This window comes from Rhinoderma darwinii, chromosome 2 (assembly GCF_050947455.1).
Source record: "Rhinoderma darwinii isolate aRhiDar2 chromosome 2, aRhiDar2.hap1, whole genome shotgun sequence".
NCBI lineage: Eukaryota > Metazoa > Chordata > Amphibia > Anura > Rhinodermatidae > Rhinoderma > Rhinoderma darwinii.
This window is the reverse complement of record NC_134688.1, coordinates 369,616,978-369,753,321: the sequence shown is the minus strand read 5'-3', so window position 1 is coordinate 369,753,321 and position 136,344 is coordinate 369,616,978. Positions and strand designations below refer to the sequence as shown.

The following is a 136,344-nucleotide window of genomic DNA, read 5'->3' as shown; positions in this document are numbered from 1 at the left end:
AAATAATTGTGCCACTAGAGAAACACGTTTCCCACCACTATGAGATGGGGTAGTGCAAAATAAAATATCCCAACCTATTATCAAATGGGTATTTTAGTTTCAGCATATAAAGCTTATTCATTGTATAAGGGAAAGTTATACAATTTTCCGAATACTTTCTGTATCAATTCCTCATGGTTTTGCAAGATTTCTGCTTGCTGTCATTTATTGGAACCTTCATCATTTACTTAAAGCGGATAAAAATCTGTCTTGATCCTGTGATCACAAAGGTGAACGCATGTCCAGGTTCATGTGTGCCCTTGGGCAATATAGTCAGAGTGTGTCACTTATATGTCAGCTACCTTCACCTATCACTAATGCCGCAATTCAATGTTTACACGTGGCGTTCTCACTGAAATTTTTGCCAGGTTTTATTTTTTAAATGATGAATATATATTTTCCTGTAATTTTTACCAAAGAATGCTAAAAAAACACAGTGAAAATCAAACTTCGGCCCCATGCACGCTACCGTATTTTTTCCCTCCTGTAAATACTGGTGTAAATACGGGTCCGTAGTCACCCGTATTCCACCTGCATTTACGGACCCATTTTCTCTGTTTCTCTTTACACGTAGAGTGAGATATTGCACTGCACTAATCGGCAGCCCCTTCTCTCTATCGAGCACTGATAGAGAGAAGAGGCTGCTGATCAGTGCTGGATAGAGAGAAGGGGCAGCCCCTTCTCTTTATCCAGCACTGATCGGCTGCCTCTTCTCTCTATCCAGCTCTGATCGGCAGCCTCTTCTCTCTATCAGTGCTGGATAGAGAGAAGGGGTAGCCCTTTCGGGCAGAGTTTCCGCAGCGGAACGCAGCGATAGAAAGAAAAAGCAGTTCATACGTACCCCGGCCATTGTCTTGGTGAAGCGTTCCTCTCTTAACATCCAGTCCGACCTCCCTGGATGACGCGGCAGTCCATGTGACCGCTGCAGCCTGTGATTAGCTGCAGTGGCCACATGGGATGAAACGTTATCCCAAGAGGCCGGACTGGAGGAAGAAGCAGGGAGTTCTGGGTAAGTATGAACTTTTTTGTTATTGCGGGTTTCTGAAGGAAATATTAGTAATGTATATTGTGAGCGTCGCACATGGTACTCACTGTCCAGCGGTAGTCAGTGTCCAGGGTGCTGAAAGAGTTAAACGATCAGTGCTGGATAGAGCATAGGGGCTGCACTGATCGACAGTAACTCTTTCAGCACCCTGGACAGTGACTACCGCTGGACAGTGAGTACCATGCGTAGCAAAGCTCCCTTAATTACGGGTGCACACACGTAGCCACCTGTAATTACGGGAGCCCTATAGACTTCTATTGGCCTACCCGTGCTGTAATTACGACCTGAAATAGCACATGTTCTATATTTTTCAACTGCCCAGGCACCTTCCCGTAAGCAAACCTGGCCTGTAATTACGGGCCTTTTTACGTTCGTGTGCATAGGGCCTTAAACATACTCTAAGGCCGGGTTCCCATATAGTGTAAACTTAAATGTAGCGGAAATTCCGCAACATTTAGAGTAGCAGCAAAGTATATGAGATTTAGAAAATCTCAGCCACTCTGCGGAAAAAAAATGCAGAAAAGTTGTGTGGAAAGAGTTCTGTGGTGCGACTTTTTAATTCCCACCTGTAAATAGCATCACACACAGCCCCCCCTATAGGTGGCGCCACACAGACCCCCTGTAGATGGCGCCACACAGCCGCCTGTAGATAGTGCCACACACACCCTGTACATAGATTCACACACAGCTCCCTGTAGATTGCGCTACACATACCCTCTGGAGATAGTGCCATACAACCCCCTGTAAATAGTGCCACACACACCCCCTATAGATAGTGTCAAACAGCCCCCCTGTAGAGAGTGCCACAGAGCCCCCTGTAGATAGTGCCACACACACCCCCTGTAGATAGCGCCTCCCCCCAGTAGATAGCACCACCCCCCTTGTGGATAGCGCCACACAGCCCCCCTGTAGAATGCGCCACCCCCTGAAGTGAGTGCACACTTACCTGGCCCCATTCCAGCGCCGTCCTCTTCTCCAAGGATGCAGGCCTAGTCTCCTCTGACCAGGCCTCATCCAGCGTAACGACGCAAGCGATGCGATGACTTCGGCGTGATGACGTCATTGTGCCGTCTGCATAAAAAAAGGCTGAATGGCGGGGACTACAATTGAGTCCAGGGGCCTTCAGTTTTGTCACAGTTTTTGCCACGATTCACGGAAAAATGTGGAAATCCGCCACTGGCTGTAATGTAGCACGAACAAGATATTTTCACTTACATACTTTAATTGTGCTATCTCTTGGACTACACAATTTCAGAAAGAAGACAATATATTATATCTCTAATAAAAGAAACTCTGCAGGGGAGAAGCAGGATACAGGACCTGTGAACTCTGTAATAGACACTTCACTTGGAATGGCTGATACAATATAAGTGATAAGGGAACAGGAAGGAAGCTATGCAGGGAGGAAGTAAAGCATGTTATATACAGAGCTGGAACACAAGTGGGTGGAGCATGACCAGTAAAGTAGGAGTAGAGCTGTGGGAATAAGGGAATAATTGTGTCATGAATACGACTCATGGAGCTGTATACGCCACTGTAAATAGTATGACCCACCGATAAAAAGAAAATGGTACAACTGACAGCAATGAGTAGAAGAGGTTATGTAATTCTTTTGGACACAGTTGAACTGAAATTTTCTCTGTTTTGTAAGGAATATTCTTTTAAAGGTGGCATTAGCAAAGAAGACACATTTGTTTCAGATGTTAAAACTTTGTAATACACCTTCACTTGCAATTAAGCTGAAATTTCATAGCAACATATCCAAATGTAGTAAAAAAGAAAAGGACACTTAAAGAGGCTCTGTCACCAGATTATAAGTGCTCTATCTCCTACATAATCTGATCGGCGCTGTAATGTAGATAACAACAGTGGTTTTTATTTTGAAAAACGATAATTTTTGAGCAAGTTATAAACAATTTTAGATTTATGCTAATTCGTTTCTTAATGCTATACTGGGCGTTTTTAACTTTTGACCAAGTGGGCGTTGTAGTTTCTGTTGGACTTACTCACACAGCACAGCGTGATTTTGCGAGATCACGTTGTGAATGACAGCACAGCGTGATCTGGCAAGATCACGGTGTGCTGTGTGAGTAAGTCCCATAAAAACTTTGCCGAACTGTCGGGAGTTTGAATAGACATCGCATCCTGGCTGGAGGCAATGTCTATTCACTCGCAACACACTTCAGTAAAGGTAATGTGGGTGTATATGACAGCACAGCATGATCTCGCGAGATCACGCTGTGCTGAGTACAAATGGACATGAATGGAGAGAAGTGTATGACGCTGATTGGTCAGCGTCATACACTTCTCTTTACAACACCCACTTGGTCAAACGTTAAAAAACGCCCAGTTGGGCAATAAGAAACTAATTAGCATAAATCTAAAATTGTTCATAACTTGCTAAAAAATGATCATTTTTCAAAATTAAAACCACTGTTGTTATCTACATTACAGCACTGATTGGATTATTTAGGAGATAGGGCACTTATAATCTGGTGACAGAGCCTCTTTAAGCAATAAAATCTTACACTTTCAGCATATTTTTCCCATACATTTATTAAAAGTTAACATTTACATCTGTAGTACCTTATGCTTTTAATTTACTACATGGTGTACAGTACCTGGCACTTTCCTTCAGCCATTGTTCTTGTTCTTCTCTAAACACTTCTCTGATTTCAGTTGTGCAGTGTCAATTGTGCTAGTGTGTATAAATATCATCTATACTATCCATTTCATACTCAAGAGAAGAACTACAAGGTATTGTCTAGATCAGGGGTCAGCAACCTTCGGCACTCCAGCTGTAGTGAAGCTACAATTCCCAGCATGCCCTGGCAGTTTTTGGCTGGAGTAATGGAGTCTTTGGCTGTCTAGGCATGATGGGAGTTGTAGTTTCATAACAGCTGGAGTGCCAAAGGTTTCTGACGCCTGGTCTAGATGGTACAAAAGACCAGATTTGCTTCACAGAATTTACCCTTCTACTACTGATCTGTGCTGGGGATGTACTGGTGACAAGAGCCCACACTTTTCCACATGGTGGGACTGCCTGGAGATCTAAGTTCTGTGAAAGCAAATGTTTTCTCTATACACAGCCTTTCCCTGACCAACATCCCCTGTCGACCAGGCATTGCAAATGCAATACTTTTTAAATCCCAGGCTACATGGTCACAGCCACAGAGGGTCTGTTACGTCATAAGACGGCGAATCGTCAAACCATTGCCGAAAATTGGAAACTCCTCCATTAGTTGCATTCCATGAATGTCTCAACTATGAGTTGAGAATGGAGGAATTGACTGCTATAGATGGTAATATCATGCAGTCGTTCTCTACCTGGAAACCCTGCATACCTTTTAAAGACTGACGGTTTTCGAGCCTTTGTAATGTAACTCTATCATCTTCACTTATAGGTCCTCCTTTATTGATGTATTCCAAATCATTTTCCGAAACCTTCTTCCCCTATATGTTTCCCTCGCATGTATATATGTGAGTTGTCGATTGTGTTGACCTCTCATTTGTCTGTTACAAAGATTTTCTTGCTGATTCATGGACTATTGCTATTATTATACGTTCTGCATATAATTACTTTGATACTGATGGCATTTTTAGGCTATGTTCACAAGGCGGATTTTCCTTGGTGGGTTCCGCCGTAAAAAAATCAGAAAGATTCCTACTCCAATTCACTTCAATGGGAGGTTTTTGGCAGAATCCGCATGAAGATCGGGCAGGACAGTTCTTTAGTGCGCTAGCCGAAAAAAATCAGCTAGCAGTAATAAGAGGCCTCTTATTGTAATGAATGGAAGACATAATTTTGCAGTGGATTCCGTCACAAAATTTCCGCTGTGTGAGCAGGGCCTAATATTTCAGTTGTTCAGGGTATGATATGCAATACAGTATTTTACCTCTGTTCTTTTTAATCTCCTCTTTTATTCTTCTGATATCATGTACTTGTTGTACTATGGAAATGTATGTATGTGGCAATGTCACAAATATTTGTAATATGTCACAAACAATATCAAGGCTGCATTGTCCTTATATATGAATAGCTCTCTCTTTTATATTGTATCTAGTTTATGCTTTAATTGCATTTGTTGTGGATTTGATAAATGATGTCGCTACTGAAGATTAAGACACTATAAAAATATTAAAGTGACTGGTGTGACAGTCGCTTTGCATTTGATGCTAGGGCTGAACAGCTATTTTCAGACATGGCATCCTGTGTGTAATAAGATTGTGGTAACAGCTTTTCACCACTATTGTGATTTCAGTAGTAGTTATGGTTGCCGTTTTCCCACACTCGCAGTATGAAGGAAGTGGTTTTCTGAGATGCTTTCTTCACTATGCTGATGCCTCTAATTAGACATCCGCACAGAGTAACTAAATGGAGCGAGCGGGCGCAGCTGATGACATCACTCACCTGCACCTGCCTGCCCTCTCTATTTAGAAGTTGGGAGCTGGAAGGAGATGGGGAATGAAGGAGAGGTGAGTATTTGTTATTTTTTTTTAGTCATGCCTCTTCAAATAATATACCCTACAAGAGGCCCACAAAGACTGTTCAGTCCTCGGAACGGAAAGTAGCTTTAGCCCCTTCCCGCTGCATTCATTCTAGGCCCTAATGACCAAGCAAATTTTTAGTTTTTCCATCGTCACATTCAAAGAGCTATAACTTTTTTATTTTCACGTGGACATGGCTGTATGAGGACTTTTTTTTTGTTGCTGCGGGATGAGTTGTATTTTTCATTGGCACTGTTTGTGGGGAGGATATAAAAAAACAGCAATTTAGCCATTGTTCTATGCATTTTACATTTACATTGTTTACTGTACAGCATAAATAACATGATACCTTTATTCTATGGGTCGGTACGATTACGGCGATACCAAACATGTATAGTTTTTTCATGTTTTACTATTTTTGCAGAATAAACGTTTTGATTTTTCTGTCAATGTCGCCATATGAGGGCTTGTTTTTTGGAATGGGAAAAAATAGCAATTTTGCTGTTGTTTTTTGCGTTTTTTTTTTATCGCGTGCACCTTACAGTTTAAATAATATGATAACTTTATTTTTTTGGTCACTAAGATTGCGGAAATACCGTATATGTGTAGTTTTAATTTTATTTTTACACTAAATAAAACCATTTTTTTATGTGTATTATTTTTTCAGTCCCTCTAGGCGACTTTACTATGCAATCTTTAGATCGCAGATATAATGCTTCGGTATACTTTGTATACCAGAGCATTATTGCCTGTCAGTGTAAAACTGACAGGCATCTATTAGGACGTATTCTGGCACGGCCTTATAGGTGTATATAGCCAGGGCAGACCTGGGGGCCTTTATCAGCCCCTGGGCTGCTATGACACCCTATCAGATGCCCGCAATTGCGGGCCACCGATGGGTGACAGAGGGAGATCCCTCCCTCTGTAAACAACTCAAATTCAGCGGTCGCTAATGACTGCGGCATTTGAGGGGTTAAACGGCCGCAGTCTAAGTAAACTTTGATCGCTACCATTGGAGCAGGAGCCTGGCTGTCATCAGACAGCCAAGTCCCGGCTCCAACCTGCACAGGACACCCGTGCAGGATGTTGATTAGGCCGCCGTGAAACGGCGACGGCCTAGAATAAAGCCCCTTAATGACCGCTGTGAAAAGGCATATCGGCGGTCATTAGGGGTTAACTTAATAATAGGAAAAAGACAACCCTTGTTAAATAAGGCAAAATATTTGGCAATTACCCTACAATCATTTTTCTCCGAATTTATGGAAAATTGATCACTTTACTTGATTATAGGGTTAATAATAGACTTCTTTATGAACAATGTTTCAATACTGACAGACAACTAGCTACTCATTGCCTCTTTGTGCGCTAAAAAGTGACAGAAAGGTCGCAAGTATCAATCTCTGGAGGCTAAACTGAGCTGCATGAGGTTTGCGGTATGTGACTGCTACAGACAAAGTAACTTACAGTATTAAAAGGTTTCTTTGTGACTTTGTGTCTTACTATAAAGCTGAAATATGCTTCTGTAAATGAAGACACTTGTTCATCATTATCAATGGTGCCTTGTGTGAAGACATGCTCTCTTGTAATGGTTTGGAAAGAATTCACTTATTGATTAATTCAGCCTGATGAACAAGTCTATTTCAAGGGCTGTAAAATTTTGCAAACAACATTCATGCAATATTTAGCCATCAGAGTTCCACATTTTATATGATCAATTGTAAACACAGTATTCTTGTCATGAAGCGCCATGCATTGACCACAAAATATATGGGAATGCTGGGAATTAAGGTTGCACATTGCAGCCCTTTGTGTTCTGTTTTGACATGAATTCATCCAAACCAAGATCCAAGATGGTGGACCTCAAGTAGAATGTGAATGAAGGTCTGATTACAAAAGTCAATGCCTTTTTTCCTTTACACTATAAATGTATCAGTTTTCACAAAACAAAGTTTATTTTAACAACTTTAGGCCTAGTACGCATCACGGTTTAGCCCTACATTTGCCGTGTATGTCGGGAATGCTCCTGACTTACACGCTAAACATGTTTATAGGGCTCAATTAGCCCGAAGGAGGGAAAATAGTGTCATTTTTATCAGTGTTGGGCTGGTATATGTTGGTATATCTTTGTTTTCAATGATGGAATAGTGTAGTGGACTATGATATTCCATCCTGAGGAATCCTGCCAAAGTATGTATACTGCATGGCATACGTTTTTTTCAACATGGGAACCTATGTGTGACGGATTACTATGCCTACCTCGGGAAGCTTGCCTAGGGCCGAAGTTCTTGGAAAGAGCATCAGGTAGCACTGAGGCCGGAGATTATGGCCCTGGGGAAGCCCCTGATGTCATTATCCATATATGGACAGTGACGTCAGGTGCTTCTCCAGTCCCAGAGTCCCCGGGCCAAAGCTTTTCCGATGCTCTGGCCAGGGATTCTGGCATCTGAAAGCTCCTAACATCACTGTCTATATATGAAAAGTGATGTCAGGTACCTCTCCAGGGGCAGAATCCGCGGGCAAAACGTTGTCGATGCTCTGACTGGGAATTCCGGCATCTTAAAGCTAATAACATCACTGTCCACATATGGACAGTGACGTTGGGGTCTTCTCCAGAGTCCCTGGCCAGAGCACTTACAATGCTCTGGCTGGGGACTGTGCCATTGTATCTCCCAATATCACTGTCCATATATGCAGAGTGGCCTCAAGAGCTTCCCAGGGGTTCAGGTGACATATCACAGTGTATACCCAGAGGCGTATCTAGGTTCTCCTGCACCCGGGGCAAAGATTCAGATTGGCGCCGCCCCTGTAACATATTTCCCCACATCTCTTTCCCCCTCGCCATGATTGCTTTCTCTACCAATCAATTAGGTGTAATTTTTTTTCACAATTTTGTAACTCGAGCATAAAACCATTTTTACATTTTACAAGCGATATAATTATATAAGGTAGTTAACATAAAAATAAATTAAAAGAAAATAAATTAAAGAGGCCACACACAGCCCCCTGTAGATAGCTCCACACAAAGCCCCCCCCTTGTAGTTAACGCCACACAGCACCCCTGTTGTAGATAGCGCCACACAGCCCGTCCTTGTAGATAGCACCACACAGCCCCCCCTTGTAGATAGCGCCACACAGCCCCCTGTAGATAGTGCCACATACAGCCCCCTGTAGATAGCATCACAAACAGCCCGCTTCTTGTATATAACGCCACAAAGCCCCTGTAGATAGCTCCACACACAGCCCCTTGTAGTTAACACCACACAGCCCCCTGTTGTAGCTAGCGCCACACAGCCCCCCTTGTAGATAGCGCCTCATGGCCCCCCTTTTAAATAACGCCACACTGCCCCCCTTGTAAATAGCGCCACACTGCCCCCTTGTAAACAGCACCACACAGCCACTCTTGTAAACAGCGCCACAGCCCCCCTAACAGCGCCACACAGCCTCCCTTGTAAACAGCACCGCACAGACTGCCTTGTAGATAGCGCTACACACAGCCCTTCTTGTAAATAGCGCCGCACAGCCCCCCTTGTAGTGCCACACACAGCCTGCTGCCCCCCTTGTAGATAGCGGCAAACTCCCCCCTTGTATGTAGCGGCACACTCCCCCCCTTGTAGATAGTGCTACAGACAGCCCGCTGCCACCCTTGTAAATAGCTCCACACCCCCCCTGGCAGAGTTCCTTCTGACTAGGGTCGGTGACAATCTGGGTGAACAAATCCAGCCACCTGACCTGAGTCATCTGACCTCATGACACTGACGTGAGGTCAGGTGACAGGTCAGGTGACTGGACTGGTCCACTCCCAGGCCTTCACAAGCCACAGTCAGAACGCCGCCACATGAACTCCTGGTTCTTCCTAATGCTGATTGCTGCTGCCGGTGTCCGACATACAGGGCGCCTATCAGCAGCGATCAGCTGCTCTGCGGTGCCCCCCACCCCTACCACCTAGTTTCCCCCCCTAGCTATGCCCCTGGTATACCTATACAGTGGGAAACGTTTCAGCCTTCCATTGGATGTATACGTCAGTGATCATCCCGATGTATACCTACGACACAATGCTTTAAACGTGATGTCAACAGAGCCTTATTGTGGCATTTTACTAAGCTGCATAAGTTTTAGACAGTGTAAATTTAGTCTAGGCAGTCATAAGATATACCAAATTTATCACAGTGGTGCATGCTGTATGATACATTTGGTGCATCTATCTAGACTTGCTAAACACTTTTCTCCTCCTTAAACCACGTTTGTTTTGGCTTAATTTGCGACAGAATGCTTTGCCAGATCTTTGGTGCATTTTAAGCCATACTTAAGATTCGCTCATGTTTAGTACCAATTCATCAACTATTGCTCTACTTTCCTCCATTATTCTGGCAGACAGTACCTTCCTGGCATGCAACTTAAATCCTTGTATAATAAAACCTTCATCAACTTACAATCTTCAAGACTGAATGTACTTTAACTTCACCTCCAAACTACACTGCTTCTCTTCTCTACTCTGTGCTGTCAGAGAAGAGAGACCAACTATTAATCTTATTCACCAGGAGAGGTAACAGGTCCTCTATAAATCCAGTGACTCACAAGTGACATCTTCTCTGATTGTAGACACTCTCTTCCCTTGATTTTTCCATGTGTCCAACAATGCCATGACGACTTCCTCTGACAACCCCAGAGCTTACTGCTGAGATATCTTTGGCGTTGCACCTTGCTTTAAAGCAGACCCGAGACTCTTAAATTAAAGCAGTCCCCGGACTTGACCTATCAATTATTTCTGACTTTAGACCAGACCCCTAAATTAATGCAGACCCCAGAACAGATCTCTAAATTAGTGCAGACTCCAGAACAGACCCCCAAATTGGTACAGACCGAAGACCAGAAACCAAATTTTAGACCCAAGACAAAACCTAAAACCCCAACTTTACACCCCAGAGCAGACTGATAATTTTAGACCCCAGACCAGACTTGTATGCTTATCCTCCTTTCTCCTGGGTTCCTCTTCAGGCCTAGGAGCTTCTGCTGGGATCTGAAGAGGAGTCCAGGAGCGAGGAAGGTAATCTATTGGATTAATACAATAGATAATGACCAATAAAAAAAACAAAAAAAAAAAGGACACGCAGTGGGAGATAAAAAAAATGAGGGCCACTTTGGGCAGCAATGGGCACCCAACATTTTTCTAGAAACGCACATATTTTCGATAACGTGTAAGTCCCGAGATCTAAGGAATAGGAAACTAATTACAAGGTAGTATTGGGTACCATTCACACTACACCAGATGTTCCACACTGTGGCACATATATGCTTTAGGTGCACAGATTATGCCAAATTTATTGAAATGTAGCATGTGACATAATATATTTAGTGCAACTTGCTAAGTATGTTAGACGCCTTTCTCTTACTTATGCCACGTCATGGCTGGTGTACATATACATTTTTTGTCAAAATAAGGTGCATGTCTTTAATAAATTGTGTCCATTTTATGACTATTCCTAACAATGTCCCTTTTTCTATGCAGTTTTTAAAACTGTAGGGGTAGATGTCTAAAACACATAATAAATTTGGCACACACCATGTACTCCATTTTGTTGTAATGTTCAAATGTTCTTTTTTGCAAAAAATAAATAAATAAATCTGTCCCAATACCAACTCTGGCAATATCAGAATGTCTCCAATAGATTTAAAGAGGCTCTGTCACCACATTATAAGTGGCCTATATAGTGCATGATGTGATCGGCGCTGTAATGTAGATTACAGCCATGTTTTTTATTTAGAAAAACGATAATGACCTATATTAGCTTTATGCTAATGAGTTTCTCAATAGACAACTGGGCGTGTTTTACTATATGACCAAGTGGGCGTTGTACAGAGGAGTGTATGACGCTGACCAATCAGTGACCAATCAGCGTCATACACATCTCTCCATTCATTTACACTGCAGATAGCGATATAGCTATATCGCTATGTGCAGTCACATAAACACACTATAATGCTACTCATGTGTCATGACAATGAATATACATTACCTCCAGCCAGGACGTGATGTGTATTCATTCTCCTGACCACTTCTGTAGCGTCTGTGTGATTTACAGCACAGCACAGCGAGATCTCGCTGTGAATGACAGTTTACAGCGTAATCTCGCGGGACTAAGCCTGCTATGCTGTAACTCACAGAGACGCTACAGAAGTGACATGATTCTGAATAGACATCACGTCCTGGCTGGAGGTAATGTATATTCATTGTCATGACACATGAGTAACGTTAACCCCTTCCCTCTTTAGCCACTTTTGACCTTCCTGACCGAGCCTCATTTTTCAAATCTGACATGTGTCACTTTATGTGGTAATAACTCCGGAATGCTCTCACCTATCCAAGCGATTCTGAGATTGTTTTCTCGTGACACATTGGACTTTATGTTACTGGCAAAATTTGCTCGATATGTTCAGCATTTAATTGTGAAAAACACCAAAATTTAGCGAAAAATTGCAAAAATTAGCATTTTTCTCAATTTAAATGTATCTGCTTGTAAGACAGGCAGTTATACCACCCAAAATTGTTTCTAATTAACATCACCCATATGTCTACTTTAGATTGGCATCGTTTTTTGAACATCCTTTTATTTTTCTATGACCTCACAAGGCTTAGAACTTTAGCAGCAATTTCTCACATTTTCAAGAAAATTTCAAAAGGCCATTTTTACAGGGGCCAGTTCAGTTGTGAAGTGGCTTTGAGGGCCTTATATATTAGAAACCCCCAAAAAGTCACCCCATTTTAAAAACTTCACTCCTCAAAGTATTCAAAACAGCATTTAGAAAATGTCTTAACCCTTTACACATGTCACAGGAATTAAAGCAATGTAGAGGTGAATTTTACAAATTTCATATTTTTTTGCAGAAATAAATTTTTAGTACAATTTTTTTTATAACACAGAAGGTTTTACCAGAGAAATGCAACTCAATATTTGTTGCCCAGTTTCTGCAGTTTTAGGAAATATCCCACATGTGGCCGTAGCGTGCTACTGGACTGAAGCACCGGCCTCAGAAGCAAAGGAGCACCTGGTGGATTTTGGGGCCTTATTTTTGTTAGAATAAATTTTAGGCACCATGTCAGGTTTGAAGGGCTCTTGCGGTGCCAAAACAGTCAAAATCCCCCAAAAGTGACCCCATCTGGGAAACTACACACCTCAAGGAAATTATCTACGGGTACAGTGAGCATTTTGACCGCACAGCTTTTTTACAGAAATTATTAGAAGTAGGCCGTGAAAATTAAAATCAACATTTCTTCAAAGAAAATGTAGGTTTAGCGATTTTTTTTCTCATTTTCACAAAGACTAAAGGAGAAAAAGCACCGCAAAATTTGTAAAGCAATTTCTCCCGAGTAAAACAATACCCCACATGTGGTAATAACCGGTTGTTTGGAGACACGGCGAGGCTGAGAAGGGAAAGAGCGCTATTTGGCTTTTGGAGCTCAAGTTTAGCAGGAATGGTTTGTGGAGGCCATGTCACATTTACAAAGCCCCTGAGGTGACAAAACAGTGGAAACCCCCCACAAGTGACCCCATTTCGGAAACTACGCCCATTGAGGAAATTATCTAGGGGTATAGTGAGCGTTTTGACCCAACAGGTTTTTTGCATAAATTATTGGAAATAGGCCCTGAAAATTACAATCTAAATTTTTTCAAGGAAAATGTAGGTTTAGCTAATTTTTTCTCATTTCCACAAGGACTGAAGGAGAAAAAGCACCGTAAAATTTGTAAACCAATCTCTCCCGAGTAAAACAATGCCCCACATGTGGTAATAAACGGTTGTTTGGAGACACGGCAGGGCTGAGAAGGGAAAGAGCGCTATTTGGCTTTTGGAGCTCAAGTTTAGCAGGAATGGTTTGCGGAGGCCAGGTCACATTTACGAAGTCCCTGAGGAGACAAAACAGTGGAAACCCCCCACAAGTGACCCCATTTTGGAGACTACACCCATTGAGGAAATTATCTAGGGGTATAGTGAGCTCTTTGACCCCACAGGTTTTTTCCAGAAATTATTGGAAGTAGGCCCTGAAAATAAAAATCAACATTTTTTCAAAGAAAATGTAGGTTTAGCTTATTTTTACTCATTTCCACAAGGACTGAAGGAGAAAAAGCACCACAAAATTTGTAAAGCAATTTCTCCCGAGTAAAACAATGCCCCACATGTGGTAATAAACGGCTGTTTGGAGACACGGCTTGGCTTAGAAGGGAAAGAGCGCTATTTGGCTTTTGGAGATCACATTGAGCAGGAATGGTTTGCGGCGGCCATGTCACATTTGCAAAGCCCCTGAGGGGAAAAAACAATGAAAACGCCCAAAAAGTGACACCATTTAGGAAACTACACCTCTTGAGGAATTCATCTAGGGGCGTAGTGAGCATTTTGACCCCACAGATGTTTCATAGAATTTATTAGAATTGGGCAGTGAAAATAAAAACAATCCTTTTTCTTCAATAAGACGTAGCTTTAGTGCAAATTTTTTCATTTTCGCAACAAATAAAGGAAAAAAAGAACCCAACATTTGTAAAGCAATTTCTACCGAGTACGGCAATACCCCATATGTGGTCATAAACTGCTGTTTGGGCACACGGCAGGGCTCAGAAGGGAAGGACCGCCATTTGGAGTGCAGATGTTTCTGGATTGGTTTCTGGGCGCCTGTGGGCCCAAAACAGTGGAAACCCCCCAGAAGTGACCCGATTTTGGAAACTACACCCCTCAATGCTTTTACCTACGGGTGTAGTGAGCATGTTAACCCTGCAGGTGTTTTGTAGAAATTAGTGTGAACTCGATGTTGCAGAGTGAAAATGGGATTTTTTCCACAGATATGTGGACAATATGTGGTGCCCAGCTTGTGCCACCATAACGAGACAGCTCTCTATTATGCTGGGTTTCCTGGTTTTAGAAACACCCTACATGTGGCCCTAATCTCTTGCCTGGACAGTCGACCAGGCTCAGGAGTGAAAGGGTACCATGTAAAATTGAGGCCTAATTTGGCGATTTACAAAGTATTGGTTCACAACTGCAGAGGCTCAGATGTGAAATAATAAAAATAAACCCCTGGGAAGTGACCCCACTATGGAAACTGCACCCCTCAAGGCATTTATTAAGGGGTGTAGTGAGCATTTTCACCCCACAGATCTTTTCCATAAATGAATGCGCTGTGGATGGTGCAAATTAAAAATTTATATTTTTCCCTAGATATGCCATTCAGTGGCAAATATGTCGTGCCCAGCATATGCCACTGGAGACACACACCCCAAAAATTGCTAAAAGGGTTCTCCCGGGTATGACGATGCCATATATGTGGAAGGAAACTGCTGTTTGGGCACGCTGTAGGGTTCAGATGGGAGGAAATGCCATTTGGCTTTTGGAGCGTGGATTTTGCTTGGTAGTAGTTTTGTTTGGAGTCTTACTGGTGTTTCCGTTTATAATGTGGGGGCATATGTAAGCCGGGCGGAGTATATAAGGGGCATAGTCAGGTGGTATAATAACGGGGTAAAAAAAAACAATAAAATAATCCATAGACGTGTGTTACGCTGTGAAGCAATCCTTTCTGCACAGGCCGGTGTCGCACTGATAAATGGTGTCATTTCTTATCCCCCTTTTGGTCCACACTCCGCGCCTTTGTAGTTTGGGGAATTTTGCTGGGAAGTGTTGTCCTGGTATAATACGGGCACCGTCGCTTCCAGCGGATATGTTTGGGCCCTCCCTTTCCTGGTTCCCTAATTTTAGGTCCTTGATAAATCGCCTCTTCAAACAGAAGAAATGTTCCCCTCGGACCTGCACAACTGCATATTTTTTTATTTCCTGAATTATTGGAGCCATAACTAATTTTATTTTTCATAGACGTAGCGGTATGAGGGCTGGTTTGTTGCGGGACGAGCTGTAGTTATTATTGGTACCATTTTGGGGTACATGCGACTTTTTGATCACCTTTTATCCTATTTTTTGGGATGCCAGGTAAACAAAAAAACGCAATTCTGGCACAGCTTTTTTCGTTTTTTTTTTATACAGCGTTCACCATGCGTTATAAATTACATGTTAACTTTATTCTGCGGGTCAGTACGATTCCGGCGATACCTAATTTATAGCACTTTTTTATGTTTTACAACTTTTTTGCACAATAAAATTACTTTTGTAAAAAGAATGTATTTTTTCTGTCGCCAAGTTGTGAGAACCATAACTTTTTAATTTTTTTGTCGACGGAGGTGTATGAGGGCTTGTTTTTTGCGGGACGAGCTATAGTTTTTATAGGTACCATTTTTGGATACGTGCGACTTTTTGATCACTTTTTATTCTAATATTTGTAGGGCAAAGTGACCAAAAAACAAACTCTGGTAACGTTTTTTACGTTTTTTTTTACGCTGTTCACCGCGTGCAATAAATAATATAATATTTTGATACCTCCGGTCGTTACGGTCGTGGCGATACCAAATACATATGGTTTATTATTATTTTTCAATAATAAAGGACTTGATAAGAGTAAAAGGGGGATTGTGTTTTATTTCATTACTTGAAACTTTTACTGTTTTCAAACTTTTATTTTGTGCACTTTTTTTTACACTTTTTTATACTTTTTTTACACTTTTTCTCAAGTCCCACTAGGGGACTTGAAGTTCGAACGGTCAGATTTTTTTTTTTCTAATACATTGCACTACCTATGTAGTGCAATGTATTAGATCTGTCAGTCATTCACTGACAGCAAGCCGATTAGGCTTCGCCTCCCGGCGGGGCCTAAATCGGCTTCCGTAATGGCAGAGCAGGAGACCATTGTGTCTCCTGTTGCCATAACAGCAGTCGCCAGTCCCGATTGCCTGTCAGGGCTGGCGATCTGCTAGTAACCGCTACGATGCAGCGATCGCTTTCGATTGCTGCATCGAAGGGGTTAATGGCAGGGATCGGAGCTAGCTCCGGTTCCTGCCGTTACAGGTGGATGTCAGCTGTACAGTACAGCTGACTTCCACCGCTGATGACGCCGGATCAGCTCCTGACCCGGCGCCATCTTGCCGACAGCTACGGAAGCCGATCAGGCTCCGCCGCCGGGCGGATCTTGACCGGCTTCGGTGCTATGCAGACCGGGAGGCCAGTATTAGGCCTCCGGTTGCCATTGCAGCCACCGGAACCCCGGCAATTTCATTACTGGGGTTCCGATGAGCTGCAAACACCTTAAGTGCAGCGATCGCGTTTGAGCGCTGCACTTAAGGGGTTAATGGCGGGGATCGAAGCTAATTTCGGTCCCCGCCGTTACAGCCGGATGTCAGCTGTAAGATACAGCTGAGATCCGGTGATGATGGGACCGGCTCAGCTTCTGAGCCGGTCCCAAACATTTGGCGTACATGTACGGCAAGATGCGGGAAGTCAGTACTTTCCATGACGTACATGTACGGCAAATGTCGGGAAGGGGTTAATGTGTGTTTATGTGACTGCACATAGCGATATAGCTATATCGCTATGTGCTGTGTAAATGAATGGAGAGAAGTGTATGACGCTGATTGGTCATACACTCCTCTGTACAACGCCCACGTGGTCATATAGTAAAACACGCCCAGTTGTCCATTGAGAAACTCATTAGCATAAAGCTAATATAGGTCATAACTCTGTCAAGAATGATCGTTTTCCTAAATAAAAAACACTGCTGTAATCTACATTACAGCGCTAATCACATTATGTACAATATAGGCCACTTATAATGTGGTGACAGAGCCTCTTTAAAGACTATAAGAATTGAGGAACATGCTGCCATATTGACATCCACTTGGTGGCACTGGTAAGACTTTATGAATTCCTCCAAGTGCCTTACTATACATTAATGCAATCTCTTCACTATACAAGCTGTCATCAAGTCTGCCTGATTCCTCACTTATTCTAATTGCATTTATACCTTATCTGTACATATTATTAGGCGCTTGTTTTTCCTCAAAGCGTATTTAACTTTTTAGCTGACATTTCAGAATAAACTGTCATATTTTTGTACATGAGGAATAACACTATTTCTGGCCATTAAATGACTTCTACATGGCATTTTTTAGCAGTTTTCCCCTCTGCAGGATCCATCTCTAGTTCTCAGTTGTCTTTGATCGAGTGGGCGGAGCCTAACAGCTTTCATGTCTGCTATACATGGCACACAAAGGAGGAGAAACCTGTTGTCCTATCTATCACATGTACCTGTATCTGCAAAAGGAGATCTAAAACTCACAGGTTATGTGGACGCAGACAGGAGACTCAAAATAATTTTTAATAAAATGTACCAAAATGCACCAATCACACTGATGCACAATTTTATTTAAAAACAAACAAACAAAAAAAAAACAATGTCAGAGATGTACATAGATTTCAATGTGAGACTGACATAATGATAGCTGATGTTATGGCAATGCCATTAAAAGAGACAGAATTCGGGACCATGATGAGACTAACAGTAGTTGCTTAGTGGGTGTGCTGGAATAATGCTTATTAATGTGATAATTGCAACAACTACTTCACTGTGTATATATGAACTTGTCTAAGGCTTCGTTCACATCTGCGTCGTGACTCTGTTCATGGGTTCCGTCGGACCTTTCTGTCAGGGGAACCCATGAACGAAATCCAAACTGATACAAATGGAAACCATAGGTTTCTGTTTGCATCACCATTGATTTCAATGGTGATGGATCCAGTGCAAATGGTTTCCGTTTGTCACCGTTATGTAAGGGTTCCATTGTTTTGACGGAATCAATACCGTAGTCGACCGCACTATTTATTCGGTCAAAACTACTACCCCTGTCTCTTTCCCAGCTTTCCCAGGGTATAAAGGGAACCTCCTCTTGTCCACCATTGCCTGAGCAATTAGGTACCTCCTAGCTTGCTAGTTATACACTGCCTTATCGTTTGTTGGATTTCCTGTGGATTAGACCCTACCTGTAACTTTGACTATCCATGCCTGCAGCTTGCCATGATCCCTTGCTTGTTACCCGTAACTAATATCTGCCGACTGCCCTCACATTTGGCTCTACCAACCGTAAGGCTGGGTTCACACGACCTATTTTCAGGCGTAAACGAGGCGTATTATGCCTCGATTTACGCCTGAAAATAGGGCTACAATACGTCGGCAAACATCTGCCCATTCATTTGAATGGGTTTGCCGACGTACTGTGCAGACGACCTGTCATTTACGCGTCGTCGTTTGACAGCTGTCAAACGACGACGCGTAAAATGACTGCCTCGTCAAAAGAAGTGCAGGACACTTCTTTGGACGTTTTTGGAGCCGTTTTCTCATAGACTCCAATGAAAACAGCTCCAAAAACGGACGTAAAAAATGCAGCGAAAACGCCGCGAAAAACGCAGCGAAAAACGCGAGTTGCTCAAAAAACGTCTGAAAATCAGGGGCTGTTTTCCCTTGAAAACAGCTCCGTACTTTCAGACGTTTTTGGTCACTACGTGTGCACATACCCTAAGTGCACATCTGCCGCCTGCCCTGACCTGTGCTAAACCTGACTTGCATTACGTCTGCTGTTTCTGTACCACACCTGTTAGGCTGGGTTCACACGACCTATTTTCAGACGTAAACGAGGCGTATTATGCCTCGTTTTACGTCTGAAAATAGGGCTGCAATACATCGGCAAACATCTGCCCATTCATTTGAATGGGTTTGCCGACGTACTGTGCAGACGACCTGTCATTTACGCGTCGTCGTTTGACAGCTGTCAAACGACGACGCGTAAATGGACTGCCTCGGCAAAGAAGTGCAGGGCACTTCTTTGCCATGTAATTTGAGCTGTTCTTCATTGAACTCAATGAAGCACAGCTCAAGATTTACGAGCGTCTCAGACGCCTCGTAAATTACGAGGAGGAGCATTTACGTGTGAAACGAGGCAGCTGTAAACAGTCTGTCTTTTCACACGTAAATGCCTCTCATCGTGTGAACATACCCTAAGGGTATGTTCACACGCTGAGCCAAAAACGTCTGGAAATACGGAGCTGTTTTCAAGGGAAAACAGCACCTGATTTTCAGAAGTTTTTTGAGCAACTCACGTTTTTCGCAGTGTTTTTCGCGCCGTTTTCGCTGCGTTTTCGTGCCGTTTTTTTGGCCGTTTTTCGAGCTGTTTTCAATAGAGTCTATGAGAAAACGGCTCCAAAAACGTCCCAAGAAGTGTCCTGCACTTCTTTTGACGAGGCTGTAATTTTACGCGTCGTCTTTTGACAGCTGTCAAACGACGACACGTTAATTACAGGTCGTCTGCACAGTACGTCGGCAAACCCATTCAAATGAATGGGCAGATGTTTGCCGACGTATTGGAGCCGTATTTTCAGACGTAAAACAAGGCATAATACGCCTCGTTTACGTCTGAAAATAGGTCGTGTGTTCCCAGCCTTAACGTTGTCTGTTAAATAGAATACTCTGGGGGTAGCAGCCTGGAGCTTCCCAACTGCGTAAGTCCAGATCCCTGTATAGAGGTTAAAGGGTGAATACCTAAGGTTCCCTTAGACTTCGCAGTTTAGCCACACGTCAAATCCCCTGGTGACACCGTGGGTTCACACCAACCTCTGTAGTCCCCATAACAGTCTCTTTATCCCGTGACACTCTTTAACAGAAAAGACAATGTAAAATCTAGAAAAGGTACTACAGTACAGATGTAAATAAGAAATGGAATGGAATACACCAGTCTGGCCATCAGCTGATTGCCATGGATCCAGCTTCTCTAACCCCTGACAATCAGCTGATATCGCAGAAGCGGTGAACAATACTGTTTACATTCAAGAGGCTTTCTGATCTGACTCGTGATGTTATTATGCCCATATATGGCATATGGAAAAGAGCTATCCAACCTCTTTAACCCCTTAGTGACCACCAATACACCTTTTCACGGTGGTCACTAAGGGGCCTTAGGCTAGGCCGTCACCTTTTCATGCAGCCCAGTCTAAGTGCTGCACGGGTGTCCCGTGCAGGATGAAGCGAGTGCTCGGCTGTCTGATGACAGCCGGGCTCCTGCTCCAACGGCCACGATCGAAGTTTGCTTTGATCGCGGCAGTTTAACTCGTTAAATGCTGCGGTCAATAGCGACCGCGGCATTTAACATGTTTACAGAGGGAGGGAGCTCCTTCTGTCACCAATCGGCGGCCCGCAAATGCAATCATGGCAGCCAGGAGCCTGATAAAAGCCCCCACGTCTGCCCTGGGCATATGCCTATTAGGACGCGCCAGAAGCACGTCCTAATAGATTGCCTGTCAGTTTTACACAGACAGGCAATAATGCTTTGGTATACTAAGTATACCAAAGCATTATAGCAGCGATCTAAAGATCGCATAGTAAAGTCCCCTAATGTGAAATAAAAGTTAATAAAAATTACAGTAAAAAAAATTTTTTTTTTTCCATAAAAAGTGGTTTTATTTAGTAAAAGTGTAAAAAAATAAATAAAAGTACACATATATGGTATCATCGCAACTGTAATGACTCAAACAATAAAGTTAATATGTAATTTAAACCACAAGGTGAACACCGTAAGAAAAAACACAAAAAACAATGGCGAAATTGCTATTTTTTTCCATTGCCCCCCAAAAAGTCATAATAAAAGTTAATCAATAAGTCCCATGTACCCCAAAACAGTACGAATCAAAACTACGTCTCGTCCCGCAAAAACAAGCCCAAAACATCACTACATTGATGGAAAAATAAAAAATTACGTCTCTTGGAAAGCGACGATGTTAAAACAAATACTTTTAGTTCAAAAGAGTTTTTATTGTGCAAAAGTCGTAAAAATTAAAAAACCTATACACATGTGGTATCGTCATAATCATACTGACAAATAGAATAAAGATAACATGTTATTTATGCCGCACAGTGAACGGCGTGAATTTAAAACTCATAGAACAATGTCGGAATTTCAGGTTTTTTTTTCTATTCCCCGCAAAAAAGTTAATAAAAGTTAATAAAAAACACGATATGTACCCAAAAATGGTGCCATTAAAAAGTACAACTAATCCCGCAAAAAACAAGTCCTCATACAGCTATGTCGACGGAAAAATAAAAAAGTTATAGCTCTTTGATTGCGACTATAGAAAAACAAAAAAAAAATAGCTTGGCCCTTTGGGGCCTAAAATAGGCTGGTCACTAAGGGGTTAAGCAATGTGAACAATGGATGTATTCATTCTGGCTGTCATGACTGTATCCAAGGTCATGTATATATCTAGCACTCCTCACCCCTCTACTACATACACTATATAGACTATATACACATGCACTATATTACATTTGTGAACTTTAATAAGCATGCTGAATGAAATACAATTAACAATTGTTTGCCTGGATATAGCTAATGTAACCAGAATGAAAATATCCATTGTTTATACTAGTGACTGAATTAAAGGGAGTCTGTCACCAGAAATGTTAAACCGAAAAGAAAAATCTCGACATAATAATATTATATCAAAATATATTTATTTGTACTTTATTACACATCAATAAATACAAAACATACAAAATTAACCCCCCTCCCAAGTATATACTATAGACATATAAAATATAATTAAAAAAATGTATACCAGGTTCACAAAATACAATATCAAAAATTATATATAGAGAAATATTTCCTCCCAATAGAGAATCACATCCCAGGTAAGTGATAGCTTATACCATATGTATGAGTACCAGACTGACAGGTCCCTCCAATCAATAGAATATAGCAACCATACTTATGATAATGGAGACCTAATCAGAGACAAGCTATAGGCAGTTAGAAATGGAACACAATACCTGTTGAGGACATGATACTGGTAGGATAGGACACCTGGACACCAAGCACCTCGACGCGCGTTTCGCAACCTTCGCAACCTGTCACCAGAAATGTACCTGCAACAGGGTAATATAGAGTAGGCTAACCTGAATCTAACGTTTATTACCTTTTTCACAGGAGTGCCTCCTTTGCAAAGAAAAGGCGTCACCATTGCTCCAAAATGCTATGTCTTCTTTCCCCAGTCCAGCCCTCCCTCCCGAACGCGCGGCTCTGCTTCACAATCGGCGCATGCGCAGTACACCATTGATGTTTCATTGGTCTATTTGGCTGTACTGCGCACGCGCTGATTACATCAGACCAGGGGCGTAGCTAAAGGCTCATGGGCCCTTGTGCAAGAATTCAGCTTGGGCCCCCCTGCCGTGCCTATAGCCAGCCGCCTTGCCCAACATCCCCCCAGTATACTTCCCCTATAGCTGCCCCCACACAGTATAATGCCCCCCGTAGCTGCTCCATACAGTATAATGCTCCTTGTAGCTGCCCCCATACAGTATAATGCTTCCTGTAACTGTCCCCATACAGCATAATGCTCCCCATAACTGCCCCTATACAGTATAATGCTCCCTATAGCTGCCCACCACACAGTATAATGCTCCCATAGCTACCCCCCCCCACATCGTATAATGCCTCAATACAGCATAATGCCCCCCATAGCAGACCCCATACAGTATAATGCCCCTCATAAATTCCCCCATACTGTATAATGCCCCCATAGCAGCCCCCTACAGTATAATGCCCCCATAGGAGCCCCATACAGTATAATGCCCCATAGCAGCCCCATACAGTATAATGCCCCTCATAGCTGCCCCACACAGTATAATGCCCCCATAAAATATGATGCCCCCATAGCGGCCCCATACAGTATAATGCCTCCATAGCTGCCCCATACAGTATAATGCCCCCATAAATGCCATCATACAGTATAATGCCCCCATAGCAGCCCCATACAGTATAATGCCCCTCATAGCTACCCCCACACAGTATAATGCCCTCCTTAGCTGTCCCACACAGTATAATGCCCCCTTTAGCTGCCCCCACACAGTATAAAGCCCCCAAAGCTGTCTCCCTACAGTGTAATGCCCCCATAGCTGCCACCATATCAGCCCCCCCGACAGTATAATGTCCCATACGGTATAATGTCCCTCATAGCTGCCACCATATCAGCTCCCCATACAGTATAATGCCCCTCATAGCTGCCACCATATCAGCCCCTCCATACAGTAATGCCCCTCATAGCTGCCACCATATCAGCCCCCCTCCTTATACAGTATAATTCCTCCATATGTGCATAATAGAAAAATAATAAAGTTATTACCTATTCCCGTTCCCACGACGAGTGAAGGAGGAGATCCTTCTCCTCCTTTGCCCTGTGTTATGAGTGACTCAGCACAGACAGGCGCGATGACGTCACTAAATTGCGCCTGTCTGTGCCAAGCCGCTAATAGCTCACGGCAGTGAATGCTGGAGGAAGGAGTCTTCAGTTCTTTGCTCCAGGATTAAATTCAACTGGATCTGCATCCTGAGGACGCGAATGCAGTTGGAAGCAGGACCTCGGTGACTGGTTCGCGACCCCCCAGGGGGAGTGCGACCCACAGTTTGTAATGTATTGTGTCGTGCAGTTTGTGTTTGCGGTGGAGAGAGGAGAGGGGGGCCTGTAATTTAAAACACAGACAATACAATACAATACAACAGACAATACAATACAATACAACACACATACATTACGGGCCCCCTCTGCAGCTCACCTGCAGTCTTCCATGCTCTTCCGCATCGGCTCTTCCACAGTGGCTGGAACGCCCCCTCTCGTGAAGTCACGGTCACATGGTACACTGAGTGTACCATGTGACTGTGACGTCTTAACAAGCCATGCCCGTAACCAGGAAGTGCCGGCATCACGGCACATACAAACTTTGTATTAGCGCGCTGCGTGGCAACGGGGGCCCTGCGGGTCCCCCAGGCTTGTGGGCCCGGTCGCAACTGCGACCGCTGCGACCCCTATAGCTACGCCACTGCATCAGGCTACACCCGAAAGAGACGGATCTTGGCATCTGAAAGCAGAAGATTGTGTAGTCTGACGTCATCTGCGCATGCGCAGTACTGCCAATTAGACCGGTAAAATGTCAAGAATGTACAGCACAAGCGCCGATTATGAAGCAGAGCCCGGAGCGTGTTCATGAGACTACGGGGTCAGGTGTGAACTTGCCTATTATACTTCCTGGTCCCTGTCAATCAATGAAAAAAGAGAGGGATGGTTGAACTGGGGAAAGAAGACATAGCATTTTGGAGCAACGTGGATGTTAGGAAAGTTTTATTTTAAATTTATGTATCGGAAACTAAAAGTGTGTATTGAGCTATACAAGTTCCTCTGCAAAGGGTTTTTTGCTGACAAGGTGTTTAATATGTTATCAAGTAGAGGGGGTGGGCAGTTGAATTCCTTTATAGAGAGAAGTCAGGTATTTACATAAGTATAAAAGTCGTAAAGAGATGACAAAGCTGTTTAAGAACTTGTTTGAACTAGGTTTATCCCATGTATAAAAGCTATGATACTGAAGGTATTAGCAGACATTTTGCCATATTGTCTCCTTATCGATAAGAATAAAAGACGCACATTCTCTATTCAGGTGACTCCTTGAATCTCTTTGATAAGTATATAAATTCTTCTAACAGTTGATGCCCTCGCTACAAAATGCTCATTTGCATATACCGAATAAAATGATTTTCTCTGCCAAGGAGGCACTCATGTGAAAAAGGTAATAAATGTTAGACTCAGGTTAGCCTACTGTATATTACCCTGTTGCTAGTTTGATAGGTACATTTCTGGTGACAGACTCCCTTTAAGAGAACTGAAAAACAATACAGCATACTAACTTCTTTTATTTTATGACTTAAAGAGGCTCTGTCACCAGATTTTGCAGCCCCTATCTGCTATTGCAGCAGATCGGCGCTGCAATGTAGATTACAGTAACGTTTTTATTTTTAAAAAACGAGCATTTTTGGCCAAGTTATGACCATTTTGTAGTTATGCAAATGAGGCGTGCAAAAGTCCAAGTGGGTGTGTTTAAAAGTAAAAGTCCAAGTGGGCGTGTATTAGGTGCGTACATCGGGGCGTTTTTAATACTTTTACTAGCTGGGCGCTCTGATGAGAAGTATCATCCACTTCTCTTCAGAACGCCCAGCTTCTGGCAGTGCAGACACAGCGTGTTCTCGAGAGATCACGCTGTGACGTCACTCACAGGTCCTGCATCGTGTCAGACGAGCGAGGACACATCGGCACCAGAGGCTACAGATGATTCTGCAGCAGCATCAGCGTTTGCAGGTAAGTAGCTACATCGACTTACATCGACATAAGAAACTAGTTAGCATAAATCTAAAATTGCTCATCACTGCTAAAAAATTATCGTTTTTCAAAATAAAAACCACAGTTGTTCTCTACATTACAGCGCCGATCAGATTATGTAGGAGATAGGGCATTTATAATCTGGTTACAGAGCCTCTTTAACTTATTTGTGAAAAACACCAAAATTTTGAGAACATTTTTCTAAAGTTAAACGTATCTTCTTGTAAGACAGATAGTTATACCAGACAAAATAGTTACTAATTATCATTTTCCATATGTCTACTTTATGTTGGCATTGTTTTTTGAACGTCCTTTTATTTTTCTAGGATGTTACAAGGCTTATAAATTTAGCAGCAATTTCTCCCATTTTCAAGAAAATTTCAAAAGTCTATTTTTATAGGGTCCAATTCAGTTCTGAAGTGGCTTTAGAGTGCATATATTAGAAACCCCCATAATTCACCCTGTTTTGAAAACTGCACCTAGAAATTTTCTTAACCCTTTAGGTGTTTCGCAGGAATTAAAGCAAAGTGGAGGTGAAATTTACAAATGTTTTTGCAGAAATTACATTTTAATCCATTTTTCTCTGTAACACTGAAGGTTTTAACAGAGAAACCCTACTCAATATTTATTGCCCATATTCTGCAGTTTTTTATAAATATCCTTCATGTGGCCCTAGTGTGGTACTGGACTGAAATACAGGCCTCAGAAGCAAAGGAGCACCTAGTGGATTTTAGGGCCATCTTTTCATAAGATTACATTTTAGGCACCATGTCAGGTTAGAAGAGGTCTTGTGGTGCCAAAACAAAGGAAACACCCCAAAAATTACCTAATTTTGGAAACTACACCACACAAGGAATTCCTCTAGAGGTGTAGTGAGCATTTTAACCCCACAGGTGCTTTATAGAGCACAGATTTTGCTGGAATGGTTTTCGGGTGCCATGTCGCGTTTGAAGAGCTCCTGAGGTACTAGTACAATGGAAACCCTCAAGAAGTGACCCAATTTTGGAAATTACACCCCTCAAGGAATTTATCTAGGGGTGTAATGAGCATTTTGACTTCACAGGTGTTTCATGGAAGTTCTAAACATTGGGCAGTGAAAATTAAGAATTGCATTTTTTCCAATAAAATGTTGCTTTAGCCCCAAATTTTTCATTTATACGGGGGTTATAGGAGAAAAAGCACCCCACAATTGCTTACGCAATTTCTCCAGAAAACGGCAATACTCCATATGTGGTCATAAACTGCTGTATGGTCACACAACGGGTCTCAAAAGGGAAAGATCACCATTTGGCTTTTGGAGCACAGATTTTGCTGGAATCGTTTTTGGGTGCCATGTCGCGATTGAGGTACCAGTATAGTGGAAACCTCCAATAAGTGACTGCATTTTGGAAACTACACCCCTCAAAGAGTTTATCTACGGGTGTGATCACTTTTATGACCCCATATTTTGCTAAATATGGTGGAAATCCAGTGTAAAAAATAAAATGTTACATTTTTCACAAATACGTTATTTCTAGGGCAGATTTTTCAGACACAGAGCATGTAAGTGAAGGAAAGCACCTCAACATTTATTGGGCTATTTCTTTAGAGTTCAAAAATATCCCCAAAGTGGTGTAAATATGTTGTCTGGACAACTGTGCCTGGAGCAGTGCCTGGAAGTAAAGGAGCACCACAAGTATTTTGAGGCCTTGATTTTCATTGGATGATTTTTGGCCACCAGCATTGGCCTAAAAAAAATTGTGCAGATCATACACATTTGCTAAAATATTAGGTATTCATCTAGGGGTATAATGAGAATGTTTAGTTTTGTAATAGGGTTCTTTTCAGTGTCCAATTTTAAAAATGGGAAAAAAATGTATAAAGGGAGGGCAGTGGCGGTGAGGGATTTAAAAGTAACACATTTTTAATCCAGGAAGGTGTGGAAGATGTGGAAGCAGTCTTTCATGCGGAGTCAAGAGTTTGGATGGACAGGTGTCGCACTGATATATGGTATAGTTTCGGATACCACTTTTTGTGCAGGCACATTTTTTTTTTCTGCGTTTTTTTTCCTGTGGCAGGGACTTCACAAGGAAAGTGCTTCACCGGAAAAATTCAGGAAACATTACTTGGAGCAACAGAAGTTTCCCCACCTCTTCTCCAAGCAGAATAATTTTGACCCAGGGTGGCCGGTTTTCCAAGGTACACTGCCACTTTCTTGTACTAGATTTTGATTTTCCACATGGCATTCTATGGTTTTAAAAACTGATCATTAAGATCAACCCCCCCACACATGAATTTATTATATGCCTTTATGCACACAGGCTTCATCATGGATGATATGAAAACAGGGGTGCAGCTGGCATCCTGTATAGATGTGTACAGACAGACATCTTTTTTCTCTCCATATTTGAGACACAGGACCCCACCATGCTGAAATGCACTGCCTTCATGAATTTGCAGGGATTGGCTGATGACGGTCTTGTGTGTATCCGGTCTCAGATACACACAGCTTGTAGACCTTGATGCCGTACCTGGCGCGCTTATTGGGCAAATATTGTCAAAACTTCAGCCTGCCCTTGAAGTGCATCACGGATCCATCAATTTAAATTTATTTTTGAGGGGTGAAGATTGCTGAAAAATTTTGGCTTAAAATGTTAATGAGAGGCCTAACTTTAAAAAGTCTATCAAAATTGGGGTCATTCTGGGGGGGGGGGGGGGGGCATTGGAAGTTATCACTAAAATGTAGAAATTTATGAAGGGCCTAAAAGCGTTGTCTGGTCATTGTATTGTGGTACAGAGGACAGTCCTTGGACCAGTAGGATCTTACTTTGGCCTTTTTAGTGAGACCCATGTTGAGGACTCACCCCCAATATGTTTGAATTTTGGCACAATTTGTGGAATGCCACCTATTGGACTGGACATGAAAGGACTTGGGGTGTTCCAAAATAAATTGCTGGGCATAAAGGTTGTTTTGGTCCACCATAAGCTGGATCAAATCATCACAAAAAAAACCATTTTAAAAATCCCATTACAGGCAGCCCTTCCACCTGAACATGAATTCCTGCCGCACTAACCCTCCTGCGACTGCGAGAGTATGAATTCTGGTTCTTCATCACTCGCTGTGTCTGTATCAGACATGATCATGGTATATGCCTCGTGTAAAGTCTCACTGCCATTTTATAAATGTGTATATACAGTGAAGAAAATAAGTATTTGATCCCTTGCTGATTTTGTAAGTTTGCCCACTGTCAAAGACATGAACAGTCTAGAATTTTTAGGCTAGGTTAATTTTACCAGTGAGAGATAGATTATATAAAATAAAAAAAAGAAAATCACATAGTCAAAATTATATATATTTATTTGCATTGTGCACAGAGAAATAAGTATTTGATCCCCTACCAACCATTAAGAGTTCAGCCTCCTCCAGACACGCTCCAAATCAACTTGGTGCCTGCATTAAAGACAGCTGTCTTAAATGGTCACCTGTATAAAAGACTCCTGTCCACAGACTCAATCAGTCTGACTCTAACCTCTACAACATGGGCAAGACCAAAGAGCTTTCTAAGGATGTCAGGGACAAGATCATAGACCTGCACAAGGATGGAATGGGCTACAAAACCATAAGTAAGATGCTGGGTGAGAAGGAGACAACTGTTGGTGCAATAGTAAGAAAATGGTAGACATACAAAATGACTGTCAATCGACATCGATCTGGGGCTCCATGCAAAATCTCACCTCGTGGGGTATCCTTGATCCTGAGGAAGGTGAGAGCTCAGCCGAAAACTACACGGGGGGAACTTGTTAATGATCTCAAGGCAGCTGGGACCACAGTCACCAAGAAAACCATTGGTAACACATTACGCCGTAATGGATTAAAATCCTGCAGTGCCCGCAAGGTCCTCCTGCTCAAGAAGGCACATGTACAGGCCCGTCTGAAGTTTGCAAATGAACATCTGGATGATTCTGAGAGTGATTGGGAGAAGGTGCTGTGGTCAGATGAGACTAAAATTGAGCTCTTTGGCATTAACTCAACTCGCCGTGTTTGGAGGAAGAGAAATGCTGCCTATGACCCAAAGAACACCGTCCCCACTGTCAAGCATGGAGGTGGAAACATTATGTTTTGGGGGTGTTTATCTGCTAAGGGCACAGGACTACTTCACCGCATCAATGGGAGAATGGATGGAGCCATGTACCGTCAAATCCTGAGTGACAACCTCCTTCCCTCCACCAGGACATTAAAAATGGCTCGTGGCTGGGTCTTCCAGCATGACAATGACCCGAAACATACAGCCAAGGCAACAAAGGAGTGGCTCAAAAAGAAGCATATTAAGGTCATGGAGTGGCTTAGCCAGTCTCCAGAGCTTAATCCCATCGAAAACTTATGGAGGGAGCTGAAGATCCGAGTTGCCAAGCGACAGCCTCGAAATCTTAATGATTTACAGATGATCTGCAAAGAGGAGTGGGCCAAAATTCCATCGAACATGTGTGCAAACCTCATCATCAACTACAAAAAACATCTGACTGCTGTGCTTGCCAACAAGGGTTTTGCCACCAAGTATTAAGTTTTGTTTGCCAAAGGGATCAAATACTTACTTCTCTGTGCAAAATGCAAATAAATATATATAATTTTGACAATGTGATTTTCAGTTTTTTTTTAAATATAATCTATCTCTCACTGGTAAAATTAACCTAGCCTAAAAATTCTAGACTGTTCATGTCTTTGACAGTGGGCAAACTTACAAAATCAGCAAGAGATCAAATACTTATTTCCTTCACTGTGTATATATATATATATATATATATATATATATAGTATATACACACGTGGCTATGTGAACTGTGAGAAACAACTGTATAACAGATTTTTTTTGTCTTTTTTTGTCTTTTATTCTTACACTAAAAACGCTAACTAACACTGAGAAACACAACGTTTTTTTTTTTTATAACACTTAGTAGCACTTACTACACTTACTAATTAACACTAACTAACAAGCTGACGAACTGAGAAGTTAAAGGACTGATGCTGACAACTGACACGACTAATTGACGGTGATAGACTGACAACTGATGCGACAGATAGTATATATAGAGGAATGATCGAGGCACTCACCGAAGCTGGCAAAAAATTGGTTCTTTATTACAAAAAAGGATCTAGGTCAGGATGTGGAATTGCCTACGGCCGTTTCACGTGCTGGTACACGCTTTCTCAAGGCCCTAGCGTCACTTCCTTCACCTGCCTTTTTATTCACAAATTAGTACACATTGTTACATAACAAAAAAATTAAAAAAGACAGGGAAATGCACAGTATACTTTGATGGTTCATGCAGCTAGTACATTCTAATCTTAGAATATCAATATTACAATACCAAATTCTCTAAAAACAAATAAGGTTCATGTTAAAAACGAACTCAGATCATTACGATCATTGAGACCGAGCGGTCCTAGTGCACCTGTCAGAGAAATAATCTCTGCCTCTCTCTGCAGCAAAGATTTGTGTCTGTCTCCTCCTAACACCAATGGCTGAATGTGAACAATACCCACAAATCGCATGCATCGAGCGTTGTTTTCATGTTTCTCCTGCATATGTTGTATCAGCCTAGGGCATCCCTCACATGTATTTAGTGATCTTATATGTTCACGAAATCTTACATACATAGGTCGTATAGTTTTTCCTATATAAAATCTACCACAATCGCAAATTACTGCATATACAACATATTGGGTCCTACAGGTTATTAATCCATTAATTTCAAACGTAATGCCCCCTAAATTCAGGTTCCTTGTACGTATTATGGAATTGCAATAATTGCATTGACCACATCTGTGGTTACCCTTTGGACTATTAGCTGTCAACCAGTTCTCTTTGCACTTTTTGGGAAAAACGTCCCCTGACTAAAATGTCTTTTAAATTTTTACATCTACGAAAGGATACGATTGGTTTCCTAATTGCGACTTCCATAAGTAATGGATCATTCTCAATTAGGTGGCAATTGTTTCGAATACTTGTACGGATAACATCACTCATTGGGCTATAACCGAAGGATAGAACAAATCTCTGATCTTTTTTGATAGGAGTTTTTCGACTATATTTTTTATGATGGAATAACGATGTTTGTTTAGTTTCACTAGCTCTATTTAAAGCATCTTTTACCAATTGTACCGGATAACCTCTTGCTTCCAACTTTTGACTCATCTCATCTGCCTGTTCATAAAATGTCAAATCACTACTATTAATTCGTCTTAGACGTAAAAATTGAGCATAAGGTAAAGATTTAGTTATATGTCTGGGGTGATAACTATCATACCGCAACAATGTATTGGTGGCTGTAGGTTTTCGATAACCCTTAGTCTGAATTGCTCCCTCCTCTATTGTTACATATACATCCAAAAACTCAATTTCTTGATTACCAAATTTATGTGTAAAACTCATATTTGATGAATTTGCATTCAGGTATTTTACAAAATCTAGAAACTCCTGCTGGGTACCAGACCACACTACAAAAATGTCGTCTATATAACGTAGGTATAGCTGTAGGTATTTGGCATAGGGATTAGAAAGATTGTATATCATTTGTTCTTCAAAGTCCGCTAAAAATAAATTTGCAAAAGTCGGAGCTACGGGAGTACCCATCGCCGTTCCCGACTTTTGTCGATACCAGATGTCATCAAATTGAAAGGAATTGTGACTCAACACATACTGTAATGCCTCGCATATAAAGTCAATAAACGCATGATCACTTTTAGATAAATTGCCACGGAGTTGCTCTTCGAAAGAATAGCACAAACAGCTGAATATATATATAGAGGAATGATCGAGGCACTCACCGAAGCTGGCAATTTATCTGCAATCATCCAACAGTAAGCAAGCCATATTTCAACTCCTATTCCGACTGTGCGGTTTTGGTAGTGCCAGCCTCTTTCCTTCTTCCCATTGATTGTATACAGTGTATTTGGGCTAGAGCACGCCGATAGAACCAGCCATGGAAAATAATCCAGTGGATCATGTGGAGTCTCTGGCTACTTTGGATTCAGCAGCGCTGATCGCAGGTCGTATGGATGTGGATGCGTTTTTTGCACAATGCAATCTCCAAGATGAGTTGCAGGTGATGGGCACAAAAGCTCTTGAAAATAAGGTTATGTTTCTGTCCGAAAAAGAAGTCAAGTTGTTTTGGACTGTTAACTCCTTACAATCTTACAAGGACTGTAATAGATCGCCTAGAGGCTTGCGTATATATAAAGAAATTTCACAATATCATGATGATATGGAATTTGCTGCACAGTGGAAACAGCTGCATGTACAACATTCACTCAACTTAACTGAGTTAATACTGACCCGCACTGAAAAAGAATATACATCTATAAAGGAACAACTTGGTAAAGCCAAAATGGAATTAAAAACGAGATTAACCGAAACACAATTCCAAATGTTTATTAAGAGAGTCGATAAGAAGGTTATTCCTATCCAGTCGGAAATAAAAGAAAGAAAAAAAGATAAATTTATCCGAGATAAAGGTGATTTTGATACCGGTCATATCTTCAGTTGGGGTAATCGGAGGATACGAAAATTTAGACGTCAAAGGATCCAGCAAAAATCAACTGATTACTGGACTACCGATTCAGGATCAGATTCTAGCTATGGAGAAGAAGTGACCAGGCATGGTCCGTTGATGGACATTTCCACCAGTTCTGTAATTGAGGGGAATAATAACCCTTTAGGAGGAGCATCAGAAGGGGTCGTCAAAGGCAGAAGAGGCAATTATGCAGGAGTCAAGCGAAAGCAGGTTTCTTGGAGACAGTAAGAGACTGTTCTTCTAATAATGCAGTGTCTATATCTGATTTAGATGTACCTGTTTCTACCAATGTAACAACTGTGATTAATCTGTCCGATCTTATTTTGACTCCAGATTGTCTGTCTCTGCTTTCAAAGGGCTTTAACTACTGTATTAATTCCGAATTTGATTATACTAAATTCGAAATAGATCTTTATAAATCAATACGTAAGATGAATTTGCATCGGGTTTTTTCTGGTCATGTTTCTGAAAAGGTGCCTCCTATTGGAGAAAGGAAAGTTACTGTGGGTATTCTTGGCTTTAGTTTAAATGATAATTTTTCTGCTGAAGATAGAAAAATGTTACATATTTTAATGGATGTCCCTATAGAAGAAGTGGATTGTGAACCACAATCGTACAATATTGAGAAGTTTCAGGGTGGGAGACCATCCACCTTTAACCCTCCTTTACCTGCCGGTTCACAATTAGATTTATTTCAAAAAGAGGTTTTACGTGATGTAAAATGCCTCATTTATCCTTCAGCCATTCCCAATCTATCAGTAGAGGAAAGAAAGGCATTGAAATGGTTAAGTTCTAATGATAATATTATTTTAAAACCGGCAGATAAAGGAGGGAATATAGTGTTACTGTCCAAAGAATATTATATTCAGGAGGCCCATCGTCAGTTAGATGACAACTCGGTCTATGAAATCCTTAAACAGGAACCAACTTCATTATACCTAAGGTTATTGAGATCACTATTGAGAAAAGGGGTTGAGGGTGGTTTCTTTTCTGAAAAATTCGGAGAGAAATTAATTATACCATTTCCCAACAGACCATACTGGTATTTCATCCCAAAGGTACATAAATCAATGGAATTCCCCCCGGGCCGCCCCATTATAGCGGGAATTGGATCAGTTACTGAGCCACTTTCACGCTATTTGGACTGGGTCATGCGCCCATTGTTAAAGAATATTCCTTCCTATTTACAGGATACACAAGATTTCTTGTCAATAATTATGGACTTTGGTTGGCAAAAAGGATTCAAATTGGCTAGTATTGACGTCGAAAGCCTATACACCCGTATCCCTCAGGATGCCGGTGTACAGGCCGTTAGACGTCAATTGCAATATACTAAAAGTGATCATGCGTTTATTGACTTTATATGCGAGGCATTACAGTATGTGTTGAGTCACAATTCCTTTCAATTTGATGACATCTGGTATCGACAAAAGTCGGGAACGGCGATGGGTACTCCCGTAGCTCCGACTTTTGCGAATTTATTTTTAGCGGACTTTGAAGAACAAATGATATACAATCTTTCTAATCCCTATGCCAAATACCTACAGCTATACCTACGTTATATAGACGACATTTTTGTAGTGTGGTCTGGTACCCAGCAGGAGTTTCTAGATTTTGTAAAATACCTGAATGCAAATTCATCAAATATGAGTTTTACACATAAATTTGGTAATCAAGAAATTGAGTTTTTGGATGTATATGTAACAATAGAGGAGGGAGCAATTCAGACTAAGGGTTATCGAAAACCTACAGCCACCAATACATTGTTGCGGTATGATAGTTATCACCCCAGACATATAACTAAATCTTTACCTTATGCTCAATTTTTACGTCTAAGACGAATTAATAGTAGTGATTTGACATTTTATGAACAGGCAGATGAGATGAGTCAAAAGTTGGAAGCAAGAGGTTATCCGGTACAATTGGTAAAAGATGCTTTAAATAGAGCTAGTGAAACTAAACAAACATCGTTATTCCATCATAAAAAATATAGTCGAAAAACTCCTATCAAAAAAGATCAGAGATTTGTTCTATCCTTCGGTTATAGCCCAATGAGTGATGTTATCCGTACAAGTATTCGAAACAATTGGCACCTAATTGAGAATGATCCATTACTTATGGAAGTCGCAATTAGGAAACCAATCGTATCCTTTCGTAGATGTAAAAATTTAAAAGACATTTTAGTCAGGGGACGTTTTTCCCAAAAAGAGAAGTGCAAAGAGAACTGGTTGACAGCTAATAGTCCAAAGGGTAACCACAGATGTGGTCAATGCAATTATTGCAATTCCATAATACGTACAAGGAACCTGAATTTAGGGGGCATTACGTTTGAAATTAATGGATTAATAACCTGTAGGACCCAATATGTTGTATATGCAGTAATTTGCGATTGTGGTAGATTTTATATAGGAAAAACTATACGACCTATGTATGTAAGATTTCGTGAACATATAAGATCACTAAATACATGTGAGGGATGCCCTAGGCTGATACAACATATGCAGGAGAAACATGAAAACAACGCTCGATGCATGCGATTTGTGGGTATTGTTCACATTCAGCCATTGGTGTTAGGAGGAGACAGACACAAATCTTTGCTGCAGAGAGAGGCAGAGATTATTTCTCTGACAGGTGCACTAGGACCGCTCGGTCTCAATGATCGTAATGATCTGAGTTCGTTTTTAACATGAACCTTATTTGTTTTTAGAGAATTTGGTATTGTAATATTGATATTCTAAGATTAGAATGTACTAGCTGCATGAACCATCAAAGTATACTGTGCATTTCCCTGTCTTTTTTAATTTTTTTGTTATGTAACAATGTGTACTAATTTGTGAATAAAAAGGCAGGTGAAGGAAGTGACGCTAGGGCCTTGAGAAAGCGTGTACCAGCACGTGAAACGGCCGTAGGCAATTCCACATCCTGACCTAGATCCTTTTTTGTAATAAAGAACCAATTTTTTGCCAGCTTCGGTGAGTGCCTCGATCATTCCTCTATATATATATTCAGCTGTTTGTGCTATTCTTTCGAAGAGCAACTCCGTGGCAATTTATCTGCAATCATCCAACAGTAAGCAAGCCATATTTCAACTCCTATTCCGACTGTGCGGTTTTGGTAGTGCCAGCCTCTTTCCTTCTTCCCATTGATTGATGCGACAGATAGACTCTGATGGACTGACAACTGATGCAACTGACTGACGGTGACGGATTGATAAGACAAAGGGACACTGACAACTGACGTGACAAATTGATGGTGACGGGTTGACACTGGCGGACTGACAACTGACGCAACGGATTGACGCTGACTAGCTGACAACTGACGCGATGAATTGGCGTAGATGAGCTAGACAACTACCTAAGAACTAAATCTAATTTTTTTTTGTGAATGATGATGGAAAAAAATAATTCTCACTGGGAGGTGGTGTGGTGTGATAACAGAGAGGAGGTGATGAGAGGAGTGGAAGGGGTATTTTCCCCCGCCCTGGGGAAACACTCACTGTGATTGGTGGATCTGAACAGACCCAACAATCACAGCAAATGCCAGCAATGGACCACTGCTATTGGTCCATCGCCAGTCACATGGGGCAGGGGTGGGACAGAGAAGTTACTATCCCGGACTTTACTACAAGTATCGGGAATGGTTTTAGACCTAAATGCACTCTGATCGGTGGATCTGTACAGATCCACTAATCACAGCGATCCCCGGAGTTGGACCTCTATGATGGGCCCATTGCCGATGAGAGGGGAGTGTCAGCTGTCGGGAACAGCTGATCTCCCGGTTCCTAGTCCCTATCCGTTATGGCAGTGAGATCCGAGAATGGTTCAGTAACTGTACATCCTGGTGTGGCAAGTAACCTATCACCTAGGACGTACAGTTGCGTCCTCTTGCAGGTAGGGGTTAATAGTAGGACCAACAAGGCAGACCTTGGGGCCTACCTTCTGGCTGCCATAACAACCCATCGGCACACCATGGCTTAGATGCCGAGGTGGCTATTGATCGAAGCATCTAAGAGGTTAAACGCCCGGGATCTGACTCATCTCTAATTAGAGCAGGGTTTAAGCTGTAATATACAGCTGATACCCACTCAGTATGGAGCGGGCTCAGCTCGTGAGCACGCTCCACACTTCCCCTCTCCCGACTATGACCGTAAATGTACGTCAAATGTCGGGAAGAGGTTAAAGTTTTTTTTTGTTTTTTTTAAATGAAGCATATATGGTCAGTCTTAGATAGATCTGGCATGAAAATGCCCTATCCTATTGTCTTACAATGCATAACTTATCAGTCTCCTCTACATGCTGAGAGCTGACTGGCCTGCCTGGTGGCCTCACATTTACTGCTCAGCAACAGTGTATGTGATTGGTCAAGGCTCTCACTAAACAAGCCAACATAGACTTATTCTGACATAGGTAAACCCCTAAGCTCTCATGCAGCAGTGCCATGTGCACAGAGGCTATACGGAGGCACACATTGTCCTTGCAGCTTTGTACTATGAACTATAGACACACCATGTGGTGCCATATGGTGCTCTGTATGATGCTGTATTGCTTCATACAGGGGAGAATAGCTCTATACTACAGTATCTGGTTTATATTTTTTGACAATAAAGCCTCCATATTCTGATTTGTATGAAATTGGAGACATACAAAAGGAAAAGTAGGGCACTCCATGCACACGCTCGTGTATATGAAGCCTTCGATTTTTGTCCTGCCTTATAAAAATTTTCCTGGACATGGCAATAACAGAACACTAAACAAACAAGAGACAGCAGTTAACCGAATGCTTCAGAGTATTATAACCTAACATTGTTCCTATTCTTCATACCAGTTCGACTTGTGTATTGCATTTAATGCCTTTTTTTCTGTACTTAATAAATATCTTACAGGATTAATACATCACATTTTCTTTTTTGATATCTATTATTACTAACTGATTTATTATTTCTGCAACTACATGCAAGTTCTTACAATTGACTACTTTAATATCAATGTATAGACTATCAAAACATATAGAGTCCATGCCAATCATTGCCCTTTTAGACACATTTATGATGAATATTTTTAACAAATATCTTTATTTGACCTGACGTAGTGATGTTTAATTACAGTAATTGTGACAGGGCTGCTTCTCAGACAGCACCGCGCATTCTCATGGGATATTATCTTATCCGTGACCCAAATGCTCACTGTAATTGCTCTACAAAGTGAAAAGGATGCATATGCTGTGTATACCATCTGTTTAGCTATTCTGAGAGTTCACACATACAGGAGACTTTTGGTCACAACAGCTGCAATCTCGTCAGCATTATTATGATACACTGTACAATGATAACAGATACTGAATATTGTGGATGACAAACTGGCATTAAAAGTGGCATCTATCATAAATAATTATGACTACATCGCGACGACTCTGTGCCTTATCTCATAACATACACGCCTCAACATTGAAATTGCAACACCAAGAAGGGCAAGCCGTAAGGTTATGCAAATCGAGGAAGTAGAAGGTGTCGCTGAGATCTGCAAATTAGCAAATTTTCAAGCACCTCGCTGTGCCATGTGGGAGGGGCATAAAAGCCAGAGGAAAGCAAAGCTTTTAGTCACGTGAAACCTCAAAAATCGGATCAAGTGGTGTGGGATGATTGTGCGATGTTTCCTGCGCGTTCGTGGATGTGCCAGTTATCGCCACTTGTCGCAAACAAAAGGTGCGCAGAGGCAAATCTCTGCATGGATGGATCCTCTTATTGGAAGAGTGGCGCGTAGTGATCCATTCTGTACTGAAAGTAAAATAGGACGTCTCATCCCATGCCAAGGGTGACAAACAGTGTCGACACAAACCATCAGAAGGTGTTTGCACGACATTGGGCTATGAGCCAGACGTCCATTTACAGGTGTTCCATTTGCCACATGCCGCCGCTCTCAAAGGCTATCAGGGTGCACATCAAGATGACAATGGAGTCCCACTTTTGTCTCGAATGCAATGATAGCCAGAGATTGGTCTGGAGACTACGTGGGCAACGCCATTAAGAGGCCTTCACACCGGTCCTACTTTGTATAAATTTCAGTACCACTGATTCCATGACCAAATCGATATAACGCTGAGCTGTTAGTGTACCTGGATAAAGACTAGAGGGGTCCGGCTACCGTACATTATGCTACCCGGGATTATGGTGTGGGGTAGCATAATGTACGGTAGCCGGAGTGGTACTGAAATTTCTACAAAGTCTCCCAGAAGCCATTTTTCAACGGGACAACACCAGGCAGCATGTTGCTTGTGCTACTGTGAGCAGCCTGAATGGCCTAACTGTGCTACCATGGCCTGCAGCTTCTCCGGACTTGCCTCCCATTGAGCACAAAGGATTATACTCCCGCCCACGGTTCCCTGCCTGCCAAGGGTTTCACCATTTTTCCACTACTCTGTGTCACCCAATTAATCATGCCACACAGGTTCTTACCCATAAAGATTGTCAGACTCTGTCCCAGGTCCCCTCCTATACTCCCAGTTGACATGGGATCAAGGTAGCTTACTCTCTAGGGCCCTACTCTCAAGGGTTCCTGAGAATAATTTTTTGTATATTTTCCCCTTTTCTTTCCCCTATTACAGGCAGCGGGTCCATTGTGGAGATGCCTCACGTTCTATGTGGGCACCTTTGTTGGGTGTATGCCTCTCCACTTTGTACCTGTATGACGGGGTTAATTTGTGTAGAGGTATGTGTTTTTTAAGGGTATGTTCACACGGCCTATTTACGGACGTAATTCGGGCGTTTTTGCCCCGAATTACGTCTGAAAATAGCGCCTCAATAGCGCTGACAAACATCTGCCCATTGACGTTTGTCTGTTCACGCGAGGCGTAATTTACGCGCCGCTGTCAAATGACGGCGCGTAAATAGACGCCCGCGTCAAAGAAGTGACCTGTCACTTCTTTGGCCGTAATTGGAGCCGTTATTCATTGATTTCAATGAATAGCAGCGCCAATTACGTCCGTAATGGACGCGGCGTTCAAGCGCCTGCACATGCCGTTACGGCTGAAATTACGGGGATGTTTTCAGGCTGAAACATCCCCGTAATTTCAGCCGTTACGGACGCCCTCGTGTGAACATACCCTTACATATACACTCTTTATGCCTGTTTGACAGGACTATCCTTCTTTTGACAGGACCTCCTTCTTTTCTGCACATGGGCCAGTCTTCGGCACATGTGCAGTCTTGACATTTTTCACTTTTATATATATTGTTCTGTCTCATGTGTATTGTGGGCAAGCTATAACTATCTAACTGTCTATGAGATGCGTTCACATGTCTCTTAACCTACTGCGTATGCGCCGGTTGCCGGCACTTCTTTGATATTCATGTCCCATGTTTACCGCAAGCAAGCTATTACTATCTATCTGTCCATGTGATGGGTTCACGTGTCTCTTAACTTACTGCGAATGCGCCGGTGCAATCGCTGTTTTGACATCTTTTGGCTTATGCTTTGGACGTTTCAAATGTATTTCTGGGCATGCGCCAATTGTGGGTGCATGCGTGGTTTATTCTCTAACCTCTATTTTTTATCCATTGTTTGTTCTGCGCGTGCACCGTTTTTCCGTCGAAGGCGCATTCTTTAGTGTGACTTATTTCTTTGGGTATGAGCTAAGTGCGGACGCATGCTCTGACCCTTGTGAGTGGGATGCGGAGTAGCCTTGAATCTCTGCGCAGGCTCAATACTGGGATCTTTCCTGGTGCCTGCACAGTTGAGTTGACTGCTCCTCTGCGTCTCAAAAATGGCGTTGTGTGTGTTCACCGGCTGGCGCACACGCTATTATCCTGATTCCTGCACAATGTGCAGGTGTATATTATCCACCCATATCCTGGGGTTTTACATCTACTTTATAACACAGCAGAGATGCAGTAGCTTGTCTGGGACACCGCCACATGTGCTGCCTAATTCAAATGGTAATTATTGGATTCAATCCACCTGACTATATGTATATATAAATGACATATCAGTCCACTCCATACTCCTGAGAGAGCTACGTTTCTCCTGGCAATACCCGAGGGGCTGGTCTTTGTTTTTAAGTGTGTGCCCCTCTGCCTGGCTTGTATCTATTGTTTTATACTTAAGATGTTTTATGTATGTACCTTTTTGCATTGTATGTCACAATTATTCATGATCTTATCCTATTTTAGGAATTACCACATGTATTTAAGGGGATCCTTATTCCCTATTAGGGTATGATTGTAGGAACAGGGGGAGTGGGAAAAGTAGTGTGTTTCATCAATGTAAAAAATAAAAAATACTTTATTATTAAATTGTTATTAAAAACAATGTTGGATGTAAATTACGTTGCGCCAAAGTCCCCTAAATTGGCACAATATGACAAATTATGTCTAGATTGGATTGCTCCGATTCTATAGAAGTATATTAGATTATATAGACGACTGACCTCTCAGTCGTCTATATAATCTAGTATACTTCTATAGAATCGGAGCAATCCAATCTAGACATAATTTGTCATATTGTGCCAATTTAGGGGACTTTGGCGCATCGTAATTTACATCCAACATTGTTTTTAATAACAATTTAATAATAAAGTATTTTTTCATTTTTACATTGATGAAACACACTACTAACCCCACTCCCCCTGTTCCTTCAATCATATATTGACAATTGGTGGTGTACACCTAGTGTGAATTACTCCAACATATTATATATAAATTGTACGGGGGTAATACCCATCCAAATATATAAGATCCTTATTAGGGCCATTCATGTGTCCGGCAGGTCTGATTTAGTTTGGGGCTCTTGGGCACTTTACGGTGTATCTTATTATGGATCACTGTTTGAATTTTTATATACAACGTTTTTAGCTTGTTTGTCTTCTCCTTTTTTGTGTCAATAAAAATGTTGTTACTGTTTTGATACAATTTGAGGTGCATGTCAATTTTTTTGCCCTACTTTCTCTAGTAGCTCTAACTCTTAAAGTGGCAGGCATCCATAACAAAAAGTATAGGTTGCAAATAGGGTCACTTAGTTCACCTTCTTACAACTTACCCTCTCAATTCTGCTCTTTCCCATATTATTGCATGCTGACCTCTCCCCTATTTTTATCCCTGCCCTGACATCTCGTCTGTGACAACTGGTAGCTTTCCTTCCTCCTTCAAACATGCCATTGTTTCACTAATAATAAAACACTCTTGCTGTACCTAACAAACCTCTCCTACTATCTTTTAATTTCTTTCTTTCTGGACCAGCTAAAGTCTGAATTCTGACATAACCGTTCTACGGTAGGTCCCATTACTAAAGTAGTCAGTCACCTAAGTGCAACAGGAAATCTAAAGATCACTACTCTATACTAACCAATCTGAACCTATCCTCCATCTTTGCCAATGTCAACGGGCCTCTACAGCACTACTTCCGACTCTTTCTGACTGGACGTTTAGTGTTTTTAAAGCTGGCCATACACTATAGATTTTTGATGGCTGAAAAGATCCAATTCACCACTTTCTATAGACTTTCAGCGTATTTTTGTGACATGAATTAACGCGACCTAAGACCGATATCTGTGAAAAAGTTGATCTGTCGTGTTTCAGTCATTGTCAGATCCTGCATAGACTACTGTAACATTTGTCTCTATGGCCTATCCATGTAAAGATTGGCATATCTAAAATCCACCCTGAGCTCTGGTGTTTGACATTCTCACCTATCTTCTAGTTTTTTAAATGCCACCCATCTCCTACACATTGTATAGAGAATGGCATCCAAATCCTAACCTACATATCCCTCTCCAGATCGGCTCCTGTCTTTACAAATCTCCAGGTACCAATGTAGCCTAGGCCTCAACTGCTGTTCCAAAGCTGCCTCCCCCTGATAGGCTTTGAGCTGCTTACTCATTTCTTCAAGTGTTATATCTATTCCTTGTTCCGTTATAGATTATAAACTTGTGCAGACAGGGTTCTCTCTCCTAGTGTGTCAAATTTACATTGAATATTTGCCGTGCTGCATTATAATCGCATAATCTATTGTTTTGTATATATGTGCTTGCTCTAATGTAGCTGTTGCTATTATGTTAACAGACTCAATAAATACTAGTTATAATAGTAGTAATAATGTAGACTCAGCATATTTCTCGGACTGGTGATGAAAAATCCAGTGGCTGATTGTCTTCTAGCATGAGATGATTAAATTCTGCTTCATAGATGTATTCACAATGAGTATTCATGAAACTTTCTGGGAATGTAAAGAAAAATAACATACCATGCAAACATTTTATTGCGCTACATACCTGCATAATAATGCATTAAATGTTTTCATACAGTTGGATACAAGTAAAGAAAACTCAGGGATTATACTAATTTGTGTGGCTGCTTCTCAAGGTAAAAAAAATCTACATGACAATGATGAGGTTTGACATTCTCACTTGGAAATTAGTAGCTTGCTTTAAATCTGTCTTATTTTGGCATAATTACATATAGAATGTTTGAAATCTTGAAAACACGAATGACAGTCAAGAACTCAAAAGCAGCATACGGACTGAGGAACAATTTGGAAACCTCTATGAGTAGGAGGCGTTTGTGTAGCAGCAATCTGCTTTATCTTCTTTAGAAAAGCACCTCTAAAATATGAACCTATTTCTTTGAGTTGGTCTAATAAAACAAAGTAAGAAAGATGTACTGCTAAAAAGATTCCCTTCAACAGCAGGGTCCATTACCATAAGGATGCAGTCACACAGGGCAGATTTTCTTGTGGAAATTTTCTGCAACTCAAATTTAGTTCTTTTCATCTGAATGCGATTGTTTCTGCAGCAGGAGCATGGAATTCTGCAGATTCCCTTCAAATGAATGTAACGCCTCATGCACACGACCGTTGTGCCACTCGGGCAGTTTGTGACAGCATCCGAGTGGCACCCGATAGTCTTTACGGACCCATTTACTTTAGCGGGTGAATCGAGCCAGTGAAAAATTATCCAAGTTTCCGATCCGAGGAAAGATAGGACATGTTCTATCTTTCCTCGGATCACTGACGGGACTTGGCCGGCGCATACGGTCGTGTGCATGAGGCGTAACTGATTTTTAGTTTCAGAAAATACCTACAACAAAATCTGCCACGTGTGACTGCATCCTAAATCACCAGTAAAATATGCAAAGAACATGCTTTTTGTAAATATAGCCAATTTCCAATGAATGTGTCAAAACTGTAAAAATTATTCAGCTTCCTTTTGACATTCTGATTGTCATGGGGGGGGGGGGGAGGTGGCTGGTTAGTAGATGTTATTTGCATCCACCAGTTTTGCTTTATTATAGCTTTCATATCCTGTTATTAGACTCTAGTTTAGTACTCAATGTTTGGTCATGAGCACCACTGTCAATGGCATAACGACAGAGGTAGAGCACTATAAACTATTGAAGCTTGAGGCTCTTTTACATGGGCCAATGATCGGGCAAATTAGCGTTCTTATGAACCCTCGTTTCTGATTATTGCCCTATGTAAGCTGGGTAACGATCAGCTGATGAATGAGCAAACGCTCGTTCATCAGCTGATCTGCTCGTTTATGCAGCAGAAAATATTATCGTTGTCGGCATAATAGAAATGTATGTGGATGAACGATCAATCATCCCCATACATTACTGATCATAGCTCCTTGTGATCAACAAGCTGTATAATTGATCGCCGCTTGTTTTCACGACCAATATCGAGCCATGTAACAGGACCGCTAAGCACATGTTCCTATAATTTAATACTATCTTCTCCTTCCTTCCAGACCTATGGCAACTGGTGCCTCCCGTTAACATAATCTGTAATGATTACTCCCTATATTTTAGCACATGTCCCACTTCTATTTCCATGCCACTTTACATTGCTTTTGCAATTGATGCGACTAGATGATATCAGTTGGTTAAACTCAATTTGCTCCGGTAGTAATTTTGTAAACTTCAGTGTTCCTTTGCTGTCATTTTGTTTCTTACCTTTTTAGCTTAAGTCCAGATTTTATCTGATCTTTTTTATTACTGTGACTCCAGCTCTCACATGTGGACTACTCTAGTGTCTGACTGTTACAACTCTAAAAATCTGAAATGACATTTGCTACAAAGTCCATTATCCAGCTGTGTATCTGACCAGTCGGGGTCCGACTGACGACACCCCCCGCTAATCAGCTGTTTGGAAGGAGCCGCAGCACTCGTACGAGATAGGCCATTAATTTTTGGGGACTGGACAGCCCTGTTAACTGTAACAACCAGTGTCCAGCCGCTGCTGCCAAGTGAAATAAGATGCACATGACAATAACATAGTTCTACCACTTTATAAATCATTAGTTAGACCACATATAGAATAAAGGGGCATATTTACTAATGGTGTCTAACTTAGACAGTGTAAACATTGATCAGGCAGTCAGAAGATGTGCCAAAATTTATCACAATGGTGCATGCTGTATGATAAATTTGGTATGTCTTGCTAAACATGCTAGACACTTTTCTCTTCTTGCTGGCTTAGTTTCCGTTTGGTGCATCTTGGTGCATTTAAGCCACTGATCTGATCAGCCACACCCCACTTCTCTATACACTTTAAAAAGTGTCCGGTGAGGTGCAAACATCCAACTTAGGCCAAACTGTACCAATGTTACCAACATTTGGCACATTTTTCGACACATTCTAGACCCAGACACAGCAGTAAATCTGTCCCATTGTGTACAGTTTTGGTCTACAGTGTACCAGAAAGACATAGTAGAGCTCGAAGGAGTTCTAAGGCGGGCAACCAAATTAATAAATGTAATGGGTGGACTACGGTATCCAGAAGGATTGTCAAAATTGGGGTTGTTTACTCTGGGGAAAAAAATGGCTCAGATAACTTTGTACAAATATATCAAAGGTAAATACAGAGATCTCTTTCATTAACTATTTATACCCAGGAGAGTAACTATAACAAGGGGTCATTCTCTATGTCTAGAGGAAAGGAGGTTTCTACACCAACGTAGAAGTGGATTCTTTACTGTAAAAACAGCGAGACTATAGAATTCTCTGCCAAAGAACGAAGTCATGGTGAATTAACCAAAAGAGTTCCAAAGAGTGCCTTTATAAGTTATGGTTACCAGATTACTGCAGATGGGTCGTTGATTCAGGGATATATTCTGATTGCTATAGGAATTGTTACCCTAAGATAGGGGATATTAGCTTTTTCTGATGTTTTGTTTTTTTTCCTTCGTCTGTATCACCATTGCAGAATAGGCTGTACTGGATGGAGTAAGGGCTTGTACACATGTAACGGAATTGATGCAGAAAATTTCTGCGGAAATTTCTGTTACAACTACCGTGTTTCCCCGAAAGTAAGACAGTGTCTTACTTTCTTTTTATCCCCAAAAGCCCCACTATGTCTTACTTTCGGGGTATGTCTTATATTGGAAAAAAATTGTCGAATTATTATTATTTTTTTTTTCACAAACTTTATTTAACTGTTTTACATTTTTTTTTTTAGTCCCACCAGGGGACTTCACTATGCGATGTGCCGATCGCATATATAATGCTTTGGTATACTTAGTATACCGAAGCATTATTGCCTGTCAGTGTAAAACTGACAGGCAACCTATTAGGTCATGCCTCCGGCATCGCCTAACAGGCAGATGCTGAAGGCAGACCTGGGGGTCTTTGTTAGACCCCCGGCTGTCATGGAAACCCGACGGCGACCCGCGATTTGTTTGCGGGGGCGCCGATCGGGTGACAGAGGGAGCTCCCCCCTCTGTCAAACACATTAAATGCCGCTGTCACTATTGACAGCGGCATTTAATGGGTTAAACTGCCGGAATCGGCGCGCGCTTCGATTCCGGCAGTTGCAGCAGGAGCCAGACTGTGTATAACAGCCGTGCTCCTGCCGCTGATCGCGTGGGTACAGTCTCAGTACCCGCGCCATTACAGGACGGATATATCCGTCCTCCTGCGCGAACTAGCAGCTGCTGAGGACGGATATATCCGGCGCGGTGACGTATGGAGAGGGGGGCGGCGCGGAAGTGGGCAGGAGGCGGCAATACCCCCGTGTTTCCCCGAAAGTAAGACATATGTCTTACTTTCGGGGTACGGCTTATATTAGCAAACCCCCCTGAAACCCCCGATACGTCTTACAATCGGGGGTGTCTTACTATCGGGGAAACACGGTAGCAGACATTCCGCTGCGGAAAACCGCACCATTTCCTGCGGTTTTCGGCTGAGTTCACACGGGGCAGATACGCTGTGTAAAAGTACGTAGCGTATCCTCCCCCCCCTTGTGCCGCAGGTAAATGTATGTGATTGGACATGATTTGGAAAGACACACCCCTGTTTATATAAGGTCTCACAGCTGACAATGCATATCAAAGAAAGAACTAAGCCATGAGGAGGAAAAAACTGCCTTTAGAACTCAGAGACAGGATTGTGTGAAGGCACAGTTTTGGAGAAGGATACAAAAAATATTCTGCTGCAGAGTGGTCTCTAAAATTCTTAAAAGGAAGAAGTCTGGAACAACCAGGACTCTTCCTAGAGCTGGCTGCCCCACCAAACTAAGTAATCGGGGGAAGAGCCGCCTTGGTAAGAGAGATGACCAAGAACCCAATGGTCACTCTGGCTGAGCTCCAAAGATCTTATGTGCAGATGGGAGAAACTTCCAGAAGGTCAACCATCACTGCTTATCACCTGCCCAATACCATCCCTACAGAGAAGCATGGGGAGGTAGCATCATGCTGTGGGGGTGTTTTTCAGCGGCTGGGACAGTGACACTGGTCAGGGTTGAAGGAAAGATGAATGGAGCAAAGTACATAGATATTCTTAATGAAAACCTGATCCAGAGTGCTCTGGACTTCAGACTGGGCCGAAGTTCACAAAGACAATGCACACAGCCAAGACAACACAGGAGTGACTTAGGACTCTTTGAATGTCCTTGAGTGGCCCAGCCAGCACCCTGACTTGAACCAAATCGAACATCGCTGGAGAGACATAAAAATGGCTGTCCACCGACGGTCCCCATGCAACCTGACAGAGCTTGAGAGGATCTGCAGAGAAGAATGGCAGAAAATCCCCAAATCCAGGTGCACAAACCTTGTGCCATCATACCCAAGAAGCCTGGAGGCTGTTATCACTGCCAAAGGTGCTTTAACTACAATTAGGTCCAGAATTAATTGGACAGTGACACAAGTTTGGGCATTTTAGCTGTTTACCAAAACATATTAATTATACAGTTATATAATAAATATGGGCTTAAAGTCCAGACTCTCAGCTTTAATTTGAGGGTATTCACATCCTAATGTGCGGAAGGGTTTAGGAATTACAGCTCTTTAATATGTAGCTGCCTCTTTTTTACGGTATCAAAGGTAATTGGACAATTATCTCAAAAGCTATTTAATAGGCTGCATGGGCTATTCCCTTGTTAATCCATCATCAATTAAGCAGGTAAAAGGTCTGGAGTTGATTCCAGGTGTGGCATTTGCATTTGGAAGCTGTTGCTGTGAACCCACAAAATGAGGTTAAAGTAGCTCTCAATGCAAGTGAAACAGACCATCGTTAGGCTGGAAAAAAAGAAGAAATCCATCAGAGAGATAGCACAAATGTTACGAGTGGACAAATCAACAGTTTGGTTCATTCTTGAAAAAAAGAGTGCACTTGTGATCTCGTGGACTCCAAAGGCCTGGAAGTCCATGGAAGACATCAGTGGTGGATGATCACAGAATCCTTTCCATGGTGAAGAAAAGCCCCTTCACAACATCTACCCAAGTGAAGAACATTCTCCTGGAAGTAGGTGTATCAGTATCTAAGCCTACCATAAAGAGAAGACTTCATGAGAGCAAATACAGAGGGTTCACCACAATGGTGCAAACCATTAATCAGCCCCAAAAATAGAAAGGCCAGATTAGACTTTGCCAAACAACATGTAAAGAAGCCAGCCCAGTTCTGGAACAGCATTCTTTGGACAGATGAAACTAAGATTAACCTGTACCAGAATGATGGGAGGAAGAAAGTATGGAGAAGGCTTGTAAAGACTCATGATCCAAAGCACACCACATCCTCTGTAAAACAAGTGTTCAGGGATATACTTTCTGTTCAGATTCAACCAAATGCAGCACGGTTGATTGGATGTCGCTTCACAGTACAGATGGGCAATGACCCAAAACATACTGCCAAAGCAACCCAGGGGTTTTTTAAGGCAAAGAAGTGGAATATTCTGCAATGGCCAAGTAAATCACCATATCACAACATGATCGAGCATGCATTTCAGTTGCTTAAGACAAAACTTAAAAGGAAGGTGTCACAAAATTTTTTATTTTTTTATCATATTGCTTAAAATATATTCTTTTTTCCATAAATTTTATTTATTTGTGTTCTCATGTTCTTCCTTTTACTTTGTTCTTACTTTTAGTTCCGTATGGGGGCTGCCATTTTTTTCATCTCTGTATGTGTCGATTAACGACACATACAGAAATGGAATACGGCACATACAATCCCATAGAGAATGCGAATGGAAGCCGTTCCATTCTCTGAAGCATACGCCGTCTGTGTGGGAACGGCGCATGTGCCGCTCCCACACAGACCAAAATGAAGCTCGTTCGCAGAGCGAAATCCGCTGCCATTTTCATGTGGACCGGAAGCCGCGGCCGGACAGTAAGATGACGACTTCCGGCCGCGGCTTCTGGCCATATGTTCAAGGAAGCGAAGGCTCAAGGAATAGGAGCGGAGGCTGCGGCGGCGGCAGGAGAAGGTAATTTATGTTCGTGTATGTGATGTGAGTATTATGTTCATGTATGTTCGTGTTATACTGTCTGATTACCACTGTATCTAATCCTCCTACACTGTGCAGTCGCTCACAAAATGGCAGCACACAGTCTAGGAGGTTTGAAGATTCAAACCCCTCCTTCTCCTGGCACTAGCTAGAAGAAGGGAGGGGGGATTGTGTGAGGACACTAGGGAGAGTGTGTCTACTCCAAATTTGCAGCATAAAGCAATGAGGTTGCTTTACCACATTGACCATGCTGCAATTTTGGGAACTGCTCCCTCTAGCGGCCAGCACATGGAAATGTTATAAATTAGAATCTAATTTATAATATTTCCTGACTTGTGAAAAAATTAAAAAAATTAAAACAATGTGTAATCACTTAAGCATCACAAAGGAGGAAACCCAGTGTTTGGTGATGTCCACGGGTTCCAGACTTCAGGCAGTCATTGCCTGCAAAGGAATCTCTACGAAGTCTTAAAAAAAAACCATTTTATTTATGGTAATGTTAATTTGTCCAATTACTTTTGAGCCCCTGAAATGAAGAGGCTCTGTAGAAATATGGTTGCAATTCCTAAATGTTTCACAGGATATTTTTGTTCAACCCCTTGAATTAAACCTGAAAGTCTACACTTCAATTGCATCTCATTTGTTTCATTCCAAATCCAATGTGGAGGCATGCAGAGCCCAAACCATGAAGATTGTGTCACTGTCCAAATAATTCTGGACCTAACTGTAAGTAATGAGTAAAGAGTCTGAATACTTATGTCAATACAATATTTTAGTTTTTTCTTTTCAATAAATTAGCAAAGATTACTAACATTCTGTTTTTACAATGTCATTATGGGGTATTGAGTGCAGAATGATGGGGAAAAACGTGATTTTTTTATTTTATTTTAGAACAAGTCCTCAACATAGCAAAATGTGAAAAAAAAATAAAGGCTCTGAAGAATGCAATATATATATATATATACATATATATATATATATATATATATATATATATACATACCTTTTTATATATATATATATATATATATATATATATATATATATATATATATATATATGTATATATATATATATATATATATATATACACACACTGTATATAATTTATTTGGATGTATATGTCAATTCTGGAATAAAACTAGGGTTCAGTGTTATACATTTAAGTTTAATTTGAACTGACATTAAAGATTTCATCTGTCACATGGTAAATATAGGTCAGGGTCTAGCTGCCAACACTTGTAAAGAGGTGCCCTACCGGGTAAGGAAAAAAGTCTGTTGCTGTTATCATACCAAGTTCACCCAGGCTGCATTTTGCTTCTTAGACTTTAAAACAGTTGTACAAGATTAGAAAAACATGACAGCCTTCCTCCAAAAAACAGCATCACACTTCCATAGCTTATGTATTTGCAGCACCACTCCATTGAAATGAATGGTACTGAGCTGTAGTACCACACGCAACCTGTGGATATGTGTGATACTGTTTTTGGAAGAAGGAATAAAGCCTGTGCAGCCCTTTAAATACATATAACGCCTTTACCTATGTTTAACAATTAATATTCTGAATGTACCACCCAGACCCCCTGTGGTTCTAATGTGAGTGATCTATGGTGATCTAAGTACGATTCAGTAGAACTACAGAGAGTCTTTCAGAATACAGACTGTTAAACACAAATATACTATGTCCATCTGAATGAGGCCCTAGGAATAGCAGACTAGTTTACTGTTTTATATAATATGGACCATGTTGTAGTTAGTAAATACTATGAAATAATATCAATGTGGACCTCCTGCTTCCCTGAAGAGAGAAACGTGGCAAGACGTAATGTAGGTTGTGTGAGGAAAGGATAGCGTGAAGATTGTGAAATGTAACATACAAGTGTGAGTGTGGTCTTCACCCTATAAGTGTTCTTTCTGCATGTTGTGATGCTTGTGAGTTTTATGTGAATTTGCTGTGTGTTACTACTGGAAGTGTGGTGTTTGTGTTAAGAAAATGTGAATGTTTGGTGCTACAATTGTAGAGAGAAGCCAGGTTTACAGTCCAATGTGTGAATTGACTAGAGGTCACACCATGGTCATAGTATCAATTGTGAAGGTGGCATGTCCAGATTTCTTAATATAAAGACCAACATAAAAGAACATTCAAAATGTTCTCTTCATGTTGTTTCATTTTTATAAAAAAGTTACACACAACATAAAGTCAGACACATCGGCACAAAAACGAAAAAGTCTGGCCACTTCGACATTAACAGCGTGTTCCACTGATCCCCGTGAAATGCCATGATAGAGATCATAATATGAGGAGGAAGAAATTCCTTGGGGATGATATTTCAAACTTGTGGGAAAGGCAGCCAAGTCAACAGTTGTAAAAAAACTGGCAGATACTTTTTATTTTTTTTTGTATTTTAAAATAGGACTGCACTTTGGCTATGATAGCAGCATGTCTTCAACCCTGGAAATGATGCAACGTAGAAATGCCCATGACACGTTTAAAAGAGAAGCGAGAAATAAAATAAGTGTGTATTTGTGCTGACTGGTCTGAGAAATAGATAAAAAAGGCAAGCAAAGAATAGAGACAATATCTATGGTACAGTGTATTCACAGTGAACAAAGCAATACAACAAAGCAATAAACTGGCCATACACACTAGGTTAAAGTTGGCTGAATCTAGTGCAGCTAGGGGCAGCTGACAGTGCCATAAGGGAAAAGAAGATTCGAGCGTGTTGGATTTCAAAATGCCCAATACTTTGCTCTGCCAGGAGATAAGCTGCTTTCAGAGGGGTCTGGCAGCAGTCTATTAGCCTATCGCCATTACAATTAACATGCATGCTCGACTGTGCATGCATATATATGGAGAAGTCATTCGGCCGATATCTGTCCAATGTGTATGACTTCACATACTTTCAAAGTTCAGTTGACACAAGGCATTACATTCACCTGCTTAATCTCAATTCAATATTAAAGAGGTTGTCTGGTTTAGAAAACCTATTTCCAAATACCCTATTAGGGAATTATAGGGAGGGGTTGCCCCATTTAGGGTACTATTACACGGCTGTGTAAATGAGCGCCGATCAACAAGACATCGTTTGACCTATCACAATGATTGGGTATGTATACGGACCAGTGATCATTACTTACGATCGCTCGTCCCCATACATTTTCATCATGTCGGCAGAATGTCTCCCTGATTACACATGGAGATGTGCTGCTGACAACGATGATTTTTGATTCTGCATAAAAGTAAATGATTACACAGGGCAATGAATGGGAACGAGGGTTCATATGAACGCTCATTTTCCCGAACATTGGGCGATGTAATAGGGCCTTTAGGATCAACATCTATTAGCCAGAGTTCAGAGTGGCTAGAAACAGAGCCAATAGTTTTAGTTCTGCACATCCTGGCAAAACACAGACAGTTTATTGATTTTAATAGGAATTGTATCATATTTATTTCCCCATGAGTTGGCGCTACCAGGCTCTTCCACAGTTTACAAGTGATTGCTGGGGTCCCTGCAGCAGAACATCCTGAGATCAAATTACTGTCCGGGGACTTAAAGAGGCTCTGTCACCAGATTTTGCAACCCCTATCTGCTATTGCAGCAGATCGGCGCTGCAATGTAGATTACAGTAACGTTTTTATTTTTAAAAAACGAGCATTTTTGGCCAAGTTATGGCCATTTTTGTATTTATGCAAATGAGGCTTGCAAAAGTACAACTGGGCATGTTGAAAAGTAAAAGTACAACTGGGCGTGTATTAGGTGCGTACATCGGGGCGTGTTTACTACTTTTACTAGCTGGGCGTTGTGTATAGAAGTATCATCCACTTCTCTTCAGAACGCCCAGCTTCTGGCAGTGCAGATCTGTGACGTCACTCACAGGTCCTGCATCGTGTCGGCCACATCGGCACCAGAGGCTACAGTTGATTCTGCAGCAGCATTGGCGTTAGCAGGTAAGTCGATGTAGCTACTTACCTGCAAACGCCGATGCTGCTGCAGAATCATCTGGAGCCTCTGGTGCCGGCTCGTCTGACACGATGCAGGACCTGGGGAAGTGACGTCACAGCGTGATCTCTCGAGAACACGGCTGTGTCTGCACTGCCAGAAGCTGGGCGTTCTGAAGAGAAGTGGATGATACTTCTATACACAACGCCCAGCTAGTAAAAGTAGTAAACACGCCCCGATGTACGCACATAATACACGCCCAGTTGTACTTTTACTTTTCAACACGCCCAGTTGTACTTTTGCAAGCCTCATTTGCATAAATAAAAAAATGGCCATAACGTGGCCAAAAATGCTCGTTTTTTAAAAATAAAAACGTTACTGTAATCTACATTGCAGCGCCTATCTGCTGCAATAGCAGATAGGGGTTGCAAAATCTGGTGACAGAGCCTCTTTAAAGTGGACAATTTCTTTAGGTTATTAAACTTTACGAAAATCAGCACTACAATTGACCACTTTTAATGGAAAAAAAGGAATTGCGCTGATAGCAAGTTATATATGAACCTTGTTTGTATCACTATACATTATTGAAGAATTTAAAGAGCTTTTCGCATGTTCCCATTATCAGGAGTAACACTCGGAGCATACCTCCCTTGAACTGAATTACCTTTAGTGCTATATTTATAGGCTTGCAAACTCTCTATTTTTGCCACATTTACATAGAGAAATTGTCTTTTCCCAAGTCTGAAGTACAAGTCTTTATATGACAGTCATAGGCAGAGTTATTTGCAGCTCCATTCCTGTAGAAAAGCTGCTGCATGGGTCTGACTCAGTAATCCTCTGAGAGATAATCCTATTTAGTGTCAGATGGAAGACTTTCCTTTAAAGTGCATGATGTCCTTGTTTTACAGTCAAAAGGCCGTCACAGGGAATTGTCTCTTTTCCTCCTTCTCACTGGGGTGTTTATCGGATGGATATGCTCTGTTGGTGTGTCAAAATGCTATTCCCTGTGTCTGAGCCTGTAAAATAACAGCAAAATGTCAAGACATTCACTGTAAAATCTACTATTTTATTTTGTTACCAATTAGACAAATTATGGAAAATAGAGGGGTATTCCGGTTACATCAAGTAGGGTCAATGTTAGCAGTATGCAAATGTTAAACAACTTTGTTATATAATGTTATTAAGGACGTTGAATATATGTAAAATAAAATTTTTACCTTCCCAGGCCACGCTTGTTTTCTGTCTTTTTACATCGATTACGTACTGTAAGCGGTTTACCATTGGTGGTCGAGCATGCACATGTTTTCTCGTGAGACATTGTACTTTATGTTAGTGAATTTTTTTTTCGATATATTCAATATTTTTGTGTGAAAAACACCAATATTTAGAGAAAATTTGCAAAAAATTAGCATTTTCTAAATTCAAATGTATTTGCTTGTAAGACAGATAGTTATACCACACAAAATAGTTACTGGCTAACATTTCCTATATGTCTACTTCAGATTGGCATCGTTTTTTGAACATCCTTTTATTTTTCTAGGACGTTACAAGGCTTATAAGTTTAGCAGCAATTTCCCACATTTTCAAGAAAATTTCAAAAGCCCATTTTTTTAGGGAACAGTTCAGTTGTGAAGTGGCTTTGAGGGCCTTATATACTATAAACCCCTACAAATCACCCCACTTTAAAAACTGCACCCCTGCAGTTCTTAGAAATATCCCACATGTGGCACTAGTGTGCTAATGGACTGAAACCCCGGCCTCAGAAGCAAAGGAGCACCTAGTGGATTTTAGGGCCTTCCTTTTCTTAGATTATATTTCAGGCACCAGGTCAGGTTAGAAGAGGTCTTGTGGAGCCGAAACAGAAGAAACACCCCCAAAAATACCCCATTTTGGAAACTACACCCGTTGAGGAATTCATCTAGGGGTGTAGTGAGCATTTTGACCCCACAGGTGTTTCATAGATTTCATTAGAATTGGGCAGTGAAAATGAAAAATTACATTATTTTCCAATAAGATGTAGCTTTACCTCAAATTTTGGAATTTTTTCAACAAATAGATGAGGAAAAGCAGCCCAAAATTTGTAAAGCAACTTCTCCAGAGTACGGAAATACCAAACATGTGGTAATAAACTGCTGTTTAGGCAAGCGGCAGGACTAGGAAGGGAAGGCACGCCATTTAGCTTCTGGAGCGCTGATTTTGCTGGATTGATTTCTCTGCACCATGTCGCATTTCTAAACCTCCTAAGGTACCAGTACAGTGGAAACCCCCCAAAAGTTACTTCATTTTGGAAACTATACCCCTTGAGGAATTCATCTAGGGGCGTAGTGAGCATTTTGACCTCACAGGTGTTTCATAGATTTCATTAGAATTGGGCAGTGAAAATGAAAAATGAAATTATTTTCCATTAACCAGTTCAGGACCGGGCTATTTTGCGCCTTCAGGACCAGACACCGTTTAGCCATTTTTAGCACTTGTTAGTTAAATGGCTATAACGTTTTTATTTGTTGGGCTAACGACGTGATTTTTGCGACGTTTTTTCCGTAGGCAATGCAGGTTTCATTTTTTATCGTTTTTATACACACCTTTTTTGCGATTTTAGAATTTTTATTCATAAAGTTTGAAAATAATAGTAAAAAAATAAGCTTTTTTACGTTTCAGCTATTTTTTTGGGGTAATAACATAGTTTTAACCTAAAATAGACCTCTTATTTGTGATCGTCATTGTCTACCGTAAATTTTAATATATTACATGTCTATATTAGGGTAATTGGGTCAGCGCTAGCGTTACAACAATGATTGGCGGGGGGAACATGTTTTTTTTGGGGTGGGTATTTTATGTGTATTTATTATTTAATTTTTTTTTGCACTTTACTTTATTATTTTTTTATTACTATGGTCTGTCCCCCAAAGGTCAAAAAAGACCTTTGGGGAACTTTATATATATTTTTTCTTTCTTTTACACCATCTTTTCCACTGTAACTGGAGCTGCACAGCAGCCCCAGTTACAGGGGAAATCAGCCCTCTCATAGTGACGATTGTCACTAATAGGGCTGTGCTGGGTCTTGTAAGACCCAGCAGCTGTCTGTCACTAACGGGACCCGGCGATCATGTGACCTGTCACATGATCACCGGGAGGAATAGAGACAGCGCCGCTGCTGCTGTCTCTATTCCTATACACAGCGTTCATTGAACGCTGTGTAAAAACACATCGGAGAAGACAGAAGCAGTGAAAGCTGCTTCTATCCTCTCCTCAGGGTCCCCGGCAGTCACTGACAGCCGGAGACCCGATATTCAGCTGCCCGATCGCGCGGGCAGCAAGTTAAAACCCGAGCCGTAAAAAGTCTATGGCTCGGGTTTTAAGGACCCTGACCGCAGGCCGTAAATATACAGCCAGCGGTCGGGAACCAGTTAAGATGTAGCTTTACCTCAAAATTTTTAATTTTTTCAACAAATAAATGAGGAAAAGCACCCCAACATTTGTAAAGCAACTTCTCCAGAGTACGGAAATACCAAACATGTGCTCATAAACTGCTGTTTGGGCAAGCGGCAGGACTCGGAAAGGAAGGCACGCCATTTAGCTTTTGGAGTGCTGGATTGATTTCTCTGCACCATGTTGCATTTGTAAAGGTGCCAGTGCAGTGGAAACCCCCCCCAAAAGTGACTCCATTTGGGAAACTACACCCCTCAAGGAATTTTTCAAGTGGTATAATGAGCATTTTGACCCCACAGGTGTTTCATACACTGGGCAGCAAAAAATTTAATTTAGATTTTTTTCAAATAAAATGTTGCTTTAGCCCCAAATTCATCATTTTCACAAGGGGTTAAAGGAAAAAAAAGCACCCACAGTTTGTTACACAATTTCTCCTGAATACGGCAATACCCCATTTGTGGAGATAAACTGCCGTTTGAGCACATGGCAGGGCTCAGAATCTAAAGAGCACCATGCAACATCTGAGGCCTACTACGATGGCATTTACTGCCCTGTGTCATGAAAACAGGGGTGTCAAAACATTAGAAACCCAGAAAAGTGACTCCATTTAGGAAACTAAACCCCTCAAAGAATTCATCTAGCAGTATAGTGGGAAGATTTAGATTGTAATGTAACACCTTTTCAGGTATTCATCTAGGGGTATAGTGAGAATTTGTAATTTGTGAAGTAACAACCCTCTAGGTATTCATTTAGGTTGTAGCGTCCATGGACACGGGCCGTTGGGTTTACTCACCTCCCGACGCCCACAGCCATGGATCCGTGAGTGCTGGTCCCCATCTCCTTCCTAGGAGACGCCAGCGCTCACTTCCGCTCCGGTCTGCTGTGTCCCTTAGCGTGCACGCGCTCGTGCCCGGCCTTAAAGGGCCAGCACGCGCACAGAGGAAATCGTCATCATCATCATCATCGACTGCCATGACTTCCTGGTCTACAAGAAGGCCCCAAGCCTTCTGATCCATGCCTGAGCGTTGTTAGTTTTCCCAGTCTGTCTTGCAAATGGTCCCTTAGTGTTTCCCATTCCAGTTGTTACCCTTGCCCTGTTAACTGTTCCTGTATCCCGTGCTGTTCTTGTCCCTGTGCCTATTAGTATCGGAGTCGTGTCACGTCCTGTGTCAACTGCCACGTCCTGAGGAATTCGCCACGTCTGGCGCAACCTGCAGCATCTGTGTCATCCGCCACATCGTGTGTCTTCTGCCACGTCCAGAGGAATTCACCACGTCTGGCGCAACCTACGGCACCTGTGACATCCGCCACGTTTGGCAATACCTGCATACATTTCCATCAGTGCCAGAGCTGCGGCCACTGTCTGGACTATCCAGGTACACTTGTGCTGGACTTTGTATTCTGGGGTTCCTGTTGTTTGGCGAGCTGCCTCCCTGCTATGGTGGTGTGGCCTAGTGGGTCCACTAACCCGCTACGTGACATAGGGGTATAGTGAGAATTTTTAAATTGTGAAGTGACAACCCTCTAGGTATTCATCTAGGGGTATAATAAGAAATACTTTAATTTTAGTAACTAAGGATGGCAATCTGGAAAACCCGCGATGGAGGGAGAGGGAATGGCAGGTCCCACTACCAACCTACCCACCATTCCATAAAATCCATCCCAAAAAATAAATCAAAGACCTCAGCAAATAAAGATTTGCTGAAACAACCAATCTCATCTGGATTTAGTCCTCTCACCCAGATTTGAAACCTAGGTGAGAAAGACACATTTTACAAATTTTAAATGATCAAATTATAAATGGGGCTGGTCAGTAAAAAAATTAATAATTGGTCATGGCCAATATGGGAGACAGAAAAGGTGAATGAAGAATAAATAAATAAAAAATCCAAGGAGGTATGATATATTTTGAAACATTGTTTCATGCACAGGCCGGGATATGTAGGACACGTCTCACAATGTTATGTGGTGTCCTTACGAATGCCTCGCTTGGCGCACACACAGCATTTTTTTGGGGGCTTCTGTTTTTTTTCAGTGGGGTGGGATTTCTTTGGGGAAATGCTGGTCGGGAATTATCCTGCTGATGGAAGAACCAGATGAACTGCCCTCTCCTACCTGGTCATAAAATATCAGGGACTTGATGACCTTTTCCTGAAATTGCAGGAACATATCACCACTGCTGGCATGTCTGCAGAGGACAAAGGCGTTGTATAAAGCCATCTGTGTAAGATGCACAGACAGCTTTTTATACCATACCTTGGTCTTGCGCATGGCGCTGTATGGTTTTATGACCTGGTCAGACAGGTCAACGCCACCCATATATTTGTTGTACTCCTGTACACAAAATAGTTTGGGAACTTGGGTGGTGGATCCGCGTACAGGGACAAGGCTGCCTCTGCTGTCATGAATGCTGGTCAGTATAAGGACATCCCTTTTATCCTTATACTTTAGGAGGAGCAGATCGTCGCTGCAGACAGCTCTGCTCTCTCTTAATTTTAGGATCTGACCCAGCAAAGTTTTGGTGAGGCCCTTCTGATTTCTGTGGATTGTTCCGCACACCAATGTGGATCTGGATGACAGAACTTTTAGCAATGGGACACTGTTGTAAAAGTTGTCCAGATATAAATTATATCCTTTGCCAAGTAAAGGATGGATAAGATCCCATACGATCTTTCCACTAATTCCTAGGAAGGGGGGCATTCTGGGGGATCTATATGGGAGTCTTTCCCCTCATAAACCCTAAAAGAGCAGGTGTAACCAGTGGCACTTTCACAGAGTTTGTACAGTTTTATGCCGTACCGGGCTCTTTTATTGGGTAGATACTGCCTGAAGAGCAGTCTACCCCTGAAGCTTAGCAATGACTCATCCACCGAAATATTTTGTTGGGGGGTATAAACTTGGGAAAAACTTTGGGATTAGTGGGCAAACAATGGTCTTATTTTATACAGCCTATCAAAATTTGGGTGCTGTGAGGGTGGGCAGTGACTATTGTCATTGTAATGCATGAACTTTACGATGGCTTCGAATCGCATCCTTGTCATTACTGTGCGGTAAAGGGGGGTATTATATAAAATATCAGGGGACCAATAGTCTCTAATACTGGGCTTTTTTATGAGAAAGAAACTTAAAAATAAGCCCCAAAACTTCCGCAATTCCACTGAGTTTGTGGGGGTCCAATTTTGGCCTCTCCCATAAGAAGAGTCGGGGTTCTGGGAGATAAATTGTTCCGTCTATATGTTGGTCTGCTGGACCATTAAATCTAAAAGGGCGTCTGAAAAAAAACTTTTAAAATAATCAATGGGGCTGAAATCCATAGTGTCGATTTGAATGCCTGAGGGGGCTGTAAATTCAGGCACCTGGGGGGTATAATTGTCCGCAGCTTTCCATGTCAGCTCATGCAGAGCAGGACCTACGGCTCTTCTGCGCCGACAGGGGGGGGGGTGCAGACTCAGAGTCACTGGATAAAGATGAAGATGAAAGCACGAACTGTGCTTCACCTTCACTTGCGCTGTCCATATCGGAACACAGAATTTCATATGCTTCCTTGGCTGTGAAGACTCTTTTGGCCATAATTTAGTTCAGCTACTAACTAGCTAACAAAATTTTTTTGTAACTTTTTTTAACAAAAAATAAACATGCGCTACTCTCAACTGTGGAATGAGAACAGACCAGCGACCCTGCTGTATTCAGAGAGTAAGCGTACCCTACCTACCAGGGGGGAAAACTAAATGAGACGTAGCATTGCTACCTAACAGGGAACTCGAGCAGTGGGCAATCTAGGGACACAGCAGAGTGATGGCGACCAGGTACTGCGACAGGTGATAGCATACTGTGCAATGACATCCGGTGCCTGCAGGCAGTCCAAGCAGCTGATCGGTGCGGGGTCCGGGTGTCGGACCCGCACTGATGATATACTGATGACCTATCCAGTGGATAGGTCATCAGTTGTCTGGTAGTGGACAACCCCTTTAAGAATATAAACCTTCAAGGAACACTACAAGAAAACTGATACGTTGTGTTAGGCCTAGTGAAAGACCTGAGGGAGTGGTGCACGATACAGGAATTCTCTCTCTCTCTGGTGGTCTTCAAATCCGCACGTATTGGACAACTCATAGCAGTCCTTTAAATGGAAAGTGTGGTTCAAAGTATTAAAGGAACAGTGTCATCACAAATTATTTTTTTATATGTTAAAGATGTTAGTGCTTTATTAAAAACGTTTATATTCATTTGTGTGTTTGTGTTTTACTTTTTCTTATTTTTACACTTTTTCTTCCCTATGGGGGCTGCCATTTTTTGTTCCATTTCTGTGTGTGTCGATTAACGACACATACAGACATGGAATACGGCAGCCACAGTCCCATAGGGACTGCGAACGGCTCCCGTCCCATTGACTGCAGTGTACGGCGTCTGTGTGGGAACTGCGCATGCGCCGCTCCCACACAGTCCTATTCGAAATTGGCGCCGTCCGGCGCCATTTTCCTGTGGACCGGAAGTCGCGGCCGGACAGTAATATTACTACTTCCGGTCGCGGCTTCCGGATTTGTGCACTTGCACCAGCGGCAGCAAACGGAGCGGACGGGCCGGAGGGAGCCGCGGCGGCAGGAGCAGGTAAGAGATTTCAATGTATGTTCGTGTTTGTGTGTGTTTACTACTGTATGTAAACCTACTACACTGTGGGTTAGCTCAAAAAATGGCGACACACAGTGTAGGAGGTTACACCGTTCAAACCCCTCGTTTATCCCGGCACTAGCCAGGATAAAGGAGGGGGGGATGCTGAGAGCTCACTAGAGCGAGGGCTTTTAACCCAATGTTGCAATGCTGCAATTTTGGGAACAGCTCCATCTAGTGACCAAAAATGGGTAGTATTATAAATTAGAAATAATTTATAATATTTCCTGGACTCGTGCAAAAAAATAAAAAAAATTGGAACAATGTTTAATCACCCACACACTAAATGTTTAATTTTTTAAAAAAAAACATGTTTTTCTGGCAACACATTCCCTTTAAGAACTGATGTATTATAGAGTGGAATTGCAGCTGATCTGCAATATAGTAGGAGTTTTATTCATTAAACCCATCAAGACCAAGGCTGTTTTGACCTTACTGCATTCTGAAAGCCATAACTATTTTATCTTTTTGCTGACATTGATGTGTGTGGTCTTGTTTTTTGAGTTTCGTTTAATTTCTGGTACATCAATTATTTTTTTTTTTTTTGCGGAATGCTCAAAAAGTTCACTATTGTTTTTTTTATTTGTGTTTATTATATCATGTTCTGATCACCCTAAATTGTATTTTACATTTATTTTATAGGTTGTAATGATTGAGGGGATACATAATATATACACATTTTTTTAATGGTTTTATGATTTTTATTTTAAAAAAAGTTTTTTTTTAAATAATCATGTGTATCATTTTTATTTGTTCCACAAGGGGAATTTACAGTTTTTTGTTTTTTTTAAGTCTGAATGCATTGAAATATTTATGTATTTGGAACACTTAGAAATACAATTTTAGAAACAGATGTTAAGGCATACTTCAGGTTATCCGGGGATTTCCCTTAAAACTGTCAGCCCTGGCGATTTCTGTTGTCGGGGTTGATGATTAGGGGGCAAAGGAATCCCACCTCTCTTGAAAATAGCCCCCCTACAGGTGATAGCCTCGGCATAAATGCTGTGCTCACGAGATTAAAGTGCCCCAAATGCACTGGGAGTTAAAGGGGTTGTCCCACGAAAATATTTTATCACCTATCCACAGGATAGGTGATAAATGTTTGATCGCTGTGGGTTCAACCAATCGGTCCCTAGCGATCGAGAGAATTCGGTGTTCCCTGCTTAAATAGTGCGGTGGATATCTGTGAGCACTACCGCTCCATTAATTCTCTATGGGACGGACTGAAATAGCCGAGTACAGTGCTCCCAGCGCTGTACATTTACGATGCAGGGTGAGAAGGGGTTAGAATTCAGACATCTGGTATGGAGATTGCTATTCTGCTATGTCAAATGTCGAGTTCTTGTCTCTACAAAACAGCAAATTCATAAGCTGAAGGAAACTGATATCGTCAGTGTAAGAGCTGACATGTGAATTCAACCCGATTTCAGTTTTGCCTATGTTGGTTAGGCAGAATGTAAAGCAGAAACTAGAGGATTTATAGTAATCATAATACATAGACACAGATTGAAATAGGGGTCATAGGAGACAACATTTGTAAAAGAGCAATGTATTTTATTGTCCATATTATAAAAAGAAACAATAGACAAGCTGGAATATTTGTTTTTACCACCAGAATGTGGAAAATTGTGAACACGTCTGAAAATGCTTTGAAATTAGGACAAAATCAAGACTGAAAAGTTAGTAAGTATAAGATAAAAGATGTGTTGTGCGTGTATATAATTCAGCCAATGAGGCTGACCTATATATAGATGCAGCACTAAGGGCTACACAGTAACTTGTGTTAAAATAATGACATTACTGCGATGTGGACCCAATGTTTCCCAATGGAAAATAAGGTCGTTGGCAACCTTGTGGCTACCACTGAAAATATATATTTTTTGATGGTCAGACATTGTTTCCCAAAAGGAAACATTAAGATTGCTTTACAGTAATGCTGTGTTTTTACCACTACTTGCAGTTAACCAAATGTTGTCGTGTAGCCCTGGTCTTAATGTTGAAGTCCATGCCAACGTAAGAGGAAAAAAGATTTTAGTCTCCACTTTGCAGTTTCATCTATGGTAATTCTTAAACCTTTATGGTTTGAGATGCTAATCCCCTTACTGCACTCCTCCATATACGTATTACATATATTCTGTAGATTCAGGCTCATAGTTTAAAGCGTAATACCTTACTTACTGAGCAATGCTTTAGAACTGGAATGTCCCTTCTAGACATCTGGGTGATGTCATAACTCTAAGCCCTGGATAAACATTTAACTTGGGGGCAAGGGCCTAGCGTACCTGAATGGTAATAAGGAATTTCGATATATGTTGAAAGACACGTGTCCTCATAGTTAAGTAGTGTGTTTTAAGAATAGTTTTCCATTTTGACAGTTTCACAAGCACAACTTTTATCTATTTAATTTGTGTCTATTTCAAGCAAAATATCTATAATCTTGTCTGTATTTTTAGCTAAGACTTGGTAAGTTTTTACACTTTGATTCCAGTGCTAACCAACAACTGGATCACATGATGTTATCTTACATAGACAAGTCACATGCAAATATAAATTAACTATTGCGGAAAAATAACTTATAATGATATATTATATGATTATGGTTATATGGTTGCTTTCCTGTGCCTACATATCGGTATTTCTAGAAATTCAGGTAAATCGTTCCAACTTACTCCCTAATCCTAAGTGAATTTTTTTTTATACAGAAAGATTTTTTTTTACAGGAGATATATCAAGTAGAAATGTAAAAGAATAAAAATAAACTGTTGTGACTGACTATTATTGAGACTGGAGAATAGCCCTACAATACCATTTTCAATGACCTTTAAAAAAAAAGGTGATCTGACTTGGTCAGGCTTGATCTCATGGATGATAAGAACAATGGCACTTCCCTCTGGAATGGTTTTCTGAGCTCCGTAGTTTTCAAATTCAACAACAGTTCAGAACAACTATAAGGGCTCATGCACACAGCCGTAACAAATCTCCATGCAAGCTCCAAGTTGTACAGTCATCATACAGAAGCCATCGAAGTGTATGGGGTCATATCGCCATATGTCTCCAATTTTAATCATGCCATGTTTCATTGGATCGCGCATTACAGAGCTATTAATCCCTTGAAGCATTGACAATGTGGTGCTGTAGGGAGGCGCCATACGGCGGTGCACTGAGTGCCTATGCTTCTGTAGTACAGATCTGTAGGGACTGCATGTTCCAAAGCAGATTAGACAGATTCATATAAACTCCATATCCCAAGACTGTACAGTATAAGCGGCTGACAAGTTATATCTAAAAAGCAGAAGCAAAATTCAATTTCCACATCAAGTTTTCATCAAGACGACTAGCATACAAGCAAAACACATATGTTCACAGTTATAATCCACACAGCTATTTCACTACACTATAGAAACACACGTCTGTTAACAGTTTAGCAACCTATATTTCAAACTCTCATATAAATACAACATTCTAACCCGAAACAATCAAATCCTAATACGATATGAAAAATAAAAATGATCAATTACAGTGATTTTTCTTTGCAGATACTTTTGAATTCCTTAGGTAAAGGCAAGTTGCATTTTTGCACAGGTAGAAACATCCAAAATGAGTCTTCTGAAGGTGAGAATGTCTTTATTGTGTGTTTCCCTCCAGCAGGAAAAGCGTGTGTCAAAAAGTGGCTTGCTGCCCATAGCAGTCAATCAGAATTCCGCTTATATTTTCTAAACTGTACTGAAAAAGTAAGACAGTTTTGAACGTTGATGATCAGTGCAAATTTTTGGCAAATAATTATCATCTCGTGACAAAAATAATGCAGCAATCTATGAAGCATGTTAAAGTCTGAGATATTTTTACAACTAGAACTTTTTCATATGCTCTACGTATACTTGTGTACCTGGTAAGCACTGCGTTTTTCAACCTTGCTCTAGGCATCCTGGTGTGTACCATATGCCTATTTCAGTACCACTACAGGAACCAGTGATGTTTAATCGTAAACAATACATGAAAACTACAGACCTAAATTGCCAAACTTCAGATCCATACTTGATCATACCATGATTTCAGACAATGGAACACTTGACCTATTAAGAGGGGGAGCAGTAACCTTGACGTAGCAGGGTCGAGAGGGTCTACTTGTAGTCAAGGTTCTATCACTCATGCCAAGTAACACAAAAAGTGCAAACTGTGGTAGTCTTGATCTCTATAAACTGAATAAGACATTAGTAGAAGATGTGTATCTGCATGGTATAAATACGTCCTAACGCCTAATATTTCCATATCTCCTTCAATTATAAAAGACATGTCAGCTGAGGTGGTTCAGAAAGCTACTACTGATGACCAAAGTCACTGGCAACACCAGGGATAATACATTTTCAATGGTGTCTTATTACAGAAACATTTTGCGCAGTAGTATGAGGTCCAAGCTAACAAAGATTCTACAAATAAATGTAAACAAACTACCTCATACCAATAGTCGCCATATTGGTTATCTTTATTTGACTAATAAAATATTTGATTATGATAAGATTTAACATCACAAACATTACAGAACTGTCCATGTCTAAGGATATGTCAAAACAAATGATGCTGATTTTTTTCATACCTGGTGGCAAATAGATGGCCACCATAACAAAGTGAGTTGAGTAGGATGGGTTCTCATTGTATATGACATGCAAATGTGCGTGATAAACTATGCGTGATATTCAACGGATATAGAATTATCAGCATGATGATCAATCATGAAGGTATGAGCATGGAAGTCTTCAGAACTTTATATAGTCCGTGACAGATTTATTTCCCATGTATTAAAATATGATATGCAGAATCAAGTCATAACCATACATATGAATTATGTTTCTATCAATATACATTGAATTAAACAATTTTGTCACATCGCATCACAAGTGCTTTTATCAATAAATCCGAGTGCAACTTTAGTCTATTTCTTAATAAAACAAAATTACAAATGTACAGCAAATGGTATACAGTGCTCATGCCTTGTCCCTGATTAAATACTTGTCCATGCTTCTTTATATTGAGCAATTGTATATTTATATACAGCACCTATGTCAATACAGTATAATAGGTCTGAACCACGTCACTGTATTTCTACATATGCAAAGATGATACCAAGATAACATAGGACTTGAGGTAATGGCTGGGCAGACCAGTCCGGTCACAGTAGGTATTAGTGGGACTTTTTCTATCTTTTAGCATTGACTAAAAGCAGTGACCTTTCTTCTTCCATTTATTCATATTATATAAAAATAGATTTTCCGAAGCCATATGATGCAAGAAGATCCCAGCAGTAAAAGATCCTAAAAGTTCAAGGCTTTAAAAGAGATCATTTTGATGGCTCATATTGACAAGTCAGAGATTAGACTAAATAACAGGCAATTTGCATTGTTCTATAAATGCACTAAATTAGTTCCCGAGGCTCATAATTGTACGAAACCTGAATTTTCTGTAATCCTTGAAACAATGTGCAAGTCCATTTTGGACAGATTGTCAAAAATATTTTTGTAGCAGTTGAAAGTGTAGCAGAACAGAGAAAAAAGACACTTGAGTACCAAGAACCAGCTTGGTCTTCCAGTTATCTACAGTATTTGTTATATACAAAACTTACAAGAAAAAAATCTTCATATAACAATGAAAAAAAAAAAAAAGTATATGGCGACCTATTTGCTTAGTATTCAGCATAGCTGAATATAATCAAGTAAACACAATGCAAATGCTCTTTATGAAGATGCATTTAAGGGTTAACATACAAATGTCATCACCTCCGCAATTTCTTTAAGCATTTTATCTTAAACCCAAACGGCAGTATTCATGTCAAACCCTGTATACATAGAATCTCCTTGTTTCTGGTCATTCTTGGCACTTATTGCAATGCTTTTCCCATCTCTTCTGCTTGGTTTTTCAACTTTACTTTTAAAGTCATTTGGTGATGGGAAATAGAACACACTTTTTTGTTTACTTGGTTTCTTGCTTCTCTTGTAAATTTGAGGTTTTTGATCTTCAAAATTTTGCCAACCTGGTTTCTCTTTAAGAAGTTTATCTCGGTCTGGACGAACACTTCGTAAAAACTTTTTGAAAAAATTGGCTGTCAGGGAAAACTTTTTGTAAATTTCATGCGATCTGCTGACACTTAAAAGGCTTTCAGAGTTTTCTCCTTTTTTCTCCATCTCTGGTAGATCTAACCAATTTCCAACAAGATCTGCAAAAATGTTGTCACCCAAGACAAGAGGCTGTCTATTCCGGCTCTGGGACATAAGAGAAGATGTCCAGTCATTTGCTTCATCACATATAAAACCGTTAGTACTTTGTTCAAGGTTAGAATGGGTATTATCATTATGGAAATAGTTATGAGAGCTGGAAGATGTAGACCGTGATTCACATATAGGCCACCTGTCCACTGGAGGCAATATGGGCATTGGGTTTTCAGTATCTGCCACTCTTTCTGACAATACCTGATGACCATGTTTCAAGCCTGGAATGGAGACAGAGCTAACTGTGCTTGCAGCCCATGACCCTCGGCTACTAGCCAAAGAGCTGTTGTCTAGACTTTTTCCACCTGCCCATATATTTTCAGCCTGTTTTCTGGACTCATGCCTGACCTCAGAAGCCTCTTGTACACTTTGGCAATACGAATTCACTCTCATAGTTTGGAGCTGGTTCTGCTCCCCTGAAATTTCCAGCTGCTCAAGAGCCGTCTGAACCTGGAGCAGTTTCAGTTCCTGGAGTGCACCCATCATAGAGTTCATCTGCTCCTGTAAACCTTCTCCAACTTCTCTCATTGACAGCTGCAAGCAGAAAAAGAGATGCTCTAGTTAACGGCAGATGAAACAGTTAAATATATAAAACACTATTTTTTGGATTAAGCTACTTAGCCTGACTGTCTACTTGTACACCAGTATAATGATATTCTATATACCACATACGAATAGTTCCCCAAAGCATGAACCTGCAGCATCTATTTGATATGAACAATATACAAAAATTATGATGATGAATATAATAATAATAATAATAATAATAATAATAATAATAATAATAATAATAATAATAATAAAAATAGTAATAATAATAATTATAGCAACAACACAAAAAACAAGGCTATTGTACAAACTTGATGAAACAAGGCTTAGGAGGACCGATGGTTATGTAAGCTCCAACAGGGTACCGGAAATCCAACCTCGACTGCTATTTTATTTTTACGATAATGCTTTTAAGAAGACTGGTGTTTTCATTTTTTGCGGTGACTTTATAAAGCTACTTATAAAGCAAACCGCAATGTTTAAAAAATCACTTGTCATCGCTGTGTGGAGACTTTGCTTGGGGAATCTAATCTAAAAAGGATGATACACTCTGAATTTGGTGTTTCAATGCAGCTCTCATATAAGTGGATCTTTCTTAGCATGCTGGGACCGGCCGACCATCTAATATGTATGGCGGTGTCCCGACTCTCCCCTGACGGCAGATGTTGGGGGAGAGAAGGATCGGGCATGTTGAATTTTAACATGCCCGATCCTTTTGTTTGTTGTTAGATAAGCCACTGAATCTGGCAGGGTCTTTTTCCCTGAGAACACATGCATGAGTATGGGGGAGTCGGGAGGAATTGCTGTTGGAAGAACGAGCGTTCGGCTATCAGCTATCTAAAATGTATGGCCTTCGTTTTTCACAAACAACTTAAACATTTTCCTTATATGCCTGTGTTATAGTTGGGCACCCTGTTAAAGATTTTGAATTGGAGCCAAGGGGCTTCGAAGATACAGTAGTTATCTGAATGTTCAAAACTTTATTGAATACTAATACATGACTTCTATATAGTATATCATGCTGGTAGCTACACACCCATGAAATGTGTATGTAGATTTCATTTAAATATTTTTTGGCTCAAGTTTCTTCTTGACAGTCATTTCAACAGTGAACATTTTGCAGAATAGTTGAGGACTCCGCAAGAGTTTTGCAATTGCACAAAAATATCATATAACTGATTGGTTAGCAGTTTTTTTCTAGCGTATATTATTACAGCAGTATAACCCTCACACGCTTATTCCTTGCTTCCTGACACTCTTCTCTGCCCATTTGTGATTGACTATCAAGTTTCCTCCCTTAAATGGGAGGATGTATGAGGATCAATATACCACGACAGCTGCCTGTCGTTAACATTTGAAGCCTTTCCAGCAAAGTCTTTCACTGTGGCTGTATGTGAAGGTTTGATACATTTCAAACTCTGTGCCCCCGATTTATTCTTCATTCACACGCAAAGTGGCACACAGTACTGAATGGATTAACCTTTTCACTTAAGTAGCAATAATCAGATAAATCCTTGTGTGACAATAGACAAGGAAAGATTCATATATATTATGTGTAATAAGTTTACTATCACTAAAGTACCTATCAAACTGAATAATTTAGCAATAGTTTACACTATCATATTATGATTTGTTTTCATTATTTACATATATTTTTGTTTTCAAATATAAGAGTCACATTCTTTATATAGTATACCACTATCACAGTGCAAAATACGTGTTAATATTGACAACTAATGGCCTAAACTGGTGGCATTGATTATATTTAAGCAGGGGCATAGATATAGGAGGTGCAGAGGCAGCATTGCATCTGGGCCCTGGTGCCTGAGGGGGTCCAAAGACACCTCTGCCACTTAAGAAGATACTGGTATAATAAATCCAGAGATATTGACCTGGGAGAGCCCTTCGCAAGGTAATACTCAAGCAGCAGGCTATGGCAAAATGGGAGTGGCCTTTTTAAAGGGTGTAACTTTTATAAAAGGGCATGGCTAAATATTTTCAGACCCTATATAATAATATCAGAACCCAGACCCCTAAATTAATTTCAGACCCCCTTAATATATTCTGACCCCCTATATTAATATCAGATCCGAGACCAGACCTGCTAAATATTTTCAGACCCCAGATCAGACCTCTAATTTAAAGGAGTTATCCACTACCGGACAACTGATGACCTATTCACCGGATAAGGCCCCATGCACACGACCATAAAAACGCCTGTAATTACTGGCCCATAGACTTCTATTGGCCACGGGTACCTTCCTGTTTGCGTACGGGAAGGTGCCCGGGCCGTTGATATAGAACATGTCCTATTTCAGGCCGTAATTACGGCACGGGCAGGCCCATAGAAGTCTATGGGGCTCCCATAATTACGGGTGGCTACGTGTGTGCACCCGTAATTACGGGAGCATTGCTAGGCGACGTCAGGGGATTTACATTTTTGAATAAAGAGAAGCAGAGAATATGGCGTCTGAGCGATCATGTGACATCATTTCCAGCCCCCCCTTTTTTTACGGGTCCGTAAATACGGGTGGAATACGGATGACAACGGCCCCATATTTACGGCCATGGGTCCGTAAATACAAGTTAAATACGGGTTAAAAACGTGTGACAAAGGACCCTGTATTTACGACCAGTATTTACGGGATTGAAAAAATACAGTCGTGTGCATGGGGCCTGAGCCATCAGTATATGATCTGCGGGGGGTCGAACCCCGCACCAATCAGCTGTTCCGGCTGCTTGAGGGCACCAGATGTCATTGCACTGTATGCAATGTATGGAGCCGGAAGCAGTTGGCATAGCGGCACTGCAGCTCGGCCGCTATTCGGTGACCGGAGCCATCTGCTACCGGAAAGGACGTCCGCTGCCGGGAGGCAGCTGAAACGGCTGATCGGTGCGGGGTCCGGGTGTCAGAATCCCACAGATCATATACTGATGACGTATCTGGTGGATAGATGCCAACATTTAAAATATTACCACAGTTATATTTACATGTAAATAAGCGTCAAAAGCGACAAAAAGAGTCAATTTTGATGCTAAATTAGGTATTGCTTTAGCCATAGATAAGACTGTGCTACATATGATCACTTTTGTAAAAACTAACTGCCTTTCACCAACAACTGGGGTGCACGTCATATTTTGAGAAACACTGCCACTAGAAATTCTAATAAATCCCAACCAAAGGAATAAGAAAAACATGCACATCTCTTTCCATTGAAAAGGGTTTCCTTTTTTATAAGCTGCCAGTACAAATTAGATTAATCTCTGCAAAATCCGTTGATAAGATAATGTGTATGGGGGCCACCCATCACCCCTAACAGCAGACTTTGGAGGAAACAAGGATTGGCATGTTGAATTTCTACATAACTGACCTTTTGTGCTGTAGAGAGTGTCTCCTACTCTCCATTGAAATAAAAATACATGCTGAGCTGAGCATGCATGTTTATCTAGGGGTCATGGAAGATAGCAGTCGGTGTGAGCGTTTGGCTTACAGCTATCTTGTGCATTTGATTGACTTTAGTCTAACATCTATTCCTGTTTTTTGTTGAAAAAACCGTGGATGTAAATGTATTTTTAAAGGGAATGTGACGCTAGAAAAAAATGTATTTTTTTTTTTAGTTAAACAATTAGTGTATAGGTGATTAAACATTGTTCTAATTTTTTACATTTTTTTCACGAGTCAGGAAATGTTATAAATTAGATTCTAATTTATAATATTTCCCAGTGCTGGTCACTAGATGGAGCAATTCCCAAAACTGCAGCATTGCATGTGGTAAAGCAACCACATTGCTTTATGCTGCAAATTTTGAGAAAACTCACTCGCTCTAGTGAGCTCTCAGAATCCCCCCCTCCTTTATCCTGGCTAGTGCCGGGAGAAACGAGGGGATTGAACGGTCAAACCTCCTACACTGTGTGTCGCCATTTTTTGAGCTAACACACAGTGTAGTAGACATACACTAGTAAACACACAGTAAAACACTTACATAAACAGAAATAACTTACCTGCTCCAGTCGCCGCCGCTCCCTCCGGTCCGTCCGCTCCGTCTGCTACCGCCGCTCCAAGTGCACAAGTCCGGAAGCCGCGTCCGGAAGTAGTAATCTTACTGTCCGGCCGCGACTTCCGGTCTACAGGAAAATGGCGCCGGACGGCGCACAGTTCAACTTGGACTGTGTGGGAGCGGCGCATTCGCCGTATCCACACAGACGGCGTACAGCATAGTGGATGGAACGGGCCCCGTTCGCATTCACTATGGGACTGTAGCTGCCGTATTCCATGTCTGTATGTGTCGTTAATCGACACATACAGAAATGGAAAAAAAAATGGCAGCCTCCATAGGGAAGAGAAAGTTCAAAAATAAAAAAAAGTAAAACACAAACACACAAGTTTTTAATAAAACACTAAAATCAAACTGATGTAAAAAAAAAAATTTCCGTGACACTGTTCCTTTAAAACCTGAACTGTGTCTTAATGTTTATTCATGCACCAGTAATTAATCATTTAGTAGGTGTATTTTTGATACAAAAAAATGGGTATCACATCGGGAGTGCAGGAAAAACTTTTTCTTGCGTTCACATAACAGGATCCAATCTTATTTTTTTTACACGTGGAGCTTATAGAGATATTAATAAGCCCTTACATTGTAATTAGTGGTATGCAGCAATGAACTGCAGCTGTTCAGTGGAGCTTACGAACAACTTATATTTGCAAAAGTAAGATAATAGCTGATGCTATTCACTTTTTTTTACCAAACATGCCTATTTTAATACTGATAGACCTGAATTGAAAAATAAGAACTTCTACAAAAACCTTCCTTTTTTGGAACAAAGAGCTATAATGCTTGAAATCGGTTCTGTTCGAACTTTCTGTTGGAGAAACTGATGAACGTAAAGCCAAACGGAAACCAAAGCTTCCGTTTGCATTACCATGTCCATAGTAATTCTTCTGCTGCAGTTGGTTTCCGTTCTGTAAAGTTTCCGTTTTTCTCACGAAAACAACAGTGTAGTTGACTATACTATTGTTTCCGCAAGAAATAAAGGAAACAAAAGGAAATGGTATTACCATTGAAATTGTAATGCAAATGGAAGCTATGGTTTCCGGTTGGGTTTCTGTTCATCCGTTCCTTCGACAGAAGGGTCGAACGGAACCGATGAACGGAAGCCCGACGCTGATGTGAACAGGCCCTAAATGATCTGTGAGGGAAATGGTGCCCATATTAAAATACAGGCTTTGTTGCATTATTTGTTGGATGTTTTTGAATATCATTCCGGGTATTATTTAGTACTTTTCTCTATATCTATACTTGGTATTTGTCTTCTTTGCTCAGTCAGAGATTTGCATATTTTGAACATATCAGTCAATGTATTAGACAGAAAATGAAAGACATATTAAACAAGACATTATTCCCCATGAAGATAAGCTGGTTTGCAAGTTTTGATCTGTCTATCTGCGTTGACACTGAGAGATATGTACAGACCAGCTTATCTCCCTAGGGAACAATTCGATACATTTTGGAGTGTATTTTAATGAGAGGGAGAGGGATAAGAGCGAGTGCACTGTTATGCTGTCTTATACATCCAGCTGCGAGTTTTTACATTATACATACAGACAAACGTACATAAGAATATATTTAGAGAATTGTCGTATTAAATGCTCTAGAAAAGTGGACTAATGTGAGTTACTAAAATGATGCAAGTGACAGGCACACTTTTGAATCTTATTTTGGCATCACTAAACATCCTATGAGGGTTACACCAAATTTATTATAGACTGGCTGCGTTCTACAGCAATGAGGTTCTGTAAGGATGTGCATTTGGTAAGCCATGAGTTGAATCACGCTTGCTTTTCTCCAATTGTAAATACACTTATGCCTTGCTCTTCTAGTAAGTAGGAACACATATGTATTACCAATGAATGACTATGCCTATAGGTGGAAAAGCAAGTGAATGAGTAGTGTCCCTTTTACTGAAGACCTTGGAAGTTACACTTACAATGCCTTACAAAAGTATTCGCCCCACCCCTCCCCTGGCATTTTTCCTGTTTTGATGCATTACAACATTGAATTAAAATGGATTTTTTGGGGTTTGTACCATTTGAGTTACACAACATGGCTACCACTTTAGAGGTGCAAAATATTTTTTACTGAGACACAAACAATAATTAAGACAAAACAGAGAACTATAATGTGCATAAGTATTCACCCCCTGAAAGTCAATACTTTGTGAAGCCACCTGTTACTCTTGGAGTGCGTCTCTTTCAGCTTAGCACATCTAGACACTGGGATTTTTGCCCATGTTTTTTTTAGGAAAAACTGCCCCAACTCCTTCAAGTTAGATGGGTTGTGTTGGTGTATAGCAGTCTTCAATTCATGCCACAGATTCTCGATTGGATTGAGGTCTGGGCTTTGACTTGGCTATTCCAAAATATTCAAATGTTTCCCCTTAAACCACTCCAGTGTAGCTTTAGCAGTATGTTTAGGGTCATTGTCCTGCTGGAGAGTGAACCTCCTTCCCAGTATCAAATCTCTGGCAGACTGAAACAGGTTTTCTTCAAGAATTGCCCTGCATCTTTCCTTCAATCCTGACCAGTTTTTCAGTCGCTGGATGAAAAAGCATGATGCTGCCACCACCATGCTTCACTGTGGGTATTGTGTTCTTGGGGTGATTGGAAGTGTTAAGGTGGTATTATACGGCTATGTTAGTGTTATACTGTCTGAAATGGGCCAGGCAAAGGAGCGCCAATCAACGAGAAAGCTTGTTGATCGGCACTCGTTTGCTCCTTTCACAAGGAGCTAGTATGGGGACGAGCGCTCATTTCTCCAAATGCTCGTCCCCATACATTTCTATCATGTCGGCAGCAAATTTCCCCGTTTACACAGGGAGATGTGCTGCCAACAACGATAATATTTTCTGCACTTAAATCAATACAATCAGATGATAGACAAGCGTTTGCTCGGTCATCGGCTGATCGTTCCCCTGTTTACACAGGGCAATTATCGGGAACGAGCGTTCTGCAATAATTGGCTAGTGTAGTAGGGCCTTTAGACTTGCACAACACATAGCATTTCCCATCAATTTTAATTTCATTTGACCAGAGAACCTTCTTCCATGTTTTTGGGGAGTCAGCCACATGCTGTTTGGCGAACTCAAAACATGTTTTCTTATGTTTTTCTTTAAGCAATGGCTTTTTTTGGCCTCTCTTCCATAAAGCCCCAGTCTGTGGAGTGTATAGCTTATAGTGGTCTTATGGACAGATACTTCCATTAAGACTGTGGATCAATGGAGCTCCTTCAGTATTATCATTGGGTCTTTGTTAAATCTCTGACTAATGCGCTCCTTGCCTTGTCTGTGAGTTTTGGTGGATGGCCTTTTCTTGTCAGGTTAATAGTTGTGCCATATTCTTTCAATTTTTTTTAAGAGGATTTAACTGTGCTCGGTGGGATGTTCAAAATTTGGGATATTTTTTTTAGAACTGAACCCTGATCGATACTTCTCCACAACTTTACTCTCTGACCTGTTTGGAGAGCTCCTTGGTCTTCATGTTGCTTGCTTGGTGGTGTTGTAGATTCAGGGGCCATTCAGAACAGGTGTATTTATACTGACATCATGTGACCGATCATGTGACACTTTGCACGCAGGGATCTTATTTAACTAATTATGTGACTTCTGAAGTTAATTGGTTTGACCAGACCTTATTTAGGAGTTTCATAGCAAAGCTGAATACATATGCACTCACAACTTTATTTATTTTTTATCAAATAAGGTATTGTTTTTTTATTCCACTGTGACAATTTGGACTACTTTGTCAGGTCCATTGCATGAAATCAAATTTAAAATCTATTTTAATTCCTGTTGTAATGCAACAAAACAGGAAAAACACTAAAGGGTTGAATATTTTTGCAAGGCACTGTATATATTACATATATTCATTAATAACGAAAGAGGAACTAGTTCAAGGTTTAAATAATGTAGGATGAATGGTAATGGCATAAAAGGGGGTTTCCAGGAGACTTTCTATTGAGTCCGTACACAGATATATTTATTTCCGGAAATAGCCGAATAGACACGAAGCGGATAAGCGCTCACACAAGCGCTTCAGCTGCTTCGTTCTAGCAATTGGTGGGGGTCTCAGTGCTCGGACCCCCACCAATCCAAACTTCTGACATGTTACTATGACATGTCATAAGTTTGTCAAACGTTTAGCTACACTTTAAGTCCTGGAAACTCCCTGCAATGCACCGAAACCCAAAGAAACCTGTAAAGAAAAATCTATAAGCCCTATGCACAAAAATGTGGCAATGGAATGGTGAAGGCACTAACAATTGCTTGACTATTGACTCCATATACAGTGCATGAGCCCGGAGCCACAACTATTTTTAGGACAATGCTTGGAAGAGGTTATAGTATTATACTGTAAGTCAAACTATGTTTACTATTCATTTATGTATGCATATATTTATATATTTCTGTATCGGTGTACATGCCTCCATTTATCCTATATACAGTAGGCTGATTTATTAGATGGGCTGTAGTAACGTTGGGTGTAATATCAAAGAGGCAAATGGGTAGTAAGTGGTCCAGGATGCCTAATGTAATCCTATTACTGAGGCTTATAGGGTTTTCTTGTTGGAATATATGTTTAACACATTTTTACCAGCATCAAAAGATTCTTGCTGGGCGATGGAAGTTGTACAGCATATCTCTCTTTAGTTAGCAGCGTAATAAAAGAGACAGGAACATTCCGGCCACATTCCTCAGTGAGGTGTTATATTAATTTGTATGTCTTAAGATGACTTGAAGGTCAAACAGATCATTATTTTCCGTTAACAATGCGATGTTCCTATTCAAGTGCTTTCCAGTCTTTTGCAAGCAAACAATCAGAACATGGCTTCATCTATGGAATGTTTATTGGCTGCATACAACATGTAAAGCACAGGCCTTACTGAACGAAATATGTGGTAAATGATGAACTACACAACTATTGGTAAAACTCACTCATTGTGATGACGGACACTCAGCAGGTAATACATCAGATACACGTATAGCTTCATCCATTTCTTCTCTGGATCCCTGATACTTCGTCGTCCAAATGACAGTAATGCTGATGGTTATTATCCTGCCTTCTCCGACTAAGACACAACCAGTCAGCTTAACCCATTCCAGGCTAACCTATTCCAATGTGCATGTATCAGTGAGATAATGGTCCAAGAAAATGTAATGTGAAATATAGGAATGTGAAAATACAGAAGCAACAAATATTGGTTTCTACATAAAAATATATTCTATTGTATTGTATCATATTATATGATATTTGAGCATAATAGAGGCTATAGCGCTTGTGATCTTTGAACTCATACTGAATGTAGTTGGAAATATGTTCGCGTTTATGCACATTTCCACCTCATAGTATGTCATTTTAGTATAAGGGAAGTCTGAAATGTTGGGAAATCTGCTATACAAGCATTGGAAAAACAAGTTCCGTATCCTGTATGTATGAATGAAATGAATTATAATTGTCAAATATATGTATATTACTAAACCTGAATTTGATTTTCACAATTTAGAACTAAAATACATAGGCACGCAATTCACTCATGGCATTCTGGGCCCAGACCAAACATCACTTTACCTTGATCTGTTTAAAGTGGTTTAATAGTTTTATATAAACATCTCGACAACCCTTTCGCATATGCACTATTATGGCATAAGAACGCGGGGTATGAACTTTTCTCAGAGTAGAGAGCGAAGAGCAGGTCCGGCAGATATAAAAACATTTGGACTACTGTGGAATCTAGAAACGTATTATTTCCTTTTAATCCTGTGTGAAAGGAGAGATTTAATAACTATCTAAAAAAAAAAGGTGAAAGCCAAAGCACTGAACAGGTTAACTATGTTTGACAGCCGGTGATGAGCTGGACTTTAATGGCAGAATGCCAGCTCTAATACCCACTCATCAAAGCTCAGCATGTGCTGCCACTTCATTAGCCCATCGCCTCCCTCCCGTCAAGGGGCTAAGTAGGGAGCTGAGTTTTGATTGGCTCAGAGAGGAACCTGTAACCATATGTCAACTGGTCGCGACCCGGGATCCGCAGCTAGTAATGATGCATTAACTTTTTTGCTAGGAAGCTCAGGAGGGAGTCGCGCTTTCTGAAAAGTAAATACACAAACTGTGCAGCGCTACCCAGCAGGTTCTTTGGGTTATGTACTGCTAAAAAATGCTGAGGCTATTTTTAAGGAATACAAAATATATCAGCCCTGTAGGAAGCTCTGCACTCTTCAGTGTTTTCCTAAGGTACAATTTGGGGTATTTATTAGCAACCACCATTCATGGACTGTAATTCTCCATACAGTTGTAGAAAAACATAATAAACAGTGCACAAATTTCAGAAAATCTGTAAGCAAGAACACATGTTGTTCAGATAAAAGAAAGGGCATGTGTAGATAGAATTACTGAGAACATTTTTTGGTATACCAGTGTAAGGTGTCCTTCACACACATCATTTTTCTGCGTTTTTAAATGCTTGTAAAAAAACAATTTCATGAATATCAAGCGTTTTTATTACATTTTTAACAAGCGTTTCTGCTAGGAATTTTTTTAATTTTGTAACATTTTTAGTATTTGTTTTTTTTCTGCCATTTTTAAGTCCTATAGAAGAGCCTATAGGGAAAATCCTAGAAAAAAAAAACAAAAAAAAAACATACCCAGAGCACAAACCAAAACGCTTTGTATTTAGTTCATTCTAGAATTCACTATAGGCTATTGTTCTATATTTCGCTATGGACTTTAAAGTAACTTCTGGCTGCAGTGTTTTTTTTTGTTTGTTTTTTAAATAGCTGTGAAAAACACCAATGAAAATGGCACAAAAACTCAGAAAAGTGCTGTGTGTGATGCCTAAGGGCACATTCACACGTGGTGGAATTGCTGTTGAATTCCGCTGCGGACAGTCCGCAGTGGAATTCTGCAGCAGCCGTTTTTTTACATTTCTTTCTATACATTTTTAGGAAAGTTAGTTCAGACGTTGCAGAAAATAACTGTGCGGAAATCAGGCTACGGTGCCGAATTTTTGCTCCGCAGCATGCGGAGACGAAGCGGAATTTCACTGCAGATTTCAGCCTTTGCAATACAAAAACTGAAATCTGTGGCAAGTCCACTGTGATATCTGCAACGTGTGAATTACCTGTCAAATATGCAAATGTTAGTGCAGATTCGTTGCATAATTGCCCCAAATCTGCACCAACATTTGCAGCGGAAAAATTCCGCCACGTCTGAACGTGCCCTTAGTGTGATTGTATCTGGTAAACAGTCCCTTGAAATTTTGATCATGAGACCAAAAAGAAGAGCACTACATATAGTAATGAGTTCACGTAGCTGCTCACCGCTTATCATTCAAGCAAATGGGACAGTCGCAGAAATTTCTACAACAAATCTGCCACTACTGAGATTACCCAAATTTGGTATTATTAAATATTAGTAGCTTTTGAAATCAATGAAATATTATTTCTTTGTGAAGAAATCCTCATATGCAATGGCACAAGATAGCACTGAAATCCTGGTTTGTCAGCCAATAATCTGCTTTACTTGAAATATATCTCCATTAGGAAAAAAGTTATCGTTTTGATCACATGACTATATTACACACTATTACAAAATATCAGATTTTTTTGGACATGGTTCCTAATATAAGCCCTAGACCCCAGCCCATAAAACTGTCTATGATAACGTGCAAGGCATGATAATGTTTAGGGTCTTTAGATCTGGAACAAATGGAAAGAAAGGCTGGCATTCCATTCCTTCTGTCCAGCTGCGCAACAGATGTAGTCAAAATACTTGAAAAGGCTCCTAGCATGGAATTTTGCCATACCTGAGCTAATTCATGCATCTCATAGATTGTAAGCTCTTGCGAGCAGGATCCTCACTCCTCTTGTTTGAATTGTAAATTAGTTTTGTCAATATGTAACGTTTGATATTGTCTGTACAATGTACCGATCGCAGTGCAGGGGACATCAAAATGTAAATTATGATGATAAGCTGCACTCCCTACCCTGTGTATAGTGTTGTCAGCAGTTTTGAGGGTTCAAAACCGCTGACAGGTACCTGAACATGACTTCCCCATTAATATTTAAGTTTGGCTCAGCATGTTGCTTCAATAGTGGGGTGATATGAACACTGAAAGACACCTCTAGGGCGGCCTATATGTGAGGGAAACAAGCGTTAAACCCAACCTGTCAAATCTGTCCTTTCCAACATCATGTATAGGAGAATTCTCTGGACGTCCCATAATAAAAAATAAATTCCTTTACAGCTCTTATTGACCATTTGATGTGTATGGTGGGAAACCCAATAACCAGAATGGATATGATGGATTTCAACATCCCTGATTCTTTGTCCCCAATAAGAGATAAGCAACATTAGAGGTGTTTGGCGACAAGTTATTCCTCCCTATAGAAATAATCATGTATTTATCAAATGACATGCGCCAGAAAAGTGCTGTACTATGCAGCACAAAAATGGTGCAAGTGACGTGCGACAGAATTGTAAAAAATATAAATACACTTTTTGGGATAAAAGATGGGGCAGAACTGCTTGTGTCAAATTTATTATGGCCTTTTGGTGCCTGTACAACAGCCAAGTAGTGGCAGAATGAAAGAAGTGTGAGTAGCATGCCAAGAGTTGCGTCAAATGTATTATGTAGCATGTAACCCTCTAATAAATGTGGTGCACAATCAAAAGTTCTCCCCCTGTAAAATTTTATTCCTATAACACTATTAAAAAATGTTCCCCAGTTTTCTTACAACAAACTGGTTCTCGGTTCTAGACAAATACCTTATTAGCGTATAAGAAATGAGTCATTATGATTGGAGACCATGCATTCTCGTCTACTTCTTTATTGCTCTGGTAGCTGAAAACTTGTTAAGGTTTGTTAATAAAGGTACTATTTTATAATACTTTTATCTTGACTGGGTTGCAATGCAGAAGACTAAATTGCACTGTTCATTTATAAAAAAAAAATCATTTTGGACTTTTTCCGTCCACATGACCTTGGGACTTACTATTCATGTTCTATTGTTCCTTATGCAGCAGAATGTCATGAAATACTCAGACCCAGATGTCTTCTTGTTCATTTTTTTTTTGTTTGTGTGGGAAGCAAATGTGTACAACGGAAGCTGTAAGACAGTCTAGGAGAGGAAGGACATGAGAAAGGCCAGCTGGAGATGACAGACACCAACCATTGTTCTCAGTCAAACACACCTGCAATACTGTGAGTCAAAAGTAGAAATACAGAAAACCATTAGGTCCAGGACACATATTGACATCAGTCACCCGTTGAATCCAGTGTCATGAAAGCATTGTGGAATGATATCGCTCACAACTTTAAGGCCTCGAGCACACGACCACATTGGATTTGCTGTCCTTGTTGTGCATCCGTGTGTCACCCGGGCTCACGAATCCACAACAATTCACCAGTATTAGTAAATCCGCAAATGCGAACTGTAAAATGACTTGTCCTGAGTTTTTGCGGTCCAGATTTGCGGGCCCCGCACCTATCTGTGTAAATCAAGGTCATGTGCATGGGTCCGCAATATATGTGTAAAATGCAGATAAATTGCGGCCGCAAAAATATGGTCGTGTGCATGAGACCTAAATGGGTTGCCCATGATTAGAAAAAAAGGATCTCCTTTTTTTTCAGAATCTGTCTAGAGGTTGTGTTTGGTTTTGCAGTTTAGCCCCATTCACTTGAATGTAGATGAGCTTCATTATGTGACACAGCTCATGGACAGATGTGGCGCTGTTTCTGAAAAAAAGGATTATTTTTTCTAATCTAGACAAGTTTTGTTCTGCTAAGATTTTTTGCATTTATGTTGGTCCAAAATATTGTGATGAATACTTCTATGATATGGTGCTCTGTTTTTCTGATACGGGGCTCCACATCCCATGACATAGAGTTAAATGATAAAACTCAGAATGCTTGCAGCCACCACCAAGGGAAAGCTATGATTACTTTATCCTTTTACTCCATGTTGGTGTTGACTTGTACAATATATTTTCGATTGTTGTTCTATTGTGTAGGATGATCTGTGCCCACAGTCATCAACTTTATAAAATATCCCTTCCACAGATATACAAAGACATATACTTGTGTGTGTGTCAGTTGAAATGATCTACAATGTTGATGGCTGAGAGCAGTGATCTCTCAAACAGGACTGTAGCATGAATGGACCGGTAGTATAAAGCGGTTGTCCAGTTTAGAAAACCCATTTTCATATACCACTTTTTAGGGAATTCTGAGTTAATCGAGTTGGGTCCCCTGTTCAGTATCCTCATCTTTTGGCCAGAATTAAGAGCAATTACAAAGAGCATCTCTCGCTCTAGAGTACCTGTCCTGTTCTGCACCATATATAGACAGGTTATTAATATGAATGGCTACTGTGTAATACTCAATTTCCCCTGTGGTGGTGCTGCAGGGACTGCCAGGTTTCCCCACGGATTATTTCCACTTGCTAGGGTTCCCTGCAGGAGGACACTTTGAGATCGACGTATAGTCAAGGGACCCTTCTTACAAGTAGGGATTGTCCAAAGTGGAGAACCCCTTTAAGAACAGCAGTTGTCATTCCCATTTTCTGAACTACAGACTTACCACAATAAGCTGCTCAGAAAGATAATACAAAGGAGAGAAAAACAAAAGAAGGAAAAGATAGAAAATATAAGAGTGTCATGTAGCGTGGGCTTCAGATATGTAGTATTCCTTTTCTTTCTATTACTACAACTGGAATAGTGATATAAATCAAGATGACAATAAACATTTACAACAGTTCTGAGGAAATTCAGTTTTCTCATTACTTCAAAGCTCCTATATCTGATTTACTTTAAAAGACCATTAAATGCATTTGTTAAGTATGCACACATGTTTTTATTTACATGCTTATGGCGGCAGGGCTGTGAAGATTATCTCTTATGGACGGCATATAGAAAAGTCATCACATTAAAGGGAATTTTTTTTTGTTTTATATATATATATATATATATATATATAGATATATATATATATATATATGCATCTTGGAGTTGAATTCATATTGTATGTGATGTCTTTATGCGGGATGCTATGTCATCAAAAGCAGCTGCATGGTCCTATAAGAGGAGTGCAAGCCGGACAAGAAATAGTCTTTACTGTCCATTGCCAGCTGTATAAAGACAGGTCGGTCAACTTTTATGAATACACTATTGAAGAATGTAATGCAATATAAGACATAGTATAAAGCTCAAAGCGGTTTACATAAAAACTTTATAAAGAAGGGTAACATAATAATAGTATGCTATGGGTGGGTAAATGCCTAGTGGCAAAGTTCAGAAACACATCCCTATTGCGTATCATTTTTCAGTATTCGCTATTAGGTTGTGTTGATATTTTGGTTGCACTGAATAGGACATAGCCCAACATTCAACAGTCATTGCTTTTACTGCCATGTAAGCTGAAATGTAATAGCCACAAGTTGAAGTAGGTCAATTACAACATAAGTAGGGATTGAAAAATGTAACATCCAGCAACATCATTCTGGCACAGCATCCATTTCCCTTGACTCTATAACACAGCTAGATTTAATGGAAAAGCAAATATTGATTCACCATGGTCTCAACTCCATTAAATATCATCATTTTAGGGTGGTCTGCAGTATTAGCACTTCTGGTTATGAGGCTTGAATAAATTATTAGGTTTCCCTACCAATTTGGGACCTTCCGCATAGGGAAGACAGCAGTGGCACAAAAGTACTTCTCCATTCCCTGATAGAGGTACAGTAATAGGAGATACGCTAGAGCAGCGCTTCTCAAAGTGTGACGTGCGTCTCACTGGTGACGCATGGGCCCCCATTTGTATCAGCCATTGGCAGTTCAATATGAGCCTTGAAACAAGGGCTTAAGAAGATGTGCTCAGAACTCTTCTTATACACTTCTTTTAATGCTTACAGTATACTAAGCTGCCATTGCAGGGCTGCTGGGCATGTCAGCTAGGCCCACATATAGCCACTAAGGAGCGGCTCTAATGTGCGCCTAGCTGAGGTGTACTTCAGGATCCCCGTGCTGGCAGCTCAGTATGAGGAGCAGCAAAACAGGACTTCCATACCGTGAGCAGTAAGGCATGTCTAAAGGCAGACTGCCTGGAATATGTGGAAACAAAGTGGCTGGCACTTATTAGAGAAATGCAACGGGCACTTATGAGGGCAACTTGGTTGTTATTTAGAGACATTATGGCTGGCACTTATGGGACAATGTGGTGGCACTCATTGGAGCAATGTGGTTGGCATTTACATGGACATTATGGCTGTCCCTTATGGGACAATGTGCATGGCAATTATTGGGCAATGCAGCTGGCACTTATGAGGGCAATGCTGTTGGCATTTACTCGGGCATTATGGCTGGCACTTATTGGACAATGTGACAGCACTCATAGGGGAAATGTGGTTGCCATTTACAGGGGCATTATGGTTGGCACTTATAAGGGGAACGTGACTGACTCTTATGACTGGCACTGATAGGGGCAATGTGACTGATGTTTATAGGTTAACGTGGCTGGCACTGCTGGAATGTAGTTTTGTGCTCCATTGGTACTGTTGGGGAGGTATTTTGTGCTGCAATGTGGTAATGGCACTGCTGGGAGATATTTAACAATGCATTGTGGTATTTGTTTGGCGCCGCTGGGGGAAGTATTTCACACTGCATTGTAATAAGATTGGTCTTTTGGGCCAATGGATAATGTTGGTGTCATGGTCTTCCACCATCACTGCTTAGGGTGGTTTTTCCCAACCATGGTTCCCTGGAAGCTGGTCGAGGTCCTCAGAAAACTTCAGCAGTCAAAACTGTGATATTAAGGTTGGAAATCACTGGAATAAGGCATTAGACAAACACTATTCCATTTTGCAAGGTCCCTACAGGAATAATAATTTTCATGCCCATGACAACTACAAGTATTATTACTATGTTGAGTACATTGAGTTAGTCATAGCCGTAATCATGGTGCGGGCCATGTTCCCATTATAAATTATAGGAGCTCAGTCCGTAAATAAAAAAAGGACATGTCCTATTTTTTGCGGGTCATTTCTACGGCCCGGACACCTTCCTGTTAATATACAAGTAGTTGTTCGTGGGCCATAGAAATGAATGGACCTGTATTTTGAGCCGCAATTATGGATCCAAATTACGGTCGTGTGCATGGGGCTTAATAAAAGTAGACATTTTATCTATGGTAATGGCAATACGCTGAACTACAGGGTGGGCCATTTATATGGATACACCTAAATAAAATGGGAATGGTTGGTGATATTAACTTCTTGTTTGTGGCACATTAGTATATGGGAGGGGGGAAACTTTTCAAGCTGGGTGTTGACCATGTCGGCCATTTTGAAGTCGGCCATTTTGTATCCAACTTTAGTTTTTTCAATGGGAAGAGGGTCATGTGACACATCAAACTTATCGAGAATTTCACAAGAAAAACAATGGTGTGCTTGGTATTAACGTTACTTTATTCTTTCATGAGTTATTTACAAGCTTCTCTTTGTTTACAGCCATTGACATGTCGCAGAGGTTAACACGTGAGGCGCGGATAGAAATTGTGTTGATGTCTGGTGAACGCAGTACCCGGGTCATTGCAGCAGATTTCAATGCTTGCCAAGTTTCGTGAAACTGGTTCAGTGTTGGATTTGCCCAAATGTGGACGCATGAAAACTGTCACTAATGAAGAAACATCAGTGGCTGTCCTAGCTTCATTCAGCAAGAGCCCACAGCGTAGCACTCGCCGCATGTCACTGGAGAGTGGCATCAGTCGAACATCCCTTCGGCGGATATTAGCTACTCACAAATGGCACCCTTACAAACTCCAGCTGCTGCAGTATCTCAACGAGGATGACCCAGATCGGCGCACTGAATTTGCAGAATGGGCAAAACAAAAATTGGAACAGGACCCTCAGTTTACATAGAACATTTTGTTCAGTGATGAGGCAAACTTTTCTGTGAATGGTGAAGTTAACAAACAAAACCACCGCTATTGGTCTGACACTAACCCACATTGGATAGATCCCTCCAAGACTGTTGGAACACAAAAATTGATGGTATGGTGTGGTATATGGGGTACAAAGATAGTGGGGCTATTCTTCATCAATGGAAACCTCAAGGCCACGGGATATCTGAAGCTGGCACGTTCCCTGAGTTTTTCCAGCAAGATGGTGCACCACCACATTATGGGTGTCAGGTCCGAGCATTCCTAGATGAACAGTTTCCTGGAAAGTGGATTGGTCGTCGTGGGCCAGTTGAATGGCCCCCTAGGTCTCCCGATCTGACCCCCTTAGACTTTTATCTTTGGGGTCATCTGAAGGCAATTGTCTATGCTGTGAAGATACGAGATGTGCAGCAACTGAAACTACGGATACTGGAAGCCTGTGCTAGCATTTCTTCTGCGGTGTTGCTATCAGTGTGTTGCATTGACAATCCAACACAATGGGCAGCACTTTGAACACATTTTATAAGTGGTCAGAAACTTGTAAATAACGCATGAAAGAATAAAGTAACATTAAAACCAAGCACACCATTGTTTTTCTTGTGAAATTCTCGATAAGTTTGATGTGTCACATGACCCTCTTCCCATTGAAAAAACTAAAGTTGGATACAAAATGGCCGACTTCAAAATGGCCGCCATGGTCAACACCCATCTTGAAAAGTTTCCCCCCTCCCATATACTAATGTGCCACAAACAGGAAGTTAATATCACCAACCATTCCCATTTTATTTAGGTGTACCCATATAAATGGCCCACCCTGTACATAGGGAAAATGGAACAAGATTGTTGTATTGAAAAATGCAACCATAAATATATAATGTATATAATATTTAGATGTGATTCTGATTTTATCAGAATTTTTGGGATCCATACAAAACATAACCAACTTAGAGATGAATAAATATAGTATTTAGATTAAAATGATTAAAACATTTTTTTTTATTAGATTACGTAACCCAAAGTCTAAGGCCTGATGCACACGACCGTAGCCATGTGCTCGGCCGTGATTTTCGGGTCGGCCGGCTGTGGACTGTCAGTCGCGAGTTGCCCGTAAATCGCGGGCCATGCACATGGCCGCGGTTATTATTTTCAATGAGCCCGGACGGCAGAACACGGCCGTAATAAGACATGTCCGTTCTTTCTGCGGTGCGGGCTCCCGAGCCATGCACGGACTGTAAAAACTACTGTCGTGTGCATGGCCCCATAGAAATGAATGGGGCCGCAATTCTCCCGTGGATTTTTGGGGGAATTGCGGCCACAAAAGCACGTTCGTGTGCATGAGGCCTAAAGCAATTCTGTAAGAAGCTGAAGATGACATTGCATTGTTTTAATTCCAGCAAAGGGGGACAGAAGAAGATGTAACCACCATTTCTGACACTAGTGCTGAGGCTACATGTGACCCCTTCCCCATAAAGAATATTTATGCAAATTGCCAGAGTCAGAGGTGGTTAATTAAGCCCTTCAGACGCTATGCAAATCTAGTACACAGCTTCACTGCTGCGACTCTGCGGGGCATGTCAGAACGTGTTCATCATCCTAGTTCTCTGGAAATGTAGATACAGGACGGAGAGCTTGTATGTATTCACGAGGGTGTCTAGCTATACTGGTTATTCCGAGCTTCATTCATGGAACTCTTCTTTCTGCAATACATGACGTGTTAAATCTTGCAAAATGGCATAAATACCACAATACTATATAATACTAGAGATATTGTATAGATTAATGCCACTATCACATTTAAAGTGATGCACTAGGTTTGGCTTACTTACAATAACATGTATAAAGTTATTAAAGTGTCGCAAATGCAGAGGAATTGCCTTAATAAGCATCGTCAAAATAAGCATTTAATCTGTGCAATGATGTACTATTCCCCACCTACATATATTTGATAATACCTGTGGCCACTTTCATCCCTATGGGTTCATGCCATATACAGTACATAAGAGCTGAATTCAAATTAAAATGTATAGGACCACCTAGGGGTGAAAGCGACCCTATGTTCACTGCTTTATCTGACATGTCTTCAGTTTTGAGAACCTCTAGAAACATTTATCTCCTTATGTGTGAATAATAACAGCAGCTCTTTCTATAAGCTTCACTTAGGGTACTCTTACACGGCCCAACGTGGCCCGTATAAACGAGCGCCGATCAAAAAGACAGCTTGTTGATCGACACTTGTTTACACCTTTCACATGGAGCTAGTATGGGGAGGAGAACTCATTACCACGATCGCTTGTCCCCAAATATTTTACATAGGGCAACGAGCCTTCAGTGAACGTTCGTTTGCCCGATAATTGGCCGGTGTAAAAAGACCCTTAGGGTAGGTTCGCACTGAGGTTTTTGCAGGAGGAAAATCTGTCTCAAAATTCCGTTTGGAGTTTTAAGGCAGATTTCCTCTGCCTGCATGCCGATTTTCGCAGCGTTTTTTGCCCGCGGCCATTGAGCGCCGCTGGCAAAAAAAACACAGCGAAATACGCTTTCTCTGCCTCCCATTGATGTCAATGGGAAGTCAGAGGCGTAAACGCCCGAAGATAAGGCATGTCCCATAGTTTTTCCGCTCGCGGGAAAAAAACGCCTCCGCCTCCCATTGAAATTAATAGGAGGCAATTTCGGACGTTTTTTGGCGCGATTTGCGACGCGGTTTCTGCGTCAAAAAACTCGTCAAAAGACTCTGTGTGAACTCCCCTTTATTCTTGCTACTCACATTTAGGTGTCCCTTTAAGTGTATGTCAAGATGTAGCGAACATTTTCTTTTACAGATTTTGTTACATATGTGTCGCATATAGATTTTGATAGGGATTTTGCCACGGCTGCAACCTACACATTGCAATCGGCAGTAAAAATCTGCAGCATTTCCACAACAGAATAATCATGCTGCGGGTTTGGCCATTCTCAGCATGCCCTGATTTACGGGCTAATTTTTTCTGCTTCATGCGAATGGGGTTTTGAAAACCTTATTCCCATGTATTGTACAGTAAATTGTCGAACATGGCCTAAAAGATAACCTATTAGTTGCTAGAATGAAGGGGTTGAAATGCTCTGTTAAGCCAAGTGCCCTTTTAGATCTGATCTGGGACATTGTGGAAACCTTCAGTCTAATATATTTTGGCCAGGATTGTGTCAACAGATATAGAGGTTATTCTAAGGGTACATTCACACTGGGTCGTAAGGGTGCGGCAGAGGGCAGCACTATTACCGCACCATGGCAAAGCCGCATTTACATCAGTAATTTACCTGCTGTAAATACATTTGGTTTGTTGCGGTGCGTTAATGGTGCAGGCCATTACCGTCTCATATCAATATACAGATGTGTCCTCCCTTAACTTATTCTAAACCCAACATATCTCGCAATGTACTAAACAGACATGTTAAAAAAACATATACCTCAGACAAATGCCATTTGTTAAAAATCCGTCCCCCATGCTAAAAAAACGTATTAATGTATATTCTTTTACTGGCTTGCTGCAACGAATTCCTCTGACAGATGCCATCCGTCGCCTATTGACTACTATGTTAAAAAAAACTATACGTTTCAGTTTTCTACTTGATGGTGGAGGTTGTATTGTATTGGTATCACAACAAATTGTATAACTTAAAGAAGCGCTCCACTTTATTATGTTATTGCCCCCTCCATTTGTACATTGGTGTTTCAGTGGGGTGCTGTATGCAAAAATACTTACCGATCCCAGCATCTTGTATTTTTCGGAATCCGCGCCGCTCATGCGATCTTCCCTCTGACTTGACTGGAGTCACTGTGCTTTCGAAAAACCGGAACTCAGGCTCCAAATGCATTCCTATGGGAGCCAGAACGAGGCTCCATAGGAATGCATTGAGAGCCTGACTTCCGGTTTTCTGAAAAGCAGAGAATCCAGACTTGGTCAGAATGAAGATCACGTGAGCGGCGCTGGACCCGAAAAATGACAAGATGCGGGGTTAAGGGTGGGAAAATCTGTACCCTAACTAAAATATTATTTAGAAATAATGGCAATGTAATATGTCACTCATGATCCAGAAAACCTTCCTGTTATCTGAAATGAGAGACACGAGCACAATAACTGCACCACAGACAGAGTCGTAAAGTGACTTCTATTATTCAACATTGTGACAATTATAGACATTCTGATATGGTTTCATGTGATGCTTTTCCCTCAAAGAATGCGACATTCATGCAACTTGAATGCAATTTAAAGTTGCCATGCAGCCCCAGTCATGAAGCCTAGTACAAAAGTTTAAAGGAGTTATCCGGGATTAAAAAATTGATGGCCTATTCTTAGGATAGGTCATCAATATTAGATCGGTGAGGCTCCGACTCATGACTACCCCGACAATCAGCTGTTTGGAGGGGCCGTGGCGCTCGTACCAGAGATGCAGGCTCTTCATTGTTAACAAAGTTTTAATTTCTGTTCGTACAGCACACACCGTTACTTTCTGCGAGAGGTATTGCCATAGCAGCTGTGAGAGGCATTCCACCAGTGTCCCATTCAAACAGCTGATCAGCGGGGGTGCCGAGAGTCGGACCCCCACCGATCTTATATTGATGGACTAGCCTAAGAATGGGCCATCAATTTTAAAATCCTGGATAAACCACTTAGGTTGGTTTTATTCTACTTTCTAGTTACTGGACTTCTGTGATGGCTTTTAAGGTGCTCCATTTAAACACTATAATAGTAACCTTTCCAAACTAAATGAAATGAAGACTACTGTAGTTCAGCCTTTCCAAAACAAATCTCAAGAATGTCACCTGCGGAGCACAAGACATATATTGACTCTTTCGGCATTTTATTTTTTAAAAACATGCATAAGTCTATTACACTACAAAAACAGGTTGTCACCTTACATGTGCTTCCTAGGCTGTCGCTACTTGTGGACATCAACTCCTTGTCATTTGGAGTAACATGAGAGAAGAAGAGAGCTGTTCAAATCATGGCCATTATAATTTGACTAACTATAAATCTAAAGCTGATGGCATACTGGCATTTACTTTTAGGTTAGATAAATATGACAGAAACCATTTTACCAAGACAGAGAGTTTAAATGAGCAGAGTAGAAATGGTACTGTATAGCATCTCTGGTAGCATCAGAACAATATTGTTACTATTTGGCATGACCTGCCTAGGTAGAGTCGTGTGTTAACCTTAAACCATACTATCCCCCACCCCCATTTAGTAACGACACATGACACCGAGGTTGGATGTGAAATGGCCACAGCAGCCGTTTATTAATTTCACAGTTTTATAAAAACAATTTAAATCCGAAACATTCGGATAACTAGTTAGGAATCCACCAGAGAATTCCTCCTAATAATTCACATGACCCAACATGGGTCAGAATCATAAATAACCATTAAACGTTAACATTAACCCGAGCAGAGGAAGTCCTTGAAGCCCCTTCAGATGTTCCTTTCAAGAACACACCGAATTAGCCATCTGCAAACCACTAATTACCTCCAGCCGTAAACCAGCTCGGAAGCACCGTTCACCTCTGCAGATGGCTCCACCCACTAGAAGTCCACTTCAAGGGGATAACACCCGTTGAAGCCCTCAAGTGATATACCGACCACTAGAAGTCCACTTCAAAGGGATAACACCCGATGAAGCCTTCAAGTGACATACCTTCTACCAGAAGACCACTTCAAAGGGATAACACCCGATGAAGTCTTCAACCATGTACCTTTTTTGGGGGACGCATACCCCCGATGCGACCCCCCCACCATTTTGTACTGACTGGCCTCAAGGACTCCCCCCGCCAGCTGCCATGACAACAGAACCTACTCCGGAAAAAAGAAAAACATGTTAAATAAACACACAAAATAAAACACAACGCTCATATACGGACGTACAGAAGACCTAAGGAGTAACAAAACAAGGGTGGGAGGGTGGGAGCTTTGCTTCTTGTGTACTACTCCTCCCGCTGCTTCCGGCTCAATGCCGAGAAACAGCGGGAAGCGCAGTAACGGCCCCCCCGTCCCCCCTAGCTCCTCCCCGTCCCTCCTTCAGCTTCTTCACCTTTCCCTCACCTCTTAACATTAACCCTTTCCCTACCAGGACGGTCATGTCGGCTTCCCTCAAGCCTGCAGCTGCGTCCAGCCTCTTCTTGACCTGCCTAGGTAGAGTCGTGTGTTAACCTTAAACCATACTATCCCCCACCCCCATTTAGTAACGACACATGACACCGAGGTTGGATGTGAAATGGCCACAGCAGCCGTTTATTAATTTCACAGTTTTATAAAAACAATTTAAATCCGAAACATTCGGATAACTAGTTAGGAATCCACCAGAGAATTCCTCCTAATAATTCACATGACCCAACATGGGTCAGAATCATAAATAACCATTAAACGTTAACATTAACCCGAGCAGAGGAAGTCCTTGAAGCCCCTTCAGATGTTCCTTTCAAGAACACACCGAATTAGCCATCTGCAAACCACTAATTACCTCCAGCCGTAAACCAGCTCGGAAGCACCGTTCACCTCTGCAGATGGCTCCACCCACTAGAAGTCCACTTCAAGGGGATAACACCCGTTGAAGCCCTCAAGTGATATACCGACCACTAGAAGTCCACTTCAAAGGGATAACACCCGATGAAGCCTTCAAGTGACATACCTTCTACCAGAAGACCACTTCAAAGGGATAACACCCGATGAAGTCTTCAACCATGTACCTTTTTTGGGGGACGCATACCCCCGATGCGACCCCCCCACCATTTTGTACTGACTGGCCTCAAGGACTCCCCCCGCCACCGCGAAACAGGCCTTGACCACCTTAAGCCTGTGAGTTCCTCCACACCACCACCGCCCTTTCTATGCCTTCTGCTATAGCCAAGCTCCAAATATCAATGCCAACCTCGGTCAGATGAACCCCGTCACTCCTCCAGAAATTCCCCAATCCTGACTCCAAATCCCTATGCCTCACGCAAATGCCCCCGTTCTTTGCCACAAAACGGGACACCGCCCGGTTAACTTTTATCCGAGCCTTATTGACTCTCTCCACCGATCTAGCTAACCGCCAATGCTTCCTTGGGACTATGTCCGACCACACTACCACCAACTTGGGATAAGATACCCACAAACACAACAAATCATGTTTGATATCCCGCACCAACTCACGAAAAGGGCGGACTCCTAAGTCATTCCCACCCACGTGCAACACTAAAACCTCCGGAACCCTATCAAGCCGCACATATGTCTGGAATTCCGCCAACACCCTGTTCCACGACATACCTCTAAACCCCAGCCAATGCACAACCGCATCCTGTCGCGGAATGCGCAACTGGCGACCATCCGGGCGGACGTCCGCCCTCAAAGCCCCCCAGTGCACGTACGAATGACCCATCAACCACACCAGACAAGGAGGCGAATCTGAAACGGAAAACACAGTTAGGCACCACCATATACATTTGCAAGCATAAACAACAAAATTACAACATATGGGGGCGGACATAGGACTTAAACCTTTTAGACTCCCAACGACCAATACGCCTCACCCCCTCATCATCCAACCCCCAGCGCCCTGCTTCCGTTGCTGCGCCAATCCGGAAGGAATGAGATGAATATGAGCCTGCCGCAACCCCAACCGCCGTCAAACATTTTTTAAAAACAGCTCCAAACTGAAACCTGGACAAGAACGACCCGTCCACATGACATAACAAAGGCAAATCTGGAGACCCCCTGTTTTTTGTAAAACCACGCATGCACTCTACTGGGCACATGACCGACCCCGGGAGAGCGAACAAAACTATCAGTTTTCCCTTCCCTAATTGGTCAGTTTTTGATCTACGCAACCATACCTCCAACCGATCTGCAAAAAGGCTCACCTCCCCAGATCTCAGCCCCCCTGCCTGTTTAGTACTTGGCGACACCAACTCACCTATTCTAAATGCTCCGAAGAACGCCAACGAGAAAGCCAACCGAAACAAATCCATTTCATCTGAAGAACGACATACCGATGCCAATGAACCACCCAACAAGCCCAGCAAAGCAAACGACACCGGCCTTCTACTATCCGCCTCCACCCTACCTCTGCGCAACCCCTTCAAAGCCTGCGATACCAGAAATTCCTTCGATACATCCCGCAAGCCCCGCAACTTAAGCCCAAACGCCACCGCGGATATAAACCGGTTCACCTTCGCTACTGAAAACCCCGCCTCCCAGGCATCCCCTAACCAATACAAAAGTGCCACCAACCTGTCTCTATCCGTATTGACATCACCCAACTCTCTTACCCACTCCTCCCACTGCCTCCAACAAGCAGCATAAGCCCTCCACGTCGTGCCCGCCAAAGACCTTTGTAACAGCTGCTCTACGGGACCGATACCAGATCCCATAGATAATCCGGACACGCCAAACCAATACGTTCCGCTCCCGGAGCCAATTGCCGAAACCGGTCCCACTGCGAGCGAGAAAGAGCATCAGCAACACAATTCCGTACACCCGGGACATGCACCGCCACCACCCACGCGTTCAGCGACAAACACACCAACACTAAATGTCGCAACAATTGAACTACCGGAGGAGAGGACGCCGTGATGTTATTAATGGCAAGCACCACACCCATGTTGTCGCAGTAAAAACGGACCTTCTTATCCCTGAGCCTGTCCCCCCAAATGGTAGCCGCCACCACGATGGGAAACAGCTCGAGCAGGGCCAGATTCCGCGTCAATCCACTGGACACCCAGCTAGCCGGCCATTGACCTGCGCACCACGGACCTCCCCCGTAAGCTCCAAAGCCACCCGCCCCAGCCGCATCCGTGAAAATATTCAGATCACTCGTATCCTGCGCTGGGGCCATCCATAGCGAGCGACCATTGTACTGGCCCAAGAAGTCATCCCAAACCTGAAGATCAGCTCGGTGCTCCTCCTTGAGCCTCACAAAATGATGCGGCGCCCGCACTCCCGCCGTTGCCGCCGCCAACCTTCTACCAAACACCCTCCCCATCGGCATAATCCGGCAGGCGAAATTCAACTTCCCCAGCAGCGACTGAAGCTCCCTCAACGACATTTTCTTCCTTCTACAAGCCCGTCGCACCTCCAGCCTCAAAGCACCCAGCTTATCCGCCGGGAGCCGACACTCCATTGCCACCGAGTCAATTTCGATTCCCAAGAAACAAATCGTCGCTACCGGGCCCTCCGTTTTTTCCGGCGCCAAAGGGATCCCAAAATCCCTCGCCACCTTCTGCAGGGCATGAAGCAAGTTACCGCAAACCGGCGAACCCCCCGGGCCAACGCACAAAAAATCATCTAAGTAATGGATCAACGAATCGACCCCGGATACTCCCCTCGTTACCCACTCCACGAAGCTACTAAACGCCTCGAAGTATGCACAAGAAAGAGAACACCCCATCGGAAGGCACCGATCCACGTAAAAGGCCCCATTCCAAAAACAGCCCAACAGCCGTTGGCTTTCTGGATGCACCGGCAACAACCTGAACGCCGCCTCGATGTCGGTTTTTGCTAGCAGCGCCCCCGGACCCGCAGCCCGCACTAACCCCACCGCCTTATCGAATGAGGTATAAACTACGGAACACAACTCGTGATCAATCCCGTCGTTTACCGACGAACCTTTGGGATACGATAAATGTTGAATCAAACGAAACTTTCCGGGCTCGCGTTTAGGGACAATACCCAAAGGGGACACAACTAAATCTTTCACCGGCGACTCCACAAATGGCCCCGACATGCGCCCCAACGAAACTTCTTTTAACAACTTTTCCGACACGACTTCCGCATGCACGTAAGCCGATTTTAAATTTCTCCGCGTAACCGGAACCTCATAAGGAGGCGGAGGAATAACAAAACCAACACTAAACCCTTCATAAAGCAACTTAGCCGCCGCCCTATCCGGATACTCATTTAGATAAGGGGCCATCCTTTCCACCCTCACCGGCGACACCCCCTTGACCAGCCCCGTGCTGGTTCCCGGACCTCTTTTTTCGCAGACATTTTGCCGCCCCGTGTGATGCACCATTACACTCGGAGCACACGTGCTTGAACTTGCACGTGGCCCCGAACTTACACTGGCCTTCATTGAATTGCCAGCAAAACCCCGCCTTTCCCCCGCCGCTTGGTCCACTCTGACTAGTCTGGCCTCCCTGGCCACCGCTCCCGGGAAAGGGCTGCCTAACCGGAACCGTAACCCGTAACCAGAGAGCAATATCCTTCTGGTCCCACCGAATCGCCGGCCGAACCGCCTTCCGCTGACGGAATTGCTCATCATATCGCAGCCACGCCTGACCCCCATACGCCCTATGAGCCTCCCCAATAGCATCAAAATAACAAAATAACGCCGAACAATTTTCCGGCGCCTTTTCCCCTATCACACTAGCCAATATGGCGAACGCCTGCGACCAATTAACGAACGTCTGCGGGATAAGCCTATACCGCCGCCGTTCCTCCTCGTCCTTTTTACTCTCATCCCGCTTGCTCTTATCCAAATTGAATTTAGCCAGCGGCAAGAGAGAAAAAATTTCAACATATTCATCTTTCCAGATCCGATCACGCACCTCCTGCTTTAAATGCGCCCCCAACGGACCCTCAAAACAAACATACACCTCCCCCCGAGCACGATCGTCCATGCGCACTCGATCGCCGTCCTTCTGTGCCTCAGTCTGCACCGACACCGCGACCGCCTCTCTAACCGCCACCACAGGACGCGCCTGCAACGATCCCACTTCCCTGGGGCCTTCCCAAACTACCGCAGGGGACACTTCCGTTACTACCGGCGCCGCGGCCCTATCCAGGCGCCCCACCAGCTCCCGTAAGCAACCCACTAAATCTGCCAAACCCGCTCCGTCGCGTCCGCCCGCGCCACTACCGGCCCCCGATGCTATGCTAGCAGCCCCCCCGCCGACACCCGACATAAAAATCGCTGGATAAGACAATAAAGGAGTTATACACTCACCGGGCTGCACAGGCGCTGTGTTCCCGTCAGCCGGACCATCCTGACCTCGACGATAAACGTCCAGTTCACCTTCCTCCAGTTCTTCTCTCGCCGACGACTGTCCCTCCCAACGACCTCTTCGGAAAGGGGATGAGGACGCGCTGACCGATGGGCCGGCAACCTGCCGCCCGACCGCCGGGACCCAGACTTCCGACCGGACCTGTTGCCTCGACGTCGCTGCAGATCTAGTCGTCCGTCTAGACGATCCTGACGAAGCCTGCCCCCTGGCCGGAACATCACCATGCGGGGCGGCCGTACCTTGCTCTTGACATCTTCCATCTGATGGGGGAGGGGTGACAGGGAGCCCGGCCTGCGACTCCCTGCTTACCGCCGGACCCCGTCGCGGCCTGGGATTCCTGCCAGGACGCAGGGCCTGGGAAGGGGCGGTCCTCCCAGCTGCCTGGCCTGCAGCGTCCGGGATCGGGCTCCCTCTGCGACGCCGTGTCCGCGGGACTACCTCCGGACTCAGGCGCTCTGGAGGTCGGGACCGCCGAGAGGGACGGGTCGACACAGCCTGCATCGCCGTCACCCCTGCTACCGCTCTCTGCCTGCCCAGCGCAGGAGCGGTTGTTGCCGACTCCCCCCCCGCCGCCATAGCCATGCTCGTAGGGGGGCCGGGGGAGGGGAGCCTGTCCCTTACAACAGACCCCGAACGCCGTGCCCGACGTGGCGAAACGGCGTCCGGGATCCGCGTTAATGCAGCCACGGTCTCCTCCAGCCATCCGGGACCGTGGTGCACAGCAGCGGCACGCAGCCGCTCTAAAATCAGGGCCTCTGCCATACTAAAAAGCCGGGCAACGGGGAGCTTTGCTTCTTGTGTACTACTCCTCCCGCTGCTTCCGGCTCAATGCCGAGAAACAGCGGGAAGCGCAGTAACGGCCCCCCCGTCCCCCCTAGCTCCTCCCCGTCCCTCCTTCAGCTTCTTCACCTTTCCCTCACCTCTTAACATTAACCCTTTCCCTACCAGGACGGTCATGTCGGCTTCCCTCAAGCCTGCAGCTGCGTCCAGCCTCTTCTTTACGATTAGCAAAGTACTGGCTTTTGGAATGTATCACTAGCATCAAAATCAACAAAGATTCACTGGCATCATGATCTGCAGCTTCTCAAAAAGTGGGCATAGTGGCTGGCATAGTATTACTGGCACTTGCAACAGCATCAACCAGAGCTGGTATGAAAGGTAGGTGGAGTTGATGTCCACCTAGGGCACCATTGAGGGAAAGCTGGGAGGGGGGGGCAAAATGTATGGATTTTTGTTTTTGCTAATTTGTCCAACCAATTGGACGCAATCTTTGAGCCGTCGTAAATGTGGTAGCTGATGAGCGCTTCCCTTATTCACATTGGTGAGCGAATGGCACTTGTCACACAGGAATAGCCTTTCTACATTATAGAATATAAGTACAAGTTAGTTCTCCATTAGGAGAAAGAAAAAAATCTCTCTAGTGCTGCCTATAGGAGACTAGGGATGTGAGCCAAGCCAGAATAAGGAAGAGAAACCCATCCGTAGACAGCTGTTTTGGGGTTTCTGCTCCTCATCAGTACAAAGAATGGTGCTGGCGTGCTGGGTGAGAGGTCTTCAATGTAGCGCTCAGGAGGTGCTGATTCTCACTAAAGAAACACCGCTGGTATGGAGTCTCACAGGCAAAGCCCCATGAGAAAGATAATATGCAAGAAAGTTCTTCTCCAGAAGGACAACAATCTCTCTAGTGCCACCTATTGAATGTAGCTTCCCTGTAAGTCAATGTATGAGCCACAAAGGAACCTTGAAACATGACTATGGATTTTAGCCAGGCCAGAATCTCCTCCAAAAGGAAGGCAACAGCTGTTTCGGGTTTTTTTTCAATTCTTCTGTACAGTGCAGTTCAAACATTGACTTATAGGGAAGTTACCTCCAATCCGTGACCCTAGAGAGATATTCTTTCTCCTGAAGGAGAACTAACGTGCATATTGTCTTTTCCAATAGAGCATTTCTTGTACGGCTTACCAGCTATGTTTCTTGCAAAATTGAAGTGAGTAATGGGGCAGGGAGCGGAACTGCAGGAGTCTGTGGACCCTACTAAGGATATATGGAGAACTGCACACGTGCAGGGTGGAGAGAGATAAAGAGAATGTAAACTAATGATTATAAATTAGCACAAAAGTAATTGCTGGGGAAGAACACACACACGCACACACAAACACACACACACACACACACACACACACACACGTTGCAATTAAATGACAGCTCTTATGCAGAACATCAAGAACCAAGCATGGGTCGTGAGTGGCACCTTTTGAAAATCCTGCCTCAAGTTCCAAGAGAGCTTGTCCTGCCCCTGGCATTAACACGGTATGTTAATGTACTATATAGTACCACTGGCTTTCACATCTTGGAACCATGCTTAGTAGAATATGAAAAATCTCTCTTGTAAAGTTGAGTTGTAATTAAAATATGCTGCCCTGGACAAAAGGGGCTCTCCATTGCTGGAAGAAAGGGTCTTTTTTTTATTATTTCCAGAAAAAGCACCACGTATGTCCATGGGCTGTGTCTGGTATTGCAGTTCTGCCCTGGTCACTTGAACTGTAATGAATTACAATACCAAACACAGCCCATGGTCAGATGTGGCACCGTTTCTAGAAAAAAAGAATACGCCTTTTTCGACTCTTTCGACAGCCCCTTCAAGGGCAGTATTTTACAGTCAATTCTGTTAAGCATACTTATAAGTCTGCCATATTCATGAGAGCAGCGTTTAACCCTAACTCTTCCCACCCTTCTCTCTCAAGTTATGGCTGACAGTATATATCAACAGCTGTCACTCAGAAGAAAGTGGGAGGAGGCAGGAGGAGCGCTCCCCAGAAAGAGGACTATAAGTCCACTGTATTCTTGTTAATCACCCATTTCTCTGAACATGTCCCACATCCAATAAAAATCTGCTCCATTTTGCCAACACAAAATTGGTGGAATAAGACAACTTTTCATTATTGTGCCCCCTGCATGTCATAAAATCTACACATTGATCGGTTTTCTTGACATGCATGTATAGTGACCGTTTTGTACATGTTACTAAAATTATGAAAAGGGTCATGGCACCTCAGAGAATATCAAGACCTGCTTCATTTAGGACAATGTGAAGGTCCCAGGGAAGGGATCACCATTAATGTTTATCTTGTGGAAAATGGACTTCCCCTTCAAATTAGACTCTTTTAGTTTAAACCAGTTTAAAACGTCTGTGAAAACACCATCATAAATGAAAATAACGAAGTTTCAGTACCCAACCTATTCTATCCAAGCATTGCTGCTGCAGTTGTTCTGTTCCATCACAAAAGCCCTGGAATTTTCTGTCAATGTGTGTTTAGCTTTCTCATTAGAACAGAGCGGTGTCATTCAGTCCAGATCGGGACAGGTGCATGCCAGAAAGAAAGCTTCTAAACTTAGACACCACAAATGCTCCCTTTCCCACAATCTCTGCTTTGTTGTCTGCCTGTTTGCATAGGTAACTGAGGTCACATCTCTTCATTTCATTATTCTTTAATACTATATGTCTGCATATTTTTCTCATATACTTGAATTCATTGGTACCCAGGCATAAAATTTAATCTACAGATTTTCTTTGGAAAAATGTATAACCCTCTGTTCACATCTGCGTTTGGGTTTTCCATTGTTCTGCTCCGTCATAGAAGCAGAACAACGAAAAACCGAAGCTGCCGGATCCGTGGCATAATGAAAACCAACAGCGCCCATTGTCTTAAAAGGGTACCGTCGGGTTTCCGTCATGTTGTCCGTCGTTTTGGCAGACAAAATAGTCCAGCACAGAATCTGCTAAGGAGGCTCCAACGCAGATGTGAACAGAGCCTAACTGATATGCTCCAAATTCACCAAATCGTCCTAAGGAAGCATGTCAATTTGCACCAAGTACTGCCCTTTAGAAAACTTTTCTGGAAAGTGTATCATTACTATATCTTACTGCTATTTGGGCAGTACATGACACTATTATATAAACACTATATCAGAATTATGTAGGTACTCTATGGCACTGTATAGTGGTATTATAGCTACGGGTTGGCACTATTTTTAGTAAGTATTATGGCAGTATTAGTCCTGTTTTCATGGCACTGGTGATTTAACCTGGCACTTAGTTATATAAACCACTGCCACGCAATGTGCAGTATATTTTATATCCTTCGTCCTTATGTGACATATTTGTCACATACTAACCTAAAATTTGTCATATTAGTTTAAATATTACTTTATATTAGTTGTTTAATATTTAGAATTATATAAGCAACTAATGTTACACTAGTATAGCTAATGGTCCATTCATACAAGGCACATCCCCATTCCCAGCAAAGAAAAAAAAGGCTTCCAGCCTGACGAGACATCTGCACTCTTTGTGTATACATTCTATACTATTATGAATACAGAATCCATAGTAGAAATATAAACATGAAAAAACTGAAGATTGCCTGTAAAATAAAAACATTATTGCTAAATTTAATAAATAAATAAAATAAATAAATAAATAAAAAAAAATATATATATATATATAATATTTACATTTTGTAAACTTAATGTGTGCCCCAGCTGTACTGCCCATTTAATGGGTGACAAAGACATAAGTAGTGAAGCTTTATACATGTAGAGCTATCCATTTCTTGAGTGTTCAGAAGATTTCTTACCATCTCCTGCTTCAGTCTTCTAAGGTACTGGTCCATATTCTTCATAAATGTGCTCAGTTGTAGGAGTCCATTTGCCTGCCTTTTAGGAATGTCAGCAGTTGGTGCTCCAGCCCTGGTAGCACATTGTTTAGATCCAGGCTTATTTCAGCTTTTAGTCTTATACTATTTATTATGATCTAGAAGGTTTGATAAATGAATGTCCATTGAATTCCTCAGGACAGGATCATCACTTTGGGCTTCTGTTCCTGCACTTAGTTCCTCATTTGGCAGCTCAGAATAGAGTAGTTGACAGTCTGCTTTCTTAGCAAGCAATCTTTCCCAGAGCTGAGAGCAATGTGCGGGGAGAGTTGGTTCTTCATTCAGCCAATGGCAGCTCATCCCTCATAATAATAGACAAGCCCTGCTGATGAGTAACATGAAGCCCACAAGAGGGGGTTGCTAAAGCACACTTCACCCTTCTGTGTGCTGGAGACAATACACATCCTATATCTGCTTCCTTGCTTGTACTGCTTCACGTTTACCCAGTGCTGACCTGACAAGAATTACATGGAACTCACAAGCTGAATACAGTATATTAGAATTATAACTTAACCCCTTAAGGACACGGCCAATTTTGGCTTTGAGGACAGAACAATTTTCTAGATTTCCCTCTTTGCATCCCGACGCTCATAACTCTTTTATTTTTTGAATGACGTAGTTGTTTGAGACTTTGTTTTTTGCGGGACGAGTTGTACTTTATGTAGGTACCATTTTTTGGTACAAATACATTATCATTTAATTTATATCAATTTTTATTTTGGCAAAAATGCAGAAAAAAAGCAGTTCCGCAGCAGTTTTAATATTTTTTTTTTTACACCATACACCGATCATCATAAATAATGTTATACATTTGTTGTACAGGTTGTTACGGTCATGGCGATACCAAATATATCTATATTATTTCATGTAGTCTTGATTTACACAAACATTTGTGATAGAATGGGTCGTTCTAAAGAGCCCACTGAATTCCACCGTGGTACTATAATAGGATGCCACCGTTGTAACAAGTCAGTTTGTGAAATTTCTTCCCTCCTGGATATTCCACAATGAGCTCTGAGTGGTATTATTGTAAAGTGGAAGTGTTTAGGAATCACAGCAACTCAGCCACGAAGTGGCAGACCACATGAAGTTACAGAGTGGGGTTGCTGAGTGCGGAGTTGTGTAGTACATAAAAGTCGCCAACGTGTTCTGTGGAGTGATGAATCACACTTCTCTATCTGGCAGTTTGATGGACGAGTCTAAGTTTGGTGAGTGCCAGGAGAACGTTAATTGGCTGACTTGTGCCAACTGTAAAGTTTGGTGGAGGAGGGATAATGCTATGGGGTTGTTCTTCAGGGGTTGGTCCCCTTAGTTCCATGAAAGGAAATTTTAATGCTTCAGCATCACAAGCCATTTTGGACGATTGTATGCTTCCAACTTTGTGGGAACAGTTTGGGGAAGGCCCTTTTCTGTTCCACCATGGCTGTGCCCCAGTGCAAAAAGCAAGGTCCACAAAAGCATGGTTGGGTAAGTTTGGTGTGGAAGAACTTGACTGGCCTGCACAGAGCCCTGACCTTTATCCCATAGAACACCTTTGGGATGAACTAGAACGGAGATTGCGAGCCAGGTCCTCTCGTCCAACATCGGTGTCTGACCTCACAAATGCTCTTATGGATAGATTAAAATTCCCACAGATACAAAAATCTTGTAGAAAGCCTTCCCAGAATGGTGGAAGCTGTTTTAGTTGCAATGGTGGACCAACTCCATATTAATGCCTATGTATGTAGAATGGGGTGTCGTAAAAGCTCCTGTAGGTGTAATGTGCAGGTTGCCCAATACTTTTGTGTATTACACTTGGCATTTAAACTGTCAGTCAAGTAAGGATTTAGCGGCTCATAATCACCCTAAGAATCTTACTGGCATCAAATTGCCGCAACCTATACCCAGCCCGTGGGCATATAGAGGCGAATACAGAGTACCACACAGTCAGCATGTACTATAGACCACTCCCTCCTAAATTTCAGCATTTTTATCTATGCAGGGATATGAAGGGTAAGCAATTTTCTTATCACTTGGTGTACAGAATGGCTTAGTTTACATAATATGCATACATTTTGCAATCTAAACGTTGAGTGTACTAAATATTGATTATGTTTTCACACAATTTAATCTAATCAAATGAGATTATACTTAAACATACTCTAAAAATAATCCATCACATTACTGTTTCCTTGTATTTAATAAAGAAGTGAATTCCAGAAAGAATTCGGCAGAATATAAAAAAGAAAATTGGAATGGTGAATCAAAGCCGTAGGTTTCAAAGTCGTCATGGCAATAAACACATCTAAATAACATTTCTAGATGAATCATAGACACTAAGGAAATGAATTAAGCCTTTCACACCATAACATCTGCCGTGACTGCTGGTAATTGTTTTATTAACCCTGCACATACTGGGAATTCTGATAATTCCATGCTATTAGCTTACATCAGGGAGAAGGATTTAGCGTAAGATTTTTTTTTTCTTGCGCCTATGGTCCTATCTAATGAAGTTCTTTCATCTTCTACCTATGATAAGACTAGTAAGATTTTTTTAGCTAAAGACCAAAATTTTTAATTCATGCCCCCAAATTATCTCTTATCATAACAGATGCGATATAGGGAATCATTTTGTTTTAGATGAATTTCAGTTTATTTTGTTTCTATTGTCAGATACACTATTAGCCTATTGGACATCAATGATATTTTATATGCGAATATTGGACCCATTAATGCAAAATTTAGTTTTTTCAGAGTACAATAATTAAAAGGCAAATGTGTGAACAGAGCAAAATGACAGTAATTGTGCCCAATAATGTTTATTTTCATTTGATATCCATACTAGTGTAATGGGCGCCGTATGCCCCAACATGGCATTCTGTTTCTGAACAGAGCACTAGTCTATATCCTAACTAATTCAAGAGTGCAACTTGAAAGCTGTACCCACTTTTTCTGCTATAAATGGAAATTCTCATTTCTGAAAAAAAGTGTGACAAATTAAAATCGTTCCAGGATCTTAATTTGTCTGATGAAGTTATTGTGATGAGATTATAATCAATGAGTGCCATAGTTAAGGAACCTTATTATATTAAATATTGGCCACATATAAACACCCCATGTAACAAAAGTTGTTAAAAGCCTTGTATGAATGCACTTTTCCGATCATTGCACTGCGATCAGCCGACGAACGAGCAAACGTTTTGTGCCGCTGACATTTATGTAAACTATATGGGGACCAAACCATCGTATTAATGATAGTTTAACCCCATACGGTTTACAAACACCCGTGTAAAGGGTCTTAAAACGAGCGTCAATCGACCTGCAATTATCAGCGCTCGGCAAGGGCAAATATCTGCCCATGTAAAACATGCCTTTTGATTCCGCTTTCATTTTGATGCAGATTCCTCAAAGGACCAAGAAGTGACCATACAGATAAATACATATATGATTTATGGGGAACATTTAAATACAAGGGAGGTAACGTCCACTGCATAAAGCCTTACTGGATGCTAAGAAATGGACTGATTTAATAACAAGCAATAAAAAGCAAGTCAAATATCTGTAAGCCATTATAACTTGGGAAAGATGGCTGGGACTTCCTAGAAAATCATTATAAAGGCCACCAGGTCTGTCTAGTATTAGTCCCTTAGGGCATATTTTAGCTAACAGATGCCTGTGCATATTACATGCACAGACATTGATGTACTCTCATATAGGCATGAGACAGTAAATTACGGTTTCAAAAATAAACAAGCAATATTTTTTATTTAATAAAAGACAAAACACAGTACAAAAAAAATGGCAGAATTTAGTTTTGTTTGCATTCTTTCATTATAAAAATTGTATATACATTAAACACTACCATATATGTGTGTGAAAATAATTCCGAAATAATATACAACTCGTATTATATAAAAACAAGGCTTCAAATAGCTACGTAGCTTTAACAATAAAAATATTACGGCTGAAACGAAAACTTTTTTTTTGGTTCAGAAAGGGTAACTAAACATTCAACAAACTTCTGACATGTCATAGTGACATGTCAGAAGTTTTGATTGGGATCGGTCCGAGCACTTATACCCCCACCAATCGCTAAAACGAAGCAGCAGAAGTGCTCGGCCGCTTTGTTTCTGTTCTGCTTTTTCCAGAAATCAATGTAGCGGTGTACGGACTCAATAGAAAGTCTGTGAGGCTGTACTCCGATACATCGGCTTTCCGGAAAAAGCCGATCAGACACAAAGCGGCTGATCCCTCGCAAGAGCGCTTCTGACGCTTCGTTTTAGAGATTGGTGGGGAACAGATACTAGGAGACCCTAGCAATTGGCAGGTATATGTTGAATATAGAGGGAACAAGATGTGCCTAGAGCACATTGAAACCAATTTCCCAATTGCTAAACAATGTGGTTAAAATATAACTTTTATTATTTTGCTATTAAAGATGTCCATGGGGACATAACACTCAGCACAAACGGTTAAAATTAGTAGCCAATATTGCTTCAGCACACGCTCTGTATTCACTCGGTCTGCATGTGTTGCCAGACGGAGTGTAAAATACTCAGTTGCCAAGTCTCGTGTCAGCAGCTGCAGACTGCCGAGCTATAGTGGATACGATGTGGTATGCGTGCTCAGAATTGCCAAGCAGGTTAGGCTTTTTAAAATAATAGATTTAGCCCCCCCGACATGTTTCACTGTCAACACAGCGTCCTCAGGGGATCAAAACGGGGCTAGTGAGCGCGCGTGTAGATTGTCAGTCCCTTTAAAAGTTTGCGATTATCCTCACACAGGGTTCACCTGTGTAAGAACCAATTGGAGCTCAGTACAGAGACCGAGCCTCCACAGTGAGAGATTGACACATGTATTGGCCAATATGTGAGCCGTATGTGTGACCAATAGGGCTGTGTTAAGTGCGCATGGGCACTAGCAGCACGGCTGGACTTAGTAAATTTTCTTGCTTTGACACTGTTTTCGGCGCCTGCGTACAAGAGGCACCGATGATCTTAGTCGATTTTCAAGATTGGTAGCTGCATGTGCGCATGTCTAGGCACTTAGAAAAAAGAGATCACTAGATGAATCTCTGTAATAGAGATATACCATCCAGTTTGACCACTATAAGGAAGTATAAATAGCCTACCAGGATGCAGATCACGTTTACAGGTAACATGATCACAGACAGGCTTGGTTGAACGTCCAGAGATGACTTGGACAGTATCTGAAATAGGGGTCTGAGTGTGTTAGGAACATAATGGTACCGTATTCGCAGTCATATTTAACTAAGTACTCCGAAGTTTTAGTGCGCATGTCTAGGCACTTAGTGAATGCATCAGCAGGGAGTTCTCCTACCGATGGGGTACGTATTATAATAAATGCATATATTTTCTATATTACAAGTCCACCTATACTTCCACAAGGAATACGGCTCAGCCTCACTGTATTGGTTCAAGTAAAGGAAAGAGGGGAGAAGACCACAGGGACGGACAATTAGTCCAATGGACATAATAGACTACTTGAATAGTCAATGTAGAAATATATTGTCTCTTTTTTCAATGAAGATAAGCATTGGTCTTAATGACCAGATGACAGCTGTCAATATATATATATATATATATACATATACATATGTATACCAATTGTGGCATTAGAAATTAGGGCGATTATAGAAAGGCTGCAAAGGTGAATCCCTCATTTAGCCCATTTGGGCTTAGGGATCTGAGCCTATGAATCCATTTTGCTTCTTCTTGCAATAGTTTTTTATCAAGATTCCCAGCTCTGGGACCCAGCTTAACTTGGGTAATGCCCCAAAATTTAAGAGCATTGATGTTTCCTTGGTGGTGAAGTCTAATATGTTTAGAGAGAGGTGTATCCTCCTTCATATTGATCGTACTTTTGTGCTTCGAGATCCTTCTGCGGAGTTGTTGAATGGTCTTGCCCACGTATAATTTTGGGCAGGGGCACTGTGCGGCATAAACGATACCACTACTTTGACAATTAATGAATTGTTTTATGGTAAAGATCCTCCCATCAACTGGGTTGGAAAAGGTTTTGGTCGTCGGCATCAAAGGGCAAAAGGAGCATCTGCCACAGGGAAAGGAGCCCTGTATTGGGGGCGGAAGCCACGTTTTTTGTTCAGTTAATGGTCTCGAATAGTGACTATGTGTTAGATATTCACGGAGGTTCTTACCTCTCCGATAAGTGATGTTGGGAGTATCAGAGATTGTGTCACAAATGTCACTGTCTGTTAGTAAAATAGACCAGTGTCTCTTTAAGATATTTTTAATTTGATATGAGCAATTATCAAAATTCCCTATGCATCTTATGAGGGAAGATGGTTTATTAACAGCCGGAATGGATTTATCATTCTCCTTTTTTCCATGTAGCAGATCATCCCTCGATGTTGCCCTAGCCCTAGCATAGGCTCTATGCAGGGTTTTCTTTGGGTATCCGCGCGCGAGGAACTTTTTATATAGTGTATCACATTCTAATTGGAAGGTGGTTTCTTCAGAGCAATTTCTTTTTGCTCTCAAGTACTGTCCGATAGGAATACCTTTTTAAATGAAATTTCCCTGGACCTAAAAATTTCCCTGGATCCTGGTGGGGCAGTACAAACTAATATCTACAGAAAAGAAACTGCAACAAACAGTTTCCTGCATTGGGGAAGCTTCCATCCGCCGGCCCTCAAAAAAGGTATTCCTATCGGACAGTACTTGAGAGCAAAAAGAAATTGCTCTGAAGAAACCACCTTCCAATTAGAATGTGATACACTATATAAAAAGTTCCTCGCGCGCGGATACCCAAAGAAAACCCTGCATAGAGCCTATGCTAGGGCTAGGGCAACATCGAGGGATGATCTGCTACATGGAAAAAAGGAGAATGATAAATCCATTCCGGCTGTTAATAAACCATCTTCCCTCATAAGATGCATAGGGAATTTTGATAATTGCTCATATCAAATTAAAAATATCTTAAAGAGACACTGGTCTATTTTACTAACAGACAGTGACATTTGTGACACAATCTCTGATACTCCCAACATCACTTATCGGAGAGGTAAGAACCTCCGTGAATATCTAACACATAGTCACTATTCGAGACCATTAACTGAACAAAAAACGTGGCTTCCGCCCCCAATACAGGGCTCCTTTCCCTGTGGCAGATGCTCCTTTTGCCCTTTGATGCCGACGACCAAAACCTTTTCCAACCCAGTTGATGGGAGGATCTTTACCATAAAACAATTCATTAATTGTCAAAGTAGTGGTATCGTTTATGCCGCACAGTGCCCCTGCCCAAAATTATACGTGGGCAAGACCATTCAACAACTCCGCAGAAGGATCTCGAAGCACAAAAGTACGATCAATATGAAGGAGGATACACCTCTCTCTAAACATATTAGACTTCACCACCAAGGAAACATCAATGCTCTTAAATTTTGGGGCATTACCCAAGTTAAGCTGGGTCCCAGAGCTGGGAATCTTGATAAAAAACTATTGCAAGAAGAAGCAAAATGGATTCATAGGCTCAGATCCCTAAGCCCAAATGGGCTAAATGAGGGATTCACCTTTGCAGCCTTTCTATAATCGCCCTAATTTCTAATGCCACAATTGGTATACATATGTATATGTATATATATATATATATATATTGACAGCTGTCATCTGGTCATTAAGACCAATGCTTATCTTCATTGAAAAAAGAGACAATATATTTCTACATTGACTATTCAAGTAGTCTATTATGTCCATTGGACTAATTGTCCGTCCCTGTGGTCTTCTCCCCTCTTTCCTTTACTTGAACCAATACAGTGAGGCTGAGCCGTATTCCTTGTGGAAGTATAGGTGGACTTGTAATATAGAAAATATATGCATTTATTATAATACGTACCCCATCGGTAGGAGAACTCCCTGCTGATGCATTCACTAAGTGCCTAGACATGCGCACTAAAACTTCGGAGTACTTAGTTAAATATGACTGCGAATACGGTACCATTATGTTCCTAACACACTCAGACCCCTATTTCAGATACTGTCCAAGTCATCTCTGGACGTTCAACCAAGCCTGTCTGTGATCATGTTACCTGTAAACGTGATCTGCATCCTGGTAGGCTATTTATACTTCCTTATAGTGGTCAAACTGGATGGTATATCTCTATTACAGAGATTCATCTAGTGATCTCTTTTTTCTAAGTGCCTAGACATGCGCACATGCAGCTACCAATCTTGAAAATCGACTAAGATCATCGGTGCCTCTTGTACGCAGGCGCCGAAAACAGTGTCAAAGCAAGAAAATTTACTAAGTCCAGCCGTGCTGCTAGTGCCCATGCGCACTTAACACAGCCCTATTGGTCACACATACGGCTCACATATTGGCCAATACATGTGTCAATCTCTCACTGTGGAGGCTCGGTCTCTGTACTGAGCTCCAATTGGTTCTTACACAGGTGAACCCTGTGTGAGGATAATCGCAAACTTTTAAAGGGACTGACAATCTACACGCGCGCTCACTAGCCCCGTTTTGATCCCCTGAGGACGCTGTGTTGACAGTGAAACATGTCGGGGGGGCTAAATCTATTATTTTAAAAAGCCTAACCTGCTTGGCAATTCTGAGCACGCATACCACATCGTATCCACTATAGCTCGGCAGTCTGCAGCTGCTGACACGAGACTTGGCAACTGAGTATTTTACACTCCGTCTGGCAACACATGCAGACCGAGTGAATACAGAGCGTGTGCTGAAGCAATATTGGCTACTAATTTTAACCGTTTGTGCTGAGTGTTATGTCCCCATGGACATCTTTAATAGCAAAATAATAAAAGTTATATTTTAACCACATTGTTTAGCAATTGGGAAATTGGTTTCAATGTGCTCTAGGCACATCTTGTTCCCAGAGATTGGTGGGGGTCTCAGTGCTCCGACCGATCCCAATCAAAACTTCTGACATGTCACTATGACATGTCAGAAGTTTGTTGAATACTATGACATATCAGAAGTTTGTTGAACGTTTAGTTACCCTTTAAGGCAAAAATTGTCTTGCTCCTTAAAGGATACAAGGCACTGCAAGTTCAATTTGTTGATGCTTTATTGTGGAGGAGAAAAGCACCTAACAGTGACGTTTCGGCATGCAGGCCTTTCATGCAGCTTGAGGATGGCCTCCATGCCAAAATGTCACTGCTATGTAAAGCATTTAAAAATGTAACCAGTGGTGCCTTGTATCTTTCTTGCATATTGGACTTCTATGGTGGATGAAGGGGGAAAGCACAATTTTATTGAAAATTGAAAACAGTTTTTGCGTCATTGTGCCACCAAATGTTGTAAGGAGGTGTACCATGTAGAATTAAAGCCTGCTAACGCCGCCACTTACCCAGCAGGAGAACACTCGTTGACCAATGAGCAACTTCCTCTTCAGACTGATGGAAGAGTTTAACCAATGAGTGTTTCCATCAGTCTCCTCACTGATACAGGATGCACGGGGATCGGTGAGTATGATTTACAAAAAACTCACTGCATCTCACTCTCCGGTATTCTTCTCTTCCAGGTCCACACAACATCCTGACGCTGGACGGAGTCAAGATCCAGTACGGCGAAGCCTAGCACAGAAGAAGTCTAGGGAGTGGTGAAGAAATGTAGTCTTTTTTTTTTTCTTGCTCAGGTCTGTGTTTAGGGGTATTGCGTCTGAATATATACTGGAGTTCTATGTCCCGGCCCTGTGAGGAAATGATACAGAAAGAACATATGAAAGTTGCAGAATTTTTTTAGAATTAAGATTTATTTACTAGACAACATCTTTGATTACAGTTTTCTCAGAATTCAAAGATGGCAGTGGTTCCTTGTATGAAATAGAATAGTCTGGTGTGGTAATTTCGGGAAGATTATTATACATGACCAAAGGTGAATAAGCCTTATCAACAATAACCGTTGTTCATGGATCTAAATCTTCATTGGTTTCGACAATCTTCTGTGCAGTCTACACAGACCTCCCTGTATTCTATTTTAACACTTGCAGTCCTATTTCTAGATGTACTTACCCCTGACCTACAGACATTTGCTACCAAGTACACTTTGCTTTTGAGACCGTGCCAGAATCCCATTCTCCACCCAGGAATGTGACGGAATAACATTTCTGCTGATCCCACATCTTCACATCTTTCCTTCAGCTGTTTGTATAGAGGATTACTAGGGATATTCTAGAAAGGGACAGAAAATGACAGTTGTTAGACTGCATAGCGATAATTTGACCATCTTCCTTACATCCTCAACTATATAGTAAAGGGGCAGCAGGGGATCCTAGAAAGTGATGAAGTCAGATTTCTGGTCATTGTAAGGTTTTATTTTTCCAGTTCTGCTAGCAGCCACCTGGTTTTATTAGGTGATGTAAACATCTTGGGGAAAAATTTACTGAAAAATAATTAGCACTTTGCCTGGTAATATATTTTTGTGACTCCCAGACAGCAGCGCGCAGCATGTAATTTTCATTTATAATTAGCATTAATCTCACTTACCTAATTAAAACTAGCAAGAATGCTGCCGTATGATATTTACTCGTTAAATACTACCCACCTCCTAAGCTACGAGTACAGATTCTCAGAACTGTAAAATCTAAGCATTGAAATAGTTGAAATTTTCTGGTATTTTTCTTATCAATCCAACAACATTAGTTGTATCAATTTATAGTTATATTAATAAGTAGAGTTTTATACTTCGTAGAAATTACTCTTAAGGCTAATGTTGATGGCCGTATTACAGATCTGCGTTGCACGTATATATCTGTAATACGGGACCCATAGGAATCCATGGGCTCATAATTTAACTTTGTATTCAATTGAATTTAGGTTTTTTAAAGAGTAGCTATCCTTTAACATAACTTTTGACATGTCATAGCGATATGTCAGAAGGTTTGATCAGTAGGGGTCCGGAACTGAGACCCCCCACCGATCGCTGAAACAAAGGGGCAGTAGTGTTCAGCCAAGAGCAGTGCCTCTTCAGCTATAGTGGGATAGTTTTGGCTCTTCTCGGAAAGATGGCAGTTGAAGATGGGCTCATAGTTCTCAGATGACGCCCACATAAAAGAGTCAGCCTCACAGTGTCCAATCAGTAGTGTCAACAACACAGTGCTCCTCCATAAAAGTATCAGGCACACAGTGTCCCGCATTACTGCCAACCGCACAGTGCACCATTAGTACTTACCTGTCCCTGCTCCTGTGCTTCACAGCGCTCCTCTTATTCCTGACATAGAAGATACATGTGCGCAGCCACAAAAGGTGCGTTCATGTACCTACCAAGACCTGCACTAATAACTATGATCAGAGCACGGGAGCCACACAGAGCTGCCTTATCTTTGCATTAGAAGGATGCAGCTGTCCTTTGACTGAACTATTTCTGAACTATTGGGACATATACCAACCTGTCTGTGTCCCAATGGTTGGAGGTCATACAGAACGGAATTGTGGGCTACATGTTAACCTTTAAGTGGCACTAAAAAAGTTAAACATATAGTTTACCTGAATGTTCACAAGGGAATATATCATAAACCAATACCAATAACAAACCAAATAATGGTGATAGATACACTTTAATAACACATTAACTTTTTACTACTTCAACAGAGGAAGAACAATACAATAATAGTTTGAAAATTATAGTCGGAGTGGTTTAGTTTAGCATGACTTATGGTTAGATACAAAGATACATAAACAAGACTCTTTTGCAAAGTGTGAATTGGCTTTTTTAAAAAAAATGGAAATATATGCACAGGTTGTGAACATACTGTGCTTTTGTATATGTTGTTTTCTCCATTCATATAGACTCTTCCTTTCAAAACTCTGCTAGGTGCCCTTGCAAACAGACAACGGTTTACCAATACTCTGATGTCAGACATGCAGCATCTCAACTTAAAGAGGTTTTCCCATCTTGGACATTTCTGACATATTCACGGGATATGCCATAAATGTCCGATAGATGGAGGTCCAACCTCTGGGATGGATGGAATGGATTTTCTTCCAAAAATCCGCCACGTGTGAACATTTCCTAAATGTAACTGTCTGGTAAGAAGACTTCTAAATCTAGCTTCAGGCATCAATATAGAAGAAAAATCAGTAAATAAGTAAAGCAAAGTATTTGCAAAGATGTATGGGTTACAGGTCAAACTTAGCGGATATTGAAAGATGCGTCTTCGAGTTTAAAACTGAGACCCCACCAATGAAAATATCTGTCAAATTTCTAAAACATGCCTGGAGTTTTCAAAATCTGGAGGTAGACTTTAAATGTGAGTGCAGGAAAAACTTAGCTTTCCTTTATTTTTTAACAATAGAAAATAGTGTAAATTGCTACGATTAACACGGCATTGGTTTAAAATTTGTGAAAATGAAAATAATTTTTAATCATTTTGTCTCATCTAGAAAAATTAGGCCATTCTGATGTAAAAGAGGGGGGTCCCCAGTGATCTATTAGTGACTACAAAGAGCAGCTCATACTCTACAGAACCCGGCACATCCATGTATTAAATGGATGGCCCTTTGATTTTCTGAGCACCATATCATGTTTTATTTTCCCTGGAACGGAATTTTTTTTAAGTCTCAGCAGTGGGACACTTCGTGATCAGCATGTCCTTGGGTAGCCCTTCTAAAGGTCCTATTACACCAGCCAATTTTGGCCGATGCAACGAGCGCCGATCAACGACATAGCTGATTGGTGGTCGTTTGCTCCTGTCCTATGTATGGGGATGAAAGGTCGTTACTCCGATTACTCATCCCCATAAATTATTATCATGTAGGCAGCGCGTCTCAGGAAGATGTGCTGCTGACATCTATAACATTTTAGTTTTTTTAAAACTATACGATCAGCAGATGAACAAGCATTTGCTCGTTCATCTGCTGATCGATGCCCTGTCTGCCCGATAATTGCAAAGTGTAAAAGGGCATTAACAAAAAGGAATTGCCCAAAGCAAACAAACCCTTTTAATCTGACTAACATCATAAGGCCTCATTCACACGGCAGGGTTTCCCGGCCGGGTGTCGGCCGTTCACACGACCGATTTTTTGACGGCCGGGAAATCCGGCCGTCAAAAAATAGGACATGCTCTATCTTTGCCCGGGCACCCGGCCGCCCGGCTCCCATAGAAGTCTATGGGGCCGGGTATTACACGGCCATCACCGGAATGTGTTCCGAGTGATGGCCGGGTTTTCCGGAGCTTGCGCTCTATCTCCTCCTCCTCACAGCGCAGAGTGCATGTGAGGAGGAGGAGTTGATGCCATTCTGACGAATGGCATCGCTGTACACTGTGTTGCAGGGCCGGGGTGTACAGCAGGTGGAGGGAGCGCTGCGCTGGCTCCCTTCCCCTGCTTGTTAAAAGCACCCTGGCTCGGCGACACCTTCGATGGCGCCGCTAGTAGCAGCAGCTGCTGCTGCTGCGGCTGCTACTACTGCAGCGACGCCACTATAGCAGAGCAGGGAGGTATCTCCCCGCTCTGCTATGTGCTAGCCGCACTTTAGCTCCTTAAAGGAGCGGAATCCCCGTGTTTTCGGGGATTCCGCTCCTGGACAGAGCGCTTGATGTCTCTGTCCATATCTGGGCAGTGACATCAGGGGAAACTCCTGAAGCGGAATCCCCGAACACATGGGGATTCCCCTTCAGGAGCTGCAGCTGATGTCACTGTCCGGATCTGCCCGGCCCGGCACGGATGCATAACTTTATGCAAACCGGCCGGGCAGAATGGCCGATTTTACCGGCCGGCACTCGGGCTCGGGAACGACCCGGTCGTGTGAATCCCGCCTAAGTATTTTAGTATCAATTCTCTTATCTCCTAACACAGGGCTAACAAAACCAGTTTGCTTGTTAGGATAGTTCAGAAAATTCTATTATTTTAGCATCCGTGGGACTACCTTCATGACAAACGAATGGTATTTTCCAAACATGCAATCCAAATTCAGAAAAAGTTAACTTCTTGCAACACTCCAAAGTGTGGACCATGAAAACTCAGCACTAATGCTTAAATTCAGATTACAATGTAATATGGAATCCTTATTGGATTCTTAACTGTGGGAATTACAGACTTTTGAACCTCAGATTAAATACATTGTAATGTAGACAGCCAAGCTTCTAGTCCAGTATAAGAGGAGCCTTTGGTGTCATGCACACAACCGCAGTTTTGCGGCTGTGTACTATCTGCAATTACAGATAGTATAGAATGCATGCTTTCGTATGGGCCAATGCACACGACTGTGGTTTGCAAGGTCCGTGCATTGCCTGTACCACAAAAAAATAGGACATGTCATTATATGGTCCGCATTTGCAGTCCGGGCTCATTGAAATGAATGCACATCTTCTGTGTGCACAGTCCGTGATTGTGGACAGCCCGCGGATGACACTCTGTGGCCTATCCGTGCCGTAATCATGGACCGTACACACAGCTACGGCCGTGTGCAGGTGGCCTTAGTGTTAGAGGTTTCCTTCCAATATAGGAAGTGAGAGCGTATTGTTAGGATGTTATGTGGGGGTCCAACTGTGAATCCCTAAGGCGGGATTCACACGACCGGGTCGCGTCCGAGCCCGAGTGCCGGCCAGTAAAATCGGGCATTCTGCCCGGCCGGTTTGCATAAAGTTATGCATCCGTGCCGGGCCGGGCAGATCCGGACAGTGACATCATCGGCAACTCCTGAAGGGGAATCCCGATGTGTTCGGGGATTCCGCTTCTGGAGTTTCCCCTGATGTCACTGCCCAGATATGGACAGAGACATCAAGCGCTCTGTCCAGGAGCGGAATCCCCGAACACACGGGGATTCCGCTCCTTCAAGGAGCTAAGTGCGGCTAGCACATAGCAGAGCGGGGAGATACCTCCCCGCTCTGCTATAGTGGCGTCGCTACAGTAGTAGCAGCAGCAGCAGCAGCTGCTGCTACTAGCGGCGCCATCAAAGGTGTCGCCGGGCCAGGGCGCTTTTAACAAGCAGGAGAAGGGAGCCAGCGCAGCGCTCCCTTCCACCTGCTGTACACCCCGGCCCTGCCACACCGTGTACAGCGATGCCATTCGTCAGAATGGCATCAACTCCTCCTCCTCACATGCACTCTGCGCTGTGAGGAGGAGATAGAGCGCAAGAGCCGGAAAACCCGGCCGTCACTCGGGACACATCCCGGTGATGGCCGGGTATTACCCGGCCCCATAGACTTCTATGGGAGCCGGGCGGCCGGGTACCCGGGCGAAAATAGAGCATGTCCTATTTTTTGACGGGCGGTTTTCCCGGCCGTCAAAAAATCGGCCGTGTGAATAGCCCCATTAGGAGTCTATTATTCCTAATGCAGCCGGGTGCCGGCCGATTTATGAACGGCCGGCACCCGGCCGGGAAACCCTGCCGTGTGAATGAGGCCTAACAATACATAGAATAAAGAGGACTACATTGCTAGTTAAGCGCTGAGGCCCTTCACTGATTTTCCCTACACAGTGATGCTCTCGGCCACCCGCTATGTAAGGAACTACAACACAGGCCCATTTACTTAAAAGCTGCCGAACGGACATCGGCCCCTTCATTTTTGGAATCGTTGGGGGTCCCACCGGTCACAACACCACCAATCATGTTATGGCATATTCTAGAGATATTCCCTAACATTATTAGATATCCCTTTAATAGCCCCATAATGGGTATCCCACCATTAGATCCAAGTCTGTGTGATCATATGGAAATATGAACTTTACTTCCATTTGTACTATTGTAATCTGCCTATGAATTTACTGATGAAGCCGATAAGCTTATAATAAATATAAGAATTTAATACCAGATAAATGCACTTGATGCCAAACTACAAAGATGAATGAATTCATTGATATGCCACAAGAAACTAAAAAGTGAGACAAAAATGTATGAGTCACACAGTAAGACAAGCACACCTTTAACCATTTGACCCCTAAGGTAATGTTCTTTAACTTTAAATTGCTATTTCCCCCTCCCATTTTCTTTGTTGAGGCCGGTCTCCAGTCTCACTTTGTAAAAGATAGGATTGCTTTGCGGTCACTTTATTGCTAATTGAAAGCGTAACCCAGCTGTTCCATGAAAATATCACTTATCCCTACTTATGAGACATGCAAGACATGCCTGGGGGAGAAAGCCGTCTGCTCCAATGGTGAGATCATGAAATACTAGTAAAATTATAAGATGGCAAACAGCTAGAATGAACTCTTCACCACATCATGTTGAGTTAGTACAGGGAGCGAGCTGTCTGATAGATCAGAGCTACAATGTTCAGGATTCATTAGAGTTACATCTGTAAGTCATTTACTACTGTCTACGAAAAGTGTCATGTCGGAACATGCACAAAGAAAATGGATAAACCTTCTATAGGGAAATATCTTTAATACTCAAAAAGAATATTATGATGAATGGTGTCTGCTCAAAAGAAGAAAAAAATACAGTACTGAGCCGTACGCTGCCAAATCCATCATCGAGGCCTGTAGTATGTGAAAATGTACAGTCACTCAATATACATTAATGCTCAATCATTTCCATACACCCCCAGATTCGTTGATAAGGATGAAAGTGATATGTGTGTTTTGCAATAAAATTAATCGATGAACTGTTTCAAACACTTTCATCACTCGCATGCCTCGTATTTAAAAATTATTTATATACACATCCTTGAAAACTGTAGTTTTTGAAGAAACGGGGCTATGAAACCTGTGTGAAATAGAAACTGTATTTGTTGCCCATAGCAATCAATCACAGCACAGCTTTCATTTTTTCACGAGCATAACATGAAAAGAAAGCTGCGCTGTGATTGGTTGCTATGGGCATAAAAGACAGTTTCTCTTTTACACAGGTTTCTAAATCCCCGCTGTACACAGTGAAAACACTCTGGTGTTCTTCTGTGAAACTTTAAAAACCTGTAAAGTGATCTCATATATGGCTCCCAGGAAGGCGTTATTAATCGAAAAGCTATATGACATAGCCACTTTGGGAAATGCAGGGCATAGTCTGCAGGAAATTGCCCACCTGTAGGTTTCTTTTGGTGGCGTGTGGTGTACCCTCAAGAGATACGCCGAAAACAAGAGGGTACATGATCGACCACGACAACCTCGACTGGTCACAAAACAGAAGGACACGTATCAGAGTGTGTTCCAAATGGGACAGATTCAAAACAGCTCTTCAGATCCGTGCTGCTCTGATGGAAACGAGGAAGAAAAGCGTGTCTATCAAACGCCACCTTGTAGCCAGTGGCTTTAGGGGATGTGTTGTAGCCCAAAACCATTGCTTAGACCCCTTAAAAAAAAGAAGAGGCTACAGTTGGCTTAAAAGCACAGGATCTGGACCTAGTCAGTGGATAAAGGTTCTTTTCACTGACGAATCGAAGCGTGAGGTGTTTGGGTCCAAGAGACAAAAGTTTGTTTGTCATGCTTCCTGCTTGTATTCAGCCTGCAGTCAAGCATGGGGGAGGTTACAGTATGGTCTGGTGATGTTTTGGAGGTGGTACAGTTTGTAACTTACTAAAAATCAAAGAAATCATAGACTCCAAGTGCTATCACAAAAGTATGCCATGCCATCTCTCTGTGAGGTGCGTTGTGTTTGCACGCTGCAGCAAAATAATGACCCAAAACACACCTCTTGTCTTTGCAAAAAGTATGTCCAGTCAAAAGAACGCCAACAGGGGCTGAAGAACATAGTTTGGCCACCCCAGAGTCCCGATTGCAATCCAATTGAACTCCGTTGGGATCATCTGGACCTGTGTGTTCGAGATGTGCAAGTTACGAGCCGAAACCACCTCTGGAAGCTGCTACAAGAGAAGTAGGCTGCAATTGGAGCTGAAACTTTAGAATAGTTGACTGACAGAATGACCTGCGTTTGCACTTCTGTGATCACTGCTAAGGATGGATACTTTGATAAAAGAAAAATGTAAGAAAATCAAGGCTCAAATCATTCGTAAACAATGTTCATGAGTACAAAACATGTGTATTTGCCTAAACACAGTAAACCCTTATTCATCACAAAATCACTTATTTAGTTCATTTCCCCAAAAAATTATGATTTGGGCGGTGTATTGAAATTTATGAGAAGAGGTGTAGCATGTGGCAAGTAAGAATATAAGGTTTAACAGTGACATATAGACAGTACAACAAGCAAATGAAGGTCCTGCACCCGAATGCAAAATCCGCACCAGGAATGGAAACCCACCCGTCACATAGTGGTTTTGGTAGTACTGTTTTCTTAGGTGGCAAAGTGGCCTTTGTGCTACACTTCCTACCATCATTAAGTGTAACTGAAACATCTCCATTTGCCTTTGGCTACACAAGCGAAGCTTCCATTGGAGTAACAAAATAATAAAGTTACACGAAATCAATTGGCGTAAAATTAAATCGAGTTGACTTCTCTGAGGCTGTACTTTGCCACCCTACGTCTCTGAAATCCTGCCATGTTCCATCAGACGCCATATTACTATTCTTCTCTAGAAGCATAGCTTTTGGAATATTACACCGTAGAAGCTTGAACAGGGCTTGTTGACCAGGTTACAAAGGGATAGAGAGCATGAGATATATCGCTACATAGAAATACAGAATTACAATTCAGGGTTTTCGGATGGCTGATTGACAATCCCTATTGGACTTGTAACGAGAGTCATATTGGATGTTACATATCTCTCTATGTAAATTAGGATAAATACATTTACTGACTACAAGTAAAGATAGTGATAACTTTGTGCAATTAATATACAAAGTATATTAGAAAGTTGCAGAAATAATAAGCTTTATATGTATAAAACCAGAAAAACCCTTTCAATTCTTCACCGTTGACGCTGTAAAATTACTCAAATTTGGTATGTTGGTAAAATGTCTAACTATGACTGTGTTTGTGTCCCACTAAAAAATGTTCTTCGTCCTATAAATTCTAGAAAGGAAGCCACATACAGGCTGGTTATCTATTTTAGTATATATTTCAGTATTTGGGGTAATTATAGGGCTGAATTACTTGCTTGACCTTTCTGTCAGTTGAATTAAGAGTGTTAATGGGTTCTTCTATGGAAACATTATCCTAACCATTCATTTTCTAACACAGTCCTTAGAGATATGGAAATTGGACTCATCCAAAGGTCACGAGACTTGGCTGAAGATGTCTTATTGATTAAAGGGTACCTGTCAGCAGATTCATGTTGACCTAACCCCCAGCAGCATGAAATGCAGACAAGCTCCCTCATTCCATTTTACTCCAAAGCATTGCAGCATTTCACAGAAAACATCATTTTGAAAAGAGCCAGGCACAGGGAGAGGTGTCTGCTGGGCGGCTCCCCTCTTGGCTTGATTGACATACACTCCTCAACATTGAAATTGTAACACCAAGAAGGAAAAGTTTGGGAATTGTGGAAATCGCAGGATCGATAGAAATGTTAAGGATGTGCAAATGGTAAAAAAAAATGTAAGCAAAATATTCCAAACATCTTGATTTATTCAGCATCGAGTTACGAGCGCCATGCACAGAAATACATGCACTTATACGCGAAGATATCTTAGTTCAAAAATTCTGTCCCTCTCGGTTTGCGACGAACAGGAGGCATCGCACAATCATTTGACACCACTTGATCCGATTTTTCTGGTTTCATGCGGCTAAAGAACTTTACTTTCACTCTGGCTTTTATGTGGCTCCCACATGCCACAGATTGGAGCGAGGTGCTTGAAAATTTGATCATTTGCAGATCTTAGCGACAACTGCTGCTTCCTCGAATTGCATAACTTTATTGCTTGTTGTTGCAATTTCAATGTTGAGGAGTGAATTTGCGTATAGGGAGAAACCTTTCAATCGAGCCGAGCCAGGAGAAGCCAGAGAGGCGCTGTCCGTTGGAAACTTCTCCACGTGTCCTGCTCTTTTTAAAACAGTTTTCTCCTAAACGCCAGTGATTCAGCGTACAACATAGTTTTTTGTAATCAAGGAGCCTGTCCGCATTTTATGCTACCGGGAGACCTAGGGGGCCATTCAACTGGCCCACGACGACCAATCCACTTCCCAGGAAACTGTTCATCTAGTAATGCTCGGGCAGCACTTTGAACACATTTTATAAGTGGTCAGAAACTTGTAAATAACTCATGAAAGAATAAAGTAACGTTAAAACCAAGCACACCATTGTTTTTCTTGTGAAATTCTCGATAAGTTTGATGTGTCACATGACCCTCTTCCCATTGAAAAAACTAAAGTTAGATACAAAATGGCCGACTTCAAAATGGCCGCCATGGTCAACACCCAGCTTGAAAAGTTTCCGCCCTCCCATATACTAATGTGCCACAAACAGGAAGTTAATATCACCAACCATTCCCATTTTATTTAGGTGTATCCATATAAATGGTCCACCCTGTATATTTGCTGTAAGCAGCCATTTAAGGTTGGGAAAGGCAAACTGCTCTTAAAGGGGTTTTCCCATGAATACAATGCCAAATATATCATATAAACAAAACCATAAAATATACAAACAGGCACTTGGGTTATTGTCAAAGAAGATACAAAAACTTCTCAAAGTCAGGTAGTGGAAAGGGAAACTTTATAAGCTCTGTTCAGGCAGCTCTCACTTCAATCGTCTGAAAATAATCTTCTGATTTATGTCACAGATACATATTTTCCAGAATAAACGGCTCTACAGAAATCTCTGACACTGCTCATAGTTTTCTATTAGTGAAAATCTGAATCAGGCATCTCAGAGCAGTGCCACAGGGGTCTGATCGTTCTTTAGGCCCCTTTTTTATTCTGAAAATCAGTGGTGGTCCAAAATAATAAACTTTACTAATGTGATGTTCTCACTGTTCTTCCAGATTGCCTCAGTGTAGTCGTGCCCAGGACCGCCATCAGGGGGGGTATTAGGGGTACTACTGTAGGGGGCCCGGCCAAACTTAATTGAAAGGGGGGCCCGGCAACTGCCGCGACTTGCCTTTGGTAGAAAAAAACAGGCCCCTGCAAGGGGGCCTGTTCTTTTCACCAAAACAATGTCGTGAGCTGCGGGCCCCCCTCTCGTCAAACACCGCCGTGAGCTGCAGGCCCCCCTCTCGTAAAACACCGTCGTGAAACACCGCCCGCTTGCACGCATGCGCCCGACCGAAAACGCGCACTCGCGCGCACAAGCGGGCGAGCACGAAGGACCGCAGGCGCGCGAACGACCGGGCGTGCCGGCGCGCAACCTGCTCGTGCCCGCACCACAAGAATATCATCGAACTACTGGCAAGGAAAGCCACACAGGGAGAGCGGCGCACAGAATACTTACCTGCTGGCCCGCCTCCTCCTCCGCCTCCTCCTCCAGAGCGTAGCTGCGTAAGGAGAGGGGGAGGAGTCCAGTTGTTGTGCGGCGGCAGGAGTTCTACGATCCCCGCCATTTTCTGGAGCCTGGAGGTGAAGGACTGGACATCTGGACCGAAGACATCGCCTGACGAGGACTGGAGTGGGAGCCAGCAGTTCTTCTGACACAGTGAGTAAAGTGTCTCAAAGTGCTGTTTAAGTATGGCCCTGTTCACACAGAGTATTTTGCAGGCCGAAAAAATCTGCCTCAAAATTCCTTAAAGAATTTTGAGTCAGATTTTGACCTGCCCACACTATCTTGCCGCGTTTTTTGCTGCGTTTTTTGCCTGCGGCGATTGAGGACATCAGACAAAAAACGCAGCGAAAAATGCATTTTCTGCCTCCCATTGATTTCGATGGGAGGTCAGAGGCGGAACCGCGGCAAGAAAGGACGTGCTGCTTTTTCTTTTTTCCGCGACTGGCTCCCATTGATTTCAGATTAAATCAATGGGAGGCGGTTTTGGAAGTTGTTTGGTGCTGATTCTGACGCAGTGTCCGAGTCAATATCAAGGCCCAAAAACTCTGTGAACTGGGCCTTATTGTTAGGGCTTATTCAGACGATCGTGTAATACATCCGTGCAACGTGCGTGATTTTCACGCGCCTCGCACGGACCTATGTTACTCTATGGGGCCGTGCAGACTGTCAGTGATTTTCACGCAGCGTGTGTCCGCTTCGTAAAACTCACAACATGTCCTATATTTGTGGATTGTTCGCGCATCACGAAAATCACGCCCAGCACTTCCGCAGCCGTATAAGCTATGAATGAAAACAGAAAAGCACCACGTGCTACAAACAGTGTAGAGGCCCGGCCAAACCTAATTGAAAGGTGGGCCCACAGCTCACGACATTCTTTTGGTGAAAAAAACGGGCCCCATTGCAGGGGCCTGTTTTTTTTCTACCAAAGGCAAGTCGCGGCAGTTGCCGGGCCCCCCTTTCAATTAGGTTTGGCCGGGCCTCTCACATCAGTACCCCTAATACCCCCCCTGATGGCGGCCCTGGGTACCATGATATAGTGCTGGACGGAGTACCGGTAACAGGTGGTGCCACGGTAGGGGGGCCCAGAAAATGTAGCTGTATGGGGCCCTGAAATTCCTGATGGCGGCCCTGGTCGTGCCGTATATGCTAATATCACCGCCGAGGCCAGTAATTGGCTGCAGCGGTCACGTGCATGAATGGCACGTCATAGCTGCAGGGAAAGCAACAAAGACCGGCAGGGGCCACCAAACTGGAAGTGCTGGAGCAGCAGGGGATTGAACAATTGAGTATTTTCTTTTTTTTTTTTTTTTTTACTTTCCTGCTTTTAGCAAAATGTTTTCAAATTCCAGACAGCTCCATTATGTTCATTGAAACAAGCAAATGATGTGCCCACACTCTGCAATGCTTGCTGTTCAGCAATCCAGACCCTAAGCGCAAAACGTAAGGATTGCAGCTACTGGACCTATGTGCATATACCTCGTCCATGGATGTGCTGGATGTGATGCCCCAGAAGCCAATACTCCCTGGAGTCTAATATCAAGGACCAAATTATTGACCACCACAACATACTACGAAGAACTTTGTCTAAACAAACCCAGAGAACAATATCATTTATAACATATCCCATTCATTTCCTATGTTTCTTTTCATATGCCCCCTACGTTCGCATTATCTACATATGCCAGAGGTTTACACAACTTTGGGACTTTCAGTGTCCTGAGATATTCAGCACCAACATCCAAATACTGCCATTGCCTATTGTTATTATGTCATTCACATGTAGTGACATTTGTAATAACAGGATCTTTATCTTGGCAAGACGAAGGCCATTCATTCTGTCTGCTCCATACCTGGAAAGGCGTGATCAGGTATAATGCAGGGGCAGCATGAATTAGCTGTGCCACTTTAGACATTTTTGACAAATGAACAGTCTAATTCAATTCCATTTTAACGCCTCGGTTGCTTATCTACAACTGCCCAGCTAATAAATCAGACTGTGGGATATTGTTAAATTACAGATCAGCTCAACATTAAGAGCCGGCGGATACGTACAGCCACTCAATTCTAGCGCTAGCACTCAGGGGACGCTGCCACACTGGAGAGGTGTGTAATTAATCATTGTATTAATATTAAAGAAGGATCGCTCCAAGTGGCATGTCTGAGCAGCGGTGCTTTGCGATATTTTGCTTTTATCAATATTACTTTTTTATCTCTATGAATCCCAGGGTATATTCAAATGTATTTTTACTGAATCTATTTTGACATTACTGATGTATGTATGCAGAAGGGTTAGCCGGATAACTGCATTTTGGAAGCCACAATAATGCCGGCCATAGTTATGGAAGTATAGAAGCATGTGGCAAACTTTTCAGATTTATGCCACCCTTCTCCAAAACCGACTATAAATGTAACCTCAGTAAAGTGTTTTCTAAGTGCCTGCAATGACCCCCTGAATTGTTCCCAACAGTAGTGGTTGCATTAGACTGTCCCCACATAAGCGACCCATGCTACCTACACAGTGGTGCCATCCTACAGATATTCCAGAGTGCAATGGTTACACAAAAGTGTATGGAGAATACTATGCCAACACAGTAATTTTATCAATATAAGATAGCTCATAACATTGTGCCCACTAGAATGATCCATAAACTTGTGTCTCCACATAGCAGTAACCATATATCAATAAAAAGTGTCCATAGGAAAGTTACTGCTACAGAAATGCCCATAAAAATATGCCAGGCAAAGTGCCCTTGAAATGCTGTATTCTGATCTCAAAGAATTCTCCGGAAACCAATCTAATAGTAATTTACATTTCAGGAGCCAATCACCAGCACCTCTTATTCAGCTATACTATATGGACAAAAGTATTGGGACACACCGTTTAGTCATTGAATTAAGGTGTTTCATTTAGTCCTATTGCCACAGGTGTATAAAATCCAGCACCTAGCCACGTAATCTGTCTATATAAACATTTGTGAGAATGGATCGTTCTAAGGGTATGTGCACACACAAAATAAAAAATGTCAGAAAATACAGAGCTGTTTTCAAGGGAAAACAGCTCCTGATTTTCAGGCATTTTTTAATCAAAGTCGTGTTTTTCACTGCCGTTTTTTTTCACGGCCGTCTTTAAAAACGGCCACGTAAAAAACACCCCGTCGGAACAAAACGCAGTTTTTCCCATTGAAATCAATGGGCAGATGTTCGGAGGCGTTCTGCTTCCGATTTTTCAGCCATTTTTTGGGACGTTACGACCCAAAAACGGCTGAAAACACTCCTTGGGAACATACCCTAAAGAGCTCACTGAATTCCAGGGTGTCAGTACATGACATTTCTTCCCTCCTAGATATTTGATGATCAACTGTGAGTGGTATTATTGTAAAGTTGGAGGTGTTTAGGAATCACAGCAACTCAGTCATGAAGTCGCAGACCACGTCAAGTTACAGAGCGGGGTCGCGAAGTGCTGTGGTGTGTAGTGCATAAAACTCGCTAACGCTCTGCTGACTTAATAACTCCAGAGTTTTAGGGTAAGGCCACACGGTGCGATCCCGGTGTGTTTATGTTGTGTTTTGAAAAAAATCATCTGTGTCCACAAGGCCAAAACAGGCTGTGTCCTAAATGGGTTACTTTAGGACACAGCCTGTTTTGGCCTTGTGGACACAGATGATTTTTTTCAAATCTGACATGTGTCCCTTTATGTGGTTATAACTCCGGAATGCTTTTACCTATCCAAGCCATTCTGAGATTGTTTTCTCATGACATATTGTACTTTATGTTAGTGAAAAAATTTGGTCGATAAATTCAATATTTATTTGTGAAAAACTTCACATTTTAGCAAAAATTAGCATTTTTCTAAATTTAAATGTATTTGCTTGTAAAACAGATAGTAATACCACACAAAATAGTTACTAGTTAACATCCCCCATATGTCTACTTTCTGTTTGTATCATTTTTTTTCACGTACTTTTATTTTTCTAGGACATTACAAGGCTTAGAACTTTAGCAGCAATTTCTCATATTTTCAAGAAAATTTCAATAGGCAATTTTTTCAGGGACCAGTTCAGTTCTGAAGTGGTTTTGAGGGCCTTCTATATTAGAAAGTCCCCATAAATCACCCCATTTTGCACCCTCAAGGTATTCAAAACCACATTCAGAAAGTATTTTAACCCTTTAGGCGTTTCACAGGAATTAAGGAAAAGTAGAGGTGAAATTTACAAATGTCTTTTTTTTTGCCGAAATTCATTTGTAATAAAAACAAATCTGTAACACAGAAGGTTTTACCAGGGAAACGCAACTCAATATTTATTGCGTATAGCACATCTCTTTGTGCTATACCTATCTGTGTATGGAGCTGCCTAGATGATTTTGGGGGGACAGTGGTGCTTAAAGCAGTCTCCAGCCGTTAATACAACTTTGTTTGGAGTCTATATATTGATTCAATATTTATTGCCCAGATTCTGCAGATTTTAGAGATATCCAACATGTGGGCGTTGTGTCCTAATGGACTGAAATACAGGCCTCAGAAGCAAAGGAGCACCTAGAGGATTTTGGGGCCTCCTTTTTTTAGGAATATATTTTAGGCACCATGTCAGGTTTGAAGAGGTCTTGTGGTACCTAAAAAGTCGAAACCCCCCAAAAGTGACCCCATTTTGGAAACTACACCCCTAAAGACATTTTTCTAGGGGTATAGTTAGCATTTTGACCCCACAGTTTTTTTGCAGAATTTAGTGGAATTAGTCTGTGAAGATGAAAATCACCTATTTTTCTGTGGAAACATAGAATTTTTTCATTTTTACAAGGAATAAAGGAGAAAAAGCACCCCAACATTTGTAAAGCAATTTCTCCCGATTACGGCAATACCCCATATGTGGTCATAAGCTGATGTTTGGACCCACAGCAGGGCTCAGGAGGGCTCAGGATTTTGCTGGATTGGTTTCAGTGCCATGTCGGGTTTGTGGAGGGACCAAAACAGTGGAAACCCCCCAAAAGTGACCCTATTTTGGAAACTACACCCTTCAAGGAATTTTGTTAGGGGTATAGTGAGCATTTTGACCCCACAGGATCTTTTTTAGAGCTAAGGTGACCAAAAAAACAGCGATTTTGGCGCTTTAAATTCTTTATTTCTTACAGCATTCACCGTGCGCAATAAATTACGTTTTACTTTATTCTGCCGGTCGGTACTTCATTCATGCCCAGCTCGTTTCACTGCACAGCTTAACCTTGCGAGATCACGCTGTGACGGGACTTCATCCCACAGGTCCTTCACCGGAGCGATGGAAGAGTCAACAGACATCGCCTCCAGCTGTGCCAGGACGTTTATCCAAATCTGCAGCGGCTGGAGACGATGTCTGTTCAGTCTTCCATGGCTCTTGATGAAGAACCTGTGGGAGGTAGCCCCGTCACAGCGTGATCTCACGAAGTTAAGCTGTGCAGTGAAACGAGCTGGGCATGAATGAAGAGAAGTGTATGACGCTGATTAGTTAGTGTCATACACTTCTCTTTACTACGCCCACTTGGTCAAAAGTTAAAAAATGCCCAGTTGGTCATTAAGAACTAATTAGCATAAATATACAATTGTTCATAACTTGCTCAAAAATGATCATTTTTCAAAATAAAAACCACTGTTGTTATCTATATTACAGCGCCTATCAGATTAGGTAGGGGATAGGGCACTTATCTGGTGACAGAGCCTCTTTAACACCCACACAAAAACGGTGTGTCAGGAGCTACATGGCATGTGTTTTCATGGCCGAGAAGCTGCATGCAAGTCTTACATCACCAAGCACAATGCCAAGTGTCGGATGGAGTGGTGTAAAGCACGGCGCCACTGGACTCTGGAACAGTGGAAACGTGTTTTGTGGAGTGATAAATCACACTTCTGTATCTGGCAGCCTGATGGACGAGTCTGGGTTTGGTAAATGCCAGGAGAATGTTACCTGCCTGACTGCATCGTGCCAACTGTAAAGTTTGGTGATAAAGGGATAGTTCTATGGGGTTGTTTTTCAAGGGTTGGCCTAGGCCACTTAGTTCCAGTGAATTGAAATCTTAATGATTTAGCATTATAAATTTTTTACAATTGTATGCTTCCAAGTTTGTGGGAATAGTTTGGAGAAGGCTGGTTTCTGTTCCAGCATGGCTGTCCCCCAGTGCAAAACAAGGTCCATAAGCATGGTTGGATGAGTTTGGTGTGAAAGAACTTGACTGGCCCACACAAAACCCTGACCTCAACCCCATTGAGCATCTTTGGGATGAACTAGAATGAAGATTGTTACCCAGGCCCTCTTGTTCATCATCAGTATCTGACCTCACAAATGCTCTTCTGGATGAATTGTAGAAAACCTTCCCAGAAGAGTGGAAGCTGTTTTATCTGAAAAGGGGAAACAAACTCCATATTAATAGCTGTGGATTTAGAATGGGATGTCATAAAAGCTCCTGTAGGTGTAATGTGTAGATGTCCCAATACATTTGTCCATATAATGTATCTCTTAGGCTATTTTCACACGCTTAAAGAGGCTCTGCCACCACATTATAAGTGCCCTATATTGTACATGATGTGATCGGCGCTGTAATGTAGATTACAGCAGTGTTTTTTTATGACCTATTTTAGCTTTATGCTAATGAGCTTCTTAATGGACAAATAGCCTCTGATTTTCAGCTGTTTTTTATGCATCAGGCGTTTTTTGATGCTTTTTTTATGGACGTTTTTGGAGCTGGTTTTCTTGTGAGACAATGAAAACGGCTCAAGAAGTGACATGCACTTCTTTTTTACACACCGTTTTTACAAACAGCCGTGTAAATAAACGCCTTGTGGGAACGAAACACCATTTCTCCCATTGAAATCAATGGGCAGATGTTTGGAGGCGTTCAGCCTCCGTATTTTCAGACGTTTTTTGGGGTGTTTGCGGCCAGAAAAACGTCTGAAAATAAGCCGTGTGAACATACCCTAAGGGTATGTTCACACACCCTATTTACGGACGTAATTCGGACGTTTTACGCCTTGAATTACGTCTGAAAATACGGCTCCAAACTGGCGGCAAACATCTGTCCCATTGAAATCAATGGGGTTACGATCTTCTGTGCACACAAGCTTTTTTTTTACGCGCCGCTGTCAAAAGACGGCACGTAAAAAGACGCCCGCGTCAAAGAAGTGCATTGAAAAACTCCATTGAAAAACAGCTCCAATTATGTCCGTAATGGACGCCGCGAAAAACGCGAGTACGAGCAATTACGTCTGAAATTCAGGAACTGTTTTCTCCTGAAAACAGCTCCGTAATTTCAGACGTAATTGCAGTTATCGTGTGCACATACCCTAAGAGTATGTTCACATACTGTGTTTTTAGGTGTATTTCGGGCGTAAACGAGAAATAATACGCCTGAGAAAACGGTAGCTGAACACCTACAAATATCTGCCCATTGAATTCAATGGGAAAAACAGCTCCAAAAACGGTCGTAAAAAACGCATTAAAAAACGTTTGATGCTTACAAAACGGCTGAAAATCAGAGGCTGTTTTCCTTGAAAACAGCTCCGTATTTTACAGCCATTTTTTGTTAAAGAGGCTTTGTCACCACATTATAAGTGCCCTATATTGTACATGATGTGATCGGCGCTGTAATGTAGATTACAGCAGTGTTTTTTATTTAGAAAAACGATAATTTTTGACAGAGTTATGACCTATATTAGCTTTATGCTAATGAGTTTATTAATGGACAACTGGGTGTGTTTTACTATATGACCAAGTGGGCGTTGTGGAGAGAAGTGTATGACGCTGACTAATCAGTGACCAATCAGCGTCATACACTTCTCTCCATTAATTTACACAGCAGATAGCGATATAGCTATATCGATATGTGCAGCCACATAAACACTATAACGTTACTGCAGTGTCCTGACAATGAATATACATTACCTCCAGCCAGGACGTGATGTCTATTCAGAATCCTGACACTTTGCTAATACAATCACGACACTACAGCACAGCAAGCGTAATCTCGTTTGAAATGACAGGTTACATCGTAATCTCGCGAGATTACGCTTGCCTTGCTGTAAATCTCACAGAGACGCTACAGAAGTGACAGGATTCTGAATACACATCACGTGCTGGCTGGAGGTAATGTATATTCATTGTCAGGACACTGCAGTAACGTTATAGTGTGTTTATGTCGCTGCACATAGCGATATAGCTATGTGCTGTTCTAATGAATGGGGAGAAGTGTATGACGCTGATTGGTCATTGATTGGTCAGTGTCATACACTTCTCTTCACAACGCCCACTTGGCCAAAAAGTAAAACACGCCCAGTTGCTCATTAAGAAACTCATTAGCATAAATCTAATATAGGTCATAACTCCGTCAAAAATGATCGTTTTTCTAAATAAAAAACACTGCTGTAATCTACATTACAGCGCCGATCACATCATGTACAAGATAGGCCACTTATAATGTGGTGACAGAGCCTCTTTAACAAAAAATGGCTGTAAAATAAGGAGCTGTTTTCAAGGGAAAACAGCCTCTGATTTTCAGCCGTTTTAAGCATCAAACGTTTTTTAATGCGTTTTTTTACGACCGTTTTTGGAGCTGTTTTTCTATGGAGACAATGAAAAATGGCTCCAAAAACGGCTCAAGTGACATGCACTTCTTTTTTACGCGTGGTTTTTACCACTGGCCACGTGAAAAATGCCCCGTAGGAACGAAACACTGTTTCTCCAATTTAAATCAATGGGCAGATGTTTGGAGGCGTTCAGCCCCCATATTTTCAGCTGTTTTTCGGTCCGTTTATGGCCCGAAAACGGCTGTAAATAGGCCGTGTGCACATACCTTTTGGGTATGGTCACATGCTGAGTCAAACCAGGCTGAAAATTACAGAGCTGTCACCAGAGAAAACAATCTCTGATTTTCTGCCGTTTTTAAAGCTGAAAACTGGTTTTTTTTTCAGGCGTTTTTTGGAGCTGTTTTTCTATTGACACAATGAAAAACAACTCCAAAAACATCTCAAGAAGTGATATGCTACTTCTTTTTACTTGCTGTTTTTTAAAACGGCGGTGTAAAAAAATGCCCCGTCTGAACGAAACGCCATTTTTCCCATTGAATTCAATGGGCAGATATTTGTAGGCGTTCAGCTACCGTTTTCTCAGGCGTATTATTTCTCGTTTACGCCCGAAATACACCTAAAAACACAGCATGTGAACATACTCTTAGGGTATGTGCACACGATAACTGCAATTACGTCTGAAATTACGGAGCTGTTTTCAGGAGAAAACAGCTCCTGAATTTCAGACGTAATTGCTCGTACTCGCGTTTTTCGCTGCGTCCATTACGGACATAATTGGAGCTGTTTTTCAATGGAGTCAATGAAAAACGGCTCCAATTACGTCTCAAGAAGTGACATGCACTTCTTTGACGCGGGCGTCTTTTTACGTGCCGTCTTTTGACAGCGGCGCGTAAAAAAATGCCTGTGTGCACAGAACATCGTAACCCCATTGATTTCAATTGGCAGATGTTTGCCGGCGGTTTGGAGACGTATTTTCAGACGTAATTCAAGGCGTAAAACATCTGAATTACGTCCGTATATAGGGCGTGTGAACTTACCCGTGTGAACATACCCGCAAACTCCCCGAAAAACGTCTGAAAATACGGAGGCTGAACGCCTCCAAACATCTGCCCATTGATTTCAATGGGAAAAATGGTGTTTCGTTCCCACAAGGCGTTTATTTACGCGTCTGTTTGTAAAAACGGTGTGTAAAAAAGAAGTGCATGTCACTTCTTGAGCCGTTTTTATTGTCTCAGAAGAAAAACAGCTCCAAAAACGTCCATAAAAAAAGCATAAAAAAACACCTGATGCATAAAAAAAAGCTGAAAATCAGAGGCTATTTTCCCTTGAAAACTGCTCTGTATTTTACGTCCGTTTTTCGTTTGCCGTGTGAACATATCCTTACTGTGCCAATCTCAGAAACTGGTAAAGCCCATCTAAGGAATGCCATATGAGAACACATACATGAGAACACATACATACATATCAGCACAGTGCCAGGAAACATTGACTGTCACACAGAACATTTGTTTGCCATTGGGTTGGAGAGTCAGATGCCGCAGAAAAGACACCCACAAGCCACGTGCGGCCATCCTTGCTATACACATATAGACTGGAGAACAGGAGCAGTTATTTTGGGTGCTTGGTGGCCACCTGAGGGCAAAAGTCACATTTTCATATGACACAGGCGCCATCTGTAAGTAATGTGGATAGGCAAGGTTTCTGATCCCTGTAAATGAAAAGAGAACATGTCACCTATGTGCTCATTTTGGTCAGGCCCCAAGTTATAGTCTTTCTATTGTATACCCTGCTAATATTTCTATTATGGTAAATAAATGTGAGTTAAAGAGGCTCTGTCACCAGATTTTGCAACCCCTATCTGCTATTGCAGCAGATCGGTGCCCGCAATGTAGATAAGAGTAACGTTTTTATTTTTAAAAAATGAGCATTTTCGGCCAAGTTATGACCATTTTTGTATTTATGCAAATGAGGCTTGCAAAAGTACAACTGGGCGTGTTTAAAGTAAAAGTCCAACTGGGCGTGTATTATGTGCGTACATCGGGGCGTGTTTACTACTTTTACTAGCTGGGCGTTCTGATGAGAAGTATCATCCACTTCTCTTCAGAACGCCCAGCTTCTGGCAGTGCAGACACGCAGCGTGTTCTCGAGAGATCACGCTGTGACGTCACTCACTTCCTGCCCCAGGTCCTGCATCGTGTCGGACGAGCGAGGACACATCGGCACCAGAGGCTACAGTTGATTCTGCAGCAGCATCGGCGTTTGCAGGTAAGTCGATGTAGCTACCTACCTGCAAACGCTGATGCTGCTGCAGAATCAACTGTAGCCTCTGGTGCCGATGTGGCCGACACGATGCAGGACCTGGGGCATGAAGTGAGTGACGTCACAGCGTGATCTCTCGAGAACACGCTGTGTGTCTGCACTGCCAGAAGCTGGGCGTTCTGAAGAGAAGTGGATGATGCTGATTCGTCAGCATCATACACTCCCATTCCTAACGCCCAGCTAGTAAAAGTAGTAAAAACGCCCCGATGTACGCACATAATACACGCCCAGTTGGACTTTTGCAAGCCTCATTTGCATAAATAAAAAAATGGTCATAACTTGGCCAAAAATGCTCGTTTTTTAAAAATAAAAACGTTACTGTAATCTACATTGCAGCGCCTATCTGCTGCAATAGCAGATAGGGGTTGCAAAATCTGGTGACAGAGCCTCTTTAAGTCCTTGGTATAGAACACTATTTAAATGATAACCTTTCCGGATCTCTCTGTATCAGATCTAGCAGAAATGGATGTAATGATGCAGAATGCAAGTTTGTATTGTTACAATTAAGTAATCACGTTAGGGTTAAAAAAAAAAATTGTGAAAAAGTGTAAATGCCAGTTGTATAATTATAAAAAAAACGAATTTTTACTATTATGGCTGCTGAAAACGAAACCTCAGTATGCAACACAGTCTGGAAATGAAAGATACTACTATACTGCCCTCTCCTGGATGTATCTGTAACTTACACATTGGAACAATCCACATCAATTCTGTTGAATGCTGTTGACTTAGTTATGCTTTGTTGACATATGCATTAGAGGCTGCATTAGGACCATCCATTAACAATTTAAGCTGCACTATGGTCTAAATCAGGGGTCTCAAACTCAGCCGGGTAAGTGGGAAGCATATAGAAAAAATGGGAAGTTGACGGGCCGCATTACTTTCAAATTTGATACAATACAAAATTATTGTTAATCAATTAGTTATTTGAACTACTATAACACTATATTACTATAATAGTTTAAGTGTCGCTATCCGTAGATGCTGCCGCAGAGCCCTCCGCAGATGCTGCCGCAGAGCCCTCCGCAGATGCTGTCGCAGAGCCCTCCGCAGATGCTGCCGCAGAGCCCTCCGCAGATGCTGCCGCAGAGCCCTCCGCAGATGCTGTCGCAGAGCCCTCCGCAGATGCTGCCGCAGAGTCCTCCGCAGATGCTGCCGCAGAGTCCTCCGCAGATGCTGCCGCAGAGTCCTCCGCAGATGCTGCCGCAGTGTGCCCTCCGTAGATGCTGCCGCAGTGTGCCCTCCGTAGATGCTGCCGCAGTGTGCTCTCCGTAGATGCTGCCGCAGTGTGCCCTCCGTAGATGCTGCCGCAGTGTGCCCTCCGTAGATGCTGCCGCAGTGTGCCCTCCGTAGATGCTGCCGCAGTGTGCCCTCCGTAGATGCTGCCGCAGTGTGCCCTCCGTAGATGCTGCCGCAGTGTGCCCTCCGTAGATGCTGCCGCAGTGTGCCCTCCGTTGATGCTGCCGCAGTGTGCCCTCCGTTGATGCTGCCGCAGTGTGCCCTCTGTTGATGCTGCCGCAGTGTGCCCTCCGTTGATGCTGCCGCAGTGTGCCCTCCGTTGATGCTGCCGCAGTGCCCTCCGCACATGCTGCCACAGTGCCGTCAGGGGCTTGCCTAGAGCTGGCTTGCCTAGAGCCGCTTCTGGCACTCTGCCTGGGATTCCAGCTCTGCTCCTGACATCATTGTCCATATATAGACAGAGATGTCAGGGGCAACCCCAGAGCTGGAGTCCCGGGCAGAGCGCTAGT

At 42.1% G+C, this 136,344-nt stretch overlaps 1 protein-coding gene across 1 annotated transcript; it reads right to left on the bottom strand.

The window, feature by feature from the left end:
* Positions 1-63,546: 63,546 nt before the first annotated feature.
* INKA2 (inka box actin regulator 2) lies at positions 63,547-102,720 on the bottom strand. Its single transcript, XM_075853876.1, has 2 exons — positions 102,423-102,720; positions 63,547-68,773 (listed from the first exon to the last, which is right to left on the bottom strand). Exons 1-2 carry the CDS (start codon positions 102,465-102,467, stop codon positions 67,778-67,780), a joined length of 1,041 nt encoding a protein of 346 aa, XP_075709991.1. The 5' UTR covers positions 102,468-102,720; the 3' UTR covers positions 63,547-67,777.
* Between the last annotated feature and the right edge of the window lie 33,624 nt (positions 102,721-136,344).

What these genes read in the sequence shown, in the direction of transcription:
- INKA2 (XM_075853876.1), bottom strand. Translation starts at nt 102,467, where the DNA reads ATGAAGAATATGGACCAGTACCTTAGAAGACTGAAGCAGGAGATG. An exon ending in GAAGACTGAAGCAGGAGATG is followed by an intron (nt 68,774 to 102,422) that starts GTAAGAAATCTT and finishes TTCTGCTTGCAG; the next exon opens with CTGTCAATGAGAGAAGTTGG.